The 144,179-nt window shown below is 38.4% G+C and overlaps 6 protein-coding genes, 1 long non-coding RNA gene and 2 pseudogenes across 15 annotated transcripts in view; 4 read left to right on the forward strand and 5 right to left on the reverse strand.

Annotated features, from left to right (window-relative positions):
* Positions 1–161, reverse strand: part of LOC132110774 (eukaryotic translation initiation factor 3 subunit A) — a 15,834-nt gene extending 15,673 nt beyond the window's left edge. For 6 of the 8 annotated variants that reach the window (XM_059517713.1, XM_059517710.1, XM_059517709.1 and 3 more), the window contains exon 1: positions 1–161. This exon is cut by the window's left edge and continues 51 nt beyond it. The gene's annotated coding sequence lies outside the window, so the exon portion shown is untranslated. The other 2 variants (XM_059517715.1, XM_059517714.1) reach the window with 1 other exon arrangement.
* A 3,699-nt stretch (positions 162–3,860) lies between these two features.
* Positions 3,861–7,322, forward strand: LOC132110778 (uncharacterized). Its single transcript, XR_009424682.1, has 4 exons — positions 3,861–4,395; positions 4,484–4,554; positions 6,605–6,746; positions 6,860–7,322. It is a non-coding gene; the product is annotated as an uncharacterized LOC132110778 (long non-coding RNA).
* Positions 7,323–8,376: 1,054 nt separating this feature from the next.
* Positions 8,377–13,169, forward strand: LOC132110779 (DENN domain-containing protein 10). 2 transcript variants are annotated; one of them, XM_059517717.1, is made up of 10 exons: positions 8,377–8,840; positions 8,957–9,101; positions 9,213–9,409; positions 10,019–10,098; positions 10,268–10,416; positions 10,651–10,762; positions 11,424–11,524; positions 11,597–11,704; positions 11,782–11,876; positions 12,007–13,169. In XM_059517717.1, exons 2-10 carry the CDS (start codon positions 9,053–9,055, stop codon positions 12,172–12,174), a joined length of 1,059 nt encoding a protein of 352 aa, XP_059373700.1. In that variant the 5' UTR covers positions 8,377–8,840; positions 8,957–9,052; the 3' UTR covers positions 12,175–13,169. The 2 variants fall into 2 exon arrangements, with proteins under 2 accessions (XP_059373700.1, XP_059373701.1); XM_059517718.1 differs by lacking the exon at positions 8,957–9,101 and having other exon boundaries at positions 8,378–8,840.
* A 171-nt stretch (positions 13,170–13,340) lies between these two features.
* LOC132110329 (sideroflexin-4-like) lies at positions 13,341–15,390 on the reverse strand (annotated as a pseudogene).
* Positions 15,391–15,525: 135 nt separating this feature from the next.
* LOC132110330 (thioredoxin-dependent peroxide reductase, mitochondrial-like) lies at positions 15,526–18,425 on the forward strand. Its single transcript, XM_059516881.1, has 4 exons — positions 15,526–15,558; positions 17,846–17,899; positions 18,033–18,136; positions 18,266–18,425. Exons 1-4 carry the CDS (start codon positions 15,526–15,528, stop codon positions 18,342–18,344), a joined length of 270 nt encoding a protein of 89 aa, XP_059372864.1. The 3' UTR covers positions 18,345–18,425.
* Positions 18,426–19,234: 809 nt separating this feature from the next.
* Positions 19,235–36,560, reverse strand: LOC132110780 (transmembrane 9 superfamily member 3-like). Its single transcript, XM_059517719.1, has 15 exons — positions 36,348–36,560; positions 32,941–33,136; positions 32,638–32,760; positions 27,571–27,731; positions 26,832–26,909; positions 26,578–26,709; positions 26,185–26,351; positions 25,886–25,980; positions 23,914–24,044; positions 23,478–23,617; positions 23,168–23,236; positions 22,933–23,079; positions 22,633–22,716; positions 21,366–21,442; positions 19,235–21,147 (listed from the first exon to the last, which is right to left on the reverse strand). The coding sequence occupies exons 1-15, from the start codon at positions 36,438–36,440 to the stop codon at positions 21,080–21,082; spliced, it is 1,761 nt and encodes a 586-aa protein (XP_059373702.1). The 5' UTR covers positions 36,441–36,560; the 3' UTR covers positions 19,235–21,079.
* A 2,216-nt stretch (positions 36,561–38,776) lies between these two features.
* Positions 38,777–43,015, reverse strand: LOC132110782 (lysophosphatidylserine lipase ABHD12-like). Its single transcript, XM_059517722.1, has 13 exons — positions 42,295–43,015; positions 41,756–41,847; positions 41,571–41,664; positions 41,361–41,480; positions 40,957–40,987; positions 40,829–40,874; positions 40,607–40,736; positions 40,426–40,463; positions 40,127–40,215; positions 39,762–39,844; positions 39,517–39,595; positions 39,310–39,434; positions 38,777–39,061 (listed from the first exon to the last, which is right to left on the reverse strand). Exons 1-13 carry the CDS (start codon positions 42,390–42,392, stop codon positions 39,034–39,036), a joined length of 1,053 nt encoding a protein of 350 aa, XP_059373705.1. The 5' UTR covers positions 42,393–43,015; the 3' UTR covers positions 38,777–39,033.
* Positions 43,016–43,067: 52 nt separating this feature from the next.
* LOC132110781 (lysophosphatidylserine lipase ABHD12-like) lies at positions 43,068–48,917 on the reverse strand. Its single transcript, XM_059517721.1, has 13 exons — positions 48,816–48,917; positions 46,943–47,027; positions 46,758–46,851; positions 46,548–46,667; positions 45,044–45,074; positions 44,916–44,961; positions 44,694–44,823; positions 44,504–44,541; positions 44,186–44,274; positions 44,002–44,084; positions 43,817–43,895; positions 43,606–43,730; positions 43,068–43,512 (listed from the first exon to the last, which is right to left on the reverse strand). The coding sequence occupies exons 1-13, from the start codon at positions 48,915–48,917 to the stop codon at positions 43,485–43,487; spliced, it is 1,050 nt and encodes a 349-aa protein (XP_059373704.1). The 3' UTR covers positions 43,068–43,484.
* Positions 48,918–50,115: 1,198 nt separating this feature from the next.
* On the forward strand, positions 50,116–111,976 carry LOC132110332 (S1 RNA-binding domain-containing protein 1-like; annotated as a pseudogene).
* The last annotated feature ends 32,203 nt before the right edge of the window (positions 111,977–144,179 follow it).

A 144,179-nucleotide genomic window follows, 5' to 3' on the forward strand; every position in this document is an offset into this window, starting at 1 on the left:
TTATGGCTTGCTAGCAGGCAGTTTTCAGATAGTCGAGGCTGTTTTATTGACTCTGCCTGTCCATCCGCGCCGTAACTCCTAGCCGCGCAAGCAAGAAAGGACTAGCGCACGCACGTGAACTGCGACGGAGACGAGAGTTCCCGTATGTGCGCGTTCACGCTTCCTCCCCGCTGTCTGCAGTTCAGATTACAGACACGCTTGCAAAGACATTATACTTAAATATAGTTCGCAATAAAATCACAAGTTCTGAAATTTTACCCAAGACGAGTCTGTATTGCTTTTTGACACTGTTTTTTTTTTCTTTTTTTAAATAGCACACATTTTATAAGGGGGCATTGTTATGGCTGACCTCAATATTTGACCTTTCAGTATTTTTCTCAGAAATTATGAATAGGATACACAAAGCCCTAACCCTTAAAAAAAATACATGCATATTGCAATCATTAGTAATTTATGAAAATGATTCTGTGTACTATTATTACAATCTAAGCATTTGTATTTGTACCAGAGGTGGGTAGAGTACACAAAAACTGTACTCAAGTAAAAGTAAAAGTACTTCTAGAAATATTTACTCAAGTAAAAGTACTAGTCTTGAATAGTTACTTGAGTAAGAGTAAAAGAGTATTGGATAAAAAATCTACTCAAGTAGTTAGTTACTAGTTACTTTGGGTCATATATACTGAGCCTATTTTTATTTAGATATGTAGATAAAATGTATGTAATGTATGTGTGCGTGTATAAATGTATATATTACATCAGCCTTTACTCCAATTTATGTAATTTATTATAAAACCCTGTCTGTTTACTTAAGTAACAGATATAGGTGTCATGCCATAACATATTTTTAATACGACTGACTTTATATTAAATGTGAATTTAACATTGAAAGTTAATGTGATTTAAATATTGCTACTAATCTTTCATTGTTCAGAAAGAGAGCAAATAACATTTACATTATTAAAGATCATTTTCACTGACAGTCTAGATTTCAATCACTCTCAGAAACTCCCATTAAAATCACTGAAACTGTTAACACTGTGAAATCAATATCTTAATTAAAGATTCGTACACACATCTGCACTTTGTTGTTTCTGACGAGAGAATTCGCCAGAAAGAGGTATTCAGCCAGCGAGCGAGTGAAGGAAGCACCGGCATTTTGCGATGACTCATCAGAACACCTCTGATTGGCCAATGCTTTAATAAGCTCAAAAGAATCATGTGTGATTGGTTATAATGCGCAGCGCTGTATAAACGCATCTATCTCTGGCTCAGCGCCAGCAAGCGATCACAGATCTGAATTTAGCAGCTGATGAAATGACTCGCTGAACGTACTCGCACCGGTGTGATTGTATTAAAATTAATAAAATCTTAATCGGCTATTTTTTGTCTTTTGGAAGCTGCATTCAACTTGAATCCCCCCCTTTATAAGCCTCACACGTACAACAAACTAATGTCACAGTGGTATCGTGTACTGTAATGTAGCCCAAGTTATTACCTGTTAAACAGTAGACAGCACACGCGGTGTTCATCTAATAAGGATCTCCATCGCTAGCAAATAATAACCCTTTCAGATTTCAATTCAGTGCAGATCCAGCCTCGTTTTCAACGCTCTTTCTGTTCTTAAACGTTACAACTCTGAGTGAACCACTTCAGACGCTCAGCGCGTGCGGCAGGGAACTGAACGACTCATTCAAACTGATTCATGAACCAATTCACTCGTTTGCCAATTGGTTTGATCAAGCCTTTGAACAGAGTTGACTTAAAAGAATGAATCATTCGCGAATGGGCATCGCTCATTGCCCAGAGAAAAGTAGACGGCGCGTTTGGAATAAACTGAAGCATTTATAACATTTATTGCATTAAGATAAAGTAACGAGAGGAGCGTCGCCCACAGTAACGAAGTAAAAGTACAGATTTTTCCCCAAAAATTTACTAAAGTAAGAGTATAAAGTACCCATCTTTAAATATACTCCGAAAAGTATTAGTTACCCCCAAAAATTACTCAAGTAAATGTAACGAAGTAAATGTAACTCGTTACTACCCACCTCTGATTTGTACATATATTCTAGGTTCCCTTTCGAAGAGTCTCTCCTATGAACTGTGTGTAAACTTGTGTTTACTCTAAATACTGGATCCTGATTTCTTCATATTCATGTAGCTGCCTGCACAAACAAATGGTGCTTCACCCTGCCAAAAGGGGAGGGGCCAACTGCTATAAGTTGGCTTTCAGCGCCATTTCATCAGACTTTTTCTCCTTCAGTGCAAAGATCATTTCCCTACTGGACTCTGAAACCGAAGCAAGAAGCTTGAAGCCTCCTTGCCGTAGAAAACCGCAGCAGCGAAAGAATGCCAACTACCAACAAGTGCTTCCCCTGTGGCCATGATATCTGACGACAATAAGAGAAAATTTCTAGCAGCATTTTTGCAAATATTGCATCACATGTGTGGCCTATCCAGGGAACCCCTGCATGACTCAGACGGGCACAGTGAGTGTGTGGCTTGCCTGGGCAGTACTCACAGGGACAGAGTGCTCTCACTGAGAGAGAATGAGTCTCGCCCTGCTTCACTTGCAGATCGCCTTCTTTCATGAAGGTGGTCCTCCCCTAGTCTGCTCTCCCAATTAAATGGCCAATTTCTTACTGGTGTGCATGGAATGAGGACCTATCTTATTGTAATGTGTCATTCGTGTTAACCTTCCTGTAAAAGTTGCTGGATAGGGGGCACACACCTTCCATGCTCAATGTATATTTGGCAGCCTGTCAGTCTGCATGAATTAAGTGTTTGTGGGGAGCTCGGAGATTCAATCTGCCTCGTTCCCTTACTGTGACGACCTGGGACTTATCCTTAGTCATTACCCTTTTGGTTCTTCCCAGTTCAGAGGATGGGCAGGGTCCCAATCCACTCTACCCGGTCTGGGCTCTTGGAGTGTATGTGGAGCGCTCTTGCCTGTTTCATATGTTTCGGAGGTCGCTCTAAAGGGCTACTGGATTCAAAGAAGAGGCTATCTCATGGCATAATGGACACTATAGCCCTTGCTTTTGCCTATAGTGTCCTATAGGAGTAAAGGCCCACTCAAATAGTGGAATGGCCTCTTCCTGGGCTTGGTCCAGCGGGATTTCTATTGGTAATATCTGTGTGGCCGCTAACTAGTTATTGCCATAAACCTTCACCGGATTTTATAAATTGTATTATCCTGCCCTTTGGCACGGATTTTGTCTGTGTAAATTACCTAATCACATATATGAGTGGAGAAGGTTCTGTTATGTAGTCCACAGCCTAGTGGCATCCAGTACGGGTGCTCAAGGGCTGGGCTTGCAGGGCACTTGCTTATAGAACGGTGCTTTTGGATGCTGTCCCCATAGCATGTCCAGTGCAACAGGAGAGACAGCTTAAAGGGAATGCTTCATTTACTAATGTAACCTTTGTTCCTTGAGATAAGGGAACGAGCATTGTGTAGGCTGCTGTGCTATAAAGCTGCACGCGAGTCGGTGACTGTCACTATCAGTCGAAAGGTTCGGATTAAATGTTTAAAAGGGATAGTTCACCCGATTTTTAAGATTAATGTTTATTTTGGATAGTATATGGTTTGTACTTTCTGTCAAAAAATATGCTGAATCTTAGGAAAATCTATACAACTGTATTATCGTTAGTGCACTGGGGACAGAAGGCATGAATGGTTAAATATGTATAAAAATAAATCATGTTAAATAAATAATGTAAATAATGATTATCACATTAAGTTGTGTTTTATGAAAAACAGAAGTTACTTTTTTTGTGAAATAATGGTTTGCCACAAATGTAGAAAAGTTGCTCCAAGTTTTGCGGAATTTAAAATTATTGCCATTTTCATTTCAGCCCTTAAAGTGAGTAACCCCAGAGTGCAGTCTGGACGATGGGGCGGGGCGACACTTCTAGGCGGAGCGACACGTGTCGCCCCGCCCATATTTGTTTTCCCCGCCTTTTACATTTTGATCCGAGCCAGCAGGGGGCAGTTTGCGTTGAAATAAACAGAACGGTGGCAACTGCAGCAGCAGAGTAATAACGCTATTCCACGTTGATTGCATGAGGTGAGTAAAAGTGGTTGTGTAAATATCTTATAATATTAAATGCGATGTTCGATCATTTATTTATCCATTGTACGTTCAATTTGAATAATTATTGTTAATAATTGTTATAAATTGCTCATTTTATTGTTCTTTGTGGATTGTAACAGTACACTCTGTACATGGCTTTAGTTCTTAGGTTTGATTTTACAGAGGTATGCCATTACATTTGTCAAGTTATTTGAACAGACATGCATGATTATTGTGTGCATATTATTATTATTATTTTTCAGGATGACATGATCAGGAGGTGGTGGTTTTCTGTTCTCCTGGACAGCTTCACTCCGCAAATGTATGTAGCTGTTTGAATGTTGCTACATGAAACATTACTCTGTACTGTATCTAGCAATATACCTACCTCTTGACATTTGTTCTTTTAGAGCTCAACCACTGAGGGGAGGAACTTCACCATTCAAAAGACAGTGTCTTCAGGCAGAGTCCAGCAAAGCAGGTTATTTGTGCACATACATTCATTAAGAACTAATCATTACATGTGTGTACATGCAGAGGTATTTTAGTTATTACAGCTACATGGTTGTTCAGATATGAAATTGGGATTATGTACAAGTACTATATTGGTCAACACCATGGATTATTTTATATATAGCTATCAGTTAACATCAGCATCAAATACATTTAAAAACATTTCATCTTAATTCTTTTTCAGACAGCCGCGAGTGTTTCAAATAACTTCTGTTTGCGATCTAATGTGGATTTTGTTCACCATATAAGACAGAAATATTTATAGTCAATGTAAAAGATCTTCATGTGGATCATGCATATAAATATAGGGGGAAGGGGGAAGTCGTGGCCTAATGGTTAGAGAGTCGGACTCCCAATCGAAAGGTTGTGAGTTCGAGTCCCGGGCCGGCAGGAATTGTGGGTGGGGGGAGTGCATGTACAGTTCTCTCTCCACCTTCAATACCACGACTTAGGTGCCCTTGAGCAAGGCATCGAACCCCCAACTGCTCCCCGGGCGCCGCAGCATAAATGGCTGCCCACTGCTTCGGGTGTGTGCTCACAGTGTGTGTGTGTGTGTTCACTGCTCTGTGTGTGTGCACTTCGGATGGGTTAAATGCAGAGCACAAATTCTGAGTATGGGTCACCATACTTGGCTGAATGTCACTTCACTTTCACTTCACTTTCATATATACAAATATCTCACTGGATTATTACAATTAATGGCAAAAGGAATGTGTGGAAATGTAAACTAATATATCCTATTGACACACTAGCAAAATATATAAATAATTGGCTTAAAACTTTTTTTCTATGTGAAAATACTAACACGCCTAATACTTCTGCACAGTACTGTATATATTAACATTTTATTAGTGGTATTATAAAAGAATGAGTATGCAGTTGTGACAACAATCTATAGAGTTTGTTTAAAGCAAGGTTTTCTGTAGTCAGTGTTTATATAATGTTTAATAACTTTTATATACATGTATAAATAAACCTATGTATATTTTTGATTCAACAGCTTCCCCTGTCTTTAATAATAATAATAATCTTTATTAGATTATTAGATTAAATGTACCCACTAAAAAACAACAACAATACTTGTTTTAGCTTGCAGTGCCTGGCAGAAACATTAAAAACTACGAAAAACTTTAGTGCACTTTAATTCTAATGAGTAGATCAGACAATGTACTATTTTACTGTTTAAAATACAAGATATAAGTATGCATAATGAAAATTAAAATTAGCATGATATGAATATGGGCATTCAATTAAATGTATTTAGTTTTAGGGACTTGTTGTGGGGGATTTGTTAGTAATAATAGTAATAATAAATAGTAATAATAGTTTGTTGTTAATAAGTTTTGTTATTGTTGTATTTGTTACAGGTACCATTTCTCCTTTACCATTATTTCTACATTCATACTTGTATGACACACTGTTATCCATGTTTTCAAACATTCATTGTCTACCAAGTTCAATTTACAATGCATTATCCAAGCTGTACACATATCTTTCACATTTTAATTATTGTTATGATGACGTGAGAGATAGTCTTTAGTGCTTATAATGGTTTTGCTATCCTTGTGTAAGGGAATTTATGATGTGATTTAGACCTGCGACAGCCATAATGTGGTACCTGAGTCATGAGAGGATAAAACTCTTATCTTAAAGATATAGCACCATATTAAATAAATAAAGACAGTCTAAAAGCACACCAAACACTGTGCATATAGCATATAGTGCATGTTAACAGCATAGTGTACAGTGTTCATCACCTTCATCATCATCACCTCCTGCTAGCTGATGGCCATTTACAAAAGAAATACCTCTCCAATGTCAAACTCTATTAAAATTCTATAAGTTCCAATGCAAAGAGCACAGTATTACATTTGCAACCATTTTCAAGGAATAAGGCAGATTAACAAAACTATGCACGTTATTTATAGTCAAAATACATCCTGAAGCATGCCTAAAAAAATAAGCACATTAAAAAATCAAGACAAAAAGAAATCCTTTTTTCCCCCTTGATTCAACAGCTTCCCCTGGAAATCCTCAGGGAAGTTATTTTGTCAGCGGGTGACTCTGCATATTTGACACTTTCTCTGGTTTGCAGATGGTTTAGGGATGTGGTCACTCAAGAAGTTTTCCGAAAAGCGGCACACTTTGCCTGGCTAGACAGTAAGATTTCCCCCTGTTTAATGCTCATTCTGCAATGGAACTTTGTAGTATGAGGCTGTTAAACTTTTTATTATTATTATTATCTTTCCTGTATTTTGTCTTTACACTATAAGTTGTGGCCAACTGGAAGAATTGTCCTCCTGTCTACCAGAACGAGTTCAGACGGATGTACAGCATCAGGGAATGCTTGCAGTGCAGAGCCCTTTTCAAGTTTAACCCACCAGGGTACAGGGAAGAGGCCGGCGTGGTGATCTTCTGGGCTTTGTTTACACAGGATTTTGTTCCAAGGACTGTTTTTTTTTTTTTTTTTTTTTTTTTTTGCGCCATGAAACACATTTGTGTGTTCATTGAAGGGAAATGGAGAATGAACTGAGATCAACTGGTTTAATGTATTAATTGATGTCATTTAAAGTTAAACTTTGCAGTGTATAATGTTTTATTTAAAAAGCTATGGCAAACATGTGCATGACAACAGGTTTCAGTCATTTACATCAGTCTATCATTCTTTAAGGTTTCTCATATTTGATGGTAACATCATATGCTATGCATTGCTCATAATGAATTCTTAATTTAGTTGTGACAATTCGGTGTAATTTTTCAATTACCAATGATTTTGATAAACAATGAAGTGTTTAAAGGGGTGATTAAATGTATTATGTTTTTATATAGAACCGGGTAACTAAATAAATTCAGGATTAATGAGGTTTTCAGTAGTGCAGTTCAGAAAACAAATAACAGAAAGTGACGAGTGTTTTTGGGCAAGTTCTTTAGAACCTGTATAGTTCCTTCCTTGCAAAAAGTAACCATGGATTTATTGTAGTAAAAATATTTGTTGGCATATTAATTACCATGAGCTGTAATTATAAAAACACCATAGTTTAACTATAGTTTTTGTAGCAGAACCATGGTAAATTTTCGTAGGGGCTAAGGGAATGTTCAGTTTGTTATTGGTGACGTTCAGAGACTGGTGACAATTTGTTACACACACACACATACATATATATATGTGTGTGTATATATATATATATATATATATATATATATATATATATATATATATATATATATATACGTATATATCATTTGAATATATAAATCAAGGTACTCCATGACTATCTACATAACCATACTTCGCATTATATTGCCGTGTCATTTTCAAAAACCAGCGAGTAATGCCAAGGTAGCGTCTACAGCCGTTGAGGGAGTAATTGTAAATTAGACCATTTATTTCTGTTCTGTTCGTCGTAATCCAAAACTCTTTGCATTTATACGGGATGTTGTGGAAACGCAACAATAAATGCAAAAACACAACATTTATATTCGCTTTTTAATTTATATTAAAAGTGTATTCATCTGAGTGTCTACTTCCGCATTCCAATCCTGCTCACAGCGTCATAATTCTTTATACCAATAAGCTGGAAAATCGTTTCTCATCTGTACACCAATAAGCTCATCTTAATCATAAACCAATAACCGCGCGCCCCAACGTGTCGCCCCGCCCCATCGTCCAGACTGCACTCTGGGCTACTACCTTAAATTAGCAAGCTGAAGAAAGAAAGTAACGTAAAAAAAATCGCACCAAAACGCTAGATGGCAGTAGGTCGTTGGATATTTTAGTTATACTTAGAGAAACAAATCCGGAAGAAGAGTGTTGATCACTTGACCGGTAGCGGATTCCTACTGTTTAGGATAAGTTTTTGTTTTATGTCTTTGTCGTTTTCCTCTTTTCTTTTGATACACATATTCGCGGGAATAATTGCATCTTAACAACTGGTTCACATACACTGTAATGTTACAAACTTTTTTTTATAATTGGTAATGCTCGGCTTTCATGAGAAATCTGGACTCAACGCTTTAACATTTATTTTGCAATAAGAACCTTATTTTTTGACATTATAAGTTAATCGTTGTCTGTATAAACTGTCTCGGCATATTTGACAATGGGTTGTGTCTGTTCGCGCTGACACTTTCATGTGTTTTCCAAACTCTAAACATAAATGGTTTATAAATCATTGAAGTATTAGAAACTGATTAACGTGGATAAGCAACGGAATATGGCTACATCTGAGATGATGCTGAGTCTTGGACTAATTGGTAAGATTAAAATTGATTATTAATAAAGATATTTTATTATGAGTACATTTTATGTATTAAAGCGATTGCTAACTCAATATTTTGTAATTAAAATCCTCATATTTTTCCAAAACCAGTATGACTTTCATCTGTTGAACACACAAGGGGAAGTTAGTCAAAGTGACAATCAGTCACCATTTACTTGCATCATGTGGGAAATAGAGTGAAAGTGAATGGTAACTGAGACTCTCCCCAGTATTCGGTCTAACATTTCATTTTGTGGTATGCAGATAAAAGGCCTCATGACAGAATTTACATTTTTGGGTGAACTATCACTTTAATTGTAGAATAATAATTATTTTGGCAGTAACTGAGTTTGTCCCCTTTACACAGAGAAAGATGTAAATGCAGACACGCTTTGGGTTTGGTGTTATCCTTCCATCACTGCTGATCTGCGAGAGATTCTGTTGAGAAAATGTTGCCTACCGTTGAACAATCAGGTGCTGCACACATTTGTGTTTGGACAATACTGCCGAACCTGGTACTACATCACCACTGTCGAGGTTCAGGAGCCAACTGCACTTAAAAAGGTACAAAACTTTGTTTTGGACTCCACTACCAACCTGAAAGCTTACAAACCTGTGGCCGGATAATGCTACAGGAATAGTTCAACACATAATAAAAACTTTGATCATATGAAAATCTTTTGTTAATTTACTCAACTTTATCGCACTTCAAACATGTATATCTGGAGAAGTTTACCAGAATGTTGATACTGCACTTTTCCATTTAATGTCAGTAAATGCTGACCATGGGCTGTGAAGCTCCAAAAAGTGACAAAAAGCATCATACCAGTAGTCCATACATCAGTTTCATGTGAGGAGAAGACAGAAACCTAAACCATTATTCATTGATAATTGTTTCTTATTCACATGTGTATTCTAATTTGGAACATCAATGACAGAAGGTTAATAAACGAGTCAACTATTCCTACAGTATAATCCAGTGGTGCTCAACCAGGGGTCCCAAGATGACTTAAAAAAAGACAAAACAAGCAATAAAATAAATTGAAATTGAAAATAACTGTCAAGATATTCCTTTCTTAAATTTACACCGTCACCATCTCTTTGTTTCCTTTAAAACTGATGATATGATGAAAATCACGCCATCTTGCTAATTTACTTCAATTTCATTCAAAGGTGACTCATTTCTCAATAGTTATCACAGCTAAGGACTTCAACCCTGAAAAATATGCTGCATTCAGTAGAGTTCTGTGCAGGTATGTTTCATTTATGTACAAAACCATTTAGTGCTTGTGTGGAGTTTCAGAAATGGGTCATTATTTCTTTCACTCAGCATCTTTTGTTTGTCATCGCACAATTTCTAAAGATGTACATAATGTTTTTGAGAGTTTGTGATGTTACATCTGTAACATTGTGTTTGTTCAGGACGTATATCAAACATGGAAGTCCTGTGAAGATGATGGAATGCTACATTGCTGTTCTGACCAAAGGGATATGCCAGAGTGATGAGAACGGCTCCTTCCTTATCAAAGATTACGACGTCAGAAAGGCCTACCTGGCTGGATCCTTAAAAGGTTAGGGGGAACCCTTAAAATGAACAAGCCCTACTCACTATACACGACAAGAAATGAGCAGCTAAAATCACATAACTCTGGCACCGTGGCCATTTGCTCCATATGGCTTTATGATTGTCATTTTAGAAATCCTTCAAGAAAGTGTCTTAATTCTGTAAAAAAAACAATATATATATATTAGTATGCAACTTTTCTTTATTCTAGACTTCATGAGATGTTGAATCTTTATTTTAGATGTTGTGTCACAGTTTGGTATGGAGACCATCATCCTTTATACAGCACTAATGTTGAAAAAAAGAGTAGTGGTCTATCACCCACGTATTGAGGCGCTGCTGGAGTTCACAAGGTAACCACTGAGATGAGCATTCAGTTGACGTGAAATCAAGACTGATTCTATTTACTTTCTTAATTTACATTTGACATTGACATACAGTAATCCAAACCAGAAATATGCCAGATTAAGGAAGTAAAATGGATTGCAAACAGCATTTCACGTTGAAGTTTAGTATGTCCTGTTTTGTTTTTACAAAGAGATTTGTTCAAGGTGCTTGTGGTTATGGTTAGTGGTTTACACTATTGTTCGAAAAAAATAAATAATTTGTGTGCTTACGAAGCATGCATTTATTTGATCAAAAATACAGTAAAACGGTAATATTCTGAAATATTACAATTTAAAAAATAATTTCCGTTTCAGTATATTTTAAAAATGTTATGTGTTCTTGTGATGGCAAAGTGACATTTTCAGAAACCTTGATACATTTCCAAAATCTATGATGAATAGAAACTTAATAAAGAACAGTATTTGTTTCAATTATATATTTCTATCGAATTATATATTTTTGTAATTAACTCTTTTGATCAGTTTAATGCAACCTTGCTTAACAAAAGCATTTATTTCTTTAAAAAAAAAAAAGCTTACTCAACCCACACTTTTGAATATTATTGTATGATAATGGTCATGCACTAAAAATAATTTGTGGTAACAGTGTTTGTCTTTTTAAAACCAGAGCTCTTCCTGGATTGGTATGGCATAGAAAAGACTGGTCCATCCTCCACCCCTTTGTTCACCTGAATGAAAATGAGCTGGAAAACCTCAAACTGTGTACAGGTATGGACAACTGCTCCTCCCAAAACAAACACTTGCTGCATTTATGAATTTCTCTGTTCTTTTTCTCTGTAGGATATGTTGCTGGGTTTGTCGATCCTGAAGTCCGAGACAGATCAGATCTGTTTGATGTGTATGTTAATCTTCCAGACAGTGAAATCACTGTGTCACAAAGTGCCAAAGGTGAGAGAGCCAGTTTTACATACTGACTGGGATGTGGATGTTAAGTCACCATACCTCACTCTTCCATATGTTTTCAGAGGCAATGGCTATGGGAAAACTCCATAAAGAGATCGGCAACTTCATTCTCCAAGCTGCAGAGGACACCGATCGCATAGATGCACAGGTTATTAAGGTGACGTACAATACTAAGAAAGTATACTAAGTACAAATACACAAAATACAGCGGTAGCACAACCTACATTTTGAAGCAATTATTGACAACGAATATTAGTAATCCAGCACCTTTTTAAATCTGTCTCCAGGATATTTCAGTAAAAACTAAGGAGATCCTCTGTAACCTGAAGTCTCTTGCTGATGAAGCGGAGAACTCTAAGTTGACTTTGGAGACCCTGAAGCAGCGGCACTACCCTCCAGCGACGGAGAACTTCCTCTTTCACTTAGCTGCCGCTGAGCAACTCCTGAAGATCTGACCAATCAGTGCATCTCGTCCAACTGGCATGCCTCACAGTAACTGATCCGAGAGGAACTTACCATTCATTGTGGAATCATAAATTAACTAACATTTGAAATAATCTGCATGTCTAATTTCAGGTGTTCTGAACAGGGCAAAGGTCATTTAAGAACATAAAGATTTGTTATAAAGATATAAAATACAGCTATAACATGATAGCTATACCTCATGGGTGTAATTATATTGAATGTAACATTTCTAAGTGGTTTGAGATAAATAATTCAGAATCAAACCTTTTGGTAGCACTTGGATTTATATGCTGTCCTCTGTAAGCATTCCTTAGGTATCTAATTATTAAGTTTTTCTTAACCTTAATTTGGCATGCTGTTTGTACTTTTAAAATATTTCATCATTGCACGTCAATGTGAAAGGGATGACGGTTGCCTAGTTCATGCCTAACTAAAAGACATTTGTTATGCTGTTAAATAATAATAATAATGTTATGTTAATTGTTCAGTGAAAACTAAAATACAGTTGCTCTAATTAGGGTCCCATTAAATTATGTAAATAAATGAAACACTGAAAATCAGTTTTACTTAACTATTGAGTGCCAAAACCTCAGCTTAAAGTTATGATGTTAATTAAAAAACCTGTATGTCTATTGATTTAAGAAATCTTTTTATCATTATATGTTCAAATGACAAAAGACATTCCCCATTATAGATGGCACTATGTTCCCACATTTTGCATTCCTACTGGTTGCTCATATTATTGATTTTGACTTTATACATTTTTGATTAATCTCCTTTTTAATTTGACAGCCCCTTGTTATCAAGGGCTATTCTCCGTGCCTAAACAGATCATACATGATATTCTGATCATATGTGTGCAATATATCCTGAAAGAAGATGTTCAAACTGTATTCTCAGATTTCTTAACCACTGTCCTCATCCTTTACATAGTCATAAAATGCTGTTTTGTCTGTGACCATTAAATGTATATATAAAAAATGTATATGTGAGTGGAAAAAGGGATTTTTATTGAGACTAACAGACAGTGTTATTAACAGGATTTGGTAAAATTCCACTTCAATGCAGCGTTTAAAACCCTTTTAAATGATTATGAATTCAGTACCGTACAGTTGTACTTCTTCCTTTGGTCGTTGGCAAGTTGGCAATGGCAACATTACAGTCCTCTGTGGTAAAACAGTTCACTGTTACCATCAAGTGACTGAAACTCCTCCCTTTAAACGCTTCTTCTTTATCTGTAAATAAAAAAATAGGTTGGATCTGAATAATGCTTATCAATGGAGTTGGATAATGCGCTTTTTGATGAAAACATTCAGAGAATTGATTGAATTTAATGTATTTACGAAATTAAAATTATAGCATATGATAACCTAGTTTGTTATGAATCTGCACATTAGTTATCTAATGTGTGTTACTTTGCCAAACTGTGGAAAAAGACTGAAGGATACAGGAATCATCAGGCCAAAGATAATGGCGGTACTGATGTGCCGAACGTGTGATTATCATTGGGTTCCTCTGGACAAACGTTGCCCTGAAACTTTGATAGCAGAGTTCACATGATCACAAAACTTTTACAGTTCAACTTGTAAAATGGAAGGCAACCCATTTTGACTTGTACCTTTTAACCCTTTAACTGTCACCCCTTCCCGTATACGGGACGCCTACATTTACTTCACTATATTACAATTAAATCTAATCTTGACAAACTATATATCGTTGGAAAGGTCTAAGACTCCCAAATATATATTTTACCAATGTTTTTTGTTAAATATTATGTAGGAAAATTCATAGATTAAGGAGAGCCAGCAGTAAAGGTGGAAAAGCTGCAGTGGTGCCAAAGAGAGTCGCTCTTGAGATGGCTGTTTCTTTTATGGCCTGTGACCACAAAGAATACATATTTGAACAGTTATAACATAAGCAGCGATGGTGGCATAAGTTTTTATTGTAGTCTCACCTTAGATCCAGCTGCCTTTGAGACTCCAACCGGATTGCCGTTAGAATCAAACACTCGTATTCCATTATCGGCCTCTTCACTTCTCACCACCATTACACTGAATGCAGCTAGACAGGCTAGAAAACCACATGTTTGGTTCAAAACGTTTCAATGGCATTATAACCCTAGACGGCACACTATAGACAGAAATATGTATGAAATGGGATAACAATATGAACACACTGCTGTAGATGAATTGTGTGCATTTGTTTTCTAGTGTTCTCACCTGAGAGAGGAATAGGTAACAAGGATCTAGAGAAGGTCTCAGCCACAGCACCGACGAGTCTAAAACGCTTGAGTATAATCTGATGAAGAGCCTGGAAAGAGAACATATTCAGGTCACACTTCACCCCAAAATCTTTTAATTAATATTTAATTCTAGTATTTTCCCCATCAAGATAATTTGAAGAATTTGTGCACGTAATTGTCATTAAAATTACGTTTATTAATGTGCATAATTTATTATTATTTTAATACATGTCTGAATGTCCTAAATTAGGATTTAATTTCATTAAGATGAACATAATTACTGGTTACTTTGATTTTTTGTGTTGGGGTGTAACATGACCCGGACATGAACTTTGAACCTTGACAGGTTTCTTGAGATTCTAACACCTGCTGTATGTCAACAATAAACCGAACGTAAAATCATCAGATGAAAACAGTTTATTGAATGAGAAGCCAGGACTGTCTCTCACCCCTGCAAATGTTGAGTAGGCAACTGTTCCAACAATAAGAATGGACTGCTTCATTGACGTTTTGTTATCCTAAGCAAAAGAGTGAAATAACTATGGTTAAAATAATCTGCCAAGTCACACAAAGACCAGTTTTTAATATAATTTAAATTTAATTAAAGGCCACACTGTTTACCTTAGTCACTGTTGCATTTCTGTTAGCATGGTTGAATCCTGCACAGTATGTCTGAAGCAAAAACTACAGCAAAAATTGTTACCAAAATAGTTTATTGACAAGACATAAATGAAGACATAAATGTAGATAGTACTTACTTGCCAGAACAATGCAGGTTTAATGCCTTTGTGGGGTATTAAACTTGAAACAACCTGTAGAAATAAAAACAGGTGGGATCTTTCATTTCAGATCATAATATATATATATATCTTTGTCTACAAAAAAATCTAATTTATCTCTTTTTTCTTTTACTTTTCATTTTAGAAAGCACATTTGGACAGCCAGTTACTGCTGTAACCAACATGTCATTGACTGACACACTTTTACCTGCGATTACTCGCTGAAGTGGAAATCATTCTTTACACAAATGCTCCATTAGAATCTATTTATATTAAGACATTGATTTATATTTAGATAATTATACTTTATTTGTGAGACAATGGAGGAAGCAGGAGATTACACTAAAACACAGGTGAACAACTCAGTATAATCCAAAATAATTTATTTGCTTAGTTCTGTATCTTATTTTGTCCCATGTCCAAAGAATCTGTGATATCTATATATTGTTAGTCATGCCTACTTGAAAAAAATGTAAATTCATAGGAACTTACAAGATACAGTAACCAGGCTTTAGCAACCTAGAGAGAGAAATAAAGGAATGTTTTCAAATTGGTTCTAAAGTAAGGAAAGAAAGAAAAAACTAATGAATACTAATCTTATTAAGCAGCCTACTTTTTAATTTCTTTGTGTATATCCCTAATTCTGAAGAAGTGTCTGGGCCTGCTCAATTTCAGCCTAAAGAAAAAAAAAACATATTGGGTCTTCTGCTTTCAATTATTAATGTAAACAATGTTAAAAGCAAGGAACAAATATCACAACGTTCGTTTCAACGGTTCTAGTGCACGTGATACTGTTAATCCAAGATGGGCAGGGGTATCGCTATGTCCAGAAAATTCTCTGTATATTGTCCTACAACTGCTACATTGAAAAATGTTGTCCAAAGTCTTGTTCTGTCTCACTTATATTACTGTCCAGTAGTTTGGAGTAGTGTGGCCCAAAAACATCTAAGAAAACTTCAAATTGCACAGAATAGAGCAGCCAGAGTAGTTCTGTGCTGTTCTTTTCGCGCTAGTGTGCGTGAGATGCATATTAAATTATCTTGGTTAACAGTAGAGGCAAAAGTAAAATATAATGTTTTGTTGTTCATGCACAAGGTCATGGCTAATGAAGCATATAACTTTATAAAAGAAAAAATATTGTTTAGTGGATATGGTCATGAGCACGTGACACGCTCAGTCAGCAACAAGATAATGATTACTCCTAGTCCAAGATGTAATTTTATGAAGAAAACTATTGTATACAGAGGGGCTGTAGACTGGAACTCACTTCCATCCAGCGTCAGGGAACTCAAAAATAAATTTTCTTTTAAGAAAACAATAAAACAGAGATTACAGGTGTGAAAGTATTACTTATTTTTATTTTTGCATGTTTTGTTTTAAATTGTTTGAATTGCATGTTGAATAGATGTTGCTTTTTGGATGACTGCATAATTTGCACTTCTTTCAAATGTGTGTCATGGTAGCTAATATATCGTATAGTTTTTATAGATTTTATTGATGTATTGATTAATTGAATTTTGTATTGTGATTTCAGTGGACCCCAGGAAGACTAGCGACCACCATAGTGTTTATATTCCAAATAAAACAATAAAACAATCTAGGCTTTGTATTAGCAGTCTGTACTGTACTGTAGTGGTGTGATTCATGTAGTATACATGAGTTGATGTAGCACTGTACTGTAGTGGTGTGATTCATGTAGTATACATGAGCTGATGTAGCACTGTACTGTAGTGGTGTGATTCATGTAGTATACATGAGCTGATGTAGCACTGTACTGTAGTGGTGTGATTCATGTAGTATACATGAGCTGATGTAGCACTGTACTGTAGTGGTGTGATTCATGTAGTATACATGAGCTGATGTAGCACTGTACTGTAGTGGTGTGATTCATGTAGTATACATGAGCTGATGTAGCGATGCAGCAACTCACCTGAACTGGGGTCGAGGAATTTGAACCAGAGACGCAGTCTGCTTAGAAAGGACTGCAAAATTATGAATTTGCTAATTTATTTGTGGTTGATATTATTTGCATGAAAATATATTATTAAAAATGTGATATTTACGGAATTACGGAATTTACTAAGACATTAAAGAAAAAATTCCATAAACAGGCCGTCTTGATATTTGACCCAAATTACCTTCTAAATGTATTTTGCCTTTTTTTTTTTTTTTTATAAACAATGCAATGTGCAACATACAACCCTCTATTTTTTTACACATAGACTATATGCTATGGATTTTCAATCCATATTTTGTCAAATCCATAGCATATATGCATATATGTGTAAAAAATAGAGGGTTGTATGTTGCACATTGCATTGTTTATAAAAAAGGAAAAATAAACCTATAAATTGCTCACAATCTACTAAATTATGCCTTCTGAACAAGGTTTTTTTTTGTATGTTAAGTGCCTAATTCTAGAACTGTCTTCCTTCAGGTTGTGGTAGAGTCCTTTTGGCAGCTGCACCAAATTGCATATTTTTGCTGTGAATAAACGTGTTTTACACCCGAGGAAGCTCCATATTCTCTCTGTTTCACATGAGCCATAAAACACTTATGTATCAAATATGATTATAAAACCTGAACATGAAAAATGGCATGTAGGTGCGTGTGTGAGCTGCGCAACTAATGCAAAATTAGTGTCTGTGGACTCTCACTTTAGCCATCCTGGCCTGGACCAACACCCCGAGAAAGGTTTATAATTTACTTTGCATTCAACACATTCTCCATTCTCTAAATAGGATCAAGTTATTGGGAAACTAGCAATAGAAATGCTTAATTCATAGCAAATCTTAAACTCACTGACTAAACTCTTGTTTATCTGTAGAGTGGAGGATTAGGGGAAATCCACATTCCGCTGTTGGCTGACCTCACAAAGCAAGTGTCAAGGGATTATGGGGTCCTGCTGGAGGGTCCTGGAATTGCACTAAGGTAACGTGCAGTCATTAACAAAAAAAAAAAAAAGTAGTTCTCATAAGTTTGTTTTCATGGATTGTTAGGCTGCATAATTTGCTTTTCAGGAGAAATGTATCTATAACCAAATGGTGTTTCACATTATAGGGGTCTTTTCATTATTGATCCTAATGGAGTGATTCGACACATGAGTGTAAACGACTTGCCGGTTGGACGATCTGTTTAGGAAACCATCCGCCTGGTAAAGGCCTTCCAGTTTGTGGAAACCCATGGTGAAGTTTGTCCTGCCAGCTGGACCCCAAAGTCACCCACAGTGAGTTTTTACAGCTTTTACTAGTAGGTCTTTGTGTGTTAACACCGATAACATCGGACTAATAGAGTTTTTTAGAAACATGAACACTCTTTATAAAGCTATTAAGGACTGGTTACCTTTCTGCACTTTCTATTCAGTTGACTTCCATTTATATGTATTCAATTGCATGGAAACAGGAAACAAGTAGAAATTTTGCATGCTTTAAGTCAAGTGACAGCAGCTTTAGCTTTCAGTATTTATGAATTGGTAGTATTCGGCTAGCATTGAATTTAGTAAATCTGGCATAGTCATAAATTTGAAATATAAGGGTTTTGTTGTTTGTTTTGACTTTGCATTCATGTAATTGTCTTTTCTTTTTGTTTAGATTAAACCAACTCCAGATGGCTCGAAGGAATACTTTGAGAAGGTCAACTGAAAACTCCAAGCTACTGGTATTGACAGATCACGCAGATCTTAGCACTTAAATTAAACAAGTCCATAATTTATACCCAAAAGAAATATAAATATTTATAGACTTAATGTATCAGTATGTTGGTAATTATTAAGGAGCGGAATCTGCTTTATTTTATATATTTGTTGTGCTGTCCAAATAAAAACTGCACTGTCATGGATTTGTCTCTTTGCCATAGCAGATGCTTTCTGAACAAAGTGCTTCACTCTCAACACAAGAAAATCATTTTTGACATTTTGATTAAAGTTTGTGATGGACATTCACTAACATACAGGTAAATTCTTAATCAAGACTGTCTTCATATTACAAGATATGTTGACAAACAGACTTATTATGTTAAAGAAAGGTGAAGTTGCCATCACACCATTTGTTTATTCTACTGAAAAGTGCGATCAATTACATACTTATTTGTGTGTAACTCTTATAGTTCCCATCAAATACTCCGCTGTCTTTGGGCAGAAATTTTAATTATGACAACTTTTTAACTTTCTTATATAAACCATGCCTACATAACCTCAAAAACAATGTTTATTTTTATTTTTTTCTCCTTTTTACAGCAAGTTAATATTGTGTTTAAAATGTCTTTTTAGACTTCACGTGGAATATGACAAAGAACCAGAAATCAAAGTTTCTGTTTTTAAACTGGGAGGAATGAGGTTTAGAAAAAAGCTTTGCCAATTCTCAAACTTTTTTTTTTTTTTTTGTTACATACTGTATATACACAATGGAACATAAGAAAACTAAGAACAACAGCTGGGTCTAAGTGTGTCTGCACTTAGTAACCATGAAAACATCTAGTAAAGTGTACAGTAACTTCACTTTGTACAGTATGTCTGCAAAGATTTAGCATGTGTGCCTAAATTGTGTGAGATTCACAATTTTGGTTCAGATCATGGATACAAAAATAAGCACAAAACAGACGGCTGTCCAAGACAATGAATAGCCTTTAAACTCTTTAAATAAAACATTAAATAAAAAGCTGATGACTAACTCCTCTATGAGCAGCACAAAGTCAATGAAGCACTTATTTTTGAGACCATTCTACAAGATGCAAATGAACAAGGGTAGTGATGGGGGACACCTAAAGTGTAATAATGCTTAAAAAACAAAAACAAATAGAATCTGATCATATGATCTGGTGAAAGATTCATGCAATATCAGGCAAGATGTAACTGTGCCACCAAGCCCACCCCAACCTTCAAAAGAAAAACCTTAAACTGACTGTCCAAAAAAAAAAAAAAAAAAGAAGACACCCTTTAATAAATCTGTACAACCAAAATACATTTGGGATCTACATCTACAGTTACATTGTTAAGGTTATATACATGGCCACCCCCCTCCATATATTATATTTACGAGCAAACTTCATTCAAACCCAAACAACAACATAAGACTGAACTGGAAAAAACAACCCATTAAAAACAATCTGCCACCAAGCCATCATTTCAGATCACCAATCTCACTAGAATCTGCTGCGGATAGCAAACTCTGATGTGTCAAGCTCTGTCCCGCACTGGTCTGTGGATCTGAGCTACAGGAAAACGGATGCCCTCAAAAAGGTAGAGCTAAAACCTGGCTGCTTCACAGCATATTGGTTTATCTATTCATTTATGAATGAAAAAATATATATATAATTTTGGAATTTCAAATCACATTATGCTTTTGGTGTGAATCATTAGCATGTAAATCAATCCTTCAACAATGGCATTGTATGACTCTGTAATACAAAAACAGACAAGCAAGAGGATGGACATAAACCCCACTCTCCAATATTCTCATATAATAGAACAAAGGCTCTCCATACACTTTGGCCTCTTCACTGAAGAGAGCTAAACTATTCCATCAATAAAGATCTGTTCGAAGGTTTTTAGGTGGGATAGAGTTATAAGAAATAGGAGCAACGCTGTGGTGTACTTTCTTTCCCCTTTTATCTGCATTTACTGCCTGCATTTCTTCTGGAGGGAAAAACAAAAAGCAGATTAAAAAAAAACTAAAATAAAATAAAGTGTCCTGTTTATTACACCTCTCATTTTACCCTTGTGTACGCATCATGCTGCAACTTTTAATTCATTGAGAAAATGGAAAACTAGATTTTGTACAAGATACCACAATCTCTTCTTGCAAAATAAATGGAGACTTTGTGCCCGCTTCGATCAGGAGGAAGTGTCGGCTGATCTGCAGCATCCCTGCACAGTTTCTAGTCGATTTTCACATTTGTGTAGATCTTCCTCACAAAGGCACTTGTTCCCATGTAACCCACCGCTCCTAAAAACAAAGAGATAAAAAAAGATTAGTCAATCCCCTTCCCATACAGCAACATTTATGACTTAAAGTCCGTGTGAACCAGAAGCTGCTGCCGACTTATTTCAGTGTAGTGACATATATCCAGAAAAGAATACTAAATGTCCTCTCGCTCACAGAAAAATAACGGTTGGAGGGGCGTGATTAAGCATATTCTGCACAAGCATTTTTCTTGTACTCACCACACATGATTCCCAGTGCAGTACTGAAAACAGCCATGTAGCCAAAATAGAATGATGTCTGAAATAAGCCATACATCCTGGGGAAAAAATGAGTCCATGCTAATTATTGGTATCAGATTCCACAACACATAGACAATTAATAAATCAAGTAAATGAAAATTAGAAACAATTTCTACACGTCCTTTCCTTTTCTTACTTTTCAATGTACTTATATTCCAACGTTTCCACCAAAATTACCCAGAACAATTGTACCAGGAGCTTTTTTTCCAGGATCTATTTTGCCCCCAGACCTGATGCTTTCTGTGTTTCCACCGTGGTCTAAAGTAGCGTGAAGATTTAGGCAAATAGTGACGGAGGTCTGCGCGCGTTTCTCAAAGTACGCAAATTTTGGTCTTGCATCCTCAGTAGTTCAGACTTTGGGAGTTCGACTCGGTAGTGTGATGTCCCGCAGACAGGACGACACAAGTCAGGTCATTCTCCAAACAGCAGCGTACTTGATAACATCCGTCAGCTCATTGCTACTGCAATTTTCCTCGCTGAATGTTTACAATAACGCGAAATATGATATCAAATACCACTGCCTTCTAGTCTTCGAAATCGGCTAAATATTTTTAAATAGGCGCCGTCTTTATAAATAATCTGCAGATTTGAGTTTTGAACAACTACATTGTTCAAAGTTTTAAACAACTACATTCTCGTCTGAAATACTTAAAAAAAAAAAAAACATTTTCATGACACAATAACAGTAATATTTTGAAAATTATCCAAATAAATGGTGGCTGAAATCACAGTGCTGCATGAAATCAACCAATCAGCTCCGGACCTTTGAAAAAGTACTACCTCGTGACCAGGGACTTCCTGAGGGGCAATTTTTTTTTCCCAGAACTTTATTTAGATCCTGGTTTATGCTTTGGAAACACAGAATACTAGCCCAAAGTCCCTAGTTCCAGCGGTGGAAACGCGGTTTTACACTGAATTTGCAATTCACAGAAGTAACTAAAATGTGATACTTAAATTTAGAATGATTTAGAATGACCTAGATTGTATAAAATTCACTATTTTTATGGTACATTTTAATGTTTTACAGAGCTTTTCCTTTAAGAGAAAACATTTTGTAGAAAATAGCGGCTAGGAAATTATGCAAAATATTTGATGGTTGTATAAAAGAAAGCAAATCATGCATTTCAAGTGCCTGGGGGTGAGTAAATGAGTCATGTAAATTTAGAACATTCATATGACATTTGAGGAAAAGCAAAACAAAACTCACTTTGTTTTGAAGAAATAGTAGTAGAAGGAGTACATGTAAACGTAAACGGCTGTTGACGCTGCAGAGAGAAAACTTGTCCACTGCCTGAAAAAAAAAAAAAAAAGTTCAAAATTCCATTGATCTAAATACAATTACTATCATTTAGTCTCATCATCCGTTTATGCTGCATTCACCACCCTACGACACATTTAAACGCCTCTGTGGTCTGAACCCAAGGAAGGATGGATGTGGAAACAAATTAAACTGCACGAGCGAAACAGCATTATAAATATGGCAACATGGCAAGTAAACGCTCCTTACCATCTGTAGTCTTCTGCATTGAGAAGGAAGTAGGTACAGACGATGGTCACACAGACTGTAACAATGCATAGGATCACCAGCACCAGCATCATAAATCCATATACATAGTAAATCTTGTAGGCCCAGAAAGATGTAAAGATGAAGTACCTGAAGGAAGATGTAAGGCAGTTTTCAGTCTTATATCCATAGTAATTATGGGTATAAATATAAATCCAGAACCAATGTTCAGACTTACATCTCAATGAATATTGACCCGAATGGAAGGATGCCACCTAGACACACAATAACCGCCGGCTCCATAAACCTGCCAATCAGAGAAACTTTAAGTAACAAGACCATCAATAACTATCATTTTATCTAATGATAATTACATTTTACATAGAAAACATTTACAATATTTACATTTCAAATTACTTATCATATCTGCATATATTATGTCTGCATATATTATGTAAACAATGACACAATGTTGGATATTGCACAATATCAAGGCAACGGAGCATGTTTGAGACAGTCTGTAATATGTGAATATTGGATGAGGTTACCATTTCTTCTCTGGGATAGGTCTGGGTACAGCATTGACTCTACAAGGAAAGTTTGGCTGGCCGGAAAGGTTCCTCCCCAGAATTGTCCCCACCAGGTTCAAAGGTAGAATTACAAAGAAACAGATGCAGCACACTGCAACCTGATCAAACAAATGAGAAATATTACACTTTTCAGATGCAACAAGAATTTTACCAAAGCAAATAATGTTAGGAATGTTAGGAATTATGTGTAATATCAAGAGGATTAGAATATAAATAAGGACACTACTGGGTTTTCAACCAAATTCAGTGGTCCAAAATAACATATACAAATGACTTGTCTTTCCTTACTTAGCAGCTGATATTAGTTGTAAAATCAGCCTGAGATTGACTTGTACATAAATGTAAATGTACGCATGTAGGACTAGACACTATATAAGGCAGATGAGGATCTCACCATGGTGCCAAATGGGATGGCTCTGGAGGCATGGTAGTAGATAGCGATGAAGTTGATGAAGAATGCTGTGCCACACACCATGGCAGGAATCAGAAAAGCTCCTATGAACATCTGTTTTATCCATCTCCTCCCTGTACAAATTATGTAAAATAGTTGAAAGAAACAACAAGAAGAAAGTAAAAAGGATGCACATCATTTCACCTTTTGCAATTCCTTGGACAACCCCGATATATTTTAAGGCCCTGATATACTTATTGTGAAAATAAAGAATCAATTGGTGTGACCTCATTTCGTAAAGGTGCCCTATCATGCCTTTTTACAAGATGTAAAATATTTCTCTAATGTCCCCAAAATGTGTATGTGAAGTTTTAGCTCAAAATACCCCACAAATATTTTTTTTTATAGCTTGTTGAAATTACCACTTTTAGGATATGAGCCAAAATGCGCCGTTTTTGTGTTTGTCCCTTTAAATGCAAATTAGTTGGTGCTTCCGCCTCCCTTTCAGAAGAGGGCAGAGCTTCAAGAGTTTATGCTCCGGCGTATGGGTGTTACAATTTAACTGGTGATGACCGTGTTGCTGACTTCACATTGCTTCCAAATGCAATTTTTTAACTACCCTATTTAAGATCATTCTGGTAGCACGTAAATGCAGCATTAGTAAAAACAGGCAGAGACAATGGTAGCTTTAGCAACATTAGCCTTACAGAGAGCCAAGAATCTATTTTGGAAAACAAAATGACGTGTGATGCTTACTTTGTCTGAACATTTGCGCATGAAGCGTTGGTATCGATCACTCTTTCAGAAGCAATCTTTGCACAACTCCAGTGCTGAACTGACCCTCGTTTGTGAGGCAGTCCGGAGTAAAATGATTAGCACAAACATATAGGACCTTGCGTTTTTTTATTTCTAGAACATTTCCTTCGGAAATTACATTTACCCCCCGTGTCCTCAGCGGTCTATGGAGACTCCTATGTTCATTGGTGCATCCCAACACACTACACTTGTAATGCCTCTATGGCGCTGACATTGTACCTCCAGCAGCTACAGCAAGGAAACAGTAATGGCGGACCACTGGTTCTCACTCAGGGCTGTCTATGCTAATAGGGCAGAGAGTGTCACAAATGGACTTTTCTGAGTATGACATCATAATAATGAGAAATCTGAAACTGCTCATTTGGAGACTGTTTATAATTTATTGGGATTATAAAAAAAAATGAGTAGCTGGATTTTTACCAATATAGGCTGATTGTTTTCACACACTGAGGCCAAACAGCTTATAAAAGTGATTTTTTTCACCTTTAAAAAATAAATAAATAAATAACGGGCCAAAATGACCTTCGTTTCAGAAGTTCGAAACAGCTTGATAAAGCAAACTTTCTAGAAAAATTTGCTCCTACTGCCAAATACTAACAGGTACGTGTGGCTCCACCTTCCTTGACATGGAAATCTTCTCTGGTGTATTACTTGTTCAGTCCGTCGAGGTTTGAAGCAAGTAAAAAAAAAAGCATGAACACACTAGAGAGCCCCTTTATAGTAGAAACTAAAGTTTTAATACTAATTGAAAGACACAAGCACCGTTTTTCATGCTTAATGCTGTAAAGCTGCTTGCTTTAAAGCAATCTATTGTATAAGGTGCTAGTGTCAAATTGAAGAGCTGAGTAAACATATCTGTGATAGGTATGATTAGATTCTTTCTGCTGTTTTCTCACTCTTGTCATTTTTGTTGTGTTTTTATTTTTTCACTGAGAAGAAAGCGAACAGCACATATTTATACATTAATCTAAACGCCACTCCCATGAATGTGGATGCCATCCATATATATTTTTTATATACAAAGAATGAAAAATAACTTTGCTGTGAGTATATCTGGGCCTAAAATTCTTACATGTATAACTCATGTATAGCTAACACTGTTAAAATGATATTTGTAGCTTTCCTTATTGCAGCTTTTACACATTATTAGTTTACATACCTCCTTGTTTTGCATATAGACTTCCACCAAAGTAGCCATTGACTGGAGATGTGGCAGCATAAACAAATATGGCTGTACTCAGCATGGACCCTCTCCTACAAAGGCAAAAATAAAATTCCTTTGATAAGCACCTAAGAAAATGTGTACACTAGATGTTATCTAGGACCTTAAGACCTGTTAAATGCCCATATGTATATTGTGATTATGCATAGTCATTTTTGTCAGCTCTGTACATTATAATCAAACAATACATGGTCAAGTAGTTTATGACTGCCCTGATAATCATAGGTGAAACTCACTCTGTGTACAAGTCCTCAATCATAGCCAAAATTATGACTATGAGGGAAACAGAGAAGATCTGACAGCCAGAGCCAATGAGGGAGGAGAACATCAGCGGATGGCTGGACGGCCTGAACACATCACCATGAACCTGCTTCCATCCATATTCATCACCAAGATCACGATCCTGATCGCAAGATAAAGAAAAAAAAAAACATAATAACGAGAGCAAGATGACAAACCATAGAGAAATGTGGCATTAAATTATAGAACTAAAACACATCAGTAACTGTAAGGTTGTTACTTAACCAATTCATCACAGACATGCATAAATTAAAATGTGATGGGGTTTGAAAGGCTCATTTAATAAAGTATTTAATGAAGTATTTCAAAAGTTCTCTCTAAGTGATCACCATGTCATCCATTTCCTCTTCTTTGCTGTATCTGGCGTAGTCTTTCCTTAATGTCCTCATCAGAATCATTGAAACAAGGCCAACCAAGAAAATCACCATCATGAAAGAGTTGAATATTGAGAACCAGTGAATCTGTCAGATAAAAAAAACATACACACACCAAAAAGAAACAAAAAATCAATATATTCAATTTATTAATCAGCACATATTATATCTGCTGGGACGATGTTATCTAAACAAATTGTGGCACTTACTCGGTGTTGAAAGAAGGATGGATCAAGGTACTTGTCAAATCTATCCTCAAATTTCACATCAGATTTCTTCCACTTCACCTGTAAGATCGCCAAAAAGATTGTAATTTGTGACCCTGGACCACAAAATCAGTCTTAAGTGTCAAATTCTCAAAACTGAGATTTATACATCAACTGAAAGCTGAATAAATAAGCTTTCCATTATGTATTGAATTATTATTAGGATTGGACAATATTTGGCCGAGGGTGCAAAAATTTTTTTAAATTACTGAGAAAATCCCCTTTAAAGTTGTCAAAATGAAGTTCTTAGCAATGCATATTACTAATCAAAAATTAAGTTTTGATATATTTACAGTAGGAAATTTACAAAATATCTTCATGGAACATGATCTTTACCTAATAGCCTAATGATTTTTGGTATAAAAGAAAAATCAATAAGTTTGACCCATTCAATGTTTTTTGGCTATTGCTAAAAATAAACCACCGCGACTTAAGACTGGTTTTCTGGTCCAGGGTCACATTTTATTCATATGTATGAGAGCTATCTAAGGAGCTAAGGAAGGAAACACAGACTTCTTTCACACAGTGAGCATTAATATACCTTTTGTATGGGCAAAACAGCTAAAAATGTTCAAAATATAGAAAAATATAAAGACAAACCACACAAATTTTTATCTGTGACAATTTAAAAAGTAATAGTAAATATTAGCAGGTTTCTGGGGCCTAGGAAAGCTTTACTCACTGAGTATGACATGGGAATTCTTGTGTTTGGTACAAGCTTGACCTTCCCTTCGCTGGTCAGGTTAACATCCACAATTCTATTCCCATTCTGTCCAATCTCCAGCTTTTTGTAAGTCCAGAGATAATAGTCCTCACCATTTTCGTCAGCTTCACCAACAATCCCTTAAATAATCCCACAAATCAATTTTCAATTAAGAATGAAGGTAAAAACTTCACATAATGTCAACAGTGTATTTTCAGTTTAAATAACTAAATTAAATCAAAATAGACATTTTTTACTCAATATCGGTCTCTGGTCTTATCGGCAATGATTCAGTTCTGTATGTTATTCTTTCATTAAAACTTTCTCTACATCTGAAATGACTGGAATAACCACTAACATCACAGCCCTACATTTTATAACCCAATTTTATATAACCCATTTTATAACCCGTAACAAATAAGTCCACTGTATTTCCTTTTGAATGTTGTGTAAATGATTCACATTACAGACATTAAACGCTTTGCGAATACCATTTCACACTGTCGTTTCAAGTAAAGAACCAATAAAAAACATTTTCAAGCTTTTGAGACAAACTTACTATTAAACATATCAGATCAAATGCAATATTTTAGCTCTATAGTTCTATCTGCTTCAAAAATCATAAAATAAATAAAACATCTAAAAAAAACATCTAGCTCACTCAGATGCCAGTTAAAGCCTATTTTTTCAGTTCCCATAATCAAATATCCTTAATTAATCATGGGCAACTATTACAACACTTAATCCTACTGCTCGTTCAGAACAAATGGTTTTACAACAATAACTCCAAGGCTACATTTCATTAGTACTGTTGAGTAGTAATGGTCTGTTAAATGTCCCCTGGAGATTTAAAATACTTCAATAAACTGATTTCCCTTCCAGGCACTGAAAGGTTTTTTTGAGCGTTAGGTTATGGCTTAGTAACATTATCTGAGGTACAAGATCATTTAAACAGAGTGAGAAGATGGTCAGTAGATGGGAAGTTTCCAGATGTTTTTTGTCATTTTATGATTAACCAAGAGGAGACTTAGCAGCTTGATGGAGGATGGGTCAGAGCTGAGTGTGCTGTGTTAAGGGGTTGCTACTACCCTCTAGAATCAACATGAGCTTAAAACCTTTAAGTTCTCCATGATCTACACACAATGAAAATATACATCAGTGATTCTGAATGATTTTTTTTTGCTAACCTCAAAGGCTTTATGGGCCAAAATCATAAACATAGTAGGCTTGGGCGGTATCCAAATTTTGATACAGTCAAACCTCCTCCCTATTTTACCTCGGTATACGGTATTACCGTGAATAATTAAAAAATTATGACGTAAGGCTGAGACAACATCACCAAACTGTTGGCTTGTGCCTAAACCATTCAGAAACTGAATACCAAACACTAATACTGAAACAATAACAAAATTGCATGCACAACAATATTAACAACTTTTATTAGCAACAAATAGCAATAGTCAAACAGAATTAAATTAACATAAACATACAGTTTTTGCGCAGAGACACGCACACAAATCAATAAAATCACTGTGCACGGATAGTCGAACATTCGAATATTCGTTTTGCTCTATTTATTCGATAAATAAAAATGATATTCAAATTTTGACATATTTTTGCTTGCCATAAAAAAAAGAAAAAAGTCCACAATAAAACCTAATTCGGTCACTTTCTGTGATTCTCCATGGCATATTTGAATATGTATGCAAGCAAAAATAATTTATTAATGAATAACTGCGGTCTTCTACAGTACTTCAAATATGCCGTGGATAATCACAGAAAGTAACCGCATTCAAGAACATTGTTGTGGCATCTCTCAAGCAACGAATAAACCCCGCTAACTTGGAGAATGCAGTGAAAACTCCTCTTCTCGTGTCTGCCCTAAACACTCGGCACAAACATCTCAGTTTCTCGATGAAAACATGAGAGAAGTAAGAAAAAAACTTTTGAACATTATCAGAACATTTTCCTTGATGCGAGTGGTGCGTCACCAACGATGAAGAGGTTACAATGCCCACTCGTTGGAAAAGGCTGAGCCAGTTCTTCAGCGATGATTACAGAGAGTCCAGTCGAGACGAGTGGGAACAGTTCTTGCTGGAGCCATGTATTCCACCAGATGAGGATCCCATTCAGTGGAGAAACGAAAACACGAAGCGCTTCACAAAACTTATTCGCTTAGCACACCGTTATTTGTGAGTCCCGCCAACGTCTGTGCGTCAGAGCGCGTTTTCTCCGCAGCCGGCCTTATTGTTAACAGACTAAGGAGCCGACTTTCCCCCAATCATGTTTACATGCACGTATTTCTTAACAAGTGTAGCCCTACAACAATAGAAAAAAAAGCAAAAAAGATTTGCTGACAGTTTCAAAGTTTCATAGTTAAGTGTAAGCTAAATTCTGTACAATGGCCTAATTGCTGCAGGCTGCTTTACGTTTTTTCTTTGTTCATTTTTTTTTTTTTTGCTTTTAATCTGTACTTTTGTTTGTTTGCACGCATTGTTAAAGGTTTTCAGCTACAAAACACGATGTGTAATGTTCAAGCTTATTGTGTGTAAGCTTGTTCAAAAATGACAGAAACAATAAATGTTGCTGAAAAATAACGTCTGTCTCACTAAACTTAATTTAAATAAACGAATATTCTAATATTCGTTTTTTTGTGAGCTCAAAATTATTTGAATGTGATATTTGCGGAAAACGGCCATCCCTAAAAATCACACTGCACGAACAACTTTTTAATAACAAAGAGCAGCTTATAAAGAAAGAGCAAATAGACCCACAACAGTCAACCAGAGTTGAATTAAAGTAAACATCCATATATATATATATATATATATATATATATATATATAAATAAAATAAAAAATTATTGAAAAGCAATAGATCTAAATAAAAACTTATTTTTTCAGTCTTCTTTCCAAAAAAGTTTTTAATGAAATCCAAATAAAAATACCTGAATCCATTAAATAAATAAAAAATAAACACAGTGCCAATAGGAACGAATGGCAAGTGGCATACAATCTAGTCAAGATTTTTCGCTAGGGCACGTTGTGGACCGACAACTTTACCTGCGGTGCTAAAAACCTGCACACCTGATGGTGTGCTTGTGGCACAGACGCACAGGTACTTTCGTGCCACTCGCGACATCTGGGGAAAACACCAGGCAGCATTTTTCCATGGATGAAGTGGGTCCTCGTCTCCTTGAGTAACTGGCTCCAAACAGTAGGCTGTTATATCAGCTCCGACTCGGTCCTTTACGTTGCCGATGCCGACAGGACCTGCCATTGCATCTGCTTTTTTTTTTTTTGCAGCATATTCCCAGAGTCATCTTTTTTCATGAGGGCACAATTTGCAAATAGCCTCGTCCGTATTTACCGCCTCTCCCTTCTCGCTCGGTCGAAACCCGAAATACTGGCAAACTGCAGAAGTTGTGTTCTTTTTCGAGACCAGGTCACTCGGTGCGCAACTCGCCATCTTTCCCCCTCTCTCTCTTTCTCCTCGTCTCGTTGTCACGCGATGACAACCACGCATACGCATTTTTAGGCATTAAATAAATTATATTTAATATTTAATCCTTGTCTCCTATATAAGTGCAGTGTTTTTTGTTTTTTTATTGACGGTATGACGGTATTGAAACTGATACCGTTGCTATTTTTAGATCCCGCGGTATACCATATTACCGTATTACCGCCCAAGCCTAAAACATAGCTTAATTCACCTTGTGACCTAAGGCTCAAGAGACAACAGCATCCAAGGACAAGAGACACTGTCCAGTAAAGCAGCTAAGATGACTACATGGAGACTCTCACCCTAAAGATGGGCATCCATTGCATCTCGTTGAGTGCAGGGTTGGAGCAGTGCAAGCTGGGATTCAGGTCAGACACTAATAAAAGTTATTAACTTGTGGAAGAGTGGCTAACATTTGGGCAACAAATGCTGTATTTTTGGCAGTATTTTCAAACCTCCACTTTCACTCAGCCTGATGCTCATGATATGACACAACAACAAGCATACTGATGACCTTCTCACCAACCTCAAATCTTGCATAATAGACAAATCAATAATCCTTAGATACGTTCTCGTCAAAAACCACCAGGATGTCCCATGAGACACTTAATACAGGCACAAATACATACAGATTTACAGATGTTGCCAATTTCTCTTCTTCGTGAAGATGAATCCCAAGAACACCTCTAACATTAGTGTCTAATGCATTCTTATCATTGGTGAGGTGTACAAAGTTAACCGTACCTCAGAGAGCAGGTGGTAACCCTGTCTCCACACACCGCACAGAAATGATGGGCCCAGAGAAGAACAATGTCATTTGCACCAGAATTTGAATCACATTTTGGTGAAGGTCACCCATGAACAAAAACCTCATCTGGTCTTTTTGATGACTAAAATGATCATCATAAAACTATTCATGATTATTTGTTGTTTGAACAGATTTGTCTCATAACTTTTTTACCCTTCACAACTGCTGTCTCGGTTACAAACATTCTCACTTGAACAGTTATTTTTAACTAAAATTATACAAATAATTTTCTGTAACTGAAATCGAGCTGAAATAAAATAAAATATAAAAATTAAATGCAAAATTAAACTAAAAAAAAACAATTAGAAATGTTGCCTTGGCAAATAAGTACAAAAATTACTAAAACTGAAATAGATTAAAGCTATACAGAAACATAAAAAAACAAAAACTAATAAAAATGACAATAACAGCACATAACAGCAAATTTTTTAATTTAAAATGTATGAAGCACTGCTCGCACAGCAGTTACTTTTTCCAAAGTAGCTTACTGTTGGTCAACATGACATTTGTGTGGCCAACATGAACATGAACCTTTTTGTCCTCAAACAAAACTTCTGAACGTGTGAAATTCTATTGAAATCACTAATGACTGATTTGTCGAGCAATGGTTAATGTGACTGCACTTTTACTCAATAACACCACATACAAAACAGAGAAACTCTGAAAACTAACCAGTGTCAGGGTTTTGTACACTTAGTAAGGAGCAGACTTGCCACTTTGGCTTCCTGCTTACTTACCCCAGATGGGAAGGTCATCTATGTACATTTGGTACCAGTAGTGGTTCTTGATGGCATAGACAAATGCATCTCTTTTAGGTTTGTCAAGTTCAATGTCACAGTAGTTTGTCTGCATCACCTCCTCTGTAAAAGACAAATCCACATTGCATTCTTACAACCACCACAAGAGCAATAATACTTCCTAAGCAACAAAAACATGAATTACGAATTTAATTAACATAGTATTACTGTTTAATACTTGTGCCTTTGATAAGCTTCATTTGAATAGTTTAACACGCTAGACATATTAACATATGACCATACCTTTGTACTTGATGTCCAGACCGCTGAACTCCAATTCAACCCCCTGCAGCGCCTCTCCTAACGTCTCGTGATAGTGACTAATAGTTTTCTTGGTGCCCACACAGAACGGTAGGGAGAAGTACTTATAGGTCTCCTGTCGGTTGTGATAGGGGCCCACTGTATTCATCCATAGAACCACCTCTTCTTTATCAGTGTACTGCAGAAGAAAAGACAGCAGTCATCAGCTACCTGTTTCAAATATCAGTATCTACTTCTTTGTGATGTTATTTCAACTCCAGGATTGTCACCATTTGAAAATTTTAAAATAAACAGAAACTAGACTGCATTTTGCCCTTAAACAATTCTTCAAATAGAGAAAACTAATAGAATCACTTCTGAATCCAGTCCACACACACACACAGTCCCCTGTCCAGGGCTCAAGCACACCCATAAAAATTACATCACTGATTCAAGATGAAGTCAGCTGGCAGAAAAGAGATTTTAGAATTGAGAGAAACTAAATGATGTGATACTGTCAAACCCTCATGCAAAAGCAAAATAAAATAAATCAGAGACCATGCTTGAAGGAAAAAACGCTTAAAAAAATAAAAATGGTCCACTTGTTTAACATTACACTTAAGTCTTTAGTTAAAATCTATGCTTCCTCCAAGTGGACAGGCAAGCACATTTTATACAAAGCTGTAAAAAAAAAAAAAAAAAAAAAAAAAAAAGATAATGGATAAATCTAAAGATTAATAGATAACACCATAAATAACATCAAACTTTCAAATACAATTTTTTTTTAGTTATTTATACAAAATAATAATGATAATACTACTGCACACAGTTTTGTCTAGAGAACAATATGATATTCTACATCAACAGCACAAAAAACATGTGCCTAAAATGTTCAACCAACTTGTGAATCATGTAAACTGCATTAAGTTATAATTACGAACAAGGTAAGAACTATAGACTTCCCACTAATATACATATTCAAAAGCTGCTGTCAAACCAGTTTGTAAAATATACAGAATAAAGTACACCAAACCGATGACACTGACATCTTTGAAGCAATGCTTTTGTCACCTTTCAGTGGTTATTAATATCCTACGGTATGTTTAACAAGGTTTCTTATTCATAATGAAAGATCCTTTTCCCTTAGGCAAATTACAAGACCTAAGACATAACAGCTCACCCACTAGACATGAAATGTAATTGATCCAGGGATGTAGATGATCTTGATACAGAATGAAGATGTATTATTCTGGTGAACTATTCCTTTAATTCTTTGAATTAAGAATCTAAAGAATCACAGCAAAGGTGTGAACCTGAAAATCAGGTAGTGTTACACCATCCTTTCTGAATCTAAAGGGCAATACATCAGCACTCACAACACTGGATGTACTGGTCTAAATAAAATGAACATGAGAATAAGAGTAAGAGAAGACAGCTGCATGTTTGTTTCCATGAATCCTTAAACACTCTCCCACACTAAAAAGAGAGCCAATAAACTATCAGAAGTCCTCAGATCTCTTGAGACAGCATATATATACACCGGTATATAAATATAAATGATAGTACATTTTTTATGTGCTATAATTCATCATCACTGATTATGTGTGGTACTGAATACTTCCAGTAATGTTATAAAAGCTGTGAAATGGAAAATCCAATCTTAGTGAATACCCATAATCAACTTGTCTAAACTGATCATGCATCATACCACAGTTGTTCATATTCTATGCAATAGTGTGAATATACCTGCCAACATCCGAAATCCTGATGAATTCTGTAAGGAACTTCGGGACAGGAGAACGACATTCAAATGCACTCCAAAAATGCTGTCTAAGTAAGTCCTGACACAAATGACATTTGGACACACTATGGCACTTAAAATCACAATTAAACGGAAGAATCAACAGATATTTTCTGTATTGTATTACACCTGAGTGTATCGAAAAAAGGTTAGAGCAGGGTCTTTGTTCTCTGTATCCTTAGCTGATTGAAAATTATGTGATGGGTAGCCAACTTTGTGTCCCCTACTCGGAATCTGCGTTGAAAATTAACCCATCCAAGTGCTGACACAGCAGTGAGTAGTGAACACAAACATATAGTGAATACACAGCCGGAGCAGTTGGCAGACATTTTTTTGCTGCGGCACACAGGGAGCAGATGGGGGTTCAATGCCTTGCTCGATGGTCTCACCTCAATTGTGGTTTTGAAGGTGGAAGAGAGCACTGCTCATTCACTCCCCCATTGACAATACCTGCCGGTACCAAGACTCAAACCCTTGACCTTTGGGTTACAAGTCCGACTTTCTAACCAGTAGGCCACCACTGGATTATGAGATGTGGGCCGAAGTGGAGGTAGAATGTGAGCTCAAGTTATAACATTTTGATGAAACATTACACGGTCAGAATTTAATAATAATAATAATACCGGTAATATCTAAAAATGCACTTGAATTTTCGATTCATGCCAAACATTAAAGTTGTCTCAAATCCAAAGCAAATATTGTTCTTAGGACTGCACACTGTATAAAATGTGTGTGTGTGTAGCTAACTTTTTTCAGAGCATAAAAAGGCTACGAATTGCTTATTAGCTGCATTACATTAAAATCTAAAAAATATTTTTATGCTTTAAATATATACTGGATCATGACAATATTCCCTGTTACCCAGAGCTCTGTCATTGTGTAATTAATTACTGATCACAGAAATGATGCAGCATACCAATGTACCTATCATTCTACTGCAAAAAAAAAACACATTTTATTAGTTCAGACAGGTTGGTACACTGACATATTATGATTAAATGCCATGGAGTCAGCAAAATGTCATAGACATAAGACTACCATTCCGTCAAAATGTATTTGTAAGGTAACGTTATAGCAAGAAAAGCTGGTTTTTATTATAAATGGAACAATGGTTTATAGTGTGTCAGTCATAAAAAATATAAAAAAAAACATGGACGAACCGGATGTGTGTACAGACTTTATACAGTAACGTTATATAGTACAGACGGACATATTGAAGCTAACGACGGTTAGCCAACCCTTCAGAGTAAGCTCAGACATACACAAAAGAAACACACAGTACACGAAACACATTGAGAGGTAATACCTGGAATAACATTATACTTATCATGCATCATTGGAGGAGAATAACCCGATTATTGCGAGCACTGCCATGCTTTTTGCACAACATAATGTAATGTGATAACTGATGCTAAGGTAGCCACGTAGCTACTTAGGATTTCTAAAACAGACACGGGACAATGAATGGGTCTGCGAGTCCACTGTTTTGGATTTACTTCTGTCCGTTGCTGTTAGCCACTTTTGTCAGAACAACCAGCCCGAAATCTAACGTCTCTCGAGACTATACACACCGAGCACAGAGGGCTTCTCGGCCCCCGGTTTCTCTTACCTTGTGGTCGTGTTCATCTGCTCCAACTAGCAGCAATGAACTAAAAACAGCCGTCAAGACAACCGCTTCAACCGTCCACCAGCAGAGCCCCATGATTTTGTAGAGAAAATTCTGCGACTGATTTGGGATGGTATCTTTTTGGGGGGGCTATCCCACCTTCCTTCTTCCTGGTTCTATGACAGTGGTTGCATTAAGATGCACACATAAGAGTCTGTCGTAAAACTGTTCAGCGAGTGATCAGCGCGTTTCTCGGTGATTGGTGGGAAGAGGTCACGTGGGTAACTTGGACCTATCGTTCGAGAGAGCGATGACTCAGGGTTGATTAAGGAAACCCTCCTCTTCGCCACCCATGGCCACGTCATCTGAGAAGCGCTGGGAAGGCCGGCTGCTCAGCAGGATGTAAAAGCAACTTCACTGTTCATTGATGGAAACTTCGAATAATGAAGTTAAATCTTACACGTAATCAGCAAATTTGTCACTGTTAGTTTTAAACTAATTACAAATTTACATATAAAAATAGCTTCAGAGAGCTGCCATATTATAAAGGTGTCGGACAAGGCAGTTTGAGTGTGTGAGTGTTGTTTGTCCAATGGGTTCCCTAAGCAGAATTGTAATGTTGTGCCCCCTCCCCCAGATATTATGGGGGAAAAAATAAAAAAAAAAAATAAAAAAAAATAATAGAAACTACTATACGGATCAAAATAGAACTTTAATAAAATATAAAAGTAAATAAATTGTAATTAAATTGTTTTATTTACAAATTACAATTGTAGCTATACAGCAATAATAATAATAATAAATAAATAAATAAATTATACACGCATTAAATAAAATATTAAGTATTATCAAAATAAACAATAATAAAAATTAATAAAAAATCTGAGGCAGCAGCTATTTACACTAAGTGCAAATAGCATATTTGCTTAGCAAAAGATCCTCTTTACAATAAGTAAAAAAAATTAGTGATTTGCTATTTACACCAAGTGCTAGCTATAGATTCCATTTTCACAATGAAATGCTATTTATACTACTTATTGCAAATAGTGGCAATTATCTGCATTTCAATATTGTAGTAAATTATAAAACAGAATGCAATAACGTATTGAGTGTAAATTATAATTTTAATTCAAAAAAAGAAAAAAGGATGCCACCTTTTTTGGACAATAAAACCCTCCCTACACATACCCTAACCCTACACGATACTTTATTTTCAACTTTTCTGTTATTTCCTTAATTTTTATTGAAAATAAATGCCTTTCCGATTGGCAAAACACAGATTCGAACTCAGGTCGATCGCGTCAAAACAACATCACTCGCTATATGCATTTACGCCACTGAAACTGTCACTTGTTGATAGTCTTTTGTTGTGTTGAGTATCCCAATAGGTGGCTGGAGTTAGTATAATAAGCTTCTGCCAACAAGGCGCCTATAGCTGCACTTTATTTGCACTTAGTGTAAATAGACACTGCAAAAAGCAACACTGATCTGCTGGAGCATTCCACATTTCAAAGGCACACTCCTGCTTTTCCTGGAGGAGAAGTCGTCAATGAGCTCATCATATGATAATTAAAACATGAATTAACATCAATAAACGCTATTAATATCAACAGCCAAAAAAAAGCCCACTGGTGTCTCGGCAATAGGTCTCACATGTGCTAATAGCTCTGAAGTAGCCTAAACTAACCCTGAAACATAACATACTTCGGAGCAGGTTATGTTCAGAGAATTCAGAAGTTGCTTCTTACATACCCTAAAAGTTTTCTCCATTTTTGGAACTGAATGCCAACTTTATCTGTTTAGCCTTAAACATACCTGGTTATATCACATAACCTGCTTTCTAGAATACCCCATATACTTTGTTTTGTTTTTGGGAGAGCTAGTGTATCATTTTGGCCAATGGCTATTGACAAAATCATTTGTCTTGCAAAGTAATTGAGACACCTTGGGAACTCAACTAGTTTGACTTGAGAACATCAGCATTTCTGCAGTTTTTAATCAAGGTAAACTAAAGACTAGTAAGACGAAGTAAAATTAAGTAGGCTATGTAAGTAAATAGGCCTAAATAAATGAATGAACACAATGTGTATTAGCAACACTTCAAAGTTTGAAAATACAACTTCCAACCAAAATAGCTGCTCTAAGTCTGCTCTAAATCACAAGAATATGGAAAGAACTTTTAATGTACCTTCTGATCACACTCCAAAAATGTATTTATATTTTGTCTTGTTTTTCAGTGCAAATGTCAAAAGATTGTTCTGATCAATATACATTTACTTGAGAAGCAAAATTACACTATAGACAAGTCTTGTTTTCTGTTAAATTGATCAAAGTAAAGTGGGTTTGATTAAAAATTAACAGATTTGCTAATGGACTTAAGGATGTTCATATATTTGAACTGGAAAACGGTACAAAAATCCTATGACAGTGGGTCAAAAAACTATACAACTGATTTTATTATGCATCGTGAAAAAGGAGTATTAAAAGAAATTAATGTTACAAATAATAACTAGACAGTATATTCAACCTATGGGGGAATTCTGTCAAATTTACTTCAGACATTACAATGTTTTATATCCAAGAAATGCATTTACTGTTTAAAACAACTAAATGTACAGTTATAGCAGCAGTTGTACAGCTATTTAGCCAGTTATTAGTTGGTTTATCCTCCTCCTTCTGTGTGTGTCTCTCATATCATCAGTGACTGCACAAACTCCCTGTAATGAAGAAAACAGGCATTTATTTTTCTGCCATTTTCTAATATTTTTCTGTTATTTAGTGATGTATGTCGAACATTAGCAACAAGTAGCCAATACTCCTCAAAAGTAACTTATTATTTTTCACTGTTAATTTTTATGGAAAGTAGTTTTTCTCTAAAGGCCTTCTTATCTCTTAAGGAAAAATGAATGAATAATGAAATCATTAAATAAGTAATATTTAGATATTTTTCTGAATGTGACATCACCTTATAATATTTGGCAAACCAGGGTCTTTATATAGCCCATTATGAAGGTATCCAAGCGATCCATCAAATCGTACTAGCTTAACACGCTCATCTGAGTTTTGGGCCTTTTTTGCAATTCTGTAGATCTGAGCCCAAAAAAATGTAAAGTAAATAAAAGTATTTCTGATTTATTTTTCATAAGGTAAATTACGTTTCATACACACAAACCTCCTGAGCTGAGGCAAAGGGCACTAAATGGTCATCTTCAGCATGGAGAATCATGAGGGGAGTTCGAATTTTTTGCAAACTATCAAAATAAAAAAAATAGCAGCCACAGATTAAAAGTTTACAATATATTTACATATTTAACATAACACTAGCCTATTATTACAATCATGTTTTTACTCATACTGTTAAATAATTACTTTATATTTTATATAAACTGTTTAAATATATAAAAACACGTCACATACTTTTTATCAGTTGGAAGGTTCAAATCTTTGTTTTTCAGTGGATTGAACAAGAGGTACTGAATATATGGGAACTTCCAATAAAACTGGAGAAAATTAGAAAAAAAGAGATACAAATAAGACTTACATGTACCAAACTATGATTATTGACCCATATTATTAATCTTGTGTGGTTTGTCCGTGTAACATATTAATAACCTAAAATTTTACAGAATTAAAAATGAATTTCACCTAAAAATCTCAATTGTTTTGATTTTTAAAACGAAGTTTCCAAAAATAATGTATATCTAATAAAAATCTAAAACAAAAATACCTAAAACTCATTTGTCAGAACCAATTTTTTTGACATGATCCTGAACGTTGCTTACCCAGGTAAAAGGGTGTTCAGTAAGTTTATTTGTTTCCATCCTCGCATTTAGGAATGCACCCTCAAGAATTATTCCATTAAACTCTTTTCCTGTCAAGAAATGTGCAGTTTTTTGATTAAGACAAAATACAGAATAATAAAAAAAACACAACACTCCCTCCTTAAAGTCAAGAAATTTATTGAAAGAAATATTAAAGCTCACTATACAATGACAGCTCCTATAATTAACAGTAAAGAGTGAGACAAGAACCACTAAGATAAACAAAAGCAGGCTTGTTTTAAAATCAGTCAGATTGTTACCTTGCTCCAGTAATTTAACTGCAGTGGTAGATGCAACACTATCGAAAAAAAGAAACATACTGCAGTTAATGCATACTGAAAGTATTTTTTTTATTTACAATTGACAGTTTATCTTTTTTTTAATACATAATAAGTAAACATAGCAAAAGTCAAAGGTAATAAAAAAGCAGATTCTACACACCCACTACCAAGCGAGTGACCCCACACACACACCAGGCTGTTTCCACTACGTGCCTTAACCCAGTGGTACAAATGTAAGACATCAGTACACAGACCGGCCTCTGTAGGCTCACCATTGGAGTCCCCAAAACCTGATGGGTTCAAATATATTTGGGTAAGCAATAGAGAAATCATACATCGATGTGTGAAATGGGCTACAGTGAAGTCACAACATTTAACCCACCTCTGTAGTCCATCACCAAAACGTGATATCCAACAGCACTCAAGACCTGTATGACCAAGACACTTCAGTCATTACTACTACTCCAGTTCTTAATCTTTCTTCATAATGAAATAAGTGAATTTGCTCACATTTGCAATTCCAATTCGATGCTGTGCAGATCTGTTTATTATCAAAGGTACAAAAATTAATAGTCATGTGAACATCAAGACATAAAGAAAACAATTATTTTCAATATAAAGCAAAATGTGTATACCTTTTTTCCATTCATTGGAGAACACGTTTTAAATAGTATACCACATTCAAAAATCACTGAAAATCAGTGAAAATTGTATTAACTGCAGTTCTTACACCAGTTTTTTTTTTAAAGGTAAAGTGCAAAGCAGTGTGGAGTTTAATGCACAAGTCAGATCACTGATATTGTATTGTCTATAGGTTATCAGATCAAAGGCAAAACTAAATAAAATGACTAAACTAAGAATAAAAGTTTATGACTAAATAAAAAATCTCTTAAGATAATTAAAAGGTTTCCTGCCTGTTGCCCCCATTGCCATGGAGGTAGATGAAAATGGGCGATCCGTCCCCCAGAGCTTTCTCATACCAGTCCAGATCTTTCCCCTGCGCCTCCTTCCATCTATGTTCGGGTACAGTGTGCCTTGAAAACATTAACAAAAGAATGCATTGAAATCTGGAATATTTGTAATTATCTTGTTTTATATTTTGGTGTGTATATGTTAAAACTGACCACACGCCCACCCTCACCCCCTGCTCAGGTGTGAGGTACATGTTTATAGTGTGATTGAGCCCTATATCTGATGGTCGGCTGAGGTCAATAGAGTCTGGAGAAATACAAATGAGTTTAGGAAGAATTCATAAACTATAGACAGATGACAACAACACATGAATATCTGGAACAAAAAAGTTGCATACCAGAGAAGATATGCAGAAGAAATGGTACTAATGCAGAGAGGATGCAGAGAGAAAGTAGGAACATGGTAGTCCAAGTCCATTGCCACTGCGATCTGTAGACAGAGGGACACGTACACAGAAACTGGATGTAAAACGTCAGATTTTTGACCCAGTGGTTTATAACCAAGATGTGGCTATACATTCAAGACATTGCAATCTATGTGTTATCATTGGTGTTATAGTTCATGCTTTTGCGTTTGATTACAACTGGACTTCGTTGCTGCTGGAAGATGAAAATGTTGTGTAATGTCATGAATTCTTCATGAATTGCATAAATGAAACTTCATAGTTTATGCTCCTAATATCACATTCTAAAGGACCTTCTCTTTTTTTTACCAATTACATTTGAGCCCTATTCAGGGCTAAATAAAACATCACAGTTAAACATTGCCTGAATTGTTACAGTTATGCAGCTGTCTAGCAAAAAAAAAAAAAAAAAAAGGACCGGACCGGACTATACTGTATTACTTTTAAAGAAGTCAATACAAAAGGTCACTTGCCTTGCATGCACGTTTAAATCCTTAGGTTTCTGACCAGATTGTTGCAATCTTCCTGCAGACTGAAATTTCCTTTCAGATTTATTGATTCTTTTCTTCATTCTGAAGAGCAAGAGACACTCTTTCTATTTACTTTACTCATAACATTGGCAATAATTGACAAACAAACCATGCAGCTCATGGAAGTGACAAGGTGCAAAGAGCAAAGAAGAGCATGGGCAGGGCTTATGTGCACACATTTTGAAGATTTTTTTTTCCACTCTAGATTTTGCTACATCATTTTGGTGTGGTTTATGAATATACGCTGCACCTGATATGCTTTAATGCAATTATTTATTTATTTTTTACTTTGCATAGGTTGAAATAATTTTTTATAAGTTTAGTGTTTTATGTAGAATGACATGTTCTACGGTTAGGTTAGATTTATGGCAAAGTTGTAGCATACATTAACACACATTTCATTTTTAAAGTTCAAAATTCTCAGAAAAAAAAAAAACAAGATTACAATGGCATTATTCATATTCAAGATTCATTTTCATACAAAGCACTCTACTCAGAAAAGGTTTAGTTGGATCACGTAGGCAGATTTATCAAGTGTTTATTTATACTCTGTCTCCAATGGCCAAGGAGAACTTTCTTTCTTTCTGAAGATTTTGCAAGCCTCTTGTTGGACCTTTTACACCTATACACATTTTCAATGACCGTCAATGTTCTTTAATTTTTACAATAATTATTTGTAATTATTTATAACAATAAAAATTGCTTTTAGAAAGCAGTCAAATAGTATACCTTTAATATATTCACAAATACATGCATATTGAATTAATTTCAAATTAAAGTTGTATTATGTATTTAATTAAAAGGTTTATTTAGAAATATAGAATGTTTACCAGCTAATTTTTTTTGCATATGAGTCATTTGAGGAAAAAAAAAAAAAAAAAAAAAAAAACATGAAGATGAACCTTTATAATAAATTTTGAAGAGTTCTTATTTTAATCACTTCACCCTGATGATGTCTCTGAGGAGACAAACCACTATTAAAATGGGTGATAGTTTCATGTCTGTCAGAGATACATTGTCAGTGCCAACATTGTGATTATATTGACAATACAATTATTAATTGTACAACAGTTACAACATCAATCATATGAAACTGTAAATCCTGTAAATCCTCCTCCTCCTGTGTTTGTCTCTCATGTCGTCAGTGACTGCACAAACTCCCTGTAATGAATAAAATATGCATTTATTTTGCTGCAATTCAATATTAGCAACAAGTATTCAGATGAATAAAACATTTTCAGAGAGTGGAATCACCTTATGATATTTGGCAACCCAGGGTCTTTATATAGCCCATTATGAAGGTATCCAAGCGATCCATCAAATGGTACCAGTTTGACTCGCTTATCCGAGTTCTGGGCCTTTTTTGCAATTCTGTAGATCTGAGCAAATAAATTGTAATTCAAAGCAAAATTTTATTTCCAAACAATTTTGTATGAGATAACATATGTTTCATGCACACACAAACCTCTTGAGCTATGGCAATGGGCACTAGATGGTCATCTTCAGAATGGAGAATCATGAGGGGAGTTTTAAGTTTCTGCAAACTATCAACAAAAAAAGGGAAGGAGGTGAGAGATGAAAAGTTTTATAGCATTTTCATATTTAAAATAATGTAACAGTGGCATAATTTAGTGAAACAATATCACATACTTCTCATCAGTTGGAAAGACTAAAATGTTGTTTTTAAGTGGATTGAAAAGGTAGAACTGAATGTATGGGAACTTCCAATAAAACTGGAGAAAATGAAAAAAGAGGTACAAATAAGACTTACATGCACCAAACTATGATTAATGAACCATATTGTTAAATTTCAAAGATCTTGAACGTTACTTACCCATGTAAAAGGGTGTTCCATTGGTTGATCTCTTGCCACCCGTCCAGTTAGGAATGCACCCTCAAGTATAATTCCATCAAACTGTTTTCCTGTCAAGAGATGTGCAGTTTTTGCAACAAGAAAAAATACAGAATAAAGAAAGTATAGCATTCTTCCACTACAGTAAAGAAATTTATTTTCAAACATAAAAATATGTGAAGCTTTCTATGCAATAAAATGACAACTCCTAAAGTCAAACTTAAAGAGTGAGAAAATAACAATGAAGAGCCACTGAGACAAACAAGAGCATGCTGGTTTTTAAATCACTCGAATTTTTACCTTGCTCCAGTAATTTCACTGCAGTGTTAGTCGTAACACTATTGAAAAAGAAACATAAAACTGTAGAAAATACATATATACATATGATAATATATATTATTTACAATTATATTGATAGGATTTTTTTTTGGTTTCTAAAACATTTGTATTAAACATAGCAAAAGTCAATAAAAAAGGTGATTCTACACACCCACTACCAAGCGAGTGACCCCACACACACACCAGGCTGTTTCCACTGCGTGCCTTAACCCAGTTATACAAGTACACAGCATCAGTAGTCAGACCGGCCTCTGTAGGCTCACCAGTGGAGTCCCCAAAACCTGATGGGTTCAAATATATTTGAGTAAGCAATAGAGAAATCATACATCGATGTGTGAAATGGGCTACAGTGAAGTCACAACATTTAACCCACCTCTGTAGTCCATCACCAAAACGTGATATCCAACAGCACTCAAGACCTGTATGACCAAGACACTTCAGTCGTTACTACTACTCCAGTTCTTAATCTTTCTTCATAATGAAATAAGTAAATTTGCTCACATTTGCAATTCCAATTCGATGCGGTGCAGATCTGTTTATCAAAGGTACAAAATTGAATAGTCATGTGAACATCAAGAGAAAAATAAACAAATAAATAAAAACAAAGCATGTATTTTCAATATAATGCAAAATGTATTATTTATTTAGAGGAAAAGAACATTTTAAATGGTATATCAAACAAGAAAAATCACAGATGAACTGAAAGTTGTATTTGGCTAGTCAATATATGGAAAACTTATTTAAGGTTAACAAACTGATTATAAAATGGCAGTGTATGTTTGATGGTTTATTTATTTTTACATTTTAATTAATTGTACTTGGATTTATTTAAAGGAGACCTATTATGCCCCTTTCTACAATATGTAATATAAGTCTCAGGTGTCCCCAGAAGTGTGTCTGTGACGATTCAGCTCAAATACCCCACGGATCATTTATTATATCATTTTGAAAATGCCTATTTTGAGAAGCAGCAGAAACACGCTGTTTTCGTGCATATATCTTTAAATGCAAATGACCTGCTGCTCCCTTTCCCCTTTACAGCTCTTAGGTCAAATACTTTGATTAAAAAAAAAACCTTCTGATAGGTTTTGATTATCATGTCTATTGCTTTGAAATCATGCATTTTAAAGCCACATTAGTTTAAACTTCTGATCTAGTGTTTTCTGAATGCACACATCCGAAGCACATGCACAGAAAGCAGCCGTCACATGGCATATGAGTTCTTTTCATGTCTTATTGTGCTATTCTGTTATGTCTGTGAAGGTAAACAGCTGGGAAAAACATCACATTTTTATATCAGATCTAATATGCAGTAAATAAATAAAAAAAATCCACTGCTCTCTTGTCTCCTCTGAGGCTGGGACTGTAAATAGTGTTATGTGCTCGCCTGTGCAGCTAATGATAGAACAGTCAAATTTTTGCCATGACGCTAGAACTGGTACACCATTATCGCTTGCGAAAACAAGAACGGCAGTGAGATTTTCACAATATTTCAGGTGAGGTTGCAAAAGAACTGAATGTGGACATTTATTAATATGCTGCATTTGCCCATCCCAGTTTTTACTAAGGTAAAGTGCAAAGCAGTGTGAAGTTCAATGCACAAGTCAGATCACTGAACTCTGTGCAAAGATATTATGCAGATATTGCATCGTATCTATAGACCTTAGTCAGGTTAGACACAATAATAAATTTAAATGATGAAAATGAGGCTGTAAAGGATAGACAATCTTATGGTCTTCACAATGGCAAACTCTGTGTAAAGGTCCTACATAACATAATTTCCACAACTCAGAACTTTTAAAATCTATTACATGAAGTTATTGTCTACTTTTCTTCTATACAGGCTCATTTTCATTCCTGACAAATATTAAATATGGTGCTATCCTGACTAAGGTCTATAGGTTAGCAGATCAAACGCACACAGATGTAATCTTTAGTGAACAAAGAATAAGATAAAAATTGTTCTTTAAAAGTTCTTTAAAAAGGTGATTAAAAGGTTTCCTGCCTGTTGCCCCCATTGCCATGGAGGTAGATGAAAATGGGCGATCCGTCCCCCAGAGCTTTCTCATACCAGTCCAGATCTTTCCCCTGCGCCTCCTTCCATCTATGTTCGGGTACAGTGTGCCTTGAAAACATTAACAAAAGAATGCATTGAAATCTGGATTATTTGTAATTATCTTGTTTTATATTTTGGTGTGTATATGTTAAAACTGACCACACGCCCACCCTCACCCCCTGCTCAGGTGTGAGGTACATGTTTATAGTGTGATTGAGCCCTATATCTGATGGTCGGCTGAGGTCAATAGAGTCTGGAGAAATACAAATGAGTTTAGGAAGAATTCATAAACTATAGACAGATGACAACAACACATGAATATCTGGAACAAAATAGTTGCATACCAGAGAAGATATGCAGAAGAAATGGTATTGATGCAGAGAGGATGCAGAGAGAAAGTAGTAACATGGTAGTCCAAGTCCATTGCCACTGCGATCTGTAGACAGAGGGACACGTACACAGAAACTGGATGTAAAACGTCAGATTTTTGACCCAGTGGTTTATAACCAAGATGTGGCTATACAGGTGCTGGTCATATAATTAGAATATCATCAAAAGGTTGATTTATTTCACTAATTTCATTCAAAAATTTAAACTTGTATATTATATTCATTCATTACACACTGATATATTTCAAATGTTTATTTCTTTTAATTTTGATGATTATAACTGACAACTAAGGAAAATCCCATATTCAGTATCTCAGAAAATTTGAATATTGTGAAAAGGTTCAATATTGAAGACACCTGGTGCTACACTCTAATCAGCTAATTAACTCAAAACACCTGCAAAAACCTTTAAATGGTCTCTCAGTCTAGTTCTGTGGGCTACACAATCATGGGGAAGACTGCTGACTTGACAGTTGCCCAAAAGACGACCATTGACACCTTGCACAAGGAGGGCAAGACACAAAAGGTCATTGCAAAAGAGGCTGGCTGTTCACAGAGCTCTGTGTCCAAGCACATTAATAGAGAGGCGAAGGGAAGGAAAAGATGTGGTAAAAAAAAAAAAAAAAGTGTACATGCAATAGGGATAACCGAACCCTGGAGAGGATTGTGAAAAAAAAACATTAAAAAATGTGGGGGAGATCCTCAAAGAGTGGACTGCAGCTGGAGTCAGTGCTTCAAGAACCACTATGAACAGGCATATGCAAGACATGGGTTTCAGCTGTCGCAAGTCAATCCACTCTTGAACAACAGACAGCTTCAGAAGCGTCTCGCTTCAAAAAGGTCTGGACTGCTGCTGAGTGGTCCAAAGTTATGTTCTCTGATTAAAGTAAATTTTGCATTTCCTTTGGAAATAAGGGTCCCAGAGTCTGGAGGAAGAGAGGAGAGGCACACAATCCACATTGCTTGAGGTCCAGTGTAAAGTTTTCACAGTCAGTGATGGTTTGGGGTGCCATGTCATCTGCTGGGGTTGGTCCACTGTGTTTTCTGAGGTCCAAGGTCAACGCAGCCGTATACCAGGAAGTTTTGGAGCACTTCATGCTTCCTACTGCTGACCAACTTTATGGAGATGCAGATTTCTTTTTCCAACTGGACTTGTCCCCTGCACACAGTGCCAAAGCTACCAGTTCTTGGTTTAAGGACCATGGTATCCCTGTTCTTAATTGGCCAGCAAACGCGCCTGACCTTAACCACATAGAAAATCTATGGGGTATTGTGAAGAGGAAGATGCGATATGCCAGACCCAAGAATCCGGAAGAGATAAAGGCCACTATCAGAGCAACCTAACACCTGAGCAGTGCCACAGACTGATCGACTCCATGCCACGCCGCATTGCTGCAGTAATTCAGGCAAAAGGAGCCCCAACTAAGTATTGAGTGCTGTACATGCTCATACTTTTCATGTTCATACTTTTTAATTGGCCAAGATTTCTAAAAATCCTTTCTTTGTATTGGTCTTAAATAATAATCTAATTTTCTGAGATACTGAATTTGGGATTTTTTTGGGAATTAGTGAAATAAACTTTTGGATGATATTCTAATTATATGACCAGCACCAGTATATTCAAGACATTGCAATCTATGTGTTATAGTTCATGCTTTTGCCTTTGATTACAACTGGACATTGAAGATGAAAATCCTATTTTTTTTTTTAAACTGCAAATTTAAATCTTCATAATGTCCCAACCAACTACATTTGAGCCGTAACATTGATATGTCCTTAGATTGTTACTCTTGGTTTTAGGTAAAAAAGTCAGTACAGCAAATGTCACTTGCCTTGCATGCACGTTTAAATCCTTGGGTTTCTGACCGGATTGTTGCAATCTTCCTGCAGACCTATCTTTTCTTTCAGATTGAATTATTTTTCGCTTCATTTTAAAGAGCACAGAACACTCTCTGACATACAGCTTTGGCAAAAACAATCAAACAGTGTAACTCACGGAAGTGGACAAAGAGCAAAGAACACGGACTGGGCATGGACAACTCCTGCTTCTGCATATTAGAAAACATTTGGGGAAAAAACATCAAGATGAACTTTTATTATATATTTTAAGAGTTTGAAGACCTTAACTACATCATTTCCTACTGCTGACGTCGCTGACAAAATAAACCACCATTCAGTCGTGAAATGGGTGATGGTTTGAACACTGTCAGAGAAACACAGTAAGTTTGAACAGTTTTGTAAGCAGTTTCTGTAGGTAAACATTTAGTTTAATCGCTGGCCGGTCATTTGGGGAACCAGCAGCCCAGACCAGACACGGACGGGTTTGCGCGCTAAACTCAAATTGACTTTCTGATTTTACAGAGACAGTTTTGATTGCTGACACACACACACACACACACACACACACACACACACACACACACACACACACACACACACACACACACACACACACACACACATATATTTATATATAATATTTAAAAATAACCACGTTGAGAGGTTTTACTGTCCCAGGTTCCTTTATTTGTTATTGTCATTTAGTTTGTTTTCACTCGTTGTTTTTCAGCAAAGGTGTAACGTTATACAGAACCAGCGACAGAAGATGACTTACAGTGTTGAAAACATACTCATGTGTGTCAAACTATTGCTCTTTAACCACAGAACATTTCTAAGCAGGCATTAACTGTTTATTGTGTAAAAAAAATGTCCTTTTTTAATCATGTTGAAATACAGTATTCTAATTTTCTTATTCTCCCTGAATGCTGGATGAAATAAAACTGCTTTCTTGTTAGAGGACAGCCATTCAAAGAGACGAGGAAAGTGACCAAGAGTGTGGCCAAACCTAAAGAGCCAAAGCCAAAAGAACCCAAACCTAAAGCAGAGAGGAAGCCGAGTGCTGAACAAGTCTCTAAAGTGAAGAAGGAGAAGACTAAAACAGAGCGACAAACGGAGGACGCGGTTCTACCAAAGCCTGAGTCACAGCAGCATGTGACGGTCAAAGAAGAGACAAGTCGTTAACTGTGCTTAGATTTTCACTGCGGCATATTGCAATTCTACATCTATATAGTATATGAGTGTCCATCATCCAGTCAGCATTTCCCCAAGGTGAAAAAAGAGGAGCCATTATGGTGCACTATAGAAAGGAGCTCATCAACCATATGGATGCTGATGCTGTTTGAGATGTGCAGCTGACTTTTGAAGAGTTACGGTAAGACACTGGAAGGGCACAATGAAAAAAGGAGAAAATAAAGGAAATTATTTTTTATTTCAAACTGATCTGCTATTTAGCGCTCATTTATATTTTAAGTAACATGCTTTAGTTGATATAGTTTCATATTTAACTTGGATATTTTTATATACGAAGGAACAGAATAAGTTGTTGTTGGACAAAGCTTTTATTTAATAATTTTATAGAAACAGCTTGGATCGATTTTATTTGGATCGTACGTCCTGGCTGGTTCCTTGCAATTACTTCAAAATGCTTTTAGTAGATGGATATGTCCAGTGGCACAAAGAAAAAGAAAAAAAAGCATCCTTTATATTTTCATGCGACTATAATTTAGCTTCTATTACCTTGATTAGCCTGCTGAAACCAAATGTGACCTGTAGAAGGCAGCAGAGATCAAGTTTTGAATGTTATTGTCTGGTGATTCTGTAAAGGAATTTCAGCCAGGATTAAATAAGAAAGTACATGAATTGTATCTCTTAAGTAATTTGGCTAAATAACATTTTCTTTAGGTACACTACCACTGACAAGGTTGTGGTCAATTTGATTTTCATGTTTTTTTTGTTTTTTAATCGAAATTTTTATATAACATTTTTTTTTCACAGATTCCACAAAACTGCATCACAACCATGATCATCAATGATAATAATAAGGAATGTCATTTTGTGAAGAATCAGGTGGAACTGAAATCTGGAGTAATGGCTGCTGAAAATTCATTGGAGGAATAAATCTCATTTTTGGAAATATATTAAAATAGAAAATAGTAATTGTAAATTGTGTTAATATATAATGTTATTACTGTTTTTACTGTATTTTGATCAAATAAATGCAGCCTTGGTGAGCATAAGACACTTTTGAACAGTAGTTTCATTGTCAACTACATCAGTTAGGAACTTTTCCTGAAATGAAGCAAAGTGAAAAGCAATCAGGATTAACACTCTAACATAAGTACACAGAGTTAATTTTATTTATGTGTCTTAGGTCAGTGGCAAAGAAGAGCAAATCTGTTTCTCAGACACTAAAGAAAGAGAGGGTTCTTCAGAGCTGAAAATGGCTCTAAAAAACTGCACAACGGCTGGTGATCTAGACTGTGTGGTGAGAACTAAACAAAACAAGCTTCTCAGCTTACTTATTAATGTGAACCTTTGACCATTTGGTGAGTTTTTGACTGTGAGTGACCCAATAATACCTTGTACTTATGTTTTTTTCTTTTTTTTTAGTATTCTCCCTATAAAAAGGGTCAGTAAGCTGTCCAAGGCCTGGCGAGCTAAGGAGCTAGAACTGGAGCCTGTTGCATTGGCTCTGCTTCAGGGATCTCAGACACTGGACCTGCATTCCTCAATGCAGCCCAACACCAAAGGTATCAGCCTTCTGCAGACTTACAGCAGCCAGCCTGTTGTTACGACCCCATCGTTCACAACTCAACCAGAATGTACATTCAATTAACACTGATGCTTTCTGAAACTGATCAATGGTCCCAACATAATCACTTCCATGTATTATTTTAATATGAGTTGTTTACATTTTTATCTTTGCTGCCTGAATTACTGAACAAAATAAAAAGATTGATAAAAGACATTGAGTCAATAGAGGGCAGCAAAGTACTTTAGGATTTTTTTGTTGTTTTCTGCTTACTTATGGACCGTTGACATTGACATATCAAGGCAGTGATTTAAACAGCATTGTGACTTTTTTTCTAGGCATTTATATTATTTATGTACATTATTATGCATGAGGTTTAAATATTATCTTATATTAATTATATGGGATTTGTACTACTAAACAATCTGGGGACAAAATTGCAAATATTCCATCAAAAAACTGCAGTCCTCATAAGTTAATGCAGGGCCACTGATGAGTGTGAATGTTGATATGTCATATTTCATCTGTTTAGTTTTGCTTTCTGTAGGGTTGTCGACCCTGCATGAGGTGGCCACTGGTGTGCAGGAGATCCTGGCAGATTTGATTGCAAAGGACAAAGAGACACTAAACTATGTCCAGTCATGATGAGACACTGATTACTTGAGCAAACTCATTATTTTATTCTCTTAATTATTTTTCCGTTATCTATTAGTCTGTTTGTCTCGCTCTGTTCTTATTATTCGGATCTCCCCACTCATTTTCTAGCCTGTCAGTCCCAAATATAAGTGTGTTTGACTCTGCATGTATGTTTGTTCTCAGGTGTAACAGGAGTACGGTGGCCATTCACTCGTCAGTGTCTGAAACAGCAGCCACAGCAGGGCAATCAGAAGAGCAAACCAAAGGACATTACCAAGTCCAGCCTGTGTACTGACTTCACCTGGGATGTTCAACGCATCCAGCAGTATCAGGTATGGGCACGTCTTTATGTTGTCATACCAGATTTGCTCTACAGACAGGATACTTTCAGATCTCTAAACTTGTTTTTTATTTTATTTTTTGGAAGACTGGGATATCATTTGCAGTCATAGGCCTGTTTTTGTTCTTTTTTTCTGATATTGCATATTCCACAGAAGACTTTTCCACAATGAGATGTTAATACTACTTTTCATTCCCAGATGAAATGATAATAAAAAAGTTTTTATATAAATATATATAATTCTTTTTATAAATATTGGATCAGAGAACAGCAAATGATTGGGATAAGAATCTGAGAAATTGTGAGCGTGATTCAAATTCTTTAGCTGGTTATTAAATCTGATGCCACATATAACTTTTTCCGGGTCCAAGCACTCCTTTAGATCACAAGAGCAAATAAGGTGCTAGTATCAGTATTATTTATTATAATTATTCATATTTTGTATTAGCTTTTATTGAATATTTTTAGGTTTTCTTTCTAATTTTAGTTTGTTATAGTATTTTTGTTATTTGCTTTTTATTAGGGTTTATATATATATATATATATATATATATATATATATATATATATATATGTGTATATATATATATATATATATATATATATATGTATGTATATACAGTACAGACCAAAAGCTTGACCAAAACATTACTATTTTTTATGTTTTTGAAAGAAGTTTCTTCTGCTCATCAAGCCTGCATTTATTTGATCAAAAATACAGAAAAAAATGTAATATTGTGATATATTATTACAATTTAAAATAATTGTTTTAAAATTTATTATACTTTAAATTATCATTTATTTCTGTGATGCAAAGCTGAATTTTTAGGATCATTATCACATGATCCTTTAGAAATCATTCTAATATGATGATTCATTATCAAAGTTGGAAACAGTTCTGCTGCTTAATATTTTTTCAGAACATGTGATACTTTTTTAGGATACTTTGATGAATAAAAAGTAAAAAAAAAAAAAAGAAGCTATGTTTTTAAAATATAAATATTTTGTAATAATAATATGCACTACTGGTCAGTAATTTGGGGTCAGTAATCTTTTTTTCCTTTCTTTTTTTTTTTTAAAATAAAATCAATACTTTTATTCAGCAAGGATGTGTTAAATTGAAAAAAAATGATAGTTAAGAAAATATATTATTATAATATATATTATTATAATTGTTTTTTTATTTTGAATAAATGCAGTTCTTTTTAACCTTTTATTCATCAAATATATTAGACAGCAGAACTGTTTCCAACACTCATAATAAATCAGAATATTAGAATGATTTCTAAATGATCATGTGATAGACTGGAAGTTACATGTGACACTGAAGGCTGGAGTAATGATGCTGAAAATTCAGCTTTGCATCGCAGGAATAAATTATATTTTTAAAGTATATTCAAATAGAAAACTATTATTTTAAGTTGTAATAATATTTCACAATATTACATTTTTTCTGTATTTTTGATCAAATAAATGCAGGCTTGATGAGCAGAAGAAACGTCTTTCAAAAACATAAAAAATAGTAATGTTTCCAAACTTTATAAAATATTCCAAAATATTGATGTCCGGGACTTGAAATGCATGACTACTCATTATGCATTAACTACCAGTAGAATATTTTGGACAACCTTGTCTAAAGTTAATTTTTTTTTGTTATCTTAAAAACCTTAAAATCCTAATAGCTGAATTTTTGAATACTTGTGTTATTTAGTTTTGATGACTGATGGATTATTGTAAAATAGTACGAAAGTCATAATAAACTGTGAGCAGGTGTGTACAAACCTTTGACAGCTATTGTATATGTACACACTCCGACACAATCCACCAGTCCACACACACACAGTTTTGTGCCATATACACAGGTCCTCGTGCCACTCTTTAAAGCTCATCTGTCAGTGCTGTTTAACTGTTTGTGTTTGTGTCAAGGGTGTCCCCTTCCCCCTCTCTCACTTCATGGCTACCCGTTTACTCACTCAGATTTGGTTGTGGGCCACGTGTCACAGTGACTCTGTCATCCTTTTCTCCCTCTATTCATCTCTCTCACCCTGTTCCTTGTCCCCCAGTCATTCCCAATCTCCCCCTCTTAACATATGTGACACGTCCCCATCCACGTGCCTGTGAATTAAAGGCTAGGATTGACAGACACTGCTTCATGATGACAGCCGCTCATGGGCTCTGTGAGAAAGGAGGAGGAAAGGGAGGCGAGGGAGAGAGACAAAGAGCGAAAGACGGGCCGAATGAGTGAGTGAATGAGTGCCGTGAGATCTCCTGTGAAGCACACAGTTTACCCGTTGTTAATCTGCTGACGTGGATTGTCAGTGAGTGTTAATTTGAGTTTGCCGTGACCTGTGAGCTGTCACACTCCGGCTAAAATGAACCTTTTCATGGTTTTGCTAGAGAAGAGTATGGAATGTATTTTGACAGGAGGCATGTGTATGCAGACATTCTTGCTTGTTTAATTTAACACATTACTTGCGAGAGTGTATTAAGGACAGATGTGTGTGTGTGTGTGTGTGTTGGGGGGTTAAGGGTGTGCTCATATTGTAAGGGTGCACCGATTGGTCTTAGTGATTCCATCATTAACAGAGGTTGCATTTATGCTGTATGTGTAAATTAGGCAGAAAGTTAATTATCAAACTGTTTACATTATTGGTGTAACCAACTGTTGTAAAATTCCTTCCTACCTTCCTTCGATGTGTTTTTATTACTCCTCAAAACATATATAAACTTTACTGGTGTTCTTTTACTTCTGTGGCTGTTTGACTTTATTTTTGAACATTTAGAATATTGTTTCAACCAAGAAGCCTACTTTTGAAAGCTTTCAGGGGCTGTATCTGGCTGATATGTGGCATGAGGTTTCTTAATCTGACTCTGTCTCAGCTGAGGTCCTGTCTTTGATTCTGTGAAATACTGGTGTTATTAAAGGTTTTTTATTATTTTTTATTTAACATGTTCAAAAAACAAATTAAAAATTCTAATAAAAAAATTCAAATTCATTTATACATGTTTAAAAAACATGTATAAATGAAAATGAGGGTTGTTGTTGTTTTGTCTTTGTCATATTTATGCTGTAAACATACATTTCAAGAGTCAAAATTCACCAAAGTTTTTGTTTTTTAAAAGTTCATTAAAAGACAAAAACAAATGGAATTGACTGCTTTTTTCCTCTAGCACACTCACTAAATTGCAAAAATCTACCAAATCTTATCAATTTGTAACAAATGAAATGTGCTCTTGCTTTCTGCTTGTTTGTTTGAGCTCATGATAGATTGCCTACAATTTAATCAGTGCTAAACATCAAAAGGTTTTTCTTTTCTTTTTTTTTCAATAAAACAAAGCTGCCCTTGCTAAAGAAAGAGATTGTATTTATTTTGTATGGACTATGACCATTGATGAATTCTGAGCCCCAAGTTGTGTATGTTTTTTTTCTGTACATGCAAAAAATAGGAAGTGCAAAGTTAATCTAATCTTTCTGTTTTTGTAGAGGCCATCCTCTATTGCTCTGTTCTACGGCAGTGCTGTTGACTTTATTTGGAGAAAAAATATTGAATCGGAATAGCTCAGTCTTTAAAATAATATTCATTTCTGTCTCTTCAGTTCCCTTCAGGACTGTTGAGTCTGAAATATGACACTAAACTCATATCCTTGAAAAAAATCTGTGAAATATTCCAGATCTTGCTTGATAAATCTAATCTTTATTTTGAACCACTTTCTCTCTTTTTCCAATTTATCAGCCTTTAATGCACCATATGTGACAAACATAATTGTAATACTGGCCGTGTGATGGCAAGCAGAAGTGAATTTTCTTATATATCATGTTTTTGACAACTGTTTATTGGTAAAAATTTTGTCCTCCATTAATCTACAAAGCTATGCTTGCATGTATTTTTAGGATGTTTATGTTTCCTCTCAATGGTAATTTTACTCATGACATGATTCAGACCAGTTTAATGTATGCATTATTAGATATGCATTAACTACACAAGGCCAAGTTGGAAATGACACAGGGCATGGAGAAAGCTTTGATATCTGTTTTGACATTTCCCTCATCTCATGCAAAACTTCAAATGTGATAAACATTGCATGAAAAAACCCAAGTAAACAGCTGCCTTTGGGTGTTGAAATGCCAAAATATGGAAATCTAATTTTCATCATATTTCTGGCTACATTAATTTACATCTTAATCGGGCCATTAGCTGTTGAGAGGTGCAAAGGGGCGGTTGCTGTTCTGTGGTGAGGTGTGTGTTTTGTGTAGGGGGTTGGTGGCATTCCCGGTGTCATCTCGGTTCTTCCGCTTGGAGTCCAGATTGATGGGTCATCATTTCCCTCTTTTTTTCCTTTCAAAAGGTTTTCCTCAGAAAAGGTCTGATACTTAAAACTATTAGCTTAACAGAATGTCACACCAGTAAGGGAGAAGTGAGAGAGCACCAGAGCTTTTGGTGTGACATGAGTGCATCTCTTGGTGCGCGTGGACTAGTTTTAGGAGAGAATGGGAGGGGGTGGTCCCGACGGTGCGCTACCATGACTCGCCTTGTGTCGGCTGTCTTTACAGGTTACTCTCTTGTTTCAGACGTTAGCTTTTAACCGTGGGGAGAATCTGATGATTCTGACAGTGAAGGTCAACATCCCTGACTGGGTGAAGAAGGACTTCTGTAGGTAGTGTGTCAGTGTCAGGTCAGCACACACCCACAATGCCCACTCATGTACTACACCACATCTTCTGACTCTACCTTCTGGTCTGGCCCAGTGCTGTTGCCTGTTTAATGGGCAAGGAGTTGGCAACTGACTTTTACACTGGCAGGCATTGATAAGCCACAGTTTTTGAAATTGATGTAGCTCCTTCAATTATGCCTCATACCCCATTTCTTAAAGGGCTAGTTCACCCAAAAATGACAATTCTGTCATTAATTCCTCACCCTCATGTCGTTCAAGACCTTAATTCATCTTTGGAACACAAATAAAGGGTTACATATTGATGAACTGCAGTCAGCTCAAGACCCCGATGAGGACGACGAGCATGCAGATGAGCTTCCCTGAGACAGTTTGTGCAGAAATTCTTTGGTTATGCAAACCGATTGTTTCAGCAGCTGTCCGGGTGGCTGGTATCAGACGATCTTGGAGGTGAAGATGCTGGATGTAGAGGTCCTGGGCTGGTGTTTACACGTGGTCTGCGGTTGTGGGAGCGGTTGGATGTACTGCCAAATTCTCTGAAATAGGGGTGCGCTGATCGTTATGCGCAACAGGCTTTACTGACGAGATGCGCATTGAATATCGGCCGATCTCGATCGGTGCACCCCTACTCTGAAACGTCTTTGGAGACGTCTTATGGTAGAGAAATTAACATTCAATTCACGGGCAACAACTCTGGTGGACATTCCTGCAGTCAGCATGCCAATTGCATGCTCCCTCAAAACTTGCGCATTGTGCTGTGTGATAAAACTGCACATTTTAGAGTGGCCTTTAACTGTGGCCAGTCTAAGGCACACCTGTGCAATAATCATGCTGTCTAATCAGCATCTTGATATGCCACACCTGTGAGGTGGATAGATTATCTCGGCAAACTAGATGTGCTAACTAACACAGATTTAGACAGATTTTTGAGCAATGAACAATATTTGAGAGATAGCCCTTTTGTGTACATAGAAAAAGTCTTAGATTTTTGAGTTCAGCTTATGAAAAAATGGGGGCAAAAACAAAAGTTTTGCATTTATAATTTTGTTCAGTGTATGTAAGCCTACTTTAAGGCTAGAGCACGCTCACTTATTTCAGAAGCACCTTCAGTGATTTAATTCAGTGACATAATCCATTTAAAAATGAATTATGGTAAATTTGATGTGATGTTTTGAAAACTTTGTAATCACCAAATACAGACTAATATTGAAAAGGACGAACATAGTCTTAACTTTTGACTTTTAATGTACTGCAATTATCTTTAGTTTAGTGCAGCATATTTTGATGAAGGAGAGTTCGAGTGGCAGGTGTGATGTGAATGCCCGTTGTGCCCTCTCGGTGGGAGGAGTGGCACGCTGTGCCCTGTGTGTGTCCTGCGTCCAGGCGACTGATCGGCCTTGCGGGTGTGTGTCAGGTAGCATTGCCATGTTTTGCCCTCTGCCCTGCAGCTGCACCACATGCAGACCCAGCTTGACTGTGACAGGTCTGTGGGTGTGGAGTCACATGACCTGCCGGGCTCCTGAGGTGTCTTTTGCTATTAGAGTACCTCTCTCAGTCTGAGAGAAAATGGCATCCATATTGTCTGAGAGGAGAGGGGAACAAGGTGGAGGCGATGACTGCAGAAAAATTGGAGAGGAAAGAAAATGGGAGTCTGCAATACCTTCTTGATGAAAACATATTGTTAAGTTGATGTCCACATATAATCTAGTCACATACGTCCTCTGCTGTCCTGACATATCGTCTTCCTTTTTTTCTTTCCTCAGGGCAGATTCTGCACACAGATGTGGTATATCTCCATGGCGCTGTTAAACACAAAGAAGCAGAAAACCTGCGCCATCTTATGTTCAAACACTGGTATGACACTCATAATGATAACAGTTTTCTTATTTAGGCTGCATTTTTTTATCATTATTATTATTAAAATCCAATAAAAACCTAATATTTTAAAATATTGTTACAATTTAAAATAACTTTTTTTTTTCATTTAATTATATTTTAAAATGAAATTTATTCCTGTGATGGCAGACCTGAATTTTGAACTATCAATGTTTGTGCTGCTAATTATTTTTGCGGATACACTACCGTTTAAAAGTTTGAAATAAGAAGAAAAAAATAGAATAAAAAAAGATAATATTACTTTTATTTAGCAAGGACACCCTACATTTTTTTTTTTTTTTTTTAAATAGAAATCCTTTTTTTTTTTTTTTTACATTGTAATGATATTTCTCTGTAACAATAAAAACTCCATAATCATCGGGAAGAAGGAGGCGGGAACCGGCGGACAATCAAATAACGACTTTAATAACAAAATAAACACAAAACAGCGCAACAGCCCCTTGCGGACGACTGTCACGCACAAATAAAAAGCAAACACAAAATAAAGTCCAGGCCTGGTCCTCTCGTCCGTCACTGTCGTCGCTCCAGTTTTATATCCTTCCATCTCCTCCGTGGGACTCCAGACCGGTGGGTCGAACAGGTGTCGCTCATCTCCAATCACTCCACCGGCATCTCTCCTGTTCCCACGTCTCTCGGCCCCGCCCCACTCGTCACATTCTCATTATTGTTTTTACTGTTTTTTTAATTGAAATAAATGCAGTCTTGGTGAGCATAAGAGACTGGATTATCTGAGACAAATCTGAATTATTTTAACTTGAGACCTGTATTGTGTATATACTTAAATAACTTAAAAAAATGTATAACAGCTGTCAAACTATTGTCATAGGAAACTACAAAGCATGCAGGGAGACTGAGGCATTCTTTACAGAACTAATTAAACAGAGCTTCTTCAAGCCCCTCGATGTATTGGTATGACATTTTCCATTTTTTTTAAATACAGAGCAGATCAGTAGGCAGCACAGCAGATGTTGTTCCTCTGAGAGTTGCTCTGCAGTTATTGGCTTTGGTGTAAAGATGAAACCTGCATTTATATGAGGTCACATCAGGCTCCTGTTTAGTGTCTTATTGCAATTGCAGCTTAAAATTTGAAAGTTTTATCAATAAACTCCACTAAGAGGGAAAATAGCAACTGCAAAGCAAGGTATGCAGAAAAGGAGCAAAGGAAATGGTTTCGGTCTGGAATGTGTTACTCTTGCAGGTTTTAAATGGTATCTGGATCTTATTTGACTGTCTCTAATTAAAAACAAATATTTCTCACTGTCCTTCAAACCAAACCAGTCCAGAGTGTTCTCATCCAACCCAAATAAAGACTAGATCTGGGATTGTCTCTCTCTCCATCTAGATAGACTCGTGTTTGTTGACTTTTGGTTCTTACTGGAGAGCTGCCCAGAACCGCTCTGAAGTGTCCGTTTATGGCGTACACTGATGGTGGTTTTCATTACAGCTCTCCGCATCCCTCGGAGCAGCTCAGATGGGTTGCCAGGTCTGCCTCAGTGGTTCTCAGCAAAGCATGATGTGTCAAAATTGTCATCCAAAGTGTTCCACAAGTGGATCCATTCAACCTCCGTTCTAAAATGAAAGTGGAAGATTTGAGATCTCCACATTGGCAGTGTGACATCGACTGCCACGCTAGGGTGTGCCAGACAATTTGTTTTCTGTCATGGTAGTTACAGCCAGTGATTTGTAGAAGCAGGGTGCTAGTTGAAATAAATTACACTTATAAAATTGCATACTTAAATTTTCCCTTAATTGGAGAAATTGATATAGTATCTTTATTTGTGTTAAATGCTCAGACACTCCGCAAAGAAATATCAAGTGGTTACATTTGTATAAAAGCATTATTTACACATTTTACAAACTCAGAGTCTGGTGGTGTACAGTATCATAAGAAAGTAGTTACTTAAAAGAGGCATATGTCTCTTTAATATACTTTTTTTTTTTAAATTGCTGTGCATATTTTACCTTAATGTCCACTTATAATTTTTATTTTATTAAAAATAATGAAATATAAAAAATAAAAACAAATTATGCCAGTTTTCTCTGCTTGTCTGACCCTTGAAGTTTAATTTTTCTTGGTAAAACTGAACTGAACTCTTACTTGCATACATAGATCATAGATCTACATAGACTTTTGTGCATTGTACACTACCATTTGAAAGGTTGGGCTTTTAAATACCAGCATTTTAAACTTTGAAATGTTTTTAAAAGAAATCTCTTATGTTCATCTAGACTGAATTTATTTGATCCAGAAATATTGTGAAATATTATCGCTTGTCTTCTACATTGTTTAAATTGTTTACATTGTTTTCTATTTGAATATATTTATATAAAATGTAATTTTTTAAACTTTTTTCAGTGTAACGATCCTAATATGCTGACTTGCAGCTCAAGAAACATTTTTATAAGTATCAGTGTTGTTGACGGTTATGCTGCTTCATTTTTTAAAAAGGTTTTTTGAACTTCAAAAAACATGTTTTGTAACATTATAAATGTATTTTTTTTCCTTTCTTTCTTTTTTTTTTTTACAATTTAATGTGTGCTTGCTGAATAAAAGTGTGTGTATATATATATATATATATATATATATATATATATATATATATATATATATATAAAACCTGATCCCAAACTTTTGATATTTCAAGATATGTTTTGGGTATGTGTGTTTGGAAATATGTGTTTGTTTTTCCAAAACATCATTTCCTTTGAAATTTCATCTCCACAGTGTCACGCTGCCTGGTCTCTGTTTCCCTGGGTGTCCACTAGTGGGCTCACTTCCCCTTAGGCACCTCACCGTAGGCACTACAATTCCCACTAGCCTTGTCCCTTCATCACAGTAATTGCACTCCTGTTAATTGCACCAGGTGCCTTCACTTATTATTCATTAGCCTCCCTATATTAACCAGTCTTTTCCTGTTTTCTGGATGGAGTCCTTTCCTTCCGTTTCCTTCCTTACCTTCCGTTTCATGTCATACCCAGTCTTCTCGTCTCCCGAGTTCCTGTTCCCTTCCTGTTCCCTCTTTGTTTGTTTGTCAATTAAACCAGGAGCTTAATTTGCACCGTCTGCCATCTGTCTTCCCACTCTTCAACTTGTTCAGACATAAAACATCATCCGTTGCCTCCATCTACCATCACTCGCTCCCTTCCTTCTGTCCCGACGTTCCCGTTAGCTGTCTCCTTTCCTTTCTTTCGCGTGACTGCTCCAGAGGAATGTCAGCCAGTGCTGGCAGACTGTATGTGGTCATGAGCCTTCGGGACAACCTGGTGCTCTTCCTTTAAATTATGGGACTATTGCCTGTTGAGTCTGCGGCATTGTTCCTTGCTGAAGGCAGGGTTAAACACTTACCTCTTGACATTTTCTTTTAGCTATTTCTAAAATAATGCCTTTTTTTGGCTGAGGCCTTGGATGTTTTTTTTTGTTGTTGTTTTTTTTTTACATAAGAACGGGTGCACTTGAATGTGTAAGGCTTCAAGTGTCATTCTCTTGTGTCCGTTTTGCCGTTTGATGTTTCAAACTGGTAGCCTATTTGTTATTGTAATTCATTATTAAACACTCACATAGATCCCCGCACATAACACGCAATATATGTGTATACATAGACACACACGCACACACACACATACTGTATATATAACTAGTTTGTCAATGCTGTCACATTTTCCATATTTAGATAAATTTGAATGTGTTAAATGTGTGTATGTATGGTGAAGGGATTGTTTGCACATTACCTGTGCTGTACATCGAGCAGCTCACATGTGTGATGAAGAGTTGCCCTCTCTTTGAGCTTTATGGTTGTGTGCCCTAGTTAAGTCTGCTCCAATATATTAGCTGTGAGATTTACACGTGCTTTAAACCTCTCCTCTGGCCCCCTTCTGTGGCGCCCTCCTCTGGCCCAGTACTCCTCAACGCCAGGTGCTTTCATTCTTCTAGACCATTACAGTGATTTAAACGGATTTGAATTATGAGTAAAGGTACAGATAATAAGTTTTGAACTGGGAGGTGGGAGATTCCTGGAATACAATCGCTGACTGTATGTGTGTTTCATCAGTATTGGTGTGTGTATAATTCTCATGACTAATACATGCTCACAGGGCCTCTAATGCGAACCAAATCCAAAATGACCCAATAAAAGTCGACCTTGGTTGGCAAGGCATCTTTATGTGGCTGAAAGAAACCATTGGTGCTTTGGTCATGGATTCGTCATAGCTTTGTTTACAGATTTGGTTTAGGGGTTCATTACGTATTCTGTGCCACACAGAATTTATATTTGTTCCTAAAATGTTGAGTTTTGAGCCATTCCACTCCTGTTTAATGAGTGTGTTTGTGCATTCTGTATTATATATTGTCTCCCTTCTAAGGAACACATTTAGAAGGTGCTGCTCTGACTACAGTGCTGCTGTTTGGCCCTGACTTTGCCTCCCAGCCCTGAAGGACAAAATGACATGTATCTTGTTTAACGAGGGAGCCTGTAGTGTTCCTGACTGTCAGGACAGGGCTCCTGATACTGAGCTCTATGGCTACAGACTGATTGGACAGCTCTGTCAGTTCTTAAGGTTGAAGACAGCGGCAGTGACCACCCTTCTCCCCTCAGGCTGGCTCTCTGCCACCAGTCGGCCAGTCTCTGGTCATTAGGCTCACTTTGCAGGGAAGCACAGAAATACAGGAGCTTTCTATTCCTTTTAGTTTTTTCCCTCTAGTGCACACTGTTGCTGGGATCAGTTGTGAAGCATGACCACTTCAGTCTTAACAGGAAATAAATTACCATTTTCTGTATATTATAAACAGGAGACTCATCTTAACAGTGATCATAACACTGGCAGACTGGAAACTGTTGTTGTTGTTATAATCATCATCATTATTATTATTATTATTATTGTTTTTTTCACTTTACAATGAATACGCTGGCTGTAAAGGGCATGAATTGTACAACCCGAATTCCGGAAAAGTTGGGACGTTTTTTAAATTTTAATAAAATGAAAACTAAAAGACTTTCAAATCACATGAGCCAATATTTTATTCACAATAGAACATAGATAACATAGCAAATGTTTAAACTGAGAAAGTTTACAATTTTATGCACAAAATGAGCTCATTTCAATTTTGATTTCTGCTACAGGTCTCAAAATAGTTGGGATGGGGCATGTTTACCATGGTGTAGCATCTCCTTTTCTTTTCAAAACAGTTTGAAGACGTCTGGGCATTGAGGCTATGAGTTGCTGGAGTTTTGCTGTTGGAATTTGGTCCCATTCTTGCCTTATATAGATTTCCAGCTGCTGAAGAGTTTGTGGTCGTCTTTGACGTATTTTTCGTTTAATGATGCGCCAAATGTTCTCTATAGGTGAAAGATCTGGACTGCAGGCAGGCCAGGTTAGCACCCGGACTCTTCTACGACGAAGCCATGCTGTTGTTATAGCTGCAGTATGTGGTTTTGCATTGTCCTGCTGAAATAAACAAGGCCTTCCCTGAAATAGACGTTGTTTGGAGGGAAGCATATGTTGCTCTAAAACCTTTATATACCTTTCAGCATTCACAGAGCCTTCCAAAACATGCAAGCTGCCCATACCGTATGCACTTATGCACCCCCATACCATCAGAGATGCTGGCTTTTGAACTGAACGCTGATAACATGCTGGAAGGTCTCCCTCCTCTTTAGCCCGGAGGACACAGCGTCCGTGATTTCCAACAAGAATGTCAAATTTGGACTCGTCTGACCATAAAACACTATTCCACTTTGAAATAGTCCATTTTAAATGAGCCTTGGCCCACAGGACACGACGGCGCTTCTGGACCATGTTCACATATGGCTTCCTTTTTGCATGATAGAGCTTTAGTTGGCATCTGCTGATGGCACGGCGGATTGTGTTTACCGACAGTGGTTTCTGAAAGTATTCCTGGGCCCATTTAGTAATGTCATTGACACAATCATGCCAATGAGTGATGCAGTGTCGTCTGAGAGCCCGAAGACCACGGGCATCCAATAAAGGTCTCCGGCCTTGTCCCTTACGCACAGAGATTTCTCCAGTTTCTCTGAATCTTTTGATGATGTTATGCACTGTAGATGATGAGATTTGCAAAGCCTTTGCAATTTGACGTTGAGGAACATTGTTTTTAAAGTTTTCCACAATTTTTTTACGCAGTCTTTCACAGATTGGAGAGCCTCTGCCCATCTTTACTTCTGAGAGACTCTGCTTCTCTAAGACAAAGCTTTTATAGCTAATCATGTTACAGACCTGATATCAATTAACTTAATTAATCACTAGATGTTCTTCCAGCTGAATCTTTTCAAAACTGCTTGCTTTTTTAGCCATTTGTTGCCCCCGTGCCAACTTTTTTGAGACCTGTAGCAGGCATTAAATTTTAAATGAGCTAATTAAAGTGAGTGAAGTGAAGTGACATTCAGCCAAGTATGGTGATCCATACTCAGAATTCGTGCTCTGCATTTAACCCATCCGAAATGCACACACACAGAGCAGTGAACACACACACACACACTGAGAGCACACACCCGGAGCAGTGGGCAGCCATTTATGCTGCGGCGCCCGGGGAGCAGTTGGGGGTTCGATGCCTTGCTCAAGGGCACCTAAGTCGTGGTATTGAGGGTGGAGAGAGAACTGTACATGCACTCCCCCCACCCACAATTCCTGCCGGCCCGGATTTGTGGGTGGATAAAACCCACAAATCCATTAAGTGGATAAAAGTGTAAAATTTCTCAGTTTAAACATTTGCTACATTATCTATGTTCTATTGTGAATAAAATATTGGCTCATGTGATTTGAAATTCCTTTAGTTTTCATTTTATTAAAATTTAAAAAACGTCCCAACTTTTCCGGAATTCGGGTTGTATTATAATTGTATTATTATGTGTGTGTGTGTGTATATGTGTGTGTATATATATATATATATGTAATATGGCCTTTACATCAAGAGTGCTGCTGGTAAAGTGAAATCACTCTTTGCTGTAAGGTCTTGGATGACTACAGTTTTGAATCAGGGAAGTTTGCCCTTTGAGGAGGATTCTGGGAAGGGTGATTAGGACAGTGAGGAATGCGGAGGAATATTTGCCAGTCACAGGCCCATGGCTAATGGCTCACTGAGGGATAGACCGCATCACAGAGGACAGCCAAAACCAGTGGCTTCACGAGCAACTGTCTTGGAATCCTTAATTTTGATTGACTGCTGTTAATGTATTGAAATTTATGTTAATGTCTGTGCTTGGTTGACAGTGATGTGTTTTTTATTGATGTCATTGTGGCATGTTATATTCGCTATTAGATTTGTCTTAGCATCAAAGAGTAAAGCAGTCAGGATTTCAACTGAGTAGTATCTCTGTTGATCTACAATACATCCATTCCAAATACATATATAGTAATGGAAATCTTTTTTTAAGTATTATATCTATTAGGAAACGCACTCACTGATTTATAATAAAGCTATAAGAATACACAGGCCATCGAGCTCAATCGGATCAATTAAGGTGTTTACATGAATGCTTTTCAGTCTGATTGAGCCATCAATCAATGTGGTTGCTTGTAAACGTAGCCAGTGTCTCATGATAAAAAAAATAAATAAAAAAATTCATTTGGTGCTGCTTAATATTTTTTTGGCAAGGTTTTTTTCTTTCTTTCTTTCTTTCTTTCTTTCTTTCTTTCTTTTTTTTCTGATGGGTAGAAAGTTCAATAGAACAGTATTTTTTTTATATAGAAATATTTTGTAACAAATGTCTTCATTGTGATTTTTGATTAATTTAAACCATCCTTGCTAACTCAACCATCAGCTATGCTATGTTACAATAATATGGACCATTCAATCAATAAATTTGATTAAATTACATATATTATAAAAAATATATTTTTTATATAGATAATAAGAGATTTTGGCATTTATGTTATGAGTTCATCAGGCATGCTAGCTTACTATGAATACTTTCTTGCATTTAACATAAAGTTTCCAGAAGAATGGACATGAATACTGCAGTGTCACTCCCAATCTGCCAAATGCTGATTGATCTGTGGCAGCCAAGCATGAGATCAAGCATGCAGTCCGCTTGAAATTTTTCATTGCCTTAAACCCAGATGCCAAATCCCCAGTTGTCAAATTCTAATCTAATTGTCTCTTGTGATGTCAGAACAACTGGAAGCAATCCGCACCAGTGAAATTTTTAACATGCTGCACATTTCATGCCTCATTTACTTAGTTTGGCCGTTTTAGGTCGTAGTTTATAGCCCTTGGAGTACAGGAAAAGAAAATGCAAGTAACATCAGAACATGGAAACCTCAATTCTGCATCTGCATAAATGAACTAGGCTTGCAGTGAAACAGGTCTTGAAAATTTAAGATATGGAAACCTCTGGGATATCCATTTTACGGGCTATACTTGCGTGTTTTGAATTGCTTGATCCAGTCCACAATGTAAACCATCAAAACTCCACAATATTCTTGGTTAAGGTTCTTGAGTTTAAGGCTTGGACATCAACATATATCCAAAACCCCCTTTACTGGTTCCTGTACATCCAGTAACCTTCTTACACTCTCTGCTGCAGTTCTATGGGTGTTTAAGGCAGGAAGGGAGTTGAGGGGCTGACGAACATCTGCCACCAGTTTGATGTGAGTGGCTGTGAGGTTTTGCTCTTTTCAAACTTGTGTGGTGGTGGCAGCAGCTTGAGTGTGATGTTAACTGTGCCTCCACGCACTTCCTGCCCCCAGCACAGAGCCTGAGACTGACGGCCTGTGACACCTGCCATTTTGCCTCTTTTCTAGGCAAAAAATGTCATAGTGTTTAGACTTGGCACTGGCCTGATATCTCTGGATTGTTTTTTCAGTTTTGGGAATCCCTGGGGTCAGTTGGCTCTGAGTAATTTACCAACAGACTTTTTTTTTTATAAGAATGTCCTTTTTATGTTTCTGCTAACATGAAAGAAAAAGGTTTCATGATTAATTTTCGAAGTCTTTAGTAAATTTTGCATGTTAGATTATGATGTGTGGCGATGTACTTACATTAAATTGTTAATTTAAAACCGTACAGTATATAGCTATTAATCTGTATGTCCTTTAGTGTCCAAATAGATATATATAAATAAAAAAAATATTTATATAGATAGGTGGTGTTTTGTTTTTTTGTTTTTTATACAAATTTACACTACCATCTCTAAGTTTGGGGGCAGTATTTTGGGGTCAGATATTTTTTTACTTTTATTTTTTTTTATGGAATTATTCATAAAATTGATCAAAAGTAACATTAAAGCGTGTAACATTATGAAAGATTTATATTTGTAATAAACGCTGTTCTTTTGAACTTTCTACTCATCAAAGAATCAAGAAAAACATATCGGTTTCCAGAAAGATATTAAGCTGTTTCAACATTGATATTAGATTATTCAGAAATGTTTCTTGGGGAGGATTACGTGGCACTAAAGAATGGCATAATGGCTGCTGAAAATTCAGTTTTGCCAGTACAGGAGTAAATTACATTTTAAAATGTAAGTTATTTTAAATTGTAATAATATTCAACAATATTAGCAACGTTATTGAACGGTAGTGTATGTATGAAAATTGTTTTTCTAATTATTAACATTTATCTTGCATAGGTTAAATGCATAATAATAAATGTATTCATAGAGTATTTGTTGCAGTGTTTAAAAAACAAAAAAGTTTCACATTTTGCCCTGAAAAGTTGTTTCAGAAATGCTGAATTCTAAATACTTAATTGGTACGTATGTGCATTTTTTGACAACTTGACAGAGTAAATTGTATTTTTGTATTTTTTTTTTTACAAGTTGTCAAAAAATAAAAAATCACATGAATTCTAGTGCACAATTTTATTGTTTTGCAGAAAAACACTCGTTGTGTGCGTTGTTTTTTCCAGACTTTTATAAATAAAAACAGCATGTGTGATTTACATTTCCAAATTTAACCAGTATTATCAAGAACAGTGTCACCTTGCAAACAGATCTAATGAATGCTTTTAATTAAAACATGTGTTTAGGGGGCAAGTATCAAAATATGTCTCCATCTCTTGGTGTCACCCGTTGGTCATGGACATCAGGAGGGGGAGATGGACCTGAAGGATGGTGACAAACACTGAGAATACCACTCTTACTTACAGTTAGAGGGGCCTGACCATGACTTTGCCCAGAGACTCTCACAGAGACATGATAGTCCCCAAAGTGTGAGTATATTTGGGTGTGAGTAACTGAGTGAGTGACTGTCAGACCTCAAGGGTCATCAAGTCATCTGTAGCACTCGCAGGGAGGTTTTATCTTTGTTCTTAGTGTCCACTCAAGCTGAATCTTCTGCTGCCTGCCCTTTTACAAGTTCAGTCATGCCCCTAATGAAGAGAAGTGGTTGGTGGATGTGATGTGTATCCATGTCAGAATGGTTCAGACCCATGATCCCTTGCAGCCCTTCTGATTTATTTAAACAAATTTTTTTTTCAAAGAATTCACAAAATCTAACCTTTCATTGAAGTAAAACAATTGAAAATGTATTCAATACTTTTTGAAACCTCGATTTCAGCTCTGAGTCTTCTCCTATAATGCCTGTTGAGTTTGGAGAACACCCAACAAGAGTTCATAGACCATTTTTCTATACGGAATCTCCCCAGATCTTTCAAATGGAGTTGGGTACTATGATGTCAGAATCAGGAAGTTCGCCGGGTTTTATAATGGGATTTTTCAATTTATGAGTAAAATAAAGCCTGGTAAACATGACTTGACGATATTTTTTTTCTACAGTGTAAACTGCACACACTCACAGCCCAAACGTTCCTATCTAGTTATTTATAAAAAAATGAACATGACTGCTTCAAAATGTTAGTTTTTGGTATGGATGTGTGAAATTTACATTGTGGAAAAAAACACCAAAGTATTGTCAAGTTATGTTTACCACAGGCTTTTGTTTTATTTATGAATTGAAAACCCCCATAGGAAAATCCCGAAGGATCCCATGGTGAATGACTCTTCTGGATTCTATAGTTCCCCCACTCTATTTAGGAGGTCTGTGTTCATGCATTTTCTCTTAAAGGGGTCATATGATGCTTTTTAAAGGATCATTATTTTGTGTAGTTGGTGTAACAGAATATGTTGACATGCTTTATGTTCAAAAAACACATTATTTTTAAAATACTGTACATTATTGTATGTCCTCTATGCCCTGCCGGTCTCAAACGGTTGTTTTCTACAAAGTCCCTCCTTCTGACAAGCTCAGTCTGCTCTGACTGGCCAACTTACCCAGTGCATTGTGATTGGCCGAACACCGCAAGCACTCATCGGAAATGTAATAATGAAGTGACATGACATTCAGCCAAGTATGGTGACCCATACTCAGAATTCGTACTCTGCATTTAACCCATCTGAAGTGCACACACACAGCAGTGAACACACACACACTGTGAACACACACCCGGAGCAGTGGGCAGCCATTTATGCTGCGGCGCCCGGGGAGCAGTTGGGGGTTCGATGCCTTGCTCAAGGGCACCGAAGTCGTGGTACTGAGGGTGGAGAGAGAACTGTACATGCACTCACCCCACCTACAATTCCTGCCAGCCCGAGACTCGAACTCACAACCCTTCGATTGTGAGTCTGACTCTCTAACCATTAGGCCACGACTTCCCCAGTAACGCCCCTTTTCATAATCGTGAGCTTCATCTTTCAAAATAAATGTAAAGACAGTTAATAATGTCCTTAGTTTTACCATCAGTTCAAGCCAAAAAGGGAACAGAGTCTCGTGACAGACACAGTGATGAAGCTCGTATGTGTTTGCAGTACACAAATCACAGACGGTTAAAGACAGCTGACTCCACTGTGATGTGACCCTCTCTCTCTCTCTCTCTCTCTCTCTCTCTCTCTCTCACACACACACACACACACACACATACACACATACACGATGCACAAAACTCCACGTTTGTACATTCAATAGCAAATACTTAAACTAATAACAAAACATATTTACAGTAGCTGATTCAGAAGCACCAGATTGTTGTAGCAAAGTCAGAATTACCTCCTCTCCTAGGTTCACGAAACGGTCATCCATAAAATGCATTGCTGTACTGTTGTAAGTAATCCTTAAAGATTCCTAAATGCATCTACTTTCTGAAGGCTAAATAAAGTGATTTTGCTTTTGCCTAGATACACACAGCATCTCCCTGACATGGCTGCTTCAACATTAACTGCGGTTACTGAAACCATGCCTCTTTCTTTGCGTGAACATTTGGGCGGCATTACTCAAATATTTCCACATAGTGATGTAGACATGTGGGGGCTTGTTTGAAGGAGCCATTTTGGGTGGCGTGGCAGAGTCTTAACTTTGACAAAGAATATCTCTTTGGATTTGAGACTTTAGTCTTTGCAACTTTACAGATCTTCTTTATGCACCAAGAGCTTGTAACACTCCAAAGTGTTTAAGCTCTTTTCTTACCGCCACTCATGTGGTGGTTGATAAAGGGAATTTGGCCTTCATTTTCCCTCATATCGCTGGACAATTTCATGTTTGTAGTTACCCTGGTGTGGTAAATGGTAAATATGAATAGGAATATACTTCAGATATATTTTACACAAATTAGTTTCTAGGGGTGTCAATAATTGTGGCCAACGTGGATTTGAGAAAAACGTTTATTTCATCGAAGTAAAACATTTTCAGTTGTTTTGCTTCAGTCAAATGTTAAGCTTTTGTGAATTTTCTTTGAATAAATGATCAAAAGAAGTAGCAATGCGGAAGTATATTCACAGGCTGCTTTGTTTATATTTACATTACATTATGTTACTGTACATTACATTGCATTGCATTACTGATCACTGGTCTGAAACAGACATTTCGATAACTTGCCATCCTTTAATTTTATGATTAACATTTAGGCTAGTTTCATTTATATGTTTTACTTATTGTAATTCTGTTATTTGATTTTATATGCATTCAAGTTTGGCATGTGTTTCTTTCTTAATTTGATAATAATCTTACTAATAACCTGCTCCACCTTGACCCCTAGGTCATATGCCAGGGCTCATTAGTACTGTTATCATGTGTCAGTTGTGGGAGGGAGGAGGGGAAAGGATCCGGGAAATGAGGACACCAGTCAAACTGGAGGTCCGTGTCACAAAGCCTCTGCATCCTGTCATGAGTATGATGACACTAATTGGCAAAGTTCCCAAAGGAGACCTTAGGCACCAATAGAGAGGCAGAAAATGTAATGGAGGCAGCAGTAGTGAGTGTCCTAATTTGTAAGGTCATTCTGTAACAGTGGTGATAATCATGTGTGGAGGACATTTATCCCTGCTGATGTTTTCAGAGAGGTCAGTTTAACAGTCAGGCAGTTGAGAATGGAAGAACTTCTACATGGTTTTAGAAAGGAAAAAGCTATAATTTAAATTGTTTGTTAGATTTCATAATTATATTATAATATTAAAATAATTTCTATTTAAATGAATGCTTTATTATTATTATCATCATTATATAAGTTGAATGCACTGATTAATATTTGTCGGCAGGAGCCTTTAAAGTCTATGTCGAATGCTGTACCAACAAATACGTTTACGATTGAGTCCTGCAGATGGCAGTATTGACCCATGATTTCAGTGTTTGCTTGGTCTATTAGATTACCAGAACATTGTATTACACAAATACATTTTTAATAATATATATCTGAAAAAAGACAAACAAAATAAATTATCTATCTATCTATCTATCTATCTATCTATCTATCTATCTATCTATCTATCTATCTATCTATCTATCTATCTATCTATCTATCTATCTATATATATATATATATATATATATATATATATATACATATTTGGTAAGTATATTTTTAATAACTAATAGATTAATATAATGTTTGCAGTCCTGAAAATTCCTCAGAATATGTATGCATATTGTACATTAGAATCAATGGAGCCTGCAGTATCAACTACAAACTTTCTATGGAAATGTATTTAAATGGACTCTTTGGTCTGTTGCCTCATAGACGTACTGAGGGGGCTTCATAAGTTCACTGGGGTCTTCATGAAGTTACAACTCTGAGTTCCTTGTAAATGTGCTTCAGTGTGTGTTTTTCAGTATAACAGATGAAGCAGGAGCGTCCAACTACAGTGTGAGTCCTGAGGCAGTTAAAGAGATGCCTGACATGGATCCCAACTTGAGGAGTGCAAGTGTTTTGTTTATTCCTTCTTTTTATGCTCGAACTACTGAACAACCATTGTTTTGTTTTTTATGTCAGATGCCTAAATTGATAGAATCCCAGATTCGTTCATAATGCAGTTTAATTATGATGAATGAGACAAACACAAAATCTGAAATCAGAGAAACACTACTTGTACATAGTATTTGTTTTAATCACCAAGTGTGCCAGTGCTATCAGTCTTAAAAAAGTTAAAATAATAATATTACATAAAAACGCAATATTATTTAAAAAAACATTGAAAAGATTATTAAAATAAAATATGTAAAAAAAAATAATCTCAAAATATGAATATTATAAAAATGAAAAAAAAAAAGGTAGAGTAATCCAAGGAAAAAAAACACATTTGTCAAAAAATTTTAAAAGGGGGAAAATAAGTGAATGTTATATGTATATATATATAAAGATTCAAAGTATTTTGGCAAAAGTTGTCCTTTTAATGGTAAAGATGGTCTTATGAGATGGTTTAGGATTTTGTAATCACAATCCAAGTCTCCAGTCATACTGTACTTGCCTGTCAGTCCAACTCAGCTCCCACTCAACCAGACCTTTACTTGCCATTTTAGTCAACTCTGTATCCTTAGTCTGAAATAGACTCCCTGTTTACTTTAAGCCACATTCTTATCTCCAGTTGTCAGTACATAGACTTCCGAAGCAGTGACAGTACCTTTGGAATTAGTCTTTCGCAGTCTATCAAACCATCTCATTTCACTTCTCTCTAGATCTGTCATACCCATTAGATATGTTTCTGTGAAACAGAACTTTCTGTAAAAAGGTTTGCCTGTGTTTAGACCACACAAGCACCCTCTCTACTCTTCCAGCAATCAAAAAATGAAGGCGAAAAGTTTGGAAATCACTCAAACGTTCTCAAAAACAGGATCTGAGAATTATACCAGACTTCCTCTATAAAAGCAGTAAATCAGTATGCAATTAATCATAATTTTTTCCTCTGGTCAAGTGCAAGAGCAAACTAGGGAGCTATATTTATCATTTTTATGAAAAATATAAGAAATTGTGCTGTATTTTGTGGGATGTGTGTAAATGTGTAAGGTTGTGTGTTTCATGCATTAAACTCTGCTACATTGCTAACATATAAATAATTAAATAATGTCTATTTTTTTTATTGGATATGTATCTGGTGGCCCTTAACATGTTTTAGTTTTTCTGACTCAAAGATATGTCCTGCAAAAATGATTTGCTCATTTCATACCTGCAGTAGAGAAAACGCTCATACTTTGATGAGGTAGTGGTCAGCTCTCTGTAAAGATCAAGGTGGATGCGCTGGCTGAAGTGGGTGACTGTGGATGGAGGTTTTGAGGTGGCTTTCTGGAGCGTGATCGCCAAGCCTCACTCACTGGGTCTCCACATTCAACTCTGTGGGAAACTGCTCCCTGTAATAATATTTGGAAAGGGATGGAGTTTCAGCTCAGGCCTTGTGCAGCGCACACAAAAGCACTTCTCTCCACTCTCTGTAATGTGGAGGTTGTGCTTGGGCAGAATATCACACAATTTCTGTCTGAGTCGCTCTCTCTGTCTCTCACTCTTGCTCTCCGACTCTCGCACACATGGTCGAGTAAAGATGAAAATCTGACTTTGATTTGCTGACCTTCAACAAGACTAGATAAAGTTAATGGAATAAGTGTGCCAAGCTGCTTATGCTTTTCATTTTATAATATTGTGTTTGGCTGGTCACATTTCCTGGGATAAGTTTGATTCAGGTTTTTCTGAATTGGGTTTTTGTTTGTCTTTAATTGGGTTCTTATTTGACCAGACCTCTCTTAGTTGGCCCATGTCTTTGCCTGTCTTCGAAAAGTTTACTAGGAAAAGGGGATTCATAAGTGAGTGTGTCTATTATTGGGCCTGTTTCTCTCTCTCTCTCTCTCTGTCTCTGACAGATGTGATGGCATCTGTAGCTTGGGCTATTAAATGATGTTGTCATTTGTTCAGAGATTTTGCAGATTTTTCAAGCCTTAATTGAGCTGTTATTGCTTTATTGTAAACTTTATAAATTTTAAAGCATTTAATACAAAGAAAGTAAAAGTCTTGTTGACTGACAGAATGTAAATAATAAAAATGACATCAACATTAATAATTGGATTTTTTTCTTGCATCTATTTGCACGTTCAATTGCGATTGGCCTTTTTTTGCATTTATTTAACCATACTGTATGTAGTCTTATTTACATTTACTGCTGAGTAATTGTGTTTAAAGCTTGTCACCACCACATGATAAAATAAATAAAGAAATTATTTAATCAGTTAAATTATTAAAGGTTATTGGAAATAGTTTCTTTCAACAACTGACTTTTTTCTCACAATTCTCAGATTTATGTACTGTATTATAAAAAAAATAAATAAATTGAATTGTGATATAAATTCCCAATAACTTATTATTTTATTCTGTGGTGGAAACAGGCTTCCATATTTAATGCAGCTATTTCAGTAAATGCAAATCTTGTTTATTAATATAATCTGTTAAACTGTGATTAGTGCAGTACGTGCCACACAAGCTTTTGCATGAGTTAAATAGTCTCTCATTTACATAGATCTATGCTCATGTGAGTCTAATTTATTCTTAATTAAGTCCGTGGGTTTATTAAAGTGTAAATATTGTTGTTCTCTTGAGACGTTCATTTTTAAATCTGAGCATTACCTACACATAATGGTGAGATAATTTCCTCTGGCATTCTTTTCTTTGTCCTCAGTGTCCATTGGGAGACGTGTTCAGGATCCTTAAGCAGAGCTCTTTAAAATTGACCCTAAACACATTGATATTCAAACCCAGAAACTAGTTTTGTGCATCTCCTCTTTATTCGTTATACACAGTTGAGTATCCTCACATAATCTGTGTACATGATGTTGTGTCTGGCTCTGCTCTTGATTCAGTGAAATGTTCAAAGTAATTGTAGGCGCATTCCCAACTTACTAAGCCAGACTCTGATTTTTAGTTTTGAGTAATAGCAGTTTCAAGCAGAAGTCAGCTGGACTAGAGAGCTAATCCTGTCTCTGGCTGCTTTTGCAGTTTCATATTATGAGTAATCCATTTTTCTTGTGAAATTAATTCTACTATGATTCCCTGTAGCATCATATGTTGACTCAAGGCTGGGCCTGATTAGTCTTTTTTTCTTTTTGCTCTTTACTTTTTATCTTTCTATTTTTCTCTAGCTGTCCTGCATATTTGATTTCTCTCTTCTGCCCTCTGCTGCTCATTTTTTATTTAGTTTTTTACTTCAAGACCTTTAACTCTCCAGAATCTCTTGTTGAAATAAGTTCTTTATATACACTCTACCAGATTCCACAATTGTTTCCACAAAAAAATATTAAAGAAGCACAATCCTTTTCAACATCGATAATAGAATGATAGATATCTGAAGGATTCTGAAGGATCATGTGACACTGGAGTAATGGCTGTTGAATATTCTGCTTTATCATCACAGGAATAAATGACATTTTATATTAAATGAAAACAGAAAGCAGTTATTTCTGAATTGGAATAATATTTCATGATATTACTATTTTTACTGCAAAAGAAACTTTGTTTGAAAACATTAAAAATCTCACTGCCCCCTAACTTTTGAATGGTAGAGAAATAAAGATTGGCAAATCATAGGACCAATCAGATACTCTTAAATATAATTATAGATGGTGGTAAAACTGGGATTGGGCAATTTAAATGGTTAATTGCAACATAAGTTCACTGCAACCTTGGAGCCATTTCCCAAATAAAGAGAGGAAAGAACATCTTGCGTCTTTGCAAAAGGATCAGTATCACATTTCACATACTTCTCACTGCTTTTGACCCAAAAAAACATATGCACATGTGCTGGTGCACACAGGTTTAGGGTAGCAGAGTATCAGGGTCACTTCGCCTTGGCCCTGCACAGTGTGAGTGTTGTCTAGTGTGCATCACAGCAACCCCCTGCACGTCTGTCAGCACTTAGTGTTTATTTACCCTGCCACATAATCTGAGCAACACATGATGCCTCTCCACCGCATTGACATGCTGAGTGATAAGTGTGTGTGTGTGTGTGTGTAAATGAGAGAGGGGTTTATAGTATGTATATACAGTATGTGTGTTTAATAGACAAACAGACTGGACCATGTATCTTACGTTGGTTGGTATTTATTGTATACCAGCTTCCCCAACTCATGAAAATGAGGTTACTGCATATATAATCATATGTGGTTAGTCATGGGAAAAGGGTGTTTTTCCTGAAAATTGTTTGCCTTTAGTGGTTGTTTCAGTTTAAAATGCAAAATTTTCACAAATAAATAATTAAACCTTTAAAATTACTGTTTAGGTTCACAGCAGAGACCAAAAGAGATAAAATATAATTGTTATGGTATAGGTTGCATGGTATATATTGTACACCCCAAATAAAATATAATACAAAGATGATGTAATACTATGAAGAATTTACTGTATGAAATAAAGTAATATTATGAAGTGGGTTGCTGTTGAGCTGAAGTTGAATCTCTATCTTAAAGATGTCACCTTCACAAGACTTTAAATTGCACATCGCTCTCTATTGTTACTCTATTGTCCTGACGTTCCATTTAGTCAAAGTGGGTGGGACCTCTAAAGTTTAGGTTTATATAGTTAACTGTCAATCACAGAGACATAAGTGGAGAGTGTTCAGATTTCCCAACTGCGTAAAGGTCCCAGAGGCCACATTTTACCATTTTCCCCAGCTGTGAGAGAAAACACTGTACACTCTCCTTGGTGCACTTTCTCGTGTGTTTTTCAAGTCCAAACATTTAAACCCGCAGTAAACCATTTATGTATTAATTATTTAGCCATTCTTTATTATTACATTATGTTAATCAGTGTTTTTCAGAACCCCTGCAGAAATATGCATTGCTTAGGTTGTACTTCAGTTTCGAATGACAAAATATTACATTCGAATGTTTGTTCACACAAGGACCACTCTAATGATCACACAGATGAAGCTTTAGTAAATAGTCTTGTATACACCGTTTTTTTTGCATGTTCAGAACATCAATAAAAAAATCTATTTGTTAAAATAAAAAACAAAAAGTTTCTGATGAAGGTTTAGAAGGTTATGTAATGAAAAAGCACCAGTGATGTCATTTCTGAAGGCTTTCTCTTTTTTAATGGGCCTGCTGAGACTGTTCCCTCAGGGGAAAACGGAAGAGAGTGAATGGTGGTGTGAGTATTGACTGACAGGAAGCTGACTGATGATGATTGATAGCTGAGTCCATTTTCGCGTGGGAAAAAGGAAAAGTTATGTGCTCTGCTGAACACCTTCACTCTTTCTGATTCATGTCTGATCTAGCTGGGTTTCATGATACATTTTCCATCTTTTACATATATGACATATATGAATGTATTTCCTCTGCTGGGTATCAGGAGAGGAAAATCTTTATCTTTTGCCTCTACACATTTGTAGCAGACCTCTGAAAGAAGACTAACATAAGTTTATATAATATACCATGACTTTAGTAGGTGAGTCCAGTAGAGCAATGTGCGTGAGTGTTCTGTTTGACAGGTTTTACTGACTCCAGACCATCTCCAGGCTTCACCTGAGGTAAAGGAAAGATGGAACAGAGTGTAGGTGAGAAAAGTGTCAGAATTAGTCGTTAAAATGTCAGCCCACTGCCAGGAAACTGCATCATCTGATTTACTGCCAGAAAACTTTTTAGAATTCATGCACAGTATTTTTAATGGAGCAAAGCAAGTTTTGAATAATTCTTATGTACAGTATGTTTGTAAGGTTGTGGCAACCTGGGAACCTCAGGGAATTGTAAAATGGTGTTTTTAATGTCTGGAAAAGTCATGGAAATGTCTGTAGTCGATATACAGTATATTAATTTTTTTTCTATTAAGGCTCTGCTCTGAAATATTTCATTTACTAAATTTTGAGCTCGTATGGAGATTTGTTATGATTTACATTTTTTGTAGTCAAATATTTAATCTATGAAAATTTGTTCACACACCGATCTGATTGATTCATTAGCAAAGCAGTCTAAATTATAATGAACATTCTTATTCAGTAATCACAAATTGAGTGGAAATATCCTGGAAAAGTCCTGGATGATTAATACTGTTTAAAAGTTTAAGGTCAGTATTTTTATTTATTTATTTATTTATTTTAATGAAGGATGCGTTAAGTTTATCATAAGTGACAGTAAAGATATTTATAATGTTACAAAAGTTTATATTTCATATATATTTTATAACAAATATATATATATATATGTATATATATATATATATTTAAATGTTAAAAGAGAAAAGTTATTTTTTCTATATTTTTGTTCAAATAAAGACAGGCATTGTTAGCATAGGAGATTAAAAAAGATTGAGAATAAAAAAAAGATTGATATGATTTACTTGCTGGTGAATTGTACTAAAGATCAATGAAAATCCTGGAAACTTTCAAGGTGAATATATACAGTTTTCTCCTAGCGCCTATAATGAATCTGACGAATGTGTTCAAACTGCATCAGAATGACTAGAAAGATGGAAATTCATTGGTCAAAAAGTGTGGGTACCCTGTAGAGAAGTTTTAATACTTATTGCAAGATTTTAGGATGTCTTAGATTGTTTCATAAGTAACACACATCTACATGACCTTACAGGGAAGACAAGACTGCACATTTAAAAATCTTATGTCATAAGTAGAATTCATTGTAGTCTATTTTAAAGATGAGTTATGTCTTACACTACTCTCAGGATGTCTGTAGCTGTTTTCAGATGCCTTGTTTTGGAGCTTTTGTTATTTGCTGAAAACGCAGGTCTCTGGTTACACTGAAGGCAGAGGTTTGGGAGGTATGTAAAGGGATCTCCCCAGTTAAACATCTTTGTGTGTTCAGCTCTCTCTGGGAAGTGTGTTTTCAGAGCCTGCAGCTGGTTAGATCTACATTGGGTCATGAGGGCCGGGAAAGGAGAGAATAACTGATTGACATCTCAGAGTGGCAGCTTTCTGAAAAAAAAAAAAAAAAGACCTGTTAACTGGGCTGTGTGTGGACAGACACACTTTGTTCTGGCGCTGGGGCCTATCCAAGCCAAACAGGACCTCGCACCTGAATTTAATCCTGTGGTTTGTGTGAGCCCGTATGTTTTTGTTCATATGTGTGTGCATGACTTGGGTCGTAGACTTCGCCGTGGCTCTGTTGGGCTTGGTGAGGCAATGTAATTGCCTATCTGTGTTACCACTGGCCCGTCCTCTGCTCTATACCTGGCATGTCAGGATATGTGTCTGTTCAAACAGAGGGCAGGTTTAAAAACTATGTGAACTCCCACCACATTTCTTCACCCATTCCCCAATGCTTTAATTGAGTTTTGGTTGTTTTGTCTTCAGGGTTACCACACTGCTAAGCCATGTCAGAGCTCAGCTGTCAGCCGCTCTTCCTACTGTGAATGAGGACCTGAGAGTGCGGCTCGTGTGTGTTTGAAGACAGATGGAAAGCTTAATATCGGCTTTAGGCGAGCATGGTCTTTCTCAGGCCTTACTGGATTTTTAACGCATGCTCTACCAGATGCAGCTCAGTTTTACACTCACTAAAATCGAAATGGTTATGCAGTCTTAGATATCCAGTAGGACTGACAGGAGATTGGAGAGATGATATGGGTGAAAGCCGAAGCCTTTTTAAACATCTACTACTGGAAACAGTCAAAGTGTCTAGGTTGATATTTCAAATATAACCACAACAATTTCAGCCCATGTTTACTTTCTTGTTCAGCTTTGTTCAATTTGTCCAAAGTGATTGATGTGTTTTTAAAGCCTTAAAGGGATAGTTCACGGAAAAATAAAAATACTTATATTAGTTGCTGACCCTCATGTCATTCAAAACTTGTGTGACTTACTTTCTATGCAGAACACAAAAGGTGTTTGAAGAATGTTTGTAACCAGAGTGTTTTGATGACCATTGACTTCCATTTTATGGACATAAAAAAAAAATTCTGAAAATATCTTTTATTATCCACAGAAGAAAGTCATACTGGTTTGGAATGACCATGAGAGTGGATAAATGATGACAGAATTTTGGATGAATTATCATTTGAATTCACTCTCTACTGACCCTGCATCATACAGATCTTTAACCGTTCTCTTGTTCCACTATATGCCATTCATTTGACTATTTCTTCCAGTATGTGAGCGCTAACATCTCAGTGGTGGCGTCCGGCCTCGTAAAGTATTGTACCTAGCACATAGCATCCTGGAACAGCCTTTAAAAATAGATCTGGTGGGGTCGTGATGATTGATGGCTTTCTAATGAGTGTGCATTCCATCAACAGAGCTCCAAACTGCCCGTAGGTGACACTTTTTGGGTGTCTTCCTCTATCAGCCTGCTCAAGGACTGTGAGAATTTTTGCTCCATCCACGCTCAAGGCAGTTTATACAGTCGACCGGCTGCCAAGTACTCAAAAGCTAACTTTAGGGTTTGGGCGCAGCTACATGGGAACCTGTCCACACACTTCTCAGATTGCATCCGGCTATTATGTGGCAGCAGGTTTTTGTATGTTAAAAATAAGGAGTTGTTTGTTGTGAGAAGTACCTTGAGTCTGCACTAGTTTATTGATTATTAGCAAGTGATTGTATTATAATAATTTGTTTTTGTACAGTGGTGATGTAGATCTGATGAGTGATTGTTTTGAAATTGCCATAAGCATCATATGGGAAAATGCCATAAACTGTTATATTTCTGAATATTTTTTCAGAGTAAACAATGTTCATTAAGAATGATTTGGCTGTTGAAGAATATCTCCGCTTCTGCCTTCAGGCTCTAATGTTTCTTGTTTAGATTTCATGTTTCATTTCAACACATGTGTTCCAGTGGTGTACATACATATTACAGTTGTTTTTCCAGCATTTGTGTGTCACTGACTAGATTTAGGAGGTGATACTAAATGAAAAATCTTTTTTGACTATTGGCCTGTTGCAATGAACTGCATTAACCACCAGAGGCAATATTACAAAAGAGTGCAAGACTTCTGAAAGGCTCAAGAAAGATCCTTTATTTTTCACACTTATTCCCAAGGGACGTCTAGTGCTGAGATCTCAATGCTGCTACTGTTTATTTAAAAACCATTATTAATTATGTTAACTGAAACTTTAATCAAGTGCACAACATGGTGCAGAAAAGTTTGATTCTCTACCAGTCTGTGATTTTCTATCTTTGCTTGGGTAAGATTAGTCCATATACGGCTAGACAGTATTTGTTATCACACAGATGTCATTTGTTCCAGTGGCAGTCATCCGGATCCTGTCAGGGCAAAACAGACATTCTGCTCTTTGCTATAACTCACATAACTCTGCCTAGCACTAGCAGTCATTCAATATCTCAGTCATCCGTAACCCAATGAGATTTTACCATTGTGCTGGTCTAATCCATGTCCATTTATCTTCATGCAGTCGTATCTAATAGGATTCTTTTCCATTCCATCACTCTGTTTGTCAACAAAGAAATTAGCATCTCAACTCCATTGCACAAGAAAACATGGTTCCTTGAAGTCATCATGCTTTATATAGGAACCCTAATCCAATCCAAATGATTTAAGTTTAATCTAATCTAATTTTATTTTATTTATTTTTTATGTTAGCCGTTTATTAATATTTAGGATCAACCCATGCACAAAATTCTTTCAGCCATAAAAGAGGAGAGAAGTCTTCTTATTCTATAACATCTCTTATCACATCTTTTCTTGGAATGCTTTGGTGCCTGGTTTCGACAGACGTGTTTTGTGAACAAACAGGCGGATCTGCTAATGAGTTTACAATATCAGATTTCTCTAGGCAACAACATTTGTTTTGTGGATGTTTTTTTTTTTAAGGAACATCTGCTTCTCAGGCCACTTTGACATTCCCAGTGCTTTGTTGGCCACATTTTCACAGTCCAAATGTACTGCATTTTATTACATTGGAAAGCAGTTCTTTAGCTAGCACTTTGCATCGCTCTGTGTTTAATGTGAAACATGATTGCCTTGGAAGGGTATTAATAGTCAGTCTTTAATAACTGAATATCCACCATGTATCCTCGAAACATGAGTTTAGTTATATAATACGTTATTTTACACAGTTTCATGTTTGTTTGTTTTCTTAATTACCAACTAAATTGGCGTCTTGATGAAACAAGTTAATTTGTAATATGTCCCAAAATAATTGAAACAGTATAAGATATTAGGATAAAGTATCTTTAAAGCTACTTTTAACTTTTTTTACTATTGGTTGTGTAATTTCTAACACTCTCTGAAAGTAAACACTATGTCCAAATATGAGGGAAATATATCGTCTATGTCTTTGTTTATTATTTCTGCCTGTTCTTGTGTTAATGTGTGACTGTGTGTATTCGTGTGTGCACAAGAGAGGTTGAATGTGTATATTGAATTAGTTATAAGAGGTCAGTGGGCTTCTAGGTCTGTTTAATTTACTGAATTTGTATTCACACATACACAGTGACGCACTAGTGCACACAAAGACAACTTGAAAGCATTAGATCTTACTCGCACTGTAAATTTACACACAGAAAAGTATACAGAACAGGCAATACATGTCATACACTCCCAAACCTCCATAAACTACATTTTTGTATTACATTATGTTGAACTCCCATATGTCCATGGCTAGAAATTTTAAAGAGACCAGTTAGATTCAAAGTAAATAGTTTATGTTTTGGTTACTTTATATTAGGTGTCTTTAACTAACTGTGTACTTGCCAGTCAATCAATCAATCAATAAATCAATCAATCAATCAATCAATCAATCAAAGTGCAGATGCAACTACAGAAGTTAATTGCAGCTGTAATTAATTGTTCATTGTTAAGAAATGTATGTACACAATAAGTGCATTGTATTTAAATATAAGTACATATGAGTGAAATACACAATGTAAAGTGGCTGTCTGTTTCATATAGATTTACTAGACAGATTAGCTCTCTTAAAGCCGTCATGAAATGGAAGTTCATCTGTTTTCTAAATGCATGTTATTGATCTCATTGTAAATAAATTCTATATGCATGTTTCATTAAAAATAAAATAAAAAAATAAAAAAATTCTGACTTTTGTCTGGTGACATATGCCAGACTTCTGCGCTTAAAACATAGTCAACAATCTCCAATAATTTAGTTCGCCCTACATGTTTTTTTTTTTTAGAATACATTTCACTCTGATGTACATGATGATAGAAAATAAAAGATCTGTTGCTCCTTCGGTTTCATCGCAACTTTATATTTGAGTAAAGTTATCTAGTTTTCCCCACAAGCCACCATGGTGGACTGAAATCTTGTAAAAGTAGAGAAGTTGTTCATTGTAATACGTTTTCCCAAAAGAAAAATTGCACATTCTTCTTAGCAGGTCTAGAAGCACGGTATAACTTCTTCCATATGGATACTGGTCCCAGTGCAAGACATTCAAAGGCTTGTCAGAATTTCCTTCTCGCTCCTAATTTTTGGTCAGTTTTGTATTTGCCCTTGCGGTTTTCTTTTCTTTGAATTCCATCTCCATTTCAGAAAACCGCCTCCAAAGTGTGAAAAGTTCGGCTGGATTAACTTTATCAATTCCTTGCACTTAATGGAAAACCCCTGTGAGATGACTTTGAAGTGTCACAGATGCTTTCCAATGAAAACAGCTTCAGACCTTCTCTCCGTGTCTCTTGAGGCAAAGGAATCCACTGGCTGCCTTTTTATTCTGCCGTTTCTTTTTTCCCCTCAGACCAGCACGAACACCGCAAAGTATTTAGGGTTACCGTTTGATTGGCAATGACACAACACTGGCCTTGCAAAGTGGCTTGTTTTTGGAAAGCGATTGAGACAGCACGATTTGTTGCTGAGATATTGAATAGATGTAGACCTTCTTGACATTTCAAAAGACACGGAGTAGAATTCTTACTGCTTTAATTATTTCCATAGCGATTTAGTGAACCTTTAATGTATGTCAAAATTGTGATTGAATCAAGTCAACATACTAGAAAAATATCTTCAAGGTGTTTGATTTCATTTTCAGAGCCCAGGTCAAAAACAGAGTCGTTCCTTTTCCTTCCTTACACAAACACACGTTCTAAGACTGTGGTCACTGTTTCCAGCACGACGTGTCACAGAGTTTGCTGAGGGCAGCGCTGGATGGGGTGGTGCAGGAGTGTGTGAGCTTCGTGGGAGTGGACATCAACATCTGTTCAGAGACGCTGATGAGGTAGAGGCCAAATATTTTCCAGCAGGAGTCACAACATGGCAACTTCTCACTCGCCTCCCCATTATTGCTTACACTCTGTTTAGTCTGACACCCTACATGTCGCACACACACACACACACACACACACACACACACACACACACACACACACACACACACACACACACACACACGCACACACACAAGTGGGTACATCCCATAGGTGTAATGGTTTTTATACTGTACAAACTGTATTTTCTATGCCCTTACAACAACCCTACACCTAACCCTAACCCTCACAGGAAACTTTGTGCATTTTTACTTTCTCAAAAAAACTCATTCTGTATGATTTATAAGCATTTTGAAAAATGGGGACATGGGTTATGTCCTCGTAAGTCACCCTCTCCTTGTAATACCTTTGTCATACCCATGTCATTATACAGAGTTGTGTCCTGATATGTCACAAAAACAAGAGCACACACACACACAGACGCATGCACCATAGTGTCTTTTCACATCCCCACTACACACAAAAATTGGGATCTACGTACACAAACATTGCTGCTCACTAACTTATACACAAATTGAGATATCTAGCCTTGAAAGTTAGTCACATAAACTTACAGAAACACCGAAATGTATACATTTATTACATCCACTCGCACTGCCTAATACCTTGTAGGATTTCACAAGTAATTCTAAATTGTTTGCTCTACAGAAAACAGTGACTTGGATCATGGATCATGGATCAATCAGGATCATGCCCCTCGATGTGCCTTCGAAAGGTTAGCTTTCATTTACACAGCTTATTCTTTAAAATAATCCTTCATTCAACACTAGTATACGCTAGTATAAACCAGTTTAAAACATATTTTGATGGAAGCTTGTACACTTCCATATTTAATCAGTGCATTCATTCAGATACATGTAAGCATTAGACTGAAATCTGTGCATTTCACAAAGATCAGATTTTTATATTTAATTCTTAAGGATTATGCTTTAAATTTATGGTATACTTAGACACCCATGCATCACTATTCAGAGCAGGAAAACTGTGTGATCCCATTAAGAGGCAGGGTTAAATGCTCGTGAGGTAGGGATCAGGTCATCTGTTTACCTGACTTTAAATGAGCTCTCAGTACCTGAGCTCCAGACGACCTGTTCGTGGCTCCAGCATTATTTGCCCATTATTTATAAGTGATGACATAAAATGTTTACATAGCTTTCTTTAGGGGAGCTGCCACATCGAATTGCCCATACGGTCTCTCACAAAAAAAAAAAAAAACCTTTTCAATGGCTTTCTGTTTTGTATGGAAAGGTCAAAATGATTATGAGATCTTAGGCAGCCATTTGGTAATTCTGCTGGAAAAAGTTCTAAAAATTTTACTAATATCTGACTTGTTTGTGAACATGTAGGGATTACATAAGCATGAAAAGGAATGTCCATGGTCTTAGGTGGACTTCTGTGAAGCTCTTCATTCAGGATGCGTGGTTTATGCTGGGTATTGACATAAAGCAACGACTAATTCCAAAAACAAACAGGAATTGAACCTACTGGTCAAGCGGGAAGATGTGAGAGATTAAAGGGATACTCCACCCCAAAATACATTTTTTTGTCAATAATCACTTGCCCCGTGTCGTTGCAAACCTGTAAAAGCTTTGTTTGTCTTCGGAACACAATTAAAGATATTTTGGATGAAAACCGGGAGGCTTGTTACTGCCCATTGACTGCCAAGTTAATTACACTGTCAAGGTCCAGTATGAAAGACATCGTCTTTCTTCGTGTACAAAAAGTATTATTGTCACTTCATTATGGTTGAACCACTGATGGCAGATGAACTATTCTGACGATGTCTTTCATACTTCTGGACCTTGACAGTGTAAGTTACTGTTGTATACAGTTTCTGAATGTAATATTATGGAGTGGAAAGAAAAGAACAGACGTTTTCTCAACAGAAAACAGCTGAAACTGGTCAAAGGCCTCGGACCTAAAAGCTTTCAGCAGTGTGCCAGCTTCATCAGGATCAACCCTGAGACAGTACGCAGGTACACGGCTGATTCATGCCACTTCTACAGTTACATGTTTTTGCACCAAGCTACCTTTATATTATGGAGGGGTGAGTGGGACAAGATGTGTCGTCCCCCTTGATCTAAAGAAATAAAATAAAAAAAGATGCAAAATGATATAAATAACATTTTTCATATATGCTTTGGCTAAAAATGTGCCAGTGGCTTAACCAGTAGTAATGGTGAGTTTTGCCACCAAATTCCGAAAATACTATTACAGTTGTTAATTCATAATAATTTAATTAATATTATTAATAATTATTAGTACTTTCAATATCACAAGTGCTTTTAAGAAATTATTAAAACATTTCTGAATATTAAACCTTCTGGCTGACTAATAAAAATGTAGAGCAATTTTACTCATTGACTTATCATTTAAATTCTTCTTTTTGGGGCAATGAAAGGCAAAATGTGTCACTTGACCATATTCTACTTTTTAATTGTATAGTTACAGGTTACTGATGCTTCCTTCTAATTTCAGTTGATAATCTCATGATGTCAGAATTGAAATATCTGATTACTTCTTGTAGACGGCAACTAAAAAGTGGTACAGCTTACCACAATGTCTAAAAAATAAAAATAGATATTTAAGATATACACAGTACAATTTGTAAAAAATTTATAAATCAGACATTTTACTCTCAATGTTAATGAATTGTGCTTCAGGCAGTATTGACTCTGAAGGGAACAAAGGCCTTCTGAAACAGACAGCTGGGAAGAAAAAAGTCAAGGGCTTTGTGAGCACCTCTAGCCAGTTTAACCCACTGGACCAAACCTGCATCCACCCTGAATCCTACAGCATTGCCTTGAGGTGAGAACGGAGTGTGGCACTGAACTATCACATTACTGCACTACTGCACATGATCATTGGATCTGCTTAAGGATTGACCCAAGTGGTAACAAGTGTTTACCTCAAGTAGGAGCATCTGGTCCTGTGTTGCTCAGTGTGAGAGTTGTGCAAGCTGTTGCCGCTCATATGAAAAGCACATTCAGCGTGTGCTCAGCACTCTCTGGCAGTGAATGATGCTCTCCCCGCAGCTGTGCTGCTCAAGTCTGTTTAGACTACTCCAATCTGACACTTGTGCCTGTTGCTTCCAGAAGATGTGTGCATGGATGCCTTGTGGTTTGTATGTGCTTGCGTGCATGACAGCTGCAAGTTAAATCAAAATCAGTGTGTGCATGTGAAAGAGGTTTTTGAAAATTAAATATGAACCGTGGGCATGGCATCTGAATGCTGTGGAATTTGGAGGATTTATTGGTGAATGGCAACTATAATTTAGGAACAAGACATTCATTCACTGCCTATTACTCATTTTCATTTCCTTCATAGCTGATGTCGTACTTTGGCTTCACTTGTGTGTGTACTCATGCAATTACACTTTATTTTGTGACATTTTATGTGTGTTTGTGTCTGTGTATGTGTATGTGTATTTGTGCAGTTTTGTACAAACATCTGACCACATATCTGGAAATAATCAAAGGTTTCTGAAAAAAAATAAAATAAAACGAAGAAAATTGTGACTTAAAATGAAGACTATTATTATTTGTAAGCAGCTAATCACAAGTAAAAGCACATTTATATTGATATTATTATATTGATATTGCTATTCTAATAATAATTTTAATTATACTATATATACAATTGATATTATAAGCAAGCCATCCAACTTCTTGTCCAAGCTCTTGTTCTCTCCAGACTGGACTATTGTAATGCTCTCCTTGCGGGCCTTCCTGCATGTACTTTCAAGCCTCTGCAATTGATCCAGAATGCAGCAGCGAGGGTTGTCTTCAATGAGCCAAAAAAGCTCACGTTACTCCTCTCCTCATCAGGTTACACTGGCTACCAGTAGCCGCTCGCATCAAATTCAAGGTACTGATGCTTGCCTACAAGACGACCACTGGCACGGCACCAACATACCTAAACTCATTGGTTAAATCTTATGTGCCCTCCAGAAGTTTGCGCTCTGCAAGTGAACGACGCCTTGTGGTGCCATCCCAAAGAAGTTCAAAATCACTCTCACGGACCTCTTCCTGGACTGTGCCCAGCTGGTGGAATGACCTCCCAATCTCAATTGAGTCTGTACTCATTTTCAAGAAACATCTAAAGACTCATCTTTTTCGCCAGCACTTAACCTACTAATACTAGCACTTTTTCTTCTTTTCTTGTCTTTTCATTTATTAAAAAAAAAAAAAAAACCTGGCTATGCGTTCTGTACTAGACTAACTGAGACTTGTCATGGCACTTGTATACTGTTGTTGTTCTCTTGTTGACCTGACTGCTTCTATTGTTCTCATTTGTAAGTCGCTTTGGATAAAAGCGTCTGCTAAATGATTACTGTAAATGTAAAAAATGTAAAATGTAAATAATTATTTTTATACAATATAATTTGTAAATGTGTGTATAAAATTTGACAAATAAAATATAATACAAATTTCTATTGCATTATGTATAATATTCTATTTGTATTTTGTTTATAATTTATTACACAATTTCATTACAATTATTTTATATTTTTTATCAATTTTATAAAATTGTATATTATAAAAAAATCTTATATAAATAATACTTATTGTTTATTACATCAATATTATTTGAATGATTCATATGTTAAATATAATTAAAATAGAATTATAAAATAGAATATATATATAATTAGTAATTTACAAATTATATTGCATGGTAATAAATGTAATATTTTTTTTAATGTAAAAATTTATATTGATTGTTGTCTGAAACTCAGTATATGCACGTGTGAATTGTATGCTTTTCCATCCACTCCTTCTTTGCTCCTTTTCACTCTTTCTTTGCTTCTGTCATCAGAGGTGCTTTTTTAGGGTCAGAGGTCTAATAAAGCCACTTAGGGACATGGAGTGGGGGAATAATCACCCCGTTATATCCTCCCTCCTCCGCTCCCCTTTTGTTTGTTTTCATTTCTCTCTGTTAGGCTTCATTTCCGACTAATCCAGGCAGAAAAGCCTCCCTTGCAGTCCCCTGTATTATCACCATTCTCTATCGTTACCAAATGCTATGCTAATGGACGTTGCTCCACTCCAATTGTCATCATGAGCCCGGACATATTTTTCTTGGAGTAACAGGATTTGATTAAACATGGCCACCAGCAGTGCTGAGTTGGTAATGTAGCGCCCAGCAAATGTAGCGGACTTTAACAAGGGTTTCTAGGGGACTTGCGAGGTATTCTGGATATTGCTAATAAAGTCTATTAGATATGTTGCACGCTTCAGCCAGGGCAGGAATCATAAGGCTAATGATGTGAGCAGAACCGTCTGAGTGATATCTTTATAATGATGATGACAAGCTTGACATATTCCCAACAATCTGTAACCCATTTATGAACTGGGTTTATCACTCTTGTCCTCTATTTCACCAGCTCATTCACTTTCCCTTTGCAAATTATTGGACAGCCCTTTTCACTTCCTCTCTCGTTCTCATTTATATGAATGCAGCAGTTAATGAGAATAGAAATTAAATGAAAATGCGCCCCTCTCTGCATCAGTGAATGGTTTGCACTTAATATTTGTGAAGTCAGGACAGTAGGCGCCTTAAATCGGTCACACATTTTGCTTGTGTAAACATGCAGCTTGTCCTCCTCCATTTCGTGAACGATTTCATTGCACGTCGGGTGCATTGCAAAGCGTGGACGGTATTGCGGATCATGTTGCTGTAATGTGATGAACTTGATACCCTTAGCCCCACCACTTCCCACTCATACACACACAATGTGCATACACAATATGTAGTGCACATTGTGTGTGTATGACCCCCTGATGGACCATCTCTAGTATTTAAACGCTAGCTGTGAAACAAATGTTGATGTGAGCTCTAATTGGAGCCTCCTACCAAAATAAACTCACATTCCCTTGACCAGTTTCCGTGGCATGCCTTTTTATTATAGCCAATAACTGATAGTACTTTCTTTGTTCTTCAGTAATCTGCGAGAGCATGAAGAGGAGAGCATGATATTTACAACATTAAATATTGATATTGTATTAATCCCACACGTATGATAATATCTTGAACAATCAAGTGCCATTAACCATATGGAGTATGTTTCCCATACAATGACCTAACTCACTTATTGACTACTGCAGTATGTTGGAGAAATTAACCAACTTTTCCTGAGATTTTAATTTCTGAAGAAATGGGACAACCTTTTACAGATAAGAATGTTGGTTTGTATTTTTATTAAAGGGTCTTATTAAAGGGTTAGTTCATCCAAAAATGAAAATTAAGCCATAAATTACTCACCCTCAAGTCATCCTAGGTGTATATGACTTTCTTCCTTCAGACGAATTCAGTTAGAGTTATTTAAAAAAAATTGTCTTTGATCTTTCAAGCAACTTATTGGGTGTTGCACTGCATCGGCCCTTGAGAAGTTTAATAAAAAGCTCATCCATTAAAAAAAAGTGTCTCACATGCCTCCGGGGGGTGAACAAAGGCCGCCTGAAGTGATTTGATGCCTTTTTGTAAGAAAAATATCCATATTCAAAAAGTAATATTCACTTTAATCTAGCTTGCGCTCACAGTTGTAAATGAAGAAGTACCTGGGGAATGATGTATGTGAGGTCAGCTTTGCGCATGCGTTGCTCAGAAGTGACGCACCCGGTAATGCAGCAGAGAGATCAAAACAAAACAATGGTCACTAATTAGAAGTACAAAACGAGGATTTGTAAAGAAGAATGTCGGAGGATTTCGATATAAGCCGAGAGGAGACTTTGCTAAAGTAAGGAAACTTTGCTTCCTTTGCTCCTGTTAACGTTGTAAACATTGGTATCACGAGAATCACCAGCGCATGTGCAAAGATGACCTCATATGTCATTCTTCTGGAACTACTTCCGCTTTACAACAGTGAGTGCAAGATAGATTAAAGTGATTAATACATTTTTAATATGGATATTTTTCTTACAAAAATACATCGATTTGCTACAGAAGTTCACCCCCCGGAGTCGTGTGAGACACTTTTTTTTAATGGATGTACTTTTTACTAAACTTTTCATGAACCAATGCAGTGCAACAGCAGGTGAGTGGCATCAAAAAGCTTGAAAGATCAAAGACAATTTTTAAAACAACAAGAATAAATTTATATACACTTAGGATGACTTCAAGGTGTGTAATTTATGGACTAATTTTCATTTTTGAGTCAAGATCTCAGAGACTAACATGGCATCTGATGATTACTTCACAATCTTTTGTTGCTTGATTTTGCTTTATTTGATGTTATTTGACTCCGCTATTTCCTTATGCATTTATGCAAAATGGGTACTCCTCAAAAACCATGCTGATTGATAACATGCTAAAATGTATATTATAAAATATATTTGATTGATTAGAAATATATTAGAAATATATTGATGATATAAGAAATATATTCGATTAAATTAAAACAAGCAGCAATCACAATCACAACGAACAAACTGGAATGGACATCCTTTTAGCTGACAGTTCGAACAGATTGCACAGACAGAGCAAAGTTAACAATGATATATTATAGCATTATTTTCTTATTTCAAATGTCTATAGTTAATGGAATAATATCATTATTGTATCGTATATTCATATAGAGAAAATCTGATGTTGTATCAGCCCCAGTAGTGATGTATAGAAACATTTAATCCTAATATAAAAATTCTGTCATTATTTGCTTGTCCTCATGTCGTTTCATACCTATTTCAGACTTGCTTCTATGGAACGCAGAATAAGATCTTTTAAAGAATATCCTGGCCACTCTCTTTCATATAATGTCAAGCTCCAAAATGACTAAAAAAAAATTCACTGTTGCACGGTGTTCCAAGTCTTGTGAAGTTATATGATAGCTTTGTGTGAAGAACAGACCTCTGAAAATCTTAGTCTTAGTCAATTTTGCTGTTTTTAGATGTGTCACATCAAGTTTAAGTTAAATTAAGAAGATTTTCCTTCTTTGGTGAACTATTCCTTTGTGTACCTTTCTGTCTTCAAAAACCAAGCCACCATTCTGGCATTACAAACATTGGCAAGTGAGTCTGTGGAAGTGAATAGCTCTTCATCATCTTCAATGCAGCGTTAGGAACTCATTTTTCTCAGTCATTGAATCATCGCAGGGTTGATATCAAATTTCTTACATTCACTGATGATAACAAATTAACTTCAGGGTTACTGCTAAGGGGACCACACACTAAAGCAGCCTCTTTGTGTCTGGATAGCTTCTATCTATAGGCCCACCCCGTAGCTTACGATGTGTTGAACAGAGGTCTCCTCCACAACACTCCTCGGCGGAGCTGCTTTTCATTATGCCAAGAGGATATGGCCAACTTCACTCTTCTGAATCCAAAAGAGCAGGAGCACTGGTACCCCATAAACACTAACACACCAAAGGGTAACATAAGCCCAGCTGAGACCCCCTTCAGAAACCTGAGCCTTGGAGCCAATTGTCCGCCACCGACACACTTACACTGTAGCTGTTCATAAATCACTCAAGAGTTCAGCTCTGCAACCTCCTCCCTCTCTCTCTCTCTCTCTCTCTCTCTCTCTCCATCTCTGTTCTGTCCTTGTGCCAGAGCGACAGCTGGAGGGAAGCACAGTGTCCTTGACCAACATCATGGAAATCTGTGCAGGACCAGTGGAGAATGATGGGTAGTTGCCGTTGGGCGATATGAATGCTAGAGTAATTTGTTGAAATTGGTAGACACATAGGGCACAGGTATATGTGTGAAAGTCATTTACAAGCAGGTGTTGTCAGAACACATGCCTGTTTCTGACTTTTCAGTTAATTTTCCAAATGTTTTGGTGATTTGTTTGCAGTAGATGTGTTTAGTTTTGTCATTTTATACACTGGTAATTTGGTTACACTTTACAGTAAGGATTAATGTGTTATTTTTACTTGATGCATTATAATAAACGATAAGCACTATTTTACAGCATTTATTATTCTAGGTTAATGTTAACTATATAAATATATATACTAATACATGTTTAACATTTAAACTTGTATTAATGAAGATTATTTTATGAAGAAACATGAATAAATAATAAAAAAAGCTTATTATGCAACAAATTAATAAAAAATCACAGACCTTTACGTTGTTACGTATTATATTTAAAATATCTAAATTATATTTCAAAGAATTCTAAATATTAAGCAGCACAACTGATTTCCATATATAATAAGAAGAGTTATTTCTTGATGTCCATGTTCCATATCAGCCTATAAGGATTAACTGCATTTTACTGAACTGTATATATATATATATATATTTCTCATATTTAAATAGAAATAGAAAAGTTATTTTAAATTGTAATAATATTTCACAGTATTGTTGTTTTTAATGTATTTTTAATCAAATGAAATAAATGCAACATTGTTGAGCATAAAGAAATTTTGTACCATTTGACCATTAGTGCTGTTGTTGCTGTGGAAACTGCAGAACATGAAGTGTCACTTGAATGTTCTGCAGTTCTTTCATCAAATATTTTACTTAAGAGACAAGCTGGAATTCATCTTCAGTATGTGCGTGCGTTTCTGTTACTCTTTGCATTTTCATCACCTCATAACTCAAAGGCTCAACAGAGTTTTGTTTCAGTAGATCTAGTTCTGCTCTAGAACTGTTAGATGTTTCAAAGTCAATAAGAAAGGCTGTTTTTGGCATTCTGTGTGTTCATAGCTCAGTATTGAAAATGTATGGGTTTTGGTTTGTTCTTAGCAGTTTTTTTTACTAAAATAAAAACCTAACAACTTGCTAGCAGCCACCCAGAACACCATTGCACCCTAGCGACTACCCAGAGCACCCTAGCAACCACATAGCAAAGCAAATAGCTTTGGTGACCACTACACCTTATTATTGGATCACATTTCTCAATATTTGTGTGGATTTCTCAGAATTTATATATACAGATGAGTTTCTCACAAAAAAGTCACAACAGGTGGTTAGTCATTTGCACAAAACAAGCCCAAACTGTCTCAATATTCTTCACAACTTCTCTGTTACATTTCATCACTCTCAGCAAACATATGCAATCTAAACATGCAGTCTCTCTGTAGCCAACTATACATGCCTTTACTTGCATTTTAATGCAGAGGCAGCTTGAGCCATAACACACTTGTTCTACAGTATATGATGAAAAGTATAGTATAAAGAGAAGTATCTGTATTTAAAAAATTAAAAAGGGCATATAATAAGATGAACATTTTTCCTTTCTCTTTGGAGTGTTACAAGCTCTTGGTGCATAAAGAAGATCTGTAAAGTTGCAAAGACTAAAGTCTCAAACCCAGATATATCTTTAAAAAAGTCTTCCAAGCTCTCCTAAAACACCTTGTTTAAACACGCCCCCCCCCACATATCTATGTCACTGTGTCGGAAGATTTGCATAACACCACCCAAATGTTCATGTGAAGGAAGAAGGCGTAACTTTTATTCATGCTGTTGCTGTTGCCGCTGCCACCATGTTATGGAGACGCTGTGTGTTTCATTGTGAAAGTGAAACTACTTTGTTTGGCCTTCCAAAAGAGGATGATATCCGCTTCATCATGCCTGGAGCTGATCCGTGCTGGTCGCTGAGGAAATGCATCAACTTCATGCTGTGGATCACCGGATCGGCTTTCACCTTGGAAGAAGTAGAGTCCAACCCGGGGTCGTCCCATGTGGTTGCCGCAAGCCCCCGGCGCTCCTTCGTTGAATCCTCCGGCCGCAGTGTTCTCAAGACCGCCGGCCATTCCTCACTCAAGCTTGCAGTGTGTGATGCTGTATGACATATTTTATGGAGGACTGTATCCTGGCCTTAGTCATATTATAGTTTATTTTGTCAATACTGACACCTTGTGGACATTTCAAGTAGCACGTCTTCTATAAAAATACAGCAGCCATTTTAGGATGTTCGAGCTCATGGCAGCAGAGTGTGAAGGTGCATCCACGTCCTTCCTTCTTGTTTTGCTCCTGAAACAGCACAATCTGTAAGTTTAAAATGTTAATCTAAGCAGTAAAATATTGTTACATGTATTTTGATAGGTTGTACTCATGTTTGAGAACTATTTACATCTGACAGGTTAACTGTAAATAGGGGTATATATTGAGATGCTTGATTGTTCTTGATTTACATCATAGCTATCTTCTAAGTTATATAAAGGTGATTCATGTTTGATCTATGTGAACTGAATGTACCATGGTAAGAGATATGTTTTCATATTATTGTTCATTTGTGTTACAGTTTCACAAATTGGGCTTCAGTAAACAAAGTTTGACCCAGAAAACTGTCTACGACTTTTACTAAGCCTTTGTTTAGCTCGCTGCAAAAGCAAACTTAAGCTGAAGGCAGAAGAGTGAAAAGATTGACTTCACATTGAGAGTTTAACACTGGACTACATGCGCTCTATCGACGAAAAGAACCAGAATGTCGCACTCGTCAAAACACAGCCAAGCTTCCAAGCTGGAAACCAGGTCAGAGGCTAAATCTTCAGCCAGCAACGCTTCATCCTCACGCCGCTCTCATAGATCTAATGCAAGCCAAGCTGCAGCTGAAGCACGCGCAAAGGCAGAGGCCGCACGCACAAGAGCTGAGTTTGCAAAGCGCCAGATAGATATGGAGGTTGAAAAGGCTAGGATTGAAGCAACGCTAATTGCTCTGAAAGAGGAGGGTGAAGCTGAAGCAGCTCTCGCAGCAGCAAAGGTATTGGAATCTGCTGCAAGCCATTCAAATGACGAAACTGAAAGGAGTAGTTCTTTGGCCGCTGAACGTACAGAAGAATACATTCGGACACACTTTTCTCAGAACCAGAGTATAAAGAAAGAAGATGACACTCCTGGAATCAACCAGTCTACTCCTAACGCTGTAAATGTAATAAGCAGACATGACCAAACGGGGTATCAGCGAACAAGGCAGTCAAATAGCTTTCCCACTCATGTGAGAAATCCCTGCTCACCAAGTGAACCAGTACCTCAATCCAGAGAGGTGTCTGATCTTGCAGTGTTTCTTGCACGCCGTGATCTTCTCACTTCCAGTTTCAAAGTATTTGACAACAAGCCAGAGAATTACATACCCTGGAAAATAGCATTTAGGAATGCCATTGATGGTCTAAATCTAAAAAGCAACGAAGAGATTGATTTGCTTACCAAGTGGCTCGGCGGGAAGTCCCTCCGACATGCTATGAGAATAAGAGCAGCCCATGCACATGATCCTGAAGCTGGTCTCACACATTTATGGCAACGTTTGGACAAAAAATATGTTTCCCCAGAGGTAATTTGAAGCATCTTTATTCAAACGCTTAGAGAATTTCGCTAAGATTTCTCACAAAGACTTCAATCAGTTGCAAGCACTCGCAGATCTGCTCCTGGAGGTTCAAGCGATGAAAGAAGAAGGCAATCTACCTGGTCTTGGATTCCTTGACACATCAAAGGGAATAAACTCTATTGTCGAAAAACTGCCTCAGAATCTTCAGGAATCATGGATTGTTAAGGGAACAAAATACAAGAAAGAATACCTACTTCATTATCCACCTTTCTCATACTTTGTTGAGTTTGTCAATGAAAATGCTGAAATGAGAACAGATCCCAGCTTCTCTTTTCAATCTTCTAATGCATTGCCTCTTAAAGCTGAAACATTCCAAATGAAGCAGTCAAGATTCAGACCTTCTATCTCTGCTAGCAAAACAGAGGTGGAATCAAACTTATCTGTAAGTTACAACACCAGTTCAGTTGACCTGACAAGTCAATGCCCCCTCCATAAAAAGAACCATTCACTAGCGAAATGTAGAGGTTTCAGAATGAAGTCTTTAGCTGAAAGGAAGAGGTTTCTTAAAGAGAACTTTATCTGCTACAAGTGCTGTGTTTCTTCAGACCACAGGGCCAAAGACTGCAAAATGACTATCCATTGTTCAGAATGCAATAGTCATGACCATGTTTCTGCTCTTCATGATGGTCCAGCTCCATGGCTTGAAAAGAGACCCACCATACTAACAGAGGCTCAAGGCGGGGAGCAAGAAGAACCAACCTCCACAGTGACCACGTCCGTCTGTACAGAAATATGTGGAACAGGTTTACAAGGAAAGTCATGTTCAAAAATTTGCCTAGTCAACGTTTACCCTGATGGTTGTTCTGAGGAAAAGAAGCGTGTGTACATCATGTTGGACGATCAAAGTAACCTATCTTTAGCGAGGTCAGCCTTCTTTCAAACGTTCAATGTTCAAGGAGAAGTTTTCCCTTACACAATGAGAACATGCTCAGGCACAGTTGATACTAGTGGAAGGAGAGCAAAGGATTTTGTGGTTGAATCCTTGGATGGGAAAATATCAATGATGCTTCCAACACTCATAGAGTGTAATTCAATCCCCGATAACAGACTGGAGATTCCAACTCCTGAAGCCGCTTCTTACCACCCTCATCTTCGTGCCATTGCCTCTCAGATACCTCCACTGGATCCCGTAGCTGACATTCTCATTCTCATAGGGAGAGATCTTATCCGTGCGCACAAGGTCCGCAGACAGCGCAACGGGCCTCACAATGCTCCATATGCCCAACTCCTCGATCTGGGATGGGTGATTGTAGGAGATATGTGCCTCGGTGGAGCTCACAAACCCACGGTAAACACTTTCAAAACTAGTGTGCTTGAGAACGGCAGACCCAGCTTTCTCACACCTTGCAGAAACAGCATTCGTTCAAAAGAAAAGTTCACTAATGAAGAGCACAGGCTCATATCGAGCACGAAACGATCTCACGACATTGGCAAGCATATCTTCAAACAAACCAAAGAAGATAACATGCTTGCACTATCTGGAGAAGATGAGGTTTTCCTGGATATTATGGACAACGAATTCACCAAAGACAAATTTAATAGTTGGGTGGCTCCACTCCCGTTCCGCTGTCCCAGAGAGCGTTTACCCAATAATAGAGACCAGGCTGTCAGTCGTCTATTATCACTTCGTCGTTCTCTGAAAAAGAAGACAGACATGAAAGACCATTATGTGGATTTCTTGGAGACAATGTTAAAAAAAAAACATGTGGAGATTGCTCCCCCTTTGGAAGACAACAAGGAGTGTTGGTACCTCCCAAGTTTTGGCATTTATCACCCACAAAAGCCAGGAAAGATCAGGATAGTGTTTGATTCAAGTGCTCAATACAACAACGTCTCTTTGAATCAAATTCTCCTTAAAGGCCCAGACCTGAACAACAGCCTGATAGGTGTGATTGTCCGCTTCAGATCTGACTCCTATGCTGTGATGGCAGACATTGAGCAAATGTTTCACAGCTTTCTGGTCAAAGAGGACCATCGAGATTACCTGCGCTTCTTGTGGTTTAAGGATCACAACCTTGATGGAGATATCTTAGAGTACCGCATGAGGGTCCATGTTTTTGGTAATTGCCCCTCCCCATCAGTAGCTGTATACGGGCTCAAAAGAACAGCTGTAGAGGGAGAGTCAGAGTATGGAAGTGATGCAAGGCTCTTCATCGAACGCCATTTCTATGTGGACGATGGGCTAAAATCATTCAGTTCTGAAGCTGAAGCTGTTGATGTATTGCACAGAGCTCAACAGATGCTAGCACAATCCAACCTCCGCCTACACAAAATCTCGTCCAATAGCCCCGTTGTCATGAGAGCTTTCCCGAATGACGATCTAGCAACTACGCTGCAGGGCCTTGATCTTGGTGTAAACTCACTATCCATACAACGAAGCTTAGGATTGTGTTGGGACTTGGCAACAGATGCGTTTGTTTTTCAAGTATCCATCAGTGACAAACCTTACACTAAGCGAGGAGTGCTTTCTACCATCAACAGCTTGTACGATCCTCTAGGATTTGTAGTACCTGTAAGCATTGAGGGTCGGTCCATCCTGAGAGACATCTCTGGAGATGCAGATGATTGGGATGTTATTCTGCCCAATGAGAAACAAGAGAAATGGCAAAAATGGAAAGATTCTCTTAAACATCTGCAAGGATTAAAAATCTCAAGAATGTATACCTCCATCTCATTGTCTAGTGCACACAAGAAAGAGATCATTGTGTTTTGTGATGCTTCCACTAAAGCTGTAGGAACAGTAGCTTACCTGAAAGTTACTAACCCAGATGGTCTGAGTGAAGTTGGGTTCCTCTTCGGCAGAGCAAAACTTGCTCCTAAGCCGGATGTCACTGTCCCTCGACTTGAGTTATGTGCGGCTGTACTAGCAGTGGAAGTAGCTGAAATGCTTCAAGAACAGCTGGATACAACACTGGATGATGTAAGATTCTACACTGACTCTAAAGTAGTGCTAGGATACATCTACAATGAGACGAGGCGTTTTCACGTCTACGTTCATAATCGAGTACAGCGCATTAGACACTCTACGGGACCGCATCAGTGGAACTTTGTGCCCACTCATCTTAATCCAGCTGATCCTGCAAGCAGAGGGCTCCCCTCAGAGCAACTGACTTCATCATATTGGCTTAAAGGTCCTCCATTCCTCCTACACACAAGACAAGACGAACTTGATAAAAGGTCCTACACCCTCATCAATCCTGAAACAGATGCAGAGCTTCGTCCTGAGTGTATTACCTGCGTGACTAGTGTGTCACAGAAAAACCTTGGGAGTGAAAGGTTCCAACGATTCTCTAGATGGAGCTCCCTGTTAAAGGCCATAGCACGATTGCAACACATAGCCAAGTGTGTCAAACCTGGGTCAGGAGATGTCTGTCGCGGATGGCACATTTGTAACAAGTTTAAAGATGAAGAGCAGCTGAAGCAGGCTACAGCTACTATCATTCAAACGGTTCAGAGAGAAGTATACAGAGATGACTTTAAATGCCTAGAACAAGGACAGTCTGTAAAAAAGTCAAGTCCTCTCAGCAAACTCTGTCCATTTATTGACTCAGAAGGGTTTCTCAGAGTAGGAGGTCGGCTGGGGAGAGCTCAATTGCCATCTGTAGAACTTCATCCAGCTCTCATACCTGGTAAACATCATGTTACTCAGCTTTTGATTCGACACTTTCATGAGAAGGTATATCACCAAGGCCGACACCTCACGGAAGGTGCCATAAGGGCAGGTGGTTACTGGATTGTTGGAGGTAAGAGATCAGTCAGCAGCTCTATTTACAACTGTGTCACCTGTCGCAAATTGAGAGGCAAACAAGAGGAGCAGATAATGGCTGAGTTACCAGCTGACAGATTACACGTAGACCCGCCATTCACATTCGTTGGATTGGATGTCTTTGGTCCATGGCCAGTTGTGGTCAGGAAAACACGAGGATGCCCAGCAGAAGCTAAAAGATGGGCGGTCATATTTACTTGCATGACTACACGGGCGATTCACCTAGAAGTGATTGAGTCTATGAGTGCCTCATGTTTTATCAATTCCCTGCGGCGGTTCTTTGCAATCAGAGGGCCCGCTAAGGTCTTGAGGTCTGATTGTGGAACCAACTTTGTGAGAGCCTGCAAAGAGCTACAAATTGACAAGAAAGGTTGCCACAACACAAACATCCAAGCTTATCTATCTGATAACCAATGCTGCTGGCAGTTCAATTCTCCTCATGCTTCACATATGGCAGGGTCCTGGGAGCGCATGATTGGAGTTTCCCGACGTATTCTCGATGCTATGCTTCTTCAACACAGCTCTGAAAGACTGACACATGAAGTTTTAATAACGTTCATGGCAGAAGTGAGTGCAATTGTGAATGCTCGTCCCTTAACTACAGTCTCTACTGATCCAGAACAACCAATGATACTCACACCAGCAATGCTCCTTACGCAGAAAGTTGGAGCCCCACCTGTACCACCTGGCCAATTTGAAAGCTACGATCTGTGCAGAGCTCAGTGGCGGCGAGTTCAATATTTAGCTAATGTCTTCTGGGGAAGATGGAAGAATGAATATTTAAGTGGACTTCAGAAACGTCGCAAGTGGCGCACAGCTAAACCAAACTTACAGAAAGGAGATGTTGTGCTTCTGAAAGATGCTCAGGAGAAAAGAAATGACTGGCCAGTTGGGATTATAACTAAAACTTACCCAAGTGAGGATGGCAAAGTCAGAAAGATTGAAGTAAAAATCATAAAGAAAGGTGAACCAAGATTCTTTCTGAGACCAGTCAATGAAGTGGTTCTTCTGGTTTCAAAGGACACTAATTAACGTAGTTAACAATTTGGATGTTGACACCTTTGGTACTGTTCAAGTCTGATGTGACATCTGTTGATGTCAGGCGGGGAGTATCCTGGCCTTAGTCATATTATAGTTTATTTTGTCAATACTGACACCTTGTGGACATTTCAAGTAGCACGTCTTCTATAAAAATACAGCAGCCATTTTAGGATGTTCGAGCTCATGGCAGCAGAGTGTGAAGGTGCATCCACGTCCTTCCTTCTTGTTTTGCTCCTGAAACAGCACAATCTGTAAGTTTAAAATGTTAATCTAAGCAGTAAAATATTGTTACATGTATTTTGATAGGTTGTACTCATGTTTGAGAACTATTTACATCTGACAGGTTAACTGTAAATAGGGGTATATATTGAGATGCTTGATTGTTCTTGATTTACATCATAGCTATCTTCTAAGTTATATAAAGGTGATTCATGTTTGATCTATGTGAACTGAATGTACCATGGTAAGAGATATGTTTTCATATTATTGTTCATTTGTGTTACAGTTTCACAAATTGGGCTTCAGTAAACAAAGTTTGACCCAGAAAACTGTCTACGACTTTTACTAAGCCTTTGTTTAGCTCGCTGCAAAAGCAAACTTAAGCTGAAGGCAGAAGAGACTGTTTCCTGAACCTGCAGACGATCCTACAATGGGTCCGTGCTCAAAGGCTGTTTCTATAAAGTGAGGCAGTTCCAACTTTGCAAGTACAGACTGACGTTTCTGACTCACAGCCTGTAAGTAAATTTTTTAAATATAAAGTATTTGCCTCTGATGATTCAAACATGAGTTTTGAGCAGTGTAGAGTAGTGCCTGTTATTTGTCACTTCTCCATTCCCAAATACAGACATAGTTTTATTTTTATGCAGCCCGATACGCAACACAATTTTTTTCACATATTTTTTAATTATGCCCCCACTGGATGCAACAAATGCCTCGTTTGTGTAATGGGTTTTACTGGTTTTGTCTGGTCGTGCCCAGAAGATGGCATCAGATTATGCTTAGGGATGTAACATTTCTGTCACACACTTGAGGTATTCAGCCAATCACAATGCACTGGATAGCTGGCCAATCAGCGTACACCTCACTTTTGAAAAAGGCGGGGCATAGAGGAGCAACAATAATGTACATTATGTGGAAAATAATGTTTCTTTTTTTTTTTTACCTTAAACCGCATAAAAACATTTAATTACACCAAATACACAACATAATGTTCTTTTTAGCAACGTCATATGACCGCTTTAATCTAAATGCTAAAGGCCACCCAGAGTATGTGATATTTCTGTACTGTGATTTCATTTGTTCCTACATTTTTTGGAAAATTTGGAATATATTTAGTTTGAATGTTATGTAAAACACACACATTGTTTTTTTTTTTTAGACAGGAAAGGCATCATTTCAAATTTTTTTTTTATTATTATTATTTTTAACTGTAAAAAATCTACTAACTAATAGAAATTCTGGTTTCAAATTCCTTGTTAAACTGCATTTCATTATTTGATAATATTTTATAGTACCTAGAGAAGGTAAGTAAATATACAGGAATTATTGTCAATGTTTGGACACGCACAGTTTAAAATGACACCCTACCAGCATCCCTCCTGGCAAGCATACACTTTTTCGAGAAGGAGCAATGATCAGCATGTATGTGTATTAGTGCTGTGTATGTTTGTGAGCTCGGAGAGTGTGAAATTGTGTGGGTAAATACAATAGAGTGAGTGTGAGTAGATTTGCCTGTCACTGTTGCTGTCAAGCCCTCTGTCTGCTGCAGGAAATGGGTGGGGCTTGAACCCACCTGCCCTGTCAGTCACACAGAGGACAGCTGCGCTGGCGTCAGGCAACGGCCATCCATCAGCAAGCTGGCTCAGCAGCTCTGCCCCCCTCTCTGCTTGCCAAAACTCAAAACTTTCTGTAATGCTCAGGATCCCAGCATTCCACAGCCTCCTCTGGACAGCTTGACCCCATTACACAGGCTTGCTGCACACTCCAGGATATGTGTGTTTCCTTGTAGAGATTATATCACTCATGTGCATTGTGCTCTGATGAGAGAACAATATTTATGCACTAACCTAACTTTGTGATTTTGTGAAGACAAATTGAGGAATTATGGACTGACCTTTTATCAGTATGTTATATTTACATTTAAAGCAACTTACAAATGATGACAGTTACACAAGCAATATTATAATGTTGTGATACCTAAATTCACTTCATTCAATTTAGCATTTTCTTATTTTTATTTAGACCGGATTGTATAGAATTTCAGTATGGATCATTTAAAAAAAAATTGAACATAGTACAAAAATAATATTAATTGGTTTATTTGTATTTGTCATCATTTTATTGAGGGAACATTTCTTATGGTCATGGTTCTTGTGGTTAAGAAAATGTTGTGGTATTTTAATCTAATTATTCATAATTGTATTTATTGAGAAAGCACACAAAGGACAAAATATTACAGACAAATGCAATGCAGTCTGAAAATATTTGGCATATCCATTATTTGCAATATGCAATAATGAATTAATTTGTTTAAAAATAATATTTTTATTAATAAATAAATAAATAGTTGCACATTATTCCAGGTTCTTTGAGCAGGTATGTTTAGTAATGATTATGAGCAGAGCTATGGTTCAATTTGTTAAGTATGTAAATAATTTAATAATATCTGTTAACAATTATGAAGGGATACTTATGGTCTTTGGTGAAGAAATATGTTTGTGACCCTGGACCACAAAACCAGTCTAAAGTGTACATTTTTCGAAATTGAGATTTATAAATCATCTGAAAGGTGAATAAATAAGCCTTCCATTGATTTATGGTTTATTATGATCTGACAATATTTGGCAGAGATACAACTATTTGAATAACTGAAATCTGCGGGTGCAAAAAAAATCTAAATACTGAGAAAATTGCCCTTGAAGTTGTCCAAATGAATTCTTAGAAATGCATATTACGAATCAAAAATTAAGTTTTGATATATTTACATTAGGACATTTACAAAATATCTTCATGGAACATGATCTTTACCTCATTATCATTATCCTAATGATTTTTGGCATAAAAAAGGCAATAGTTTTGACCCATGCAATGTTTTTTTTTTGACTGTTGATATAAAAATATACCCCAGTGACTTAAGACTGGTTTTGTGGTCCAGGGTCACATATATGGGTTCCTTTTAAACCACTGACATAATTTGTTTCAAAATCAACTTATTTGAAACAAGGAATTGAACATTTAGTATTGACAGATGTTATAGGTTTTTGAACACAAACACACTCAAAGAAAGAAAAAAACTCTAAACCCAGAGAGATGTGGGATTAGAGATGGAAAGAAATGCCACATAAGGGTTTCAAAACCAAAGTTTTGTTCATTTTATCCTTAACAGTAAAGCACTGATCTAAAGCTGTTCTTCCTGGAGGCATCTGGAGAGTCTTGAAGTTCTCTTACGAGAGCTCTCTCGTACTGCGTCTTAGCTAAGGGAAAAGTCTCTTTTCATGAAATACTGAAGCAAAAAATTATCCTTAATTTTGTATTGATTGTATTGTATTGATGCTAGCCTACAAGACGACCACTGGCACGGCACCAACTTACCTAAACTCATTGGTTAAATCTTATGTGCCCTCCAGAAGTATGCGCTCTGCAAGTGATCGACGCCTTGTGGTACCATCCCAAAGAAGTTCAAAATAACTCTCACGGACCTTTTCCTGGACTGTGCCCAGCTGGTGGAATGACCTCCCAATCTCAATTCGTACAGCTGAGTCTTTACTCATTTTCAAGAAACAGCTAAAGACTCATCTTTTTCGCCTGCACTTAACCAACTAACACTAGCACTTTTCCTTTTCTTGTCTTTTAATAAAAAAAAAAAAAAAAAAAAAAAAAAAAAAAAAAAAAAACCTACCTATGCGTTCTATACTAGACTAACTGAGACTTGTCATGGCACTTGTATACTGTTGTTGTTCTCTTGTTGACCTGACTTTTTGGATAAAAGCGTCTGCTAAATGATTAAATGTAAATGTAAATGTAATGTATTTTTGTAAAGCGCATTTGCAGCAGTACACAGCCATAGGCGAGACGGCTCGTTCGCTCATTGGCTTGTTCTGCGGCAACTGCACAGCCTATCGAGCGCAGGCTGATGCAACATCAGACCAATAAGGGCGCTCCGCGCCCTTCTTGCCACTTCCCGCCGAAACGGGTGTGGCCCAACCTATAAAAGGAGCTCGAAAAGGCTGACTCACCTGATTTTTCATCTCTTCAGCGAAGCTCACGCATCGCTGGATCACGGAGGAAGCAAGCGCCGTCTGAGAAAGCATATCAGCAGGACGAGCCATTCTGAAGCTGCTGGCATCGCCGCCTTCCACTACCGTTCCTGCTGCACTATCCGGCGCCTATATCCTTTCAATTCTGTTATATCCAGCTGTTCTTTATGTGTGTGTGTGTTCGCCCTGCGACACACACTCGTAAAAGAGCTCGCGTCTTTTTTAAGATGCCTTCCTGCGGCTCGTCAGAGCCCCACTCAGCGAGGGAGACCGGTACGTCATCTGTGTCTCCTGCCTGGGTGAAGATCATGCAGCGCTCGCGCTCGCTGACGGCAGATGCCCCCACTGCGAGCTGTTGCCATGGTGACTCTGAGGACTCGCCTGGCCTTTTTCTCTGAGCCTGCAGTCTCCGCTGCGCTGAGGCGCTGTAAAAGCATCGCTTCCAGCGGATTCCGGAACCGTCTTCAGCTCAACCGAGCTCGCCGGTTCGCCCTGCTTCACCGGCCCCCCCTGCATCGCTTCCCGGTGGGCAGCGCCCGCTGTTTGCCGGCGCGTCATCTGAGGAAGTCGATCTCAGGGCCGCGTCGGGGGAAGAGGACACGCGCTCTCTGCTGGCTTCGGGCAGTGAGGGCTGGGCGAGCTCCGAGGATCTCGCGCCTTCTGCTCAGAAGCCCAGCAGACGAGCTGACATCGAGAAGGAGCCGGGGCGAATGCTTGCGTTGGCCGCGACGAGTCTCGGCCGCGAGTGGTCTGCACCAGCGCCCCCCCCTCTCGTTCCCGGCTGGATGGTATTTCCCTTTCGGATGAGCGTACTTGTCAAAGCCCGCCTCATTTCTTCCTGAGCTTCACGAAGAGGTGGCGAAGGCTTGGAACGCTCCATATTCAGCGCGAATTCGTTTGTCTGTCTCACTAGCATTCTCAACACTGATGATGCTAAAAAACAGGAACTACCAGTCACTTCCGCCGGTGGAACAGGCGATAGCGACGCACCTTTGTCCGCCCTCTGCTGGACGGCGGCAAAAGCGGTGTTGCCATCTAAAGCCTGCTGTGTGACGCTGCGTCTGCACTACTCGCGATGGCTGCTTCATCGAAGCGCAGGTGCACGAGTTCCGCTCTAGCCTAGCTCTCACCCAAGCGCGCCGCTGTTTTAGTTTCAGGAATTGTGACTGTCTCAGCGTTTTCTGCAGCGAGCAAGCCTGCACAGTTGCCCGCTTGCCTGCACACAAAAGCCGTTATCACGGCTACCCAGATATTTCCCGAAAAAGGTGTAATTTCTGGTGTCCCGGCCACGGCCGATGGTGCTATAAATGTAGTGACGATGCCCACTGCTCAGTGACCATCTCCACATATAAGCACAGCCCTTCACACAGGGCTCGCGCCCATAAAAGCGACTCAAGTCGATCACGCGCACTACATAGTAGACGTGCCCACTCCTCAGTGCCCACAATCACTATGTCACACGCGTCATGTGGTTTCTGTAAAAACGAAACCCATGCACGTTCGTCCGGCCACGGCCGATGGTGCTATAAATGTAGTGACGATGCCCACTCCTCAGTGCCCATCTCCACATGTATGCACAGCCCTGCACACAGGGCCTGCGCCCATAAAAGCGACTCAAGTCGATCGCGCACACTGCATAGTAAGCGTGCCCACCCCTCAGTGCCCACAATTACTATGTCACACGTGTCATGTGGTTTCTGTAAAAACAAAACCTGTGCACGCTCGTCCGGCCACGGCCGATGGTGCTATAGATGCAGTGACGATGCCCACTCCTCAGTGCCCATCTCCACATGTAAGCACAGCCCTGCACACAGGGCTCGCGCACATAAGATCGACACAGATCGGTCGAGCGCGCCGCATAGTAAACGTGCCCACTCCCCAGTGCCCACATACACTATGTCACATACGGCGCGTGGCTTCTGTAAAAACGAGGCCCGTGCACGTACGCTCTGCACAGGCAGACAGCGAGTTGAAAGTGGTAAATGTGCACATATGCAGCCCACAGTTACTCGCAGACATATTGAGTCCCACGGTACCTGCTCAGCCTTCCCCCAGTCGGTTAAGCGTCCCCGCCTCAAATGCGCAGCACACCTGAGCGCCGCCATTGCCCAGTCAACAGAGCGCGCTTCGTTTCCAGCCCTTAGCCATTCATGCAGATGCATGGTCAGCGCTTCCAGGGGTTTCGGATTGGGTGCTAGGCATTATAAAGAGAGGCTACTCGCTACAGTTTTTTTTTCCGACGCCCTCCGTGCTTTTCAGCGCGCGTCGAAACTACGGTCAAAACAGAAGTAGCACACATACTTTGGGCCGAAATATCAAAACTGTTGAGCAAAGGGGCTGTAGAGCCTGTGTCTCAAGCTCAAAGCGAGGGGGGGCTGTACAGCAGATACTTTCTGGTGCCCAAGAGAGACGGGGGTCTCAGGCCCATACTGGATCTAAGACAGCTGAACAAGGCATTGATGAAACGCAGTTTCAAAATGCTTACGACCAGGAAACTCCTCGCGCAGATTCGCAGAGGGGACTGGTTCATGTCAATAGATCTGAGGGACGCGTATTTTCAAATACAGATAGCGTCAAACCACAGGCGATATTTGAGATTCGCCTTCGAGGGCCAGGCATACCAGTTTACAGTCCTGCCGTTCGGCTTGTCCGTGGCTCCTCGTACGTTTACGAGGTGCATGGATGCAGCGCTCGCTCCTCTCAGAGGCATGCGAGTGCTGGATTATTTGGATGACTGGCTGGTTCTGGCCCGATCACGAGCGGAGCTCGTGGACCACAGGGCCGTTTTACTCGATCACCTCGAGAAGCCTCCTGGTTTGGGCTCAGCGCAACGTGCGTTCGCTGAGGGCGGTGCATGTGCCTGGGCTACAGAATCTGGGTCCAGACAGGCTGTCCAGAGGCAATGTTCCTACGGGCGAATGGTCTCTACACCCGCAAACAGTCTGGCTGTTGTGGGAGAGATTTGGCAGGGCGGAGGTGGACCTCTTCGCATCCCACGAAAACGCTCACTGCCCTGCGTTCTTTTCCAAGAACGAAAGCGCGCTGTCACGGGAATGGCCGTGCTGCCCGCTTTATGCTTTCCTTCCCGTCTCCCTCCTTCCGCCGGTGTTAGAACGGGTGAGAGAAACGAGATGTTCAATACTGCTTGTAGCACCTCTTTGGAAGAACCAACCATAGTTCCCAGATTTGATGCAGTTAGCAGATGTCGCCCCGTGGCCGGTACCGTTGAGGAGGGACCTCCTCTCACAGGCCAGGGGCTCGATTTGGCAGCCTCAACCGGAGTTGTGGTCCCTCCATGTGTGGGCGCTCAACGGTTACCCGCTGATCTCGCAGTGGGAGTGCTAAATACCATCACTCAGGCTAGAGCTCCGTCGACACGACGTCTGTATGCCACGAAGTGGTCGGTGTTCTCCAGCTGGTGCACAGCTCGAGGTTATTCACCCCTTAGTTGTGAGGAGGTGACGGAGGTCCTCTCCTTCCCACAGGAGCTGTTGGATAAGGGCAGAGCCCCATCCACGCTCAAAGTTTATGTGGCGGCCATCGCGGCGTTTTCTGAAACGGCGCTCGGTCAGTCAATAGGAAGGAATGATTTAGTCATCTGGATCCTCAGAGGAGCTAGGAGGCTGAATCCTCCCAGACCTCCGTCAGTCCCTATGTGGGACCTCGCGGCGGTTTTGGAGGCCTTGAAGGGTCCCCCTATTAAGCCTATCCAATCGGTTAGCCTTTAGCATCTGTCGTTCAAGACAGTATTCTTGTTGGCTCTCGCTTCGGTGAAGCGTGTGGGTGATTTGCACGCACTCTCGGTGAGCCAGTCGTGCTTGGAGTTTGGGCCCAATGACTCAAGGGTCATACTCAAACCTAGGCACGGTTATGTGCCGAAATCCCTCAACACACCGTTTCGGGCTCAGGTTATTGCCCTGTCTGCCCTGCCGGTGTCAGGAGAGGATAGAGACTCGAGTCTTCTTTGCCCTGTCGTAAGCTCTCGAGCCGTCTCGCCTATGGCTGTGTACTGCTGCAAATGCGCTTTACAAAAATACAAAATTAAGGATAATTTTTTGCTTCAGTATTTCGTGAAAAGAGACTTTTCCCTTAGCTAAGACGCAGTACTCGTTCGCTCTTCTAGAGAGAACCGAGGTTACGTTTAGTAACCGAGTACGTGTCACTGGGTGTTTGTTTGTTTATTTATTTATTTTTTAAATACATTTCAGTGCAACTCCAAAATTGAATCATTATTTGCTTAAAGATTCCCACCCGTACACACAGTATGCTGTATATTTACATACTGTGGTTATTTTTAGTTTTGCAGTATATGGTCCTAACAGACTTACTATGCAGCACAGTATGAAGCTGAAGGTTAACCAGTGTCTCATTCTTCCAGTTCATGATCATGAATTAATAGGCTCATCCTGAGCCAGAGCTTATGGGCTGTGCCAAGTAATAGGCCATGTGTAGATCTTTTTTGCTGGCTGTGTTTGGTCTTAGTTCCTGCTTCACTGCTCAAGCCTCAGCACTAACCTTTTCCTTTTTATGTATGGCGCTCGCAAGGTGGTTAGATTTATAGAAGTAGACAGAGTCTTCATCTCTGGGAATCTAGAAATCAAGATTTAGGGCATAATTAGTCTCCCCTCCCCTCCCCATCAACCTCCTCTCCAAGTCTTTGCTCTCCTCCACTCCATGTGTTGGCCTTCGGGCTCCGCTCTGGAGATGGGGGAGTTCCTCCATGAAGGGCTATTAAAAAGCCATTCATTAAGACCCAACATCCCATGGACCTCAACAAACCTCACTGCCTTAACACAGCATCTGAATCAAGTGTGTGCGTTTGTATGTGGAGTGTTTCTGAATAAGAAATAAAGTTTACAGAAGGTGTCATATGAAATCTGCTTACTTAATCACTGATAAAATACTCTTACATTTATTTCTTCACTTGTCAAGAAAGTAATTTTCTGTTCTTGCTCTCTTCATTCAGGTTCTTGTCTCAAATAGGTGGCAGTTTGGATCAGATGGGCAGTGCAGTGTTCAGAGTATTGAGGGCAGTGTTAAGAGCAGAGGTCTGGATGTCTTGGCCAAATCTCTAGACACCACACCTGACACTCTTTAGCTCATTCTGGAATGACTCACATTCGTCAGGGTAAGAATCGATCTATGATATGCGCTCTCTTTTCCCTCTACATACAGGACAGAATTATATTTATATCTGAAGAAAATAAAGATTACCCACTGGCCCAGACAGTTAATATATTGTAACTCTTGCCCTTTTTGGGCCAGTGCTGTGTTGCCACAATCACATTTGTTAATTTTGTACATTAATTTGTCACCAAGACATGCCTGGAACTACTTTTCATTTGTGTTTCCCTGAAAATAATAGCACACCTTAGAATGTTCATCAGCCAATCAGATATAAGCACAGATCATCTTGATGGCTTTAGAAAATCATTATATTGAAAAGTGCTGCAATTTTCTGAATTTTCATTTTTTGTTGCTTTAAGAAATGTACATGTGTGATGACTCTACACATACAGACAGGCATTCAAAATGCAAACTAAGTGCATGAATGTTTTAAATATTCTATGATGTGGTTCGAACGTAACCTCTGGCAACATTTCATAGCAGAAGTTTACTGTACCTCAGGTTTCTACAGTTGAAGGTTTTGAAATCGGACACAAACCAAAGTATTAAAGTACTTTCTCAACATGGCCGCTGCACAGATCACAGACAATGCTGGCATCTTGTTCTCTTTTCCTCCCTCCCATCTAACGGTTCTCCTCCCGTCTCCCTTGAGTCTGTCTGTCGTCTGTGAGATGACTGGGCAGGCCTCCAGGCTTTTGAAAACTTGCCGCATAATTTGGGGGAAGACCTGCAATATTAAAGCAGACCTGCTGACAGATATATCATTAATGAGAGAGAACACTGCGTAAAGAGGAAAGCAGAATAGCCTTGATTTCAGGTCTAAAATCCCCCAGTGACTCTCCAAGTGAATAAAAACGACCAAACAACAAACGCCTCTTCTGGTTTTAATGTTAAGTTCAGACATCTGAGAAGACAATGTTTTCCTTCTGCGGGTGTTGATAGTAAATGCAATGTTTCATTAAAGGCGACAGGATTATAATTGAGATGAATGTCTTAACGTGTATTCGAGCAGAGTTCATTACATGCAGAGAAAGGAACGGGAGGGGGGTTGATTTTTCTATTTGAAAAGATGATGGCAATGCCGGTTGAAGTTGAATTAGGACTCTTGTGGAGGAAAAACTCTATTTGTACTGTCCCTGTCTGTGTGTGAGCTAGGTGCGTGAACACAGACTCAACAGCAAGCCAAACTCGTTTCCACGAGCCAGGACGCGAGCGCCTTGCTCCTTTATTTTCCAACGTTGCAAGTGAAAATCGAGTAAAACTGTAATAAACAGAATACAAAACATACTTAGGAACCTGCCTAGCAAGTACAAGATATAACTTTCACCATTTACCAACTTTAAACAGTCACGTTAGCTTAATAGAAAATGTACAATAACCAGCACGCTAACAGAGTATGAGTTAGCTAATTAGCAAAAGACGAACGTCAACAACGCAACGTGGCCACTAACATACATTCTCGAGTTGACGCCACATCGCGCTCATTAAGTTTACCTCTACACAAAAACATACAATATACATCATCACTCAAGTTAGACACTTACAGACATTGCCGCCTTACGAGTGTGGGACAAACAAGATTCGGGAGCGAAACATCAGAAATATCCCGACGCTCTCCATCTGTGTAACATTACGGTTCTGGCAAGCTCAAGGACCGGAGGCTCATGGGATCGCCCATACGTAAACAGGAAGGTCATGTCAAAATAAAAGCTCTTTCAAAATAAAGACTCTTCTTACATTACAAAATACCTGTGTCTCTTTTCTTATAATAAACAAAATAATTATCAAGCATGAAATTGAACTTATAGCAAAAAAAACAATTCACAAACTGAGGACAGAACACTCCCCGTCTGGCATAATGCCACTACTCAACTTGTCTTTATATACTTTCCTTTTTTCTCCTTTTCAGTGCACGTCTGTTCAGTCTTTTTCAAGGAGAAGGATGACGTCCGAGATGGGCCGCAGATAAGTCTTTGAAGTGCCCTGAGATGCGGTCTGCACCTCAACTTTGCGGACTCGTCCATCGCTGCTCGGAGAGGCCGATGTGACCAAAGCCATTGGCCACTCGTTCCTTGGTGCTTGAGTCTGTTTCAACAGCACAATGTCTCCAGTTTGTAGGTTGCGCTGATTTCTGTGCCACTTGCGTCTTGAGTGGAGAGTGCTTAAGTACTCAGTTCTCCAACGGCCCCAAAACTCGTTTGCCAGTGCTTGCACTTGTTTCCACTGACCTCTCAGGAGATCTTTACTGGTGAAGTCTCCAGGTGGAGCATGTAGGCCTGGCTTTTGGGTCAAGAGCATAGCAGGGGACAGCAGAATAGGCGAGGAGGGGTCTGATGAGATGGGAATCAGCGGCCGTGCGTTGATAATTGCTGATATCTCTGCCATCAAGGTACACAGGACCTCGTGCGTCAGGTGAGTATGCTTGTTTTGCAAAAGCATAGAGTCTAGTATTCTGCGTGTGACCCCAATCATACGTTCCCATACTCCCCCCATGTGGGAGGCGTGCGGCGGATTGAACTCCCATGTGCAGTCTTTGCTGTGGAGATAACTCAGGATTTCAGTCTGCTTTTCCTCAGGACGCTCCATGCCCAGCTCTGCACTGGCGGCTATGAAGTTCGTCCCCCTGTCTGATCTGAGCTGCTTTGCCGGGCCTCTGATGGCAAAGAATCTTCGCAATGCATTAATACAGCTTGTGGCATCCATTGACTCTATGACTTCAATGTGTACCCCCCTGGTGTTCATGCACGTGAACAGAATGGCCCACCTTTTGCTCTGCGCTGCACCTCCTCGAGTGCGTCGGGTCATCACTGTCCACGGTCCAAATACGTCCAGCCCTACGTATGAGAAGGGTGGGGAGGTGTCGAGCCGCTCTGGAGGGAGGTCAGCCATTTTCTGCACTTCCAGCTTCCCTCTGAGCTTACGGCATGCCACACAATGATGAAGGGTAGAACTCACCAGTCTCTTGTCACCGACAATCCACAGTCCAGCTGCTCTGATAGCCCCTTCTGTGAACTGTCGCCCCTGGTGTTTCACTTCAGCATGATGGTGTTCTACAAGCAGCTTAGCTACATGGCTATACTTAGGGAGGATAATTGGGTGTTTTACCTCGGAGTCAAGAGAAGCATTTCTAAGACGCCCTCCAACCCGTAGCAGACCGTCGCTCATGTAAGGGTCAAGGGTCAAGAGCTGACTCGAGTTAGAGACTTCTCTGTTTGCTTGAAGAGCAGCGTATTCATCTGGATATGCATCTCTCTGAACAGTCTCTAGTATGAGCCTCTTAGCTGCTGCACGCTCCTCAGGAGTGCGAGGCCCACTGCACTGATGCCAGCCTTTGCATGTGTGCTGTGGTGTGTCTGTTGTGTCTGCCTTGTGCGAACGCACCTGATGTTTCAAGTAGGAAACAGCTCTCAGCAGAGACTTCCATGTGGAAAAGCGCTGGAATCTCTCAGAAGTAAGTCTCTTAGGTTTGAGGTGGGTAGCTAGAGCGGTCACCTGTGGTCTAACTTCCACATCTGCTTCAGGATCTATCAATCCAAAGTGATCACGTTTCTCCATCTCTGGAGGCTTGTAGAGGAAGTCGGGCCCTTTAAACCACATTGTGTCCATGAGCTGTGATGCTGCTACAGATCTGGTGGCTAAGTCCGCTGGGTTCTGTTCCGAAGGGACGTAATGCCACTGATCTGGGGATGTTGTCTGGCGTATACGATGCACACGGTTGTGCACGTACACATAGAAGCGCTTAGAGTCATTACAGATGTATCCGAGGACCACCTTGCTGTCGCAGTAGAATTTAACAGCGTCTGGCTTGAAGTCCAGTTCGTCTAAGATCAGCTCTGCCATCTCAGTTGCCAGAACAGCTCCACAGAGCTCGAGGCGTGGGATTGTGGGTTCTGGTTGTGGTGACAGCTTAGCCTTCCCTAGCACAAATCCAACCTCACAATGGCCCTCTACAGTGACAGCTCTCAAGTAGGCTACTGCCCCTATAGCCCAGTTCGAGGCATCAGAGAAAAGGCACAGTTCTGTGTATTTGGCTTTTGAGAGTGACATCTTCACATAGCAGCGAGGGACATTGAGGTTACTCAGCTTCTCAAGTGAGGCTTTCCACTCTTCCCATCTGCTCACCTTTTCATCAGGCAGAGGAGTGTCCCAATCCTGAACTCCGCTGGACAGCTCTCGTAGCAACAGTCTGCCTCTGATGGTCACTGGCGTTGCCAGACCCAGGGGGTCAAAGATGCTGTTAATGACTGACAGCACACCGCGCCGGGTGTAAGGTTTGTCAGCTACGGCGACCTTGAAGGTGAACATGTCTGTGCTGATGTCCCAGCATAGGCCTAAGCTCCTCTGTACAGGCAGGGTCTCGTCGTCCAGACCTAAGTCTTTGATGCCTGTGGCCAGTTCTTCAGGCTCAAAGGCTTTCATCACAGCGACACTGTTTGAGGCAATTTTGTGCAGTTTCAAGTTGGACTCTGCGAGTGATGCACATGTTCGCTTCATCAGGTCGATGGCTGCTGACTTTGTGGGCAGGGATACAAGCCCGTCGTCCACGTAAAAGTGTCTATCAACAAACTGCTTAGTGTATGCGCCGTACCTTGACTCACCTCTCTGAGCAGCTCGTCGCAGGCCGTAGATGGCAACCGCCGGGGACGGGCTATTGCCAAAGACATGCACACGCATGCGATATTCTTGAATCTCTTTCGAGAAGTCATTGTCTTCGTGCCACAGGAATCTCAGGTAGTCTCTGTGGTCGTGTCGCACCAGGAATCCATAAAACATCTTTTGGATATCAGCAGTGACTGCGATGAGGTCCTTTCTAAACCGTATCAGCACACCCAGGAGAGAATTGTTTAGGTCGGGGCCTGTGAGCAGCACTGAGTTGAGGGAGACACCATGCTGTTGGGCGCTTGAGTCAAACACGACTCGTATCTGCCCTGGCTTTTGAGGATGGTACACCCCGAAAATGGGCAGGTACCAGCATTCCTGTTTCTCTTGGACGGGCGATGCCCTCTCTGCATGCTTGTTCTCGAACAACTTGTCCATGAAGGAGGAAAACTGCTGCTTCATCTCAGCATTCTTGTTCAACGTGCGTCTCAAAGAATTGAGGCGTGACAGAGCTTGCTCTCTGTTGTTGGGGAGCGGAGGACGAGGGGACTTAAATGGCAACGGAGCTACCCAGTTATTCTCTTTATCCTGATGGAGTTCCTTTTCCATAATGCTCAAAAACAGTTCATCCTCAAAGGACATGGCACTCTTATTGTCATTGTCTGTTCTCTGGAAGACTGTGAGCCCGAGCTGTTCTTCAGCTGACTTAGGCTTTGTCATATGTGCAGAGTGGCCATACCTGTGCTCCCCGCCGTAGCTCAGTCTTTCTTTCACGCAGATGCTATTGTGGCAAGGAGTGAGGAGTGACGGACGTCCATTCTGGAGAATGTGGGTTCTGAAGGTGTTCACGGTTGGCTTGTGAGCATTGTCGATACACACTTCACCTATTATCACCCAACCTAAATCTAAACGCTGGGCAAAGGGTGCGTTGTGGGGCCCATTGACTTGATCTCTCACCTTGTGTGCACGAATCATGTCTCTCCCTAGCAGAATCATCATCTGGGCGTCAGGATCCAGCTTGGGAATATGCAGAGCGATGTATCTGAGGTGAGGGTGTGCGAGGGCGACCTCTGGTGTCGGGACTTCAGACTTGTTGGTCAATATCTCGTTGCACTCGATGAGTGGCGGTAGATCAAGGCACACACCTCCATTCACTGCTTTGATTTGAAAGCCAACTGCTTTTCTTCCGGTCATCTCAGTCGTGCCGGCGCATGTTCTCATCAGATATGGTGACGGGCTGCTGTTGACCCCAAACAGCTGGAAAAATTCAGAGTGTGCCAAGGAGCGGTTACTTTGATCGTCGAGTATGACGTATATCTTGATGGCGCGTTCTGGTTGACCTTGAGGGAAGACGTGCGTCAGGCATACCTTTGAGCAGGAGCGTGGAAGACTGTTTAGGCCGCAGACCTTGGTGCACTGCGATCTCACTTCCACGGGAACACTGGCTGGCTGTGCCTCTGCGCCTGGTTGGACAGACGACGGAGGTGGTGGCTGAGAGGTATCAGGATGCATTGCTGAGCAGTGTCTTTCGCTCTCACACTCACCGCATTTCAGTGTCGTCTGGCAGTCCCTGGCAAGGTGGTTTGGGGTACAGCATTTATAACAGCGTTTGTGTTCTTTAAGAATGTCTTTTCGTTCTTGCAGTGTTTTCATTCTGAATGACCTACATTTCTCTAACGGATGTGTTTTCTTATGCACAGGGCAATATCGAGCTGGATCAATGTCTTTCTTTTCAGCGTCTGTGGCGCTTTTGGTGTCTGCGTCAACTGTAGCAGACACGTCTGTCTTGTGAACAGATACAGCAGTCTTGAATCCACTTTGCTTGAATGGAGTTTTCTCACCTTTGCTGTATGACTGGCTGTAGCTTGACAGGGTGAAACTTGGGTCATTGCGGGCTTTAGCCTGGCTGTTGATGAAGTCAACGAAGAACGAAAAAGGAGGAAAAGTCACTCTGTGTTGCTCTTTGAAGCGGGAGCCTGTGGTGAGCCATTTTTCCTGCAGGCCAGGAGGCAACTTCTCGACTATGGGCTTTATCCCACGAGGAGTATCGAAGTAGGCCAGCCCGGGGAGATAACCGTCGTCCTTAGCTGCCAGCAACTCCATAAGAAGATCACTGAGCTCTCTCAATTTTGCATTGTCTTTAGCAGACAGACGTGGAAAGCTATCCAGTCTTTTGAACAGCGCATTCTCCACCATCTCTGGTGTGCCGTAGCATTCCTGCAGTCTCTGCCAGGACAGATGGAGGGCAGCTTTGGGGTTAGTGACATGAACAGCGCGAATCCTTTTCACGTGCTCCGATGACTCTTTACCTAGCCACTTCACGAGGAGGTCTAACTCTTCACTGTAGGCGAGCCCCAAGCCCTGTGTTGCATTGTAGAATGACGACTGCCATGCGCGGAAGTTCTCTGGTGAGTCGTCGAACTCGGTAAGGCCAGTGGTCACTAATTCTCTGCGTGCTAGGAACTTGGCGAAATCTCTCATGGGTGGAGAGTCAGGGCAAAGAGGAGGCTGATCATGTCCGTATGGACTGTGTGACGGTTTTGAGGTTGGGGATTGTTCAGCTGCATGTGCGGGCTCATGTGCAAAGGGTCTGAAGTCTCTGAGTGGGGGCTTTACCTCTACAGTTCCATGTGCTAACTGACATGGAGGACTGTTCACTGTGTGCTGCATTTCATAGTGATGCGGTGAGGAAGAAGACTGTACGCTAATACGTGGCTGGCTTTTAACATACTCTTCGGTGCGCTGTCGAATCACTTGTGGCGGAACCACACTTCTTAGACTTTGTACATCTTCATTCCCCATAGCTACAGCTGCTTCTAAGACTTCAGCTTCAACCCGCGCCGCCTCTGCATCCCTTTCATACGCCAATGCCTCCAAATCTGCTTCTAATGTGGCCTTTTGCAGATCTAGCTTAGCTTGTTCCTTTTTCATTTCTACCTGTCGCTTAGCATAAGATACCTTGGTGAGCGCTGCTTCAGCTGCGGCTCTAGCTTTGGCGGCAGCCTCCATGACAGAAGATCTTGAAGAGGACGAGCGTTTTGAGCTGGCTCTCGAGTGAACCGAAGACTTTGAAGACGATGGACGTGGTAGCGGGCTTGCTTCAGGCTTTGTCTCATCTCTAGATTTCGTTTCAGACGCCATGTTGGAGTTCTTGCGTTATCCCTTGCACCCACGCTGGTTGTCTTTTTACTGTACTGTCCCTGTCTGTGTGTGAGCTAGGTGCGTGAACACAGACTCAACAGCAAGCCAAACTCGTTTCCACGAGCCAGGACGCGAGCGCCTTGCTCCTTTATTTTCCAACGTTGCAAGTGAAAATCGAGTAAAACTGTAATAAACAGAATACAAAACATACTTAGGAACCTGCCTAGCAAGTACAAGATATAACTTTCACCATTTACCAACTTTAAACAGTCACGTTAGCTTAATAGAAAATGTACAATAACCAGCACGCTAACAGAGTATGAGTTAGCTAATTAGCAAAAGACGAACGTCAACAACGCAACGTGGCCACTAACATACATTCTCGAGTTGACGCCACATCGCGCTCATTAAGTTTACCTCTACACAAAAACATACAATATACATCATCACTCAAGTTAGACACTTACAGACATTGCCGCCTTACGAGTGTGGGACAAACAAGATTCGGGAGCGAAACATCAGAAATATCCCGACGCTCTCCATCTGTGTAACATTACGGTTCTGGCAAGCTCAAGGACCGGAGGCTCATGGGATCGCCCATACGTAAACAGGAAGGTCATGTCAAAATAAAAGCTCTTTCAAAATAAAGACTCTTCTTACATTACAAAATACCTGTGTCTCTTTTCTTATAATAAACAAAATAATTATCAAGCATGAAATTGAACTTATAGCAAAAAAAACAATTCACAAACTGAGGACAGAACACTATTTGTAGGTCTCTTAGAAATAAATTAATCTGATAATGCCACGAAGCATTTTGTACATATGTAAGTAAAGTGTTTTAATCGGGACCTTTAGCAGAGATGTTTGCAGGTGACTCCAGTTTGCTCATGTTGAAGTTGGTCACATTGATTACATACTTTTACCTTAATTATTTCCTCTTTTTTTGTTTCTCAATAGATTTTGAGCAGGCAGGATTTCAAGCGGGAAACTGTGTCCATGAATGACCTGCACGATGGAATGGTGCTAACGGGCCGTGTAAAAATCACTGCTTTATTTGGAGCCTTTGTGGACATTGGAGTGGAACGTTCTGGTCTCATCCCAAAGCGTTTCATCACTCTGGAGAAACTGCCAGCTGACCAGCGGCGAAGAAACCAAGCTCTTGGCCCAGGTGAGTGGGTGGAGGTACGGGTCATGAATGTGGATCTTCAGAGGAATCGGATCACTCTAGATGTCATTAAGGTTCTCAGATAGAAACATTTCATTGAAGGTTTACTTCAGTCAAGTCCAGTTATTCAACTGGCCTTTCATGTCACAAATGTGGAATAGTGTACATGTTAACAGAAAAGGACAATTTTGCTCTACCGTATTTGACTGTGTTGAATGTGCTGAAATGACCAGGAAAATGTTTTAATTTGCACTTTAGCAGACTGGAAATATTATTAGATTTATATTATGCTTTTTAAATATTCGGTGACATAAAAACTTGATACCTTTGTGTTCTTGTTCAAATATGGTGTTTTTGTCCTGCTTTACCTTTGACTTGCTGTTACTGAGGTTTTCAAAACCTTCAACAAAATAAATTCCATGCTCTGTGAAACATGACAGGATTATAACTGACATGAATCTTCCCAAATATGACGGTTCCTGTCGCAAGTGAAGCCCTTCCAAAAATATAGTCAGTTATATATTCTCAGCAAATTATAAGTATATAATCTGGAGGACAGTTGGTAAAGTAAAAAATATTAGTCAAACATTAAGTTAACATTGTCCATAGAATAATTTTTTTCTTAATGATACAAGTACAATCTTTTTTTCATTCTCATGCATACCTTTGCAGCCCCCAATTTACCAACTTGTGGAAAAATTGATGAATGCAATTATATGCCAAACTGAATGCAGTTAATAATAATATTTTTATTTAAAATAATAATACTTAAATATGAAATTTTTTCTTTTTAAAGAAGTATTGTTCTGTATTTCTCTGACCCACTGTTAAGGCCCGTTCACACCAAGGACAATAATGATAAGGATATATTTAAAAAAAATTGTTCTCATTTAAAGCAGCAGATTTTAAACAATTTAAAGTGGTAGACGTGCATGCGCGTGGAATAAACAAATGATATCATCCGCTGGTGAGAACGCTTATATAGTTATCTTTATAGTTATCACTCTTGGTGTGAACGGGCCTTTACTATAGTTTTATTCTAGAACAGCATAATTATGATGCCTGAAGAGGGCGTTACAGAGACCTGTGATCCAGACACTGGATGCTGTTGCTATGGACCACTCAGGATGCAGTCGGAGTCGCAGATGTTGTGCTACCAAACTCAGGCCTGTTTGATTGACAGCCACTTATCAGGCAGAGAATGGGGGGCTTTTAAAAGCAGCTGCCACACTGCAATATGACTAGAGGCCATGGGGAAAAATGAAAGCTAATTATCCTAGATTAGCCACGTGCTAATGAGCCACTTCAAAATTAATCCCACGCTCCCTCGTCTCTATTATCTAATCTGTTTGTGTTTATATGACACAAATTTAAAAAATGGATAAATAAGTAACCTGAGGTACCCTGAGCACTTAAAACAAACCACAGGGACGGAATTCCAAATGAGTGTGTGATATTTGCATTGGGGATTTTGCTTTGTATTACAGAGAAGTTTCATCAGAACTCAGCTGCAGAGGAAGGACCGAAGCCTCATTGTATGATCCGGTGTGCTGGATTTTACATTGTTTTGATTCAATAATTCTGCCGTAATCATTTCTTTTTTTGTTCACTATCATTTGTTAATTTAAGCTGCTAAAATGAATGTTTAGATATATGGTTTCTGTTTTTCCATATCTCAGTTGTTTTAATGAATGTTTTACTGAACTTTTTTTGTCTTGTATGCCATAAAATCTCATGAGGACTCCATAAAGGCCATGTACATAGCCGTTCAAAAGTTTACTAAATCAAAAAGGGACAGTAAAGACAATTTATAATGTAACATTTGATTTCTGCTGAATTTCAAATAAATCTGTTCATCAAAGAATTCCTGACAAAAAATAAATAAATAAATAAATCACAGTATACCACAATATTAAGACAAATAAATAATGATAATGATAATAAATAAATAAATGTTTCTTGAGCACATAACCAGCATATTAGAATGATTTCTGAAGAATCATCAGACACTGAAGACTGGAGTAATGATGCTGAAAGTTCAGCTTTGCCATCACAGGAATAAATTACATTTTAAAATATTTTAAATAGAAAAGTTATTTTAAATTGTAATAATAGTTTGCAATATTACTGTTTTTTACTGTATTTTGATCAAATAATTGGAGATTGTCTGAGCATAAGAGAGTTATTTTCGAAACAAAACAAAAAAAGTGCTCTGCTATCTATGCTGTGTTAATTGATAAGCAGTTTTTGATCACAGGTTTAAAGCCATGCATTTTCTTTTCTCATTTGCTGTCAGGATGCATTGCTCTGCTATTGTAAGGGGTTCACCAAGAAAGGATCAGGGTAGATATATGTGCTCTTATCTTATTACATACTTCACCAGACCATTTTCTGGAATTTTTTTCAGAGCTGCATGGCCTAAAGTCAGATAAATTGAATTGCACGCAGGTGTGTTGACGCTATACCAACAGCGTTTTTTTGGCACCTGTAATTTTTGAGGAAAGAAATGTAGCAACCATTGATGTTATTGTCTGAGTCAGATTGAATACTGAACAGTCCTATACTTTTGTGCTTAGATCTGAGGAATTATAGACTCAGTGTTTTAAAAGTTTGACTAATTGTCCACACAGAAGAATAAAGCGGATTTAAATGAACGTGTCAAAGAGACTTAAACTGTTTAACTGCATATAACATCTCCTCCAGGCAAGAGCAGAACACTTCTCTCCTTTTCAGTAAATCACATCCCACAACTTCTACAACCGCTCACAACTTCCACTCTTGAAGAGTGTTCCAACTGCACCCACTGCTGCCCTCATCAAACACAAGCAAATGAACGTACCACTAATGTGCCTGGACACTGAACTTCATGATTGAATCATTGAAAGGCTGTTCTGTGAGCTTGTAAAAGCATCGTATTAGTTGTGTGGATTTCCCATGAAGCCAATATTGTGGTATGGTTGCAGTAAAATCTAATTAGCCTACAATCCTACAGAAGAAAAACACTATGAGTGGAACTGGAGTTTTACTGCAAAAGTACTTTGTGTTTCCCAAGAGGAGCGAGTTTATATGTCCCTTTAGAGAGTGTGTGGTGTTCCCACTGTTCGTTTTTGCATGAGTTTCGATCGCTCCATTGGGAGAAAGACAGTTTGTATTTGTCTAGTTTGGGAAATGAGAGTGAATGGCCATAAATTGTGGATGTGGTGCCTTTCAAGGGTAATAGATTTTAGCTTGTTAAGAGAGTTGACAGTGAAGAGTGGATGATGAGTAAGTAATGTAATGTAATATAATTAAAATAATAAAATTGTTGCAAACTTTTTTGTGTTTGAAGGTTTGCACAACATATTATATGCCAACTCATTCAATCACAAATACAGTAAAAACAGTAATATTGTGAAAATACTTTAAAATACTTTCAAATGTAATTTATTTTTGTGATGTCAAAGCTGAATTTTCAGACGCCATTACTTTAGTTTTCAGTGTCACATGATCTTTCAGAAATCATTCTAAGATTTTGATGTCCCATAGAGTAATACAAAATACATTCTGTGCATGCTTTGGTCACACCGACTATTTAAATAACTTCATTCTCTCAGACCCAGATTGTACTCATCAGCTCTTTTCTGAATGCCTAAGGGCAGGTGAATGGCTGTTTGCATTAGGCTGCACCTTGTCAACAGAGCTTATAAAAGCTGTTGTCCCCAAATGTGAGTGATATCAAAACCTCAATGCAAGCATTGGATTAGCAGGCCCATGGGGAGCCCCTATCTCCACCGAACCAACCCCCCCCTGCCCTCCAACCCTACTGAAAGTCATCTTGCTCCCTCTTTGGCAGCCAATAGACTAACTGTGTTACCCAGTCTGCGTATCCCCTGCAGCCCCTCAGCTCATCTCCACTAAGTGGATAATGTGTTTAGACTGATTATGAGAGTGAAGGATGCTATTGAGATGGGGCCCTGCAGCACTGCGTCCTATACAGGCCAAATATTTTCACAGCGTCCAGGTGTTTCGCGCTCAGAAAGTGGAGGGCAATAACGGGGGCTCACTAACATGATTGGCACAAATGTGAGGAGAGACACTTTACTTACAGTGGTATCTTGCTAGCTACTATATTCAGGCTGTAGTTCACACCTAAAAATAAATTCTGCTCACTCTCAGAGAGCTTGAAATACATTTTCTGCTATTTAACAGAAAAGTTCAGGCTGATCTGTGAACAAAATTATACTGTGATTGTCCAAAACTATCATTTGGACAATAACATCATCTATCTGATTTTATTGTATAAATATATGTAATCTTTACTATACAATATACTATATATTTATTTAAATGTTTATGTTTATATATATATATATATATACAGTATATATGAATTTGTTATACAGATGGACATATGGACAAATGGAAAAATCACTTTTTTAGAAAACTGTGTCCGTCTAAACTGTATCTGTTGGGTTTCAGCATTATTTACCAGACAGGCTCTTTTCTCCTAGTCCCACAACTCTCTGAAATCCCCCAACAGAAATATTTGTGGACTCAGTAGACCTCTTCCTTTTCTTGGGTCATCAGTTTAGGCCCCTTGTTAGCTGTGATTGACAGGCCAGAGTAGGTAGTTGTGTTTCCACCCGCCCTCACCTCACTGGTCCCTTGATATGAGAAGCCTTTACCAGTGAGACTTTCTGTAGAGCTTCTGACATTTTCACCTCTCTCATCTCATATGGATATTTCATATCCACGGATCATATTCACCCACGGAAGGTAAAGGGGGTACACAGGAGGGGAAAACCCTATAATGGCTAGGAACATGCAATACTGTGGTTTAAAGTTGAACATATATATAAATCTGAAACAATAAATAAAAGACCAACCTGTTGTTTTATTGTTGTTCTTATACATATTTGTTTTTAACTTTTCCTAAAACAGATGCTTTGAATCTACATTGAATTGAACTGTACTGTATATATCTGACAAATATGAAAAGATTTTGACATTGTCCAAAAGATCAGTAGTTTTGGATCAGAGATCAGGCCCCATGGGCCTGCATTTTTAAAGAAATGAAAACGTTTCAAGGTTACGTATGTAACCCTGGTTCAGTACGATAGGTTTTGGTGTAACAGAGGGAACCTTCAGGACATAACCTGCTCGAGGGTATAAGAATGCTTTGGCCATACCAGGGGCAAAGTCTAGATAAGTAGGGGCCACTGAAAGGGCCTGAAGATCTCCAACTCTCTTTAGTGAGGTGATTGCCAGTAACAGGGCAGTTTTAAGTGTCAGATGTCTATCTGAGATATCTTGTATTGGCTCGAATGGAAAACCACATTCCACATGTGGCCTCTAAAACCACAACCAAATCCCAGGGGGGAACACAGGATCGTACTGGAGGTCTCAGCCTCAGTGCACCGCGGAGGAAACGTGTAACTAGGGGGTGTCTACCCACTGACTGATCATTGAAAGGGACATGGTAAGCAGCTATGGCCGCCACGTACACCTTTAAGGTGGAGTGGGTTAACCCCGCAGAGAGCCTAGCTTGTAGAAACTCCAGAACTGTACCAACTGGGCAGTTAACAGGGTCAAGCTGGCGGTCTCTGCACCATGAAGTGAAGAGTTTCCACTTCAGGGCGTACAGTTTCCTTGTAGAGGGAGCTCTGGATTGGAGGAGGGTCTCAACAACCTCAGTTGAGAGACTGGATTCTATGAGCTGTGCCCCCTCAGGGGCCACACCAAAAGTTTCCACAGCTCCGGGCGAGGGTGAATTATCGTGCCCTGCGCCTTTGAGAGTAGGTCTGTCCTGATCGATATCTCCCACGGAGAGCCGTCAAGGAGCGAGACTAGATCTGCGAACCATACTCGGGCCGGCCAGAACGGGGCTACTAATAACAGACGGACCCCGTCCCGGCGTACTCTCGCCAGAACTCCCGGGAGCAGAGCGATAGGGGGAAAAGCGTACAGACGAAGCCTCGGCCTGGTCTGTACCATAGCGTCCAGTCCCAGAGGAGCTGGATGAACTAGAGAGAACCAGAGGGGACATTGCGATGTCTCCTGAGTCGCAAAGAGGTCCACCTGGGCTGTGCCAAACACTCTCCATATCTGCTTCACCACCTCGGGGGGAAGTTTCTATTCTCCAGGCCTCTGCCCCTGCCTCGACAGTATGTCTGCTCCCACATTCAATCTCCCAGGAATATACACTACTCTGAGCGAGAGGAGTTTGCCCTGGGACCACAGAAGGATCTGGTGTGCCAGCTTGTACAAGGGGCGTGAACGCAGACCCCCCTGGTGATTGATATAAGAGACCACTGATGTGTTGTCGGTGCGCACCAACACATGGTGACCTCTCAGGTCTGGGAGGAAATGTTTCAATGCTCGATAGACTGCTAGCATCTCTAGGCAATTGATGTGCCATGTCAGATGGCGACCACTCCACAGACTGCGGGCAGGGTGGCCACTCATGACCGCACCCCAACCGGTGAGGGACGCGTCTGTCGCTAGCATTACACAGCGACAAGGAGCTCCCAGCACCGGGCCCTGATTCAAGAACCAAGGATTCTTCCACATGTCTAAGGCACGAAGGCAACGGCGCATGACCTTGATAACTCGAAGTGGATTTCCCCTCGGGGAAAAGCCCTTGGACTTGAGCCACCACTGTAGGGGTCTCATGTACAGCAGGCCAAAAGGTATCACGTTGGACACAGCTGCCATCAGACCTAACAATCTCTGGAATTGTTTGACAGTGAGTGACTGGTCTTCTTTGACTCTCTCGACTGATGTGAGGATCGACTCGATCCGAGCAGCAGACAGACGTGCCTGCATCGTGGTCGAATTCCACACTACGCCTAGATAGGTGGTTCTCTGAACTGGAGAAAGTACACTGTTCTTGGCGTTTAGTCTCAAACCCAGCTCCCCCACATGTGCGCGAACGACATCTCGATGTCGAACCGCCATCTGCTCTGATTGAGCTAGAATCAACCAATCGTCGATATAATTTAGAAAGCGGATGCCCTGAATACGGAGGGATACCAGAGCCGCATCTACACATTTCGTGAACGTGCGGGGTGAGAGTGCGAGGCCAAAGGGAAGTACTTGATATTGATAAGCTTTGGCCCCGAAAAGTGAACCTCAGAAACTTCCTGTGTTGTGGAAGGATGGATATGTGGAAGTATGCGTCTTTGAGATCTATTGTGAAAAACCAGTCCTCGGATCTGGTTTGAGCTACAACCTGCTTGACAGTGAGCATTTTGAACTTCAGTGGCATAACTGAGCATTTCAGGTGACGTAAGTCTAAGATCGGACGCAACCCCCCATCCTTCTTTGGAACTATGAAATACCGGCTGTAAAACCCGGATTCCCTGTCTAGAGGAGGGACCACCTCGATGGCCTCCTTCCTTAATAGGGTATTCACTTCTTGTTCCATAACCAGATCCTGCCGGGGGCCGACTACTGTCTACCCCGTTGAACTTCGGTGGTGGATGACTGAACTGAATGCAGTAGCCTTTTTCTATTGTACACAGGACCCAATGAGATACATTTGGCAGTAGTTTCCACGCTGCTAAATAATCTACTAAGGGAATCAGTCTCTCGAGACTGACCTCTGGCATAAGAGGCCCCCGAAGGGGCGGCGAGCATCCCAGCTCCGCTACGCTTGTGGGCGGAAATAACTGGGAGCAGCGCTCGCTGGAGGCCGCTTCGCCCTGAAACTCTGGCAGGGTTGGCAGACCGACCTCCTGAGGGCACTGAGGTGAGGCGGGCACCGTATAATGAGGTGGACCGTGCTCTACCCCAGTAGGGGCTACCCTCTGGATCCTGGCGTCAGGATCTTTTCATCGAGGACTTCCGGGCTTCGATAACAGATCTTAAATCGGGCTTAGCCCTGGAAGCCCCCAACTCAGAGCGCCGCTGAGGCCCTCGGTCCCGTCGTGGGGGAGCATTAACGGTGACACTCTGTCTCTGCGCTTCCCGGTATGAGGAGCCGGTATGTGGCGTGGTCATCTCCCGCCCAGATGCAACACGAGAGCGACGAGGGAGGAAATTCTGGAACGCCGCCGCCTGTTTATGTGCCTCCTGGAACCTGTCGACGACAGGATTGACTGTGTCGCCAAACAGGCCAGAAGGCTGAAGCGGGGCGTCCAGGAGGCAGACCCTGTCTTGTTCTTTTATCTCTGACAGGGTCAGCCACAAATGCCTCTCCGCAGCAACTAAGTCTGCCATAGACCGCCCAATTGCGCGAGCGGTCTCTTTAGTGGCGCGGAGGGAGAGATCAGCGGTCTTTCTAAGTTCTTCGACATCTTCAGACTTAATCCCCTCTCCCTCATCGATATCTCCCAGCAGGTCAGCTTGATAAGCTTGAAGGACTGCCATAGTATGAAGGCAAGCCCCAGCCTGACCTGCTGCCACATAACCTTTGCCCACCAGCGATGATGTAACTCTAAGAGGCTTGGTGGGCAATGTCAGAGCCTTTAGAGACGATGCCGATCCGGGTGACAGATAGGCTGCGAGCGTCTGTTCAACCCGTGGCATCGCTCTATAACCCCGCTCTCCCAGCCCCATCACGTTGCCATAATATAGTGAATCAGGGCCAAAGAGGCGGGTCGAATATGGGTGATTCCACGATCTCGATATCTCATCGTGGAGATCGGGAAAATAAGGTAGGCTCCGACGTGGAGGTGGTTGCCTCGGCCGCAGAAAGCGCTCATCTAGTTTGCTTCTCTGTGGCTCAGAATGTTTCTCAGCAGGCCATTCGATTTTTAATTTATCTACTGCACGTGTAACCACCTCCAAAAGCTCCTCATACTGGGGCGACAGGGGTGGCGAATCCCCAGCAACCGTCTCCACATCGACCTCCTCGGAGGAAGAGAGGTGAAGAGTTGATCCCTCACCCTGGGGGGAAGAAACTGATGAGCGTGCTTCCAAACCCAGGGTTTGGGCGCCGGATCTGGCAGATGAGGAAGGAGATAAGGACTGGCCCGTCTCCATTCCTTCTGACAGATCCACCTGCGAACCCCACGAGTGCAGCAGCCGTTCTGCCTCAGCAGAAGCGGGGCCAGCACCGCGGGGAACGCTGGTGAATGCTCCCTCCTCCAAGAGAGCCCTCCGGGATCGAAGCGTCCGCATTGGCAATCGTTCACAATGCGGGCAGTCGGCCCCCTTGAGAGCCGACTCAGCGTGCTTCGATCCCAGGCAAGCCACGCACAAACTGTGTGTATCTCCACTCGTAATGTAGCGAGGGCAGGGAGGAACACAAAATCTATAACGTGGCTTGGAATCACCATTATGTTTGGTCTTTGCTTTTACTTTTGGCATATTGAGCTGTTTTAGCGATCTTTTAATGGCTAAGGGACAGACAACAATTAATAGGACCAACGGGATAGACTTTTGACATGCACACACAGAGCGCTTGCTGACAGACGTGAAGCTGAAGCCAGCTGCACAGCACATGCTTTTATAGTTTCCTGGTCACCCCACCCGTGACGTCACGCCCTTCCGATGGACAGATTGCACACTGTGACGAGTGGGGCGGGGCCGAGGGACATGGGAGCGAGGCCGGTGGAGTGATTGGAGATGAGCTACACCTGTTCGACCCGCCGGTCTCGAGGCCCACGGAGGAGATGGAAGGATATAAGAGGACCAGGCCTGGGTTTTAGTTTGTGTTTTGCTTTTTATTTTGCCCCCAACAGTCGTCCGCGAGGGGCTGTTGCGCTGTTTTGTGTTTATTTGGATTATTAAAGTTTCAGTTGAGTGTCCGCCGGTTCCCGCCTCCTTCTTCCCGATGATTACGAAGGTTTTATCATTACACACACGGTATTCAGAGTCGGTCTCGTCAGGGACAAATCGCTTGACGCAGCTCGAGTTCCTGAAAAGGAACAGTAAATACATATAAAGTGTTAAAATTAGATTTCTAATTCAACTTTTGAACTTTTAAATCAAAGAATCCTGAAAAGAAAAAGTATCACAGTTTTCACAAATATAATAAGTTGCACAACTGTTTTAAACATTGATAATAAATGTTTCTTAAGCAGCATATCGGCTTTGCCATCACAAGAAATAATTTATTTTAAAAAGTTTAAATAGAAAACAGTTATTTAAAATTTTAATAATATTTCAAAATACTTAAATCAAATAAATGCTGTCTTGATTAGCATCAGAGACTTTTCTACCAACCCTATCAACTTTTGAATGATAATGTATTTCTTGTTACATAATACATTTCAGAATTTACCATTGAGAGGCTTTAGAAGATTTATGATTTAATAATAAAGATCAGAAAGATCATGTGTGTTGTTTGATATTCAATCTTTTAATCGACGTGTTTGCTTCGCTCCAGACAAAATTCATATTCAACATTGCATTCTAAAATGACCATTCAAATCGCTGTCATTCAACACATCGATATTTCCTCAAATACCAATTTGAGACTTCTGATTTATGTTGATTTATTAAAGTTACTGCTATAACATTGTGCAAGACTACTTACTGTAATATTCAAATTAGGTTGTTAATGATAGAGGAGGACATGTCCTGACGTGTCTCTAAACCGCTGATGGTGTCTGCCAGAACATGAGACCTGCTGAGTAATTACCTTTCATTTAAGATATTCAGCTTCTTAACAATGAGGAGTATTAATACCTTATCACTGTCAGACTGACTTGTCACATTATGACAGATTTACTGTTAAAACAATACCACTGGTGCTCGAAAGCAGACCTTCCCTGCGACAGGCCGTCGGCACTCTACATATGGGCCGTTTCCAACAGTTTCACTACATTACACTGCACACTCCCACACGTCACACACCCACAGTACCTCATAATGCATTATTCTCAAATTGAAGTAAGTCTTAAGCATTTCTGACTGTTTATTTTTGAGTTTGAGAACAGAAAGAAAGATCTTTGACACCCATAATAAATTCCAATGTGGTCTATTTTGATTTGGTTACATTTAAAAAGTGATACTGTTTTCTTAACATTTTGGGAAGCTTTTAGAATAATTAGTTGATTTATATCTGCAAAGAATATTTTAATAAAAATACTGTTTGAATTGTTAGTGTGGGTGGATGTTGGTTTCTCTGTGCGTTCACTTAGGGAAGTAGGAAGGAAGGAGGTTGTCCATTAACTCTAGTGCTACTTGGCCCCAACACCTTTAAGACAGCTGATGATAATCTATTTTTCCCAATGGCCAGTAATTCAGGAACAAGAGGAGACAAGCCTGTCATCAAGAGCTTTCAGTCATTTTGGCAATTAGCCATGCAACTGGCTCGGTAAAGTGATTTTTCAATACAAGTGTTGGCACTTTTCCGGTGTCATATAGATGCAAGATGTCTGTTTTAGGCAATGGACTCTTGCTTTTCAAAGCAAGTGGCATCAAGGATACAAAAATATATACAGAAGTGACACTAGATTTAAATGCCTTGTTTTCAGTTTATTTTATCAAAGGAATGGTTGACCCAGAAATGATAATTTTATTCAAATGTACTCACCCTTAAGGCCATCCGAGATGTAGAAGAGTTTGCCTCTTAATCGGGGCAGATTTGGAGAAATTTAGCATTATATCACTGAGAAAAAAGTATTATCGATAGATGGCTCATATTTTAGCTGGAAGCAACCATTTAAAGTTAAAAAACATTTTAACGCTGAATTTGCAGATTACAAAAATGCAGCTCTTCACATGACAAGACATTAAATGAGAGACAAGTTGTGTGGTTATTGTGATGTTTTTATCAGCTGTTTGGACTCTCATTCTGACGGTACCCATTCAATATAGAGGATCCATTGGTGAACAAGCAATCCTAAATGGTAAAATCTGTTCTGTTGTAGGAACTATCTATATCTTGCGTGGCCTGAGAGTGAGTACATTTTCAACAAATTTTTGGGCAAACTACTCTTTTGACTGCTATCCCAAAGGGCCTTTCAGGCACTTTACATTTTTATGGGGATCAGAGTTCAGGATGTCTGACACATCAGGGTGTGATGAATCATGCTGACCCCTGTGGCAATAGACCTCATACTCAGCAAGTTCCAACACGCCTCACGTACAGGTCTACAAGTTGTTATCCCTGTTGTCCTCTTTATTAAGAAATGTTAGAGTTTTGCAGTATTTACAGAAAGTTTGTTGACCAATGGTCCAAAAAGAAAAATATCAGTAATAACTAATAGCTAAACAGTTAAGAAAATGTTGTATACTATATTCAATATATAGTAGAAGTGTAAACTAATTGAAAAAATAAGCTTGATGAGATACTGCATGACTTTTGCACAGATTTTTGCCCCATTTTGCAGTCCAAGTCAATAATAATTGCCAAACATCAGAGCCAGTCTGCATATTTTGGGCAGTCGGATGTCACAGAAAGTCTCGTAGTATGTGAGACCACAAATTTTTGGCTTCAAATTGTGATTCTGCCCAGTTGTAGGACATCAGTCATATTTAATATTCTGAGCTGATTTTAAGAGCACATATTGCTTCATTTGTCATGCATCTCAAGGCACATGTTTGTTGTGTTCATAAAAACTTGAAAGTCTAATAGTGTGTGATCCTCAGTCTTTTAGTATATGAAGTTTAGTTTTTCTCTGTAACCATGTAACTGGTCGCAATTGGTGACTAGATTTTTAATATCTGTTTAGAAATTAAAGTTTATGAGCTGTAATGAGTTATTTCTATCTGTCTTGGTAACAAAGATTCTTCTGTTTGCTTGTGTCCTGTGTCTATGTCCTTCTATATCCTGCCTTGTTCCATCAACATGGCCAAGAAATGACAACTTCAGAAACTCCACCTAACACTTAGCATGTAAGATGTCCATGGACAGAAAACAGAGGCCAGAAGTTTCCAGGCCAGCAAGCCGTCAACAGAGCTCTGAGTGAGCCAGAATTTTACACTAAACGCGTATAGCTGATTTTGTCTAAGGTCAAGCACAACACTGTAATGTTTCTTAAAAGCATGGCAAGTTCAAAAGCTAAAGTCGTAGGCTGACTCATTAAGGCCTTTTCACATGGGCCAGTATTAAGATATTAAGCCTGCCAAAGCCTGTGTACTGACATTTAAGATCCAAATCACCAAATCGTATTATTGTGGTGTAACATTTGTACTAACTTGCAACTGAAAGTCATTCATTTATATATGAACAAGCTTGTACTTGCACTTACGTTTTGAGTACCAGTGCGTGTTAGAGTGGTTGTTTATGCAGTGATATATCCATCAGTGCAGTGCTTAGTCTTATACTGACTGTTTGGCTTTCATTTCCTCATTATTTCCTAGTTTTCCATCATTAGATACACTACTGCAAGAATACTGAGATAGAGGATGGATACTACTTATGTCTACCTTACTTTGGATCTTTCTCTGATAATTTCTAAAAATCACATTTGGTGCCTCATTAAAATAAAATTAAAATAGCCCCACCCTCAACCCCCTTGATCTGACAGAAGTTGTCAGATGAGGATAATATAGTTTATACTACAATGTTTTCCTATGGTCTAAATAATCATGTTTTAATAGAACACTTAAATACAAGTTTATACAATATAGTTAATTAAGTGTTCAGAAATATAGAAAAGTATAAAAACAATAAAAAAAATGCAAAAACAAAGCAAGATAAATTGTCTTACAGAGAGATAAATGTCCCTCTACAAAAAGGAATTTCAAATGTATTATTATTATTAATCCCCTTTTTATCTGTTTTTTATTATTATTATTTTTTATGGAAAACATGCAATTTTTGTTGGTCTTGCAGAGAACAGGTTTCTCAGGGTTTTAACGTGCACAGGACAACTGAGATGAAAACAAATAACATCACTGCATATAATATTGTTGGGTAATTTGTTTGCCTTGTGACTATTTCCAGATATTTTTGTATGTCCTCTTGATTCCGGTGAAATGGCAAAGAATACCAAGGAGTTTATTTTCGTTGGAGTATATGACAGAAAGATGGACAATGTGCAAATATTGAAATCGGTACAAGACAGTTCAAGGGAATGAAAGTCAGTAATTAGGCTAATTTTCAAAAACACAAAGAACAAACATGGCAGCGGCTCATAGAGCTATCATTTCATTAAATATCATTGCTCAAACAAAGTATAAACTGTAATGTGAGATATTGATCTCTTATCTTTTTTCACATGAATAGAAAATATTTGGTGTATGTCAACACTCTTTATGTTCAGTGTAGAGTACAGTTGTACAATTTTTTTCAGAGCAGGAGAGTTTAACGAAGCCTAATGAAGATGTATTTAGTGCAAAGTGGATTTGACTGTTTTGTTAAGGGACATGGCTTTTAGCATTCCTTTAAAGCAACGATTCCCAAATTTGGCTCAGAATTTGTTTGCATCACCTGTTTGGAAGCAAAGTAGATGTCTGAATTTCGTGCATGGAATTGTTTTCAAAATTGAGATCAATGCTGTTAACATATAGTGTGACCTGGTCCAAAATTGTGTGACAAACAATGACAAAACGCGATGCATCAGAAAGGCACTGTTTTGCTCTCAATATAATTTAGAACATGCAAAACACAAGTAATCCTCAGAAGTCTTGTGGTCTACACACTTTTGAACAAGAGTTTAAAATGAGCATATTTCATCCATGGATTCCTTGTACAAACAAGGGCTGAATTTTGGCAGTGGCCACTGTGCTTTGCTCATACACAGCTGGTAATTGTCCTGCAAGGGAAGTAGTAGTAAGTAGGTGTGCGGTCCTGCTTCTTGCAATAGTACAGGCCTCCTTCCTTAAGCCTGAATAGCACTTCTTGGCACATGTGGGATCAGGTATAATGATGTCTTTGGCTGCTGCTACAATGTAAACGAACTCAAAGCGCTTGTGTTTATGAGCAATCGGGCTGCTTGGGGACAGATCAGAAGCAGGCCCGTAGCTTAATCTAGAGTTACGTTATATATTTAGTCAACTGATCTCATATTTTCAACTAAAATTATATGGAAAGGAATGTCAAAACCAACCAAGCAGTGAAGGATCTATCTGAAGAGTTGAGCCTAGTGATGATAAGAACTGGAGGACCTCGGAGGAATTTTGCAGACTTAAAATATAAAGTGCAGCATATCTGAATATGTCAAGATTTGTGTAATGAGGGAAATTCCAATTGGTAATTCTGTACACATGTAGCAGTGTATAATACACTGTCATTTTCCAGATCTGGCCAATGCTATTTTTCTTCTTTCTGAAAGGTATATTTTTCCTAAAATAACAAGTGAGAGTCTTATTTCTAATAGTCCAGATTAATGTTTTGCGGACCCTCGTGAAGAAACTGAGGAAACTGTGGTATTTACAAAAAGCGTGAGAGGTGGAGTGAAAAAAAGTGAGAGTGAGAAAGGAAAAAGACAAAAAAAAAGAATCGGGGAAAGAGAGAGGTGTGGTTTTTGTCATCATATCTGCAAAGCCTCAGTTCTGCATTAGACTCATGGAAAACTACTTGGAACTCCAGACGTGCTAGTCTTGCCAGAATCAGCTTCCATTCAAAAAGGAATTAATATTAATATTAGAGAGAGTCGACCCTGACATGTGCAATTTAGGCCTGAACCCATATAAATCTATCCCAGAAGCCCTTGCTTCCGGTCGGTTGAGACCTGGAAAGCTGGAACTTTGAGATCTCAGTGTCTGAAATATCCATTGACCAATTATCCCCCTTGCCCTGCTCGGGCTCAGAGCTCCATAAAAGCTCATCTGAGATGGACTCTGAGGCATTTCTGTTCCTCTTGTGGATAGGGCTCTGTGCCTCATATCCCCTCTGACAAGCACTTAAATGTGAAGGACAAAAAGAATTCTGCAGTTCATCTATCACCTGTTACAGATTTGGGCAGTAAGAAGTAATAGTGTCATATTACCAACAGCTAGAAAGAGATCTGTGAAGTATATTACTGGAACATTCCTAATGTCAGCCTACAAGTTGTTCTGTGTTTGCACCTCTGGTTAGGCACATATATACAGTACTGTATATATTTATATATTGTTAAATTAAATTAGCCACACTATGGATACTTGCACATATTATATTATATATATACATATCAACACAGAGAAATATCTTCAAAATATTTACTCAAATACTCCAGCAAATGAATTCCTCCAAATGGCAGTTTCAATTTACACCCTCCAAAAACTTTCCTTTGCTCTTCCCTTTACATCATGTTTTCTCTTTTTTTTTAACTTTTTATATATAAAGAAATGCTATTGTGCTGATACTTAATCAAGTACCACTATAGATGTACCACAGTATAGATGACAGAGAATTTGTGTCTTATGAATACATTTGCCATGCAGTACAGTTTGCATAATGTAGTATACGAGTAAACCAATTGCTTAAAATCACTTAAATTTACTCAAGCAAATAAATAAATAAAATAAAATAAATCTGGAGAGAGAGTAAATTTCTGTCCCAACTTACTGCTTTTTGTTTTTCTCTAATTTTATTTATGCTGTTATTTAGCCAACAATTAAAAGATAATTTACTAGATTTTGTCATTTTTGGTAAATTATTTTTTTTTAATCAATATTCAGTTTAATTCAGTTTTTATTACCAATAATATTCAGAATTATGCACCCCCCACCATAAAAATAGATCATTCCATTACATCGTTGGGACCCTTTCAGCAGTATGACAGGAAGTAAGTACTCTCAATCTGTTTTCTTTTTCACTCCTTATGAAGCATTGTGTTGACTGCATTTGTCTAGTAATCAGAATTATTGGAAGAAAAAGCTCCAAACTAACATATGGGCCAAATTTACTCCACCTGGTTTATTACTTATTGTAGGCTAATGTTACTCATTCTTCCATGTTTTTTTCTAAATGTTATTAGAATGTTGTACCAAAGAATTCATTAACATGTTTTATTTAATGGTCATGTTTACATGTTTATTTTGAAAAGTAATTCGATTATTTAGTTATTTAGTTTGACCTGTTGAGATGGACATGGATATGTCATAAACATATATAGTCACATACAGTATAAGCATGCAGCGCCATTTCCCATAAACACATGGTACACAACAAAAAGTCAACCTAGACAAGTGTAAAATGCTGCAGTTTGGCATTGTCCTCTGATGTTTGTGCTTTTATTAGAGTTTTAGTCGAAAATGCTGTTGTTTTACATTGTGCTGCTGTGTATTATGAGCTTGAGTACAGTTTGTAGTAATCCTTGTTTAGGCTCAAGGCAGAGGAACAGATCTGAGCTGAAATGAAGTGGTTTAACTGAACCTGTAACCTTGAGAGTCCGGCTAGAATTACAGGTGCACTTCCTTTCCCAGGCTCAGAAGAGGGAGTGTAAATCTTTGTGGCTGAGGAGAGATGCAGCCAGGCCTGCTTTTGTCATATACACATTCACACACAATGAGTCAGGCAGGTGAGCGACTGGGTCTTGAAATTTGGCGTGAGTGAGGGAGAAAGAATAAGAAGTGAAACCAGAGGCATCTTTGCTGAGAAGCTCAGACTCAGACGGAGTTCAGACTTATTCAGGTGTGTTGACTGACTCACCTTCACACACACACACACACACACACACACACACACACACACACACACACACACACACACACACACACACACACACACACACACACACACACACAGACACGTGATACTTCCTCTGGTCCCTTATCCCAGCATGCCTCATTTCACATGAACACCTTATTGCCAAAACATCAATGCACTGATTAGCTAACTCAGATGTATGTATTTATAGTTAAAGATATTATTTGGCACACTCTTAAAGGGATAGTTCACACAAAAAAGAAAATTCTGTCATCATTTACTTAGCCTTGTCGTTCTAAACCTGTATGACGTTCTATCTTTTGTGCAACACTGAAGGTATTTTAATAGAAACATTATAGAAACAGTAATATCGTGAAACATTTTAGCAATTCAAAATATATAATAAAAATAAAGATTTAACAAATATTCATAAATAAGTATTTAAAATATATTCAAATAGAAAATAGTTCTTAGCAATAATATTTCACATTATTTCTGTTTTTGCTGTATTTTTGGTGAGCAAGGCTTCCTCCAAAAGAAATCATAACCATTCCAAAATTTTATGTCACTGTCAGTAATTGCTTTAATATATTTTATCTCTTATTATGAGGTCACAAAACAGTATTAACTATAGCAAATATTCAAGTATCTCTTGAATAGATATTATTTGCATAAAAAAGCACATGATAATGCTTTATACACATGCTCCACCAAGCTAAACCCTTTGTGACCATCTTCTGGCTGCTGTTTGCAGTCTTCATGTGGATTGATTTCAGCAGCAACATGATTATCCTCATCGCTTTAGCATCCACAGCCTCTGCGAGGCAGCCTCTTGTTTCTCAGTGCTGCAACCTTACACCAATATAGCTAGGGTTTATTTCGCCTGTTTATTTTTACTAGCAAATCTCTTCCTTCTCCATTCCTCCCACTCGTTAGCCTTCCATTGTTGGAGAGGAAGAAAGGAGAGGATGAGAGTTGGCTAAACATGTGCGCTGTTGGAAAAGTATTCTGGCTTCCCTTTCTCTCAAACTCTAGTTTTCATCCTTGCCAAACAAGCTGTCACTAAAACACAGCAAGACGTTTTGTCATACTGAATTATTTGAAATGATCATGTAAAGTACATTATTGGAGTGAGACTGGTGTTTTAAGTTACTGTTTTCTTAATTCACATTACACAGCCGGCATGTGTCAGTTATAGACTTTATACAAAGATTCAAATAACAAATAATATATATATTTTTTTTTTCGTCAATCGGATAGATTTTTTTTCCTGAAAAGTGGCCTGACCTGATGCTGTAAAAAATTTTTTTTTATCATTTAATTAAAAGTTTGGAGTCAGTAGAATTGTTTTTTTCAGCAAAGATGCAATAAATTGATCAAAAGTGACAGTGAAGACATTTCTAATGTTGCAAATATTGTATTTAAAATAAATGACTTTCTTTTAACCTTTCTGTTAATCAAATAATCTGTTTTCCACAAAATTATTAATCAGTGAAGACTAGTGTAAGGTCTACTGAAAATATAGCTTTGCCATCACATGAATAAATGACATTTCAAAATTTATTAAAATAGAAAATTAATATCTAAATTGTAATAATATTTCACAATATTAATGTGCATGTGTGTGTGTGTGGAAAAAAATGTATATACACTGAATATATTAAAAATATATATTTTAAATTTTATTCCACAGAATTAAGCTGATTTTTCCCTTTTAAAAAATCCTATCAGGAATCAAATCTCTGCACTTTCCAGTGCCATGTTTAATTGATTGAGCTACAGAAATGCTTTTATCATGAGTTTGACAGTGAAAATGTTTCACCTGTATAAAGATGTTTGGTTGATCAGAGCTGATGTGTTGGATTTTGTGTTGATTTCAATTCCAGTTCCTTTAGCAAAAGCAAAATACATGTGAACTGACTGTACATAGCAGTTTATTGAAGATGTGGTCACACTTTAGTTTGGAGTCCAATTCTAACTATTAATTAATTATGACTTTTGCCTCAAAAAACTACTAATTCCCTGCTTATTAATAGTAAGGTAGTTATTAAATTCAATAGAATAAGCAATGTAATATATGGTAGTTTAGAATATTAATATGTGCTTTATAAGTTCTAATAAACAGCCAAAATGCTAGTAATAAGCATACTAATAAGCTACTAGTTAAAAGTTAGAACTGGTCCCTAAACTAAAATGTTAACACAGATGCATATGTCAGTGCTGTGTAACCAGCAGAGGGAGATCAGTCTCCGGGGAGTTCAACAATAGCCCTGAACACGCTTTAAAGAGAGACATGTCATTCAAAAGTGACTTGTTCTTCATTGAACAAGAAGCCTTTGAGAAAATGAGTTGTAAAAACAGTTTTCTGGAGGTCAGCGCTAACGTGTTTGGCAACTCGTTGTCCTTTTGGGCACCTGAAAGATGGCATGAGAGAGGTGTGATGCTTCTGGTGTCAGAGCGTGTTCAGACTTGACTGTTCTGGCAGCTTCTCTCTTCAGCTTGGATGAACTCTTGCTGATATCAGTAGGAGTGAAATGTTTACTATGACTACATCCATATTCATACACACGTACACACACACACACACACACACACACACACACACAGGGTGACCGGCTGAATGCAGGTGAGAGGAAAGCCTGAAGGTGCAAAGGTTGATAGTTTTGAGCAAAGATGCAACAAAAGGAAACAAATTTTAATAAGTCAAACTCAGAGAAGCCTGCAAGACCTGTTAGACCAAACTGTCAGTGCTCAGGAACAAGGACATGAGACGTGTGTTTCCTTTGTGCCAAGCCAAATCATTTAGAGAATGCATGAACGTCTGGTAAAGCACATTTGTACAATGAAAGTACTGTATATGTGTGTGAACATGCTCTTCTCAAGTTTCCCAGTCAAATTATTCAAACCTGGTGTCTGTTTCATAGCAAGTGACAATGTCTACACCAGGTGAATAATAATGTCTTTGTCTGGCTTGTAAATATGTGCTGTATCTGATCATATGTATGTTCATGTTAAATGTTTTCGTTGAACACGCACAATAGCAACGTAATGTTTTCAGTGGAGAAAAAAATGGCTTATCAGATTACCTTGCCATATGTCTAAAAAAATTTCATTTGGGATTAGAAGCACTTGAGGATTTTAGAGTTTAAATATGCTAAGAGAGCTTTTAGGCTCCCGATACAAAGGTGCTGACAGGTCGGAGTGCTGTCGTGTGTTGGAGTGACAGTGAGTAGTTAATGACTACCTGGTTCAGGTGAGAACAGCACCTACTGTGAAACCAGTGTGGAGACTCTCAGCTTCTCAAGAGAGGATGGGCCAGAACTTCCCCTGAAAGACAAGGTAAACAGCAGGGTTAGGACGACAGCAGAGGAATGCGAAAAATCCACTTAAATGGCTCCCTTAGTGTTCTGAGGGCAGGTCAGTGTGTGAGAATAGAGAGGTAAAAGTGAATGGCTGAGAATTTGGAAGAACAAAGAAAAAAGCGAGGATGGAGGGGTGTGATGAGAGACTGGTGACTTGTCAAACTACATCTACGGATGTAGGTGGGAAAGCAGGGACCTGCTGGATATACCAGAGACGGGACTCTCTACACAGTTACCTATTGTTCAAAGGGAAATGGCTTTCAGTAGACCTTTCACACACAGTCATGCTCGCTTTGCACTGCTGACAGATTTGTCTTGGAGGACGTTAGCAAAAGGCTTAAGCTTTTGAACTCTGCTGTAGTGCCAAAAATATTACTCAGCTGTGGCATTACATCATTAAGACTTTGTACTTTTAGGTGGTTGTAATGACTATGTTGGCAACATATTTAGGAACATATTACAAAAAACAATGTGCTTGAATTTAGCATGAATTTGCTTATATTTTTACGTCTTATGTAGACACCTAATTCGATTTAAATTTGGCACAAAGAGAACAGCCTTATTCTGTGATTTACTATAAACATTTCGTTCGTAATTTCTGTGTAATTCTGATAAACAGAGAGACTTGTTGAAATGCATTCATACATTCATAATTTAAATGTAACATTACGCTCAACTTTCATCCAAACAAACTGCTATCGGTGAAATGTAATTGCAATTGATTGTGCCTGACCACCACAGGATATCCCGTTAATGAGGTGTTAATGGGTTTCTTTATTGCTAGGATAATACCATTGGACTTTTTGTGTTGTGTAGTGACACTTTAAAGAGACAAAGTGGCACTATTACCTACTAATTCTTAAATTACATAGATAACAGAGCAAGACTTATATTTGATGGGTTTACAGAGTAATTGGTGTAACTGGTTTGAGTTTCTCTGACCTTTGACCTTTGCCTGCAGAGGTTAAGATGCACCTGCAACTGTGTGTCATGACCCATGTAACCTCAGTCACACAGACCTTCCTTCAACAAATACTGGACAAGACAGCAGATGGATACTAAAACAAAATAGCTTTTAATGATTTTATCTTTCCTCTGTCTAAAAGGCCACATACTGTACAGTCAAAAAAGTGTTTAAGAGTGTTTAAAAAGGTATAGCTGACTCAATATTGTATTTCAATTGGCAGTGTCAATCAACAGTCCATGCAACTCATGCATTTTATTCCAATCCTCTGAATCCATATGATAGATTTCTGCTAGGAACAAAATGAAATTTGCTAAAAAAATATGTTACTCTCTTCAAAAAGTTGCTATGCTTTCCAGAAAATCTCTTATTTAAAAATTGTGGTCACCACCAACTTTCATTGATTTCTACTATAATTCTAACATTTGTTCTTTATATAATGTTTTAAAATGACAAATGTGAGGAAATTATTGTAGATTTCAGAGTATATAACAATTCATTTTATTTAAAAATCATAACTCACATTCCAAAGGATGCATTATCTTTTGGAAAACCAGCAAGAGACATAATGAAAATGACTTGGTGAATGAACAGATGAGGACGTTATTTTCCAAGAGGTGGTATTTATGGTGTGATTGTTTGTGCGATGGATGAGGGGAGGTAAAGAGAGAGAGTGTGAGAGGTTTTAGTTGATATTTCCATGTGTGTGAGTGTTTGTGTGAGTATGGAGTGAGAGAGAGAATTGTGGAAGTTGATGTTCCTTTCCCTCAGGGATGTGACATCCCTGCAGAGGAACAAAACCAGTGCAGTATTAGTAACAGGATACGCCGCTAGCGCAAACTGGAAACTTGTACCTCCTTATCTAGAGGGCAAGTGAGTCGCTTTTCCCATACATACCTGATCCACCAGATAAAGTCCTGTTTTGCGTCTGTGAACTCTCAATTTACAAAAAAAATCCCCAACAATTAACCAGTGCACAAGGAAACAATATGGCTTTCAGTCTTCTACAGACAAACAACTATTTCAATCAATCTAATTGAAATAATTTTCAATACCAGCTAATCTCAGATTAATTAATGCTTGTGCAACTATTTGCACAAGCATTGCTTGTGCAACTTGAAATCCCTGAGAACATGTTTCTTTGTGTTCAGTTGCAGTGTCTTGATTTCCATTCTTGTGTGAGTGTGAGTGTTTGTATTATAGATATGCTTTTTGTAATTTGACATTTTTTCACAGATGAATGGATTGATGATTTATAAGTAGAAAAAAAAAAAACATTTAATTGCAGTACATGTGTCAGTTCTCTTATTTTTCCACTTTAAAACCATTTCCAAGTTAGTGTATCTATTACATAAAAAAAAGAAGATTTTGATTTCAGTCTGAACTAACCATGTCACATCTTGATATAATTTCCCCTTGCTAGTTAGTTCCACCATGACTTTCCATTAAAATATTTTTTAAGTAATAGTGCAATATTATGTCAAAGTATCTTGCATCAACATGCATATCATCAAGTTATTGCATGTTGAATATATA

Source organism: Carassius carassius, chromosome 30, assembly GCF_963082965.1.
Source record: "Carassius carassius chromosome 30, fCarCar2.1, whole genome shotgun sequence".
Lineage (NCBI taxonomy): Eukaryota > Metazoa > Chordata > Actinopteri > Cypriniformes > Cyprinidae > Carassius > Carassius carassius.

Bases quoted from the DNA above. Each gene is read 5' to 3' on its own strand.
- LOC132110779 (XM_059517717.1), top strand. From the start codon at position 9,053: ATGGTAACTGAGACTCTCCCCAGTATTCGGTCTAACATTTCATTTTGT. The intron at 10,417-10,650 runs GTTAGGGGGAAC...TCTTTATTTTAG, and splicing joins CCTGGCTGGATCCTTAAAAG to ATGTTGTGTCACAGTTTGGT. The intron at 11,877-12,006 runs GTGACGTACAAT...ATCTGTCTCCAG, and splicing joins TAGATGCACAGGTTATTAAG to GATATTTCAGTAAAAACTAA.
- LOC132110330 (XM_059516881.1), top strand. From the start codon at position 15,526: ATGGAGGAAGCAGGAGATTACACTAAAACACAG. The intron at 17,900-18,032 runs GTTTATAATTTA...GTTTATCTGTAG, and splicing joins GGACCAACACCCCGAGAAAG to AGTGGAGGATTAGGGGAAAT. The intron at 18,137-18,265 runs GTAACGTGCAGT...TTCACATTATAG, and splicing joins GGTCCTGGAATTGCACTAAG to GGGTCTTTTCATTATTGATC.
- LOC132110780 (XM_059517719.1), bottom strand. From the start codon at position 36,440: ATGGGGCTCTGCTGGTGGACGGTTGAAGCGGTTGTCTTGACGGCTGTT. The intron at 26,910-27,570 runs GTGAGTAAAGCT...GCGATCTTACAG, and splicing joins GAATTCCCATGTCATACTCA to GTGAAGTGGAAGAAATCTGA. The intron at 23,618-23,913 runs GTGAGATCCTCA...TTGTTTGATCAG, and splicing joins CCATCCCATTTGGCACCATG to GTTGCAGTGTGCTGCATCTG.
- LOC132110782 (XM_059517722.1), bottom strand. From the start codon at position 42,392: ATGAAGAAAAGAATCAATAAATCTGAAAGGAAATTTCAGTCTGCAGGA. The intron at 41,481-41,570 runs GTCAGTTTTAAC...AATGTTTTCAAG, and splicing joins GGGGTGAGGGTGGGCGTGTG to GCACACTGTACCCGAACATA. The intron at 40,464-40,606 runs GTGTGTAGAATC...TTTTTTCGATAG, and splicing joins GGTCACTCGCTTGGTAGTGG to TGTTGCATCTACCACTGCAG.
- LOC132110781 (XM_059517721.1), bottom strand. From the start codon at position 48,917: ATGAAGCGAAAAATAATTCAATCTGAAAGAAAAGATAGGTCTGCAGGA. The intron at 44,824-44,915 runs GTGGGTTAAATG...TGAACCCATCAG, and splicing joins TTTGGTGATGGACTACAGAG to GTTTTGGGGACTCCACTGGT. The intron at 43,731-43,816 runs GTTTGTGTGTGC...TTATTTGCTCAG, and splicing joins CCATTGCCATAGCTCAAGAG to ATCTACAGAATTGCAAAAAA.